Source organism: Callionymus lyra, chromosome 2 (assembly GCF_982586985.1).
Source record: "Callionymus lyra chromosome 2, fCalLyr1.hap1.1, whole genome shotgun sequence".
NCBI classification, from domain to species: domain Eukaryota; kingdom Metazoa; phylum Chordata; class Actinopteri; order Syngnathiformes; family Callionymidae; genus Callionymus; species Callionymus lyra.
This window is the reverse complement of record NC_141819.1, coordinates 38,822,118-38,953,883: the sequence shown is the minus strand read 5'-3', so window position 1 is coordinate 38,953,883 and position 131,766 is coordinate 38,822,118. Positions and strand designations below refer to the sequence as shown.

At 38.6% G+C, this 131,766-nt stretch overlaps 9 protein-coding genes and 1 pseudogene across 12 annotated transcripts; 7 read left to right on the top strand and 3 right to left on the bottom strand.

The window, feature by feature from the left end:
- Positions 1-261: 261 nt before the first annotated feature.
- Positions 262-2,194, bottom strand: rgs16 (regulator of G protein signaling 16). The gene is made up of 5 exons (XM_087785122.1): positions 2,147-2,194; positions 1,996-2,079; positions 1,875-1,936; positions 1,642-1,808; positions 262-734 (listed from the first exon to the last, which is right to left on the bottom strand). Exons 1-5 carry the CDS (start codon positions 2,188-2,190, stop codon positions 537-539), a joined length of 555 nt encoding a protein of 184 aa, XP_087641248.1. The 5' UTR covers positions 2,191-2,194; the 3' UTR covers positions 262-536.
- Positions 2,195-5,116: 2,922 nt separating this feature from the next.
- On the bottom strand, positions 5,117-12,766 carry rgs8 (regulator of G protein signaling 8). The gene is made up of 5 exons (XM_087785124.1): positions 12,625-12,766; positions 7,273-7,418; positions 7,061-7,122; positions 6,596-6,762; positions 5,117-6,247 (listed from the first exon to the last, which is right to left on the bottom strand). Exons 2-5 carry the CDS (start codon positions 7,371-7,373, stop codon positions 6,059-6,061), a joined length of 519 nt encoding a protein of 172 aa, XP_087641250.1. The 5' UTR covers positions 7,374-7,418; positions 12,625-12,766; the 3' UTR covers positions 5,117-6,058.
- Positions 12,767-15,135: 2,369 nt separating this feature from the next.
- On the top strand, positions 15,136-23,693 carry mki67 (marker of proliferation Ki-67). 3 transcript variants are annotated; one of them, XM_087785084.1, is made up of 16 exons: positions 15,136-15,262; positions 15,396-15,499; positions 15,718-15,799; positions 15,912-16,027; positions 17,025-17,094; positions 17,201-17,249; positions 17,321-17,875; positions 17,949-18,181; positions 18,254-18,836; positions 18,918-19,036; positions 19,409-19,586; positions 19,655-19,783; positions 20,131-20,693; positions 20,768-20,810; positions 20,932-21,039; positions 21,419-23,693. In XM_087785084.1, exons 2-16 carry the CDS (start codon positions 15,411-15,413, stop codon positions 23,407-23,409), a joined length of 4,908 nt encoding a protein of 1,635 aa, XP_087641210.1. In that variant the 5' UTR covers positions 15,136-15,262; positions 15,396-15,410; the 3' UTR covers positions 23,410-23,693. The 3 variants fall into 3 exon arrangements, with proteins under 3 accessions (XP_087641210.1, XP_087641209.1, XP_087641211.1); XM_087785083.1 differs by having other exon boundaries at positions 17,192-17,249; XM_087785085.1 differs by lacking the exons at positions 15,396-15,499; positions 15,718-15,799; positions 15,912-16,027 and having other exon boundaries at positions 15,153-15,262; positions 17,192-17,249.
- A 5,719-nt stretch (positions 23,694-29,412) lies between these two features.
- Positions 29,413-30,354, top strand: LOC148086924 (uncharacterized; annotated as a pseudogene).
- An 830-nt stretch (positions 30,355-31,184) lies between these two features.
- On the top strand, positions 31,185-37,063 carry LOC148086923 (uncharacterized). The gene is made up of 2 exons (XM_087785081.1): positions 31,185-31,362; positions 33,844-37,063. The coding sequence occupies exons 1-2, from the start codon at positions 31,329-31,331 to the stop codon at positions 35,511-35,513; spliced, it is 1,704 nt and encodes a 567-aa protein (XP_087641207.1). The 5' UTR covers positions 31,185-31,328; the 3' UTR covers positions 35,514-37,063.
- A 1,445-nt stretch (positions 37,064-38,508) lies between these two features.
- Positions 38,509-46,929, top strand: tut1 (terminal uridylyl transferase 1, U6 snRNA-specific). Its single transcript, XM_087785079.1, has 10 exons — positions 38,509-38,677; positions 39,808-39,998; positions 40,072-40,275; positions 41,753-41,867; positions 41,940-42,067; positions 42,143-42,369; positions 42,433-42,542; positions 43,346-43,468; positions 44,829-44,921; positions 45,004-46,929. The coding sequence occupies exons 1-10, from the start codon at positions 38,602-38,604 to the stop codon at positions 46,095-46,097; spliced, it is 2,361 nt and encodes a 786-aa protein (XP_087641205.1). The 5' UTR covers positions 38,509-38,601; the 3' UTR covers positions 46,098-46,929.
- A 7,911-nt stretch (positions 46,930-54,840) lies between these two features.
- On the top strand, positions 54,841-59,061 carry LOC148086921 (peptide Y-like). The gene is made up of 4 exons (XM_087785080.1): positions 54,841-54,874; positions 54,972-55,159; positions 57,399-57,479; positions 58,852-59,061. The coding sequence occupies exons 2-4, from the start codon at positions 54,972-54,974 to the stop codon at positions 58,874-58,876; spliced, it is 294 nt and encodes a 97-aa protein (XP_087641206.1). The 5' UTR covers positions 54,841-54,874; the 3' UTR covers positions 58,877-59,061.
- A 1,494-nt stretch (positions 59,062-60,555) lies between these two features.
- Positions 60,556-98,701, top strand: mpp2b (MAGUK p55 scaffold protein 2b). Of its 2 annotated transcripts, XM_087785077.1 has the most exons (13): positions 60,556-60,739; positions 71,449-71,507; positions 81,965-82,065; positions 86,413-86,565; positions 86,632-86,787; positions 87,651-87,878; positions 91,986-92,117; positions 92,182-92,284; positions 94,106-94,174; positions 94,256-94,417; positions 95,000-95,202; positions 95,315-95,443; positions 96,561-98,701. In XM_087785077.1, the coding sequence occupies exons 2-13, from the start codon at positions 71,477-71,479 to the stop codon at positions 96,735-96,737; spliced, it is 1,644 nt and encodes a 547-aa protein (XP_087641203.1). In that variant the 5' UTR covers positions 60,556-60,739; positions 71,449-71,476; the 3' UTR covers positions 96,738-98,701. The 2 variants fall into 2 exon arrangements, with proteins under 2 accessions (XP_087641203.1, XP_087641202.1); XM_087785076.1 differs by lacking the exons at positions 60,556-60,739; positions 71,449-71,507 and adding an exon at positions 74,082-74,343.
- A 400-nt stretch (positions 98,702-99,101) lies between these two features.
- abi3b (ABI family, member 3b) lies at positions 99,102-105,243 on the bottom strand. The gene is made up of 7 exons (XM_087785075.1): positions 105,060-105,243; positions 104,837-105,004; positions 103,109-103,288; positions 102,974-103,044; positions 100,600-102,414; positions 100,310-100,529; positions 99,102-99,240 (listed from the first exon to the last, which is right to left on the bottom strand). Exons 1-5 carry the CDS (start codon positions 105,183-105,185, stop codon positions 101,964-101,966), a joined length of 996 nt encoding a protein of 331 aa, XP_087641201.1. The 5' UTR covers positions 105,186-105,243; the 3' UTR covers positions 99,102-99,240; positions 100,310-100,529; positions 100,600-101,963.
- A 5,180-nt stretch (positions 105,244-110,423) lies between these two features.
- ace (angiotensin I converting enzyme (peptidyl-dipeptidase A) 1) lies at positions 110,424-130,004 on the top strand. Its single transcript, XM_087785087.1, has 25 exons — positions 110,424-110,743; positions 114,259-114,429; positions 114,492-114,579; positions 115,794-115,937; positions 116,166-116,357; positions 117,613-117,710; positions 118,159-118,328; positions 119,209-119,432; positions 119,503-119,647; positions 120,229-120,327; positions 120,611-120,733; positions 120,798-121,003; positions 121,852-121,988; positions 122,056-122,214; positions 122,271-122,358; positions 123,023-123,166; positions 123,278-123,469; positions 124,141-124,238; positions 124,680-124,852; positions 125,582-125,805; positions 125,865-126,009; positions 126,071-126,169; positions 126,257-126,379; positions 127,579-127,760; positions 129,579-130,004. The coding sequence occupies exons 1-25, from the start codon at positions 110,507-110,509 to the stop codon at positions 129,758-129,760; spliced, it is 3,843 nt and encodes a 1,280-aa protein (XP_087641213.1). The 5' UTR covers positions 110,424-110,506; the 3' UTR covers positions 129,761-130,004.
- Positions 130,005-131,766: the final 1,762 nt, after the last annotated feature.

Below are 131,766 nucleotides of genomic sequence, written 5' to 3'. Positions count from 1 at the left end.
CTTTGTTTTTTAATAAAACATGTTATTTTCTCTGAACTAACATGACTGTGTGACGTTTGTTTATGTCAAGTTTACTTAAAAAATATACCTGTAATAAACAAATTAATGAAACACAAACTCCATATGATTAATTTCATCTCTTTTTATCATGAGGTTGGACCCTTGATATAATGCAGACATTACATCGCATTAGTCAACATGACCACAGCAGAGGAAGCAGTGTGTGGGTGAATATTTGTGTGTTTGTGAGAGTGTGTCTCTGTGTGTTTAATTATGTGACTGTCTGACCTCTGACCTTTATTGAACACCCTTTCTTCACGTATAAAAATCCACACACAGTTAAATAGGTTGTTCTTTTTATAAAAAAAATATAAATAAATAATTTACATCAACAGTGTTTACATCGACAAAGTTCACAGTGGAAAAGTCCTCGAGCGTGTCGGCGTTCCAGACGTCGTGGGTCCTTGTCAAAAAGCCAGCTCGCCCGACTTGTGCTCCTGACGGACAGCGCATGGTCGCCCGCCATCGTTGAAGATTCAGGCCGTCTTCTGCTGCGACCCGGCGGGTCTGGCCCGAGCCAGCAGGTCTCTGTAGTACGGCGAGCGCAGGAAGCGCGGGTAGCAGTCTTTCGCCATCAGCATGTAGATCCTGTGCTGCGCCTGGTCGAAGCACGACGACGACGGTGCCGCCATGTTCGCTTTGGTGATGTCCCGCGTCTCGTGGTCGATGTTGATCTGGATCGTAAAGGGATGAGGGTCACTTCCTGTTTGGCTTGACCCCCCTGAGGTCAACTCAAATAACAGATTCATTCATACCCCTTAGAGTCACCAAGATTCTAACTGGTTAGACTCACGTGAACTCATGAGTTTGCTTTTGATATTATCAATATCATCTCTTTTTTCCTTTAACATCAATTTTACTATTTTGTGTAATTGTTGATCTTCATCACAAGATTTTTCTTTGTTGACATCATAGAATAAATAAAATGAATTAATATACATCGAATAGTGACATAAGTGAAGAATATATTCAAGAAATAAAATGAAATAAAAGACAATAAAAACTGGAATATAAATAGTTATATTATAACATTTAAAAAAATTAAATACATTAAATGAAATCAACATGACAGAAATTACTTGGTCGGCCCCAGAGCCCTGAGTTCGTCTTTAATATAATTGAAAGTGTACATAATGATAGCAGATATTAATTAAAATGTTAAATGAAACTAAATACAAGTAGATAATGATTTTTAATTCATTGCTGAAGTTATTAAGTTTATTTTTCCTCATTTATTCCCACATTTATTTTTTCATTTTTAAAAGGCTTCTCTGATAGTCCTTCATGACTGTATGCCTTTTTTTCTAAATCTGTGAGATGAATGGCTGAATTCAGCTGGTGTAACATTTTCTCACAGTATAGATAAAAGTCTCAAGTCACAATGAAAATAATTCTCTGCCCGTTTTAACTTTCACTTTGAATTTCTGAATCTAGCTTTTATACGACACTTTGCAATAAGAGTGAAACGATTCATCACTTGACAATAAATGTCTTGCATGCAAATGGTAACATTCAGTTGAATTATTTCTGTGTGGAATCATAACCGTGGAGCCTTCTTTGAAGAATAGAGGTTGTTCTCACCTCTCTGGGAGCCTCGCTGCCGATGAACTCGTTGAAGATCTTCTGGGCTTTGGCAGGAAGTTTGTCCGGGCTGCTGGTGCTGCGATAGTCTTCACAGGCGAAGTAGAAGGAGATGTTCTCCTCGCTGAACTCCGACACCAGGAAGGAGGTGAAGGCACAAAGACCACCTGCACGGAGGAAAAGGGTCAGATTCAAGTTTCCTGGTCAGGTTTGGTTTCAGCTGTCGAACATACATTTGCTGGCCAGAAGCTTCTCGAAGGATTCTTTCCATCGCACCAACTCCTCCAGCGAGGGCCTGGAACAGAAGGTGAGCATCAGCCACGGAGGTCCAAACTCAGTTTCTATAATCCTCACCTGCTCTTCCTGAACCTGCAGCAGTGGGCGCTCCAGTCCGGCCTGACCAGGAGGCTCCCCAGACGTGTCTTCATCTCTTTAGCCCTGCTAGCACAACAGCAACAAAGTCTGAGCTTCAGCAACATCACAGCGTGGTCCAGCAGCATCCTACCTCTCCAGGCAGCAGCTCGGCAGAGTCGAAAGTCCTTTACACATGACAGCTTCCAGCGTCCAGAGAAGATCAGCAGAATGTCTGCAGAGCACTGCTGAACCCTTTTATATCTCCTCCTCTGACCGTGAGTCACCGCTCCTGTCGGCCAATCACAGAGAGAGGAGGAGAGAAAGAATCAGGGAGGAGGTTGGGGGGGGGGCGACAGCTGCTGCAGCTTTTTTCTACGTAGAAACCTACATCAGTATTTTCACCAGGAATCAACACAATGATGGTGAAGATGACGATGATGACGATGATGAAGATGATGAAGATGATGAAGATGATGGTGAAAGGGCGAATTTGGTTATGTTGGTACACACACAAACACAAAAACACACACACACCTCTATAATCTCAGAACAATGAGATTACATAAACTCGGGTTCTGATCAGATCCATTGATCTGTTCTATATTATTCAAACCTCACCTACCATAACATTATGACCACTGACCAGCCACATGCAGCAGTGTCATGGTTGCACGTGGTCAAGCCGGTTTGCAGGTCCAGACCCCTGAACACCAACTGCCCGGAGGCACCCGGGCCTCGTCAGTCTAATAAAAGTCTTTCCCAGAACTTTATCAGATCTTCCAGAACCTCCTCCTGAAGAAATTTTGGTGTCATGTGAGGGCCCAGTGTTGTGGAGCCAGATGACTTTTATTGATATTACTAGTGAGTTCTGAGCTTTTTTGTGTGTGTGTGCTGGAAGCCCGCGGTGTCTGAACTCGTACACACGTGGCCCTTGACTTGGATCACCTGTCACACAATGTGAATTTATGAACCGTCTCATTTCCTCCTCATCGAGTTAGTCCAGACCAGAACAGACCTCGGGTCAGACATTCATCTGGATCTGCGATGACTCAGGTAAGACACAAGTGTGGCCTCGGGAGGTTCGTTCTCATCAATGGGAAGAAAACCTCGGCCGCTTCCTGCCGCCCCCGGCGGATGGCCATAGGTGACGTCAGAGTCCTTTTCGCCGTTAAAGCAGAAAAGAGATCCTCGACCTTGAATCTGCCGTGAACGCATGGTTACAGCAGCAGGAGAAGAACCTGTTCAGCAGCACCTTCATGGAAGTTTATCAGTGGCATCAGAATATTGTTCCATTGAAATATTTGAAATATATGATTATATATTTAAATGTATATAATATATATATAAACATTAATTTGGTATTATAGGAATTAGAATATCAAAGTGGAAAAAGGAAATTGAAAATATTCCAAAATGTTTTATTTTTTAAATTTATATTATTATCCTTCTTTTAATATAAAAAATATTAAATTAATTTATTAAAAATATTTCGATGCTTAAAGAAAGCAGCAACAACATCTGTTCATGTGTTTCAATATTTAAAAGTGCTTTTCGGTTTTAAATCTCTTTGTTAGGCGCCATCAATTAAAGTGTGTTATTATTATTATTATTATTATTTTTTTTTTAATAAAGTTTAAACATTTGATACGTTGAATAAAACTGTTAAATACTCCGATCGCACTGACATACTTTCATACGGGCGGCTGTTTCCTAGCATGGAAACTATCTCTTACCAACCATGATTAAGAGCCCGAACACAAGGTCACGGGCAGAATCTTTGTTCTGGAGTTACTCTGACTCATCGTCGTCACCGCAGGAAGTTCTGTTCAGAATCGTCAGCGTGATGCTGCTAGTCCTGAGTGGACCCGGATTAGCAGGTCCTCCCAGGATCCGTGCCGTTAGATGGAGCCCCAGAACCAGAGGAGCTCCAGCAGGTCGTTACCTGAGCCTGAATGAAAATCTGCAGGTGATTTTTACGAGTACTTGGTCGAGTGCAAACAAATCCTTATCATGTAACTGCAGGCTTTAGAGGGTGATCAAGGGGAGAACGCGACCTGACAAAACATTAGGACCCCCTGAGGAGGAGTGCTGGGTCAGTCCTTGAACAAGTAGTTAATCACTGATGAAGATCAAACTCATCATCGTCCTGTTTGTTGACAGGAAGTGGAGGAGTTTCCCAACTTCCGACACGTGTTCCTCTCGTCAGAGCTCAAGGCTGTTTTGGTTCCACTGACCGTGACCGGACCCACTTGACTCCCACAGTAGAACCATCCTAAAAATGTCAACAATACGTATAATAATGTGTTAAACGTGCTTGAATCAAAACAAGATGATAAAAAAGATGCTACTTTTGATGGGAAATATTGTTTTTTAAGCATTCCAATCTTATTTAGAAAAAACATCTGTCACGATCATATTAAGATGTAGCTATAAAATTACAATGATATGATTATCAGATAAAATTTAAGAAGACAATTTTACCAAAAAGTTTATTTTCTTATTAAAATCATAATTACTGTCAAACTTTAACGTTTTCATATCTGCATCAGACACAACTTGTTCATGGTCAGGCTCCTCCACATCATTGATCTGATCCAGCCTTACACCCCAGCTCGGGCTCTGAGGTCTGTGGATCAGAATCTACTGACACGGTTCAGGACCAGAGGAGAGAAATCCTTCCAGACTGTTGCTCCTAAGCTTTGGAAAGATCTTCCTCTCTCTCTGTGTTTGATGGATCTACTGACTCCTTCAAGAAACATCTTAAGACGTTTTTATTCGTGCAGGCGTTTTCCTGATTTTCCTGTGTTTGTCTTATGTGTCTTGACCTTTTATAGTATATATTTAAAATGTGTATTGTTTTTTATTGTTCAAGTGTGACGCTGGTCTAGAAAGGTGCTTTACAAACAACTATTAATTACTTACTTACTTACTTACTCCTTAACTATCATCCTCCTGGTCTCAGAAGGTTCTTAGATACGTCAGCTCTGACTGTAAAGTCAAGAGAAGATTCCCTATACAGTGACGCACAGCGTGTCAACACTCGTGATCGAACCAGAAGACAAACACACAATATTTCCTGTGTTCCTACATCAACATAACAAACAAACCTCAGAGACCACTGTAAGATATGTTTCTTCCTTTATTGATCAGAACACGGAGGAACTGTTTTTTGTAGGCTTTGCTCTGCAGCTCTCATTTGTCATGCAGGAAGATTCTAGACGTGCCACTAGATTGACATGTTGTTGTAGCAAACAAAGACACATCAACCTATCAGCTGATGTTAAATATCTAGTTGGCATAAACTGAGCAGTTGAAGGTTAATTAACCAGCTGAAGCTGTACATCTGATGGTCAACTAACCAGCTGGTGTTAACTAACCAGTTTAAGGTTAATTATCCTGCCAATGGTTACTCACAATCATAGTTAAATAACTAGCTGGAGTAAACTAATCCACTGAGGTAAACCAACCAGCTAAGAGATTAATAACCAGTCGGAGGTTTACTAAGTTAAAGGCAAATTACGACGACTGGCGCAAACGAACCAGCAGATAATTTTCTATTAGGCAAGACTTGACCAGCTGAAGGTAAATCTGAGGTTAACTTTCCAGCTGATGGTCAAATAACCAGTTGAAGATTAACCAAGTATCTAGGGTCAACTAACCTGCTGGTTGACCTACCAGTGGACTGTACATTATCCAGTTGACTGACAGTTAACTACCATACCGTTTTACTAACTTGGTTGAGGCATGAAAAAACTGGTGATCAAATGAATGACTCGGTGTAGAAGAAGAGTTTAAAAAAACATTGGTCGGGCGTATAAAGCGATCATGTGACTTCCTGAGCCGTGGCTTCGCTCCAACACAACTTTGACTCACATTGATGAGTCACGTGAAAGATTCACCACCACAACAAGCAGAATTTGAAGAGACTCTGAGTATATCAAAGTCTGCCATCATATCGTAAGCAGCAGGACTCTGCAGTTCCGAAGGAGGTTTTGCATGCAAACAAAAACCAGGTTCTAACAGGATCACAGTATTCGGGGTTTGGAGGTCCTGAATGTCCACTTCAAACGGACCTCCGCTGAGTCTGCATCCTGTTGACCAGGTCCTGGTACATCTGCGACCGGAGGAAGCGCGGGTACGAGTCCTTCTCCATCAGACCGTAGATCTTGGCCTGGACCTCATCCAGGCTGGATGGAGACGGGTCCTCCAGACTGAGCCGGGTCCGTTCCCTGGTTCCGTAGTCGATGTTGATCTGCGGGGCCGAAAGGCAGCTTGTCAGACCGGCCTGGACCCAACACTCTCCAGGACCAATGAGAATGCAGATGGATGAAGGAATAAACCAACCTGTGGTTGGATGGCTTGGTAGATTGACAGACTGGATGGGTTGATGACAATGACTCAATGACAAAGATGGATAATTGAATGAATGGATGAATGTGTAAATAATTGAAAAGTGGTTGGATTCAAATGATAGACACATGAAAGTACAGATGTATGAATGGGTGATTGAATACAATGTACTAGTGGATGGAAATACTTGGTGTATGAATGATGATGACTGGATGAACAACAGAGATGGAGGAATTGGTGAAGGTCTGACTTCTCTGGGCGCCTGGACGTCGATGAAGTGTTTGTAGATTTTGGAAGCTTTGGATGTGAGTTTCGTGGAACTCTTGATTTTCTTGAAGTCTTCACAGGCCAACCAGAACTCGATGTTTTCATTGCTGAACTCGCTCTGCAGGAATGTCCTGAAGGCCACCAGACCGTCTGTGACACACACATCCACACACACACACAGGTCAGGTCCAACTCATTCTTGTCCAGGACAGAGGGGAACGTTTCATCAAACAATGACTCATAGTTGAGTTGAGTTGCAAATATTGGTATTTGCTGGTGTGTGTGACCTTAGCAGGTGTGTGTGTGGTAGTATGTCAATAACTTGATTGTCTTCAACTCCTGTCCAGAGGAGATAAAACGAAGCCGGGTGTGTACCCAGAAGAAGGCAGGTTTACACCAGTTCTCAGGTGGATACCCAACATAAACGACTGGAGTGACGGTGACTCACATTTGTGGGCGAGAAGCTGCTCGAAGGAGTCGGACCATCGAATAACCTCATCCGTGGATAACCTGGAGAGAGAGAGTTGATTTGAGTGGGAGACAAATGACAAATGTAGCAACAACTTTAAGACAACCATCGACACCCATGTCACTGGCCGTGGACACTCTGGCTCAGGAGTGTCTCATGACCCAATCCCAGAGGAAATGTTTTGAACTCACTTCAGGCAGCGGGCGGTGGTCAGCTGGGCCGGAGGCAGAAACTCTGAGAAGTCGCTGCTTGAGTCGGACTTGTGCGACAGACAACCGAGTCGAGTCTTCATGGTGCCGACCAGCTGTCTCTGTCCAGTGTGAGTCCAGAAGAAAAGCTACAGCAGATGACAACCACAAAAACAATCACACAATCAAATATGAAAGAGGAGCAAAAGAAATACTGGATAAATAACAGTAACTGGGCTATTAGTTAAAATGAGATCATTTGATACACTTTCCCATGTTGTTTGCAGACGACTGAGCTCAGCACTTCCTGGAAACAAATGCTTCAGTATTGATGTCTCTCTGAACCGTGAGAGACTCAATTAACAGTCACTGACTCCTGGATTCAATCTCTTAACCTCCTTCAGGACACTTCTGTTTCTAGCTCTGCTCTTCATTTAATCATGGGTTAAGGATGATGATGATGATAAAGATAAGAACGATGATGAAGATTATAATAATAATAATCATGATGATAATGATGATAAAGATAAATACAGTGATGAATATTAAGATGATGATGATGATGAAAATGATGATGATGATGATGATGAAGGTGAAGATGATGAAGAGAAGGGTGATAATAATTATGATGATAATGATGATAAAGATAAATACAGTGATGAATATTAAGATGATGATGATGATAATAATCATGATCATAATGATGTAAAAGATAAAGACAATGATGATATTAAGATAAAGATAAAGATGATGATGATGATGACGACGACGACGACGACGACGACGACGACGACGGCGACGACGGCGACGATGACGACGATGACGATGACGACGATGATGATGAAGAGAAGGGTGATAATAATCATGATGATAATGATGATAAAGATAAGGACAATGATGAATATTAAGGTAAAGATGATGATGAAGGTGAAGATGATGATGATGATGATGATGATGATGATGATGATGATGATGATGATGATGATGATGATGATGATGAAGTTGAAGATGATGATGAAGGTGAAGATAAGGAGAGACAACAAAGAAAAAAAAGATGATATGAAGAAGAACAAAAAAAGTTAAAGATAAGGATGATGGCGATGTTGAAGGTGATTATGAGGAGGATGAAGTTGATGGTTCTACTGAGGTCGTGTTGATGTCTTTTCTGTTGACGTGCTGCCGAAACAGAACCCGGAGCGAGGCCGTGGCCCAGATCCGAGAGTTCGCTTATATATGTGATGAGGAGTTGCTGGAGTGGAAGAGTGAGTCACCATGTGTCGTCTATTTTCAGCAGGAACTACGAACACAGACTTTATTTTTAGGATCCTGAGGAAGAGGAGGGAGGATGAAGATCCAGCTGATTCTGAATGGAAGCTGCCGCAGTCATAATCCCGATGGCGGTTTGTTTGACACTGTGCTGTCAGATCCCCATCCAGTCACAGTTGAACTCTTCTCTGCACCACTTCAACATACAAGTTAAACAAGTCAATGTATAATTAAATCTAATCCACAAACCCTTCATGTGATTTAAACCTAACACCAGTCGCTCAGGTCAGTTTAAACTGGACCAAACTGGAGCTGGAAACCGACTTGTTTTATAATTTGCATTTATTTCTATAACTGAGGTTGCAAACAGGAAGTAGCATTAAAATTCTGGTTTGTAATTTTGTTAGTATTTTTCCAGAAACATGCTTCACTGTGCATACATGTCTCACTTCATACAAATATGACTTTAAGTGTACACATGTTTGTTTTTGTAATCACTTCACCAGCAAACAAACAACAACAGACATTTTTTAAACACTGCCACAAATCCGAAGTTATGCAAACAGGGGTTCCAGGCCCGCCTGGTAATCGGGTCACAGTGTTCCGTTGACTCATAACTCATCCTCTCGCTTTAATCTGTGCCGCGGCTTAGACACGTGAGTCGCTATTTTTACCACTGACAAGCTCATGCAGGCAGAAGTGCTGCAGCAGAGCGAGTCCTGGAGGAGCAGAGCTAGAAACAGAAGTGTCCTGAAGTCCAGCTGCAGCGGAACACGCAGCTGGATTGGGATTAATAATCCAGGTCGCTGCCAAAACGTTGCACTGCGGCAATACTTCATTTCTTTGAGATTTAAGAAGTGACAGCAACCGTTGAACATCTGCAGTGACTCTTGACTCTTGATATGTGATGAACTGCACCAAATAAAACAAGCAAACTTCTTGTATCTCACAACACATAATGTTATAGCTATTTTATCCAAGGTGTAAACTCAGCCATTAGGTTGGAAATTACTTTAATGACACTTATTTATATATTTTAAAATATGAACAGAGCTCTTGAAACACACCTGACCTCTGAAAAAAGTGTTTCTGTGTGTCTCCTGTTGATAATCCTTCCATCTATATGTATAATGTCGTAAGGGCAGCAGTTTCCACACTTTCAAAATAAAAAGATCCTGTATTTTCTATTATCGAGTTCAACACAAAATTGAGAATTTCATTAAAAAAAAAAAAAAATGGAAAAATGTTTTGGAATTAGCTTGGACAGTTAGTGGCTTATACGGTGTTGTTATAAAAAGAGTGTGTGACATTTAAAAAGCGTTATTATTATAATCAAAAGTAAATGTTTTACATTCTCTGCATTAAAATCTGTTATAGGGCTACAAATGGGCCCTGGGTCGCACTTTGGACATGCCTGTGTCAAACTAACATCTCATCTTTTAACGCCCGAGGAAGACCCAACGATACTTGAACTTCTCCAAGGTCTATGGAGTTTTGGCATTTCCACAACATTCAGAGCCTTAAAAAAAAATCCAGTTGGAACTCATGTACACCAGGGGCATAGCCAAGTATCCCTTCAACCTTTAGACAATTTACTTGGTCAAGGTTAGTCTAACTATATACGGTTCTAATCTTCCCCTAATGAAACGTTGAATGGAATAAGGTAGAACCGAAAGATCATTTCTGTGGTCTCACTGAAGTATTCCCACATTCAAGTTTATACCTCAGCAACAGCTACACACCACTTTGCCTGTCTGTAACTTTTAAGCGACAGATAGGCCTCTTTCTCAAGCTCAATGCCTTGTAATAAAAATCTTGTTTTGAGGGTTTAAACACAACAGTCACAACTACCTTACAGCCACAACTCAGGCCAGCTGCCTTGGCCATGTCCCCTGCCAATACTAGTGTACGGTTAAAGCTATGTTGAGTTCAAGATCTTTATAACACTAGATTCTGCCAGATGGTCCCAGCATACCCTTTCTACACAGCTTTGCCTTCCAGCCTAGATCCTCTCATCAGTGTCTAATAGATGGGTTCCAAACCAAATCACACAAGGTGCCAAATTCTTTAAGCAGTCGCCCAACTACATTTCCCAAACTGTCTTTGAAGGGAATCTAATTGCGATATTGTGTTTTTTCAACAATCCCTTTTGGCCCGTAGGCCCTTAACTTTGACACGTGATATAAGACATCTACCAGACATCTACCAGACATCTACCACCTACTAGGTGAAGCCCTAACCCGGGTTTAACCCTAACCCTAACCCTAACCCTAACCCTAACCCTAACCCTAACCCTAACCCTAACCCTAACGCGATCTACAAAGTCAATCAATCATTGGGTTTGCATTGGACCAGCTGTGATGAGCTCCGGGAATCATGTGCAAGTGCTCATTCTGATCGAGATCAGTACAACGAACCGCTAATCAGTGCATACAACAGTTACAACAGACCTTACCCTCAACCTGAAGGCGGAGGGACCCTACCCTACTGGTTAAAAACCACAGCATACAGGATGATGGACTACCAGTTAGCATACCACATATTTTTGTCTTGAGAAGATTGGAACCAGAACCTGACCTTTATTTTGGTGCTTTTAAGCCAACAACTAGGCACCTTCCAAGCTAGAGATCAGCACAGACTGCAAAACTGGTTCAGATGTAAAAAAAATATCAATACACTGAAACATTTTTTTTCTCATAATACTGTATCGATATTAAACTGCACTGTATCGATTTATGTTATTTTAGATTTTTTAATTATGTTATTATATATTTATTATTATCATAGTTCATTTATAGTTCATATTTCGATAAAGTGTGTGTAAAATAAAACAATAAAAAAAAACTTTTAGGCAAACATTTACAGCGTTCTTTCATTTTTTCGTTGCAAGATGACAGTAGTCATTATACTCTATACACCAGTGAGTATTTTGATTAATGTGCATTAATAACCTAATTTAGCACATTAGTCCAGGGTAACACTTCTGCCTCCAAATGTGTATGTTTTGTGTTAGTTCATTGTTAGATTTAAACGGAAACACAGCTTTTTTCAGCAGTAAAACAAAGTTTATAATCCTGTTCTCCCTCAAATTTAACAATCGCCACAGTGCTGGCCTCGTGTGCACGTGAGTTGTAACTGCACCCTCCTGTACTGTTTTGAATCTTATGAGAATATTTTCTGACACACACTCATGCTCTCCATCTTCAGTTTCCATGGTGACTTAGGTTGTCATGGCACCAGATCAGCGGTCGCTCTCATCGGAACTCCAGACCTTGTGTAGCACTTCTGTGTTCTTTGACTGTGACGCAAGTGTCAAACTGTGAACGTGTGTTAGCCCGGTGTGAGCAACTAGCTGTTAGCTTCTTTGATCTTCCTCCAGTGTCACATCTGATCTTCAGGCCTTGCTCAACACATGTTCATGTTTATCTTGTCCTTTGAAACTGTTTAACGCTTTTGTAACTTCTGCTGTCTTTTAGCTTCACGTTTCCTGGCTGGCCCGGAAGTGCTCTTCACCCTTTGTCCACCTGTCACTCTCCCTTTCTCACAGATCCACCACCTCTTTATAGAATCTCATCTCTTCAGATCTCCCAGAAGAGTTCTTAGTAGGACCAATGCCATGAAACCACTCTTCACCTGGAACCTCATGCTCAATATCAAGTCGGCGAAGAATCCAGTCCAGTCCAGTCAAGCATCAAACTGAAGATTATTGATTGAGCCAGAGGTTGTGGAGCAACTGGATTCAAGAAATCCAGACTCTTACCGGGGAATGTATTGCCAGCTTAGGTCACCTCACATATTAATGTGACGATCCCATGCCCTGCAGTGAGTCTTCATGCATTCATCCATAAAAGAGTGAGAACATCTTGACACTGTTCATCCTCAACAAAAGTTCACACACTCATGCACACAAAGACACTTATGCACACAAAAACACCCACGCACACAAACATACTATTGCACACTTACACACACCCTGGCAAACACACACACTCTTGCACACACAGACACTCTCTTGCACAAACACACATGCACACACACTCTTGCACACACACACACAGCACAGAGTTACATAAGAGTCAGATGTGTTACCTGGAGTCACCGCTCTCTGACACTCGTCCTTCTGCTGGCGTTGTTATCGGTTGCTATTGTACCGTTGTTGTTGTTGTTGGAGAGCGAGCTCCTTGCCGAGCAGAGAGGATGGAGAGGAGCGAGACGAGGAGGACGAGTGTGAAGCTGCTGACTCCGAGGAAGACTCTGTCACGTGACTCCAGTCACAGGATCACTCATGCCTTCATGTATTCACTCGTCATTCATCCTTCCAAAAATGATCAATGTCGTTTAATCATTCATTCATTTAATCATTCATTGATTATTTTAATCATGCATCAATTATTCATTCACTCATCTGTCATTCATTCATTTTTTTTAACCATTAATCATCCATCAATTAATTTATCTGTCTTTCCTTTTTGCTTCACCTGAAATCAATCCAACAGTAATTAATTATTTTATGATTTTTATGATCCGTCATCCCTCAATTCTTACCCAGTCTAGATCAGGAATACTTTAATATATTTAATATCAGTTAATTAATTAAATTGTTTTTTTGTATCTTCTCACTTTGACGTACGAGTCCCTTGTTTTATTTACTTTATTGTATTTTATTCATCTCACTTTACTTCATTTATATAAATTCATTATTTTATTGAGTGATTTAAACACCCCTAAACATTTCTAGTCTTGTGTTTACAACAATGGCAATAAATGTTCTGATTATGCTTGAGATTCACTGTCAGGAGTCTCTCCATATCTTATCGGTATAAGTTACCTTAGAAATGATATTGATTTATTAATTTAATGCATACTGTCAAAAATATAAAAAGAATAATAAAAAACTTATCACGTTTAAGTGTCTGACTCAGCTCCTCACATTTCAAGTTAAAGAATCCCTGAAAAATATAACACTTTAATGACCTATCTGTGCAACATGGAGAGTTTTGCGTAGTATCTGCAGAGAGAGTGAGGGAGACGTGTTATATGTAATAATTAAAGGGAATAAACTGAGGAAAGTACTGGTGAAATATAAAATGTGAAACAATAAGATTAAAAAGTAATATATTTTAAAAAATATTACTACATAAATATAGTTAATAATAAAATATTACTAAATAAATATAGTTAATAATAAAGTATTACTACATAAATATAGTTAATAATAAAATATCACTCTTTGGGTTGTGTTTTCTAATAATTGTAATGCATGTGTTGTGCAAGTGGTCCTGGCAAATCACTGAAGCAATAATGCACATGTTGTGCAGGAAACAAGCCGATGGACAAAAGTTGAAGGCTGTCCGAAAAGAAAAACAATGCAGGTCTGGTAGTCTGAAAGGTAGACAGAAAGGGATCTTTGCCTAAGACAAAAATATTATGACAAACTACACCCACAACAGTAACAACAGAGGCGACGAAAACAATAACATCACAGTCATCTTTAACAACAACCTGATGCAAAGATTTTTGTGGATTTAAAGGCAAAAGAAATCATTCAGGCAGAAACAAAACGACGGCATCTTAACCTTGATCCCTCTCAATTGATAAAGACGATGCTTTTGTGTGAGACATATTGTAAATAAAATAAATCTTTAAACTGATTTAAACAACCAACCAACAAAACACTATTTTCACTAAATCGCAGAAAATGTTGCATATGGCAACTTTTCATCAAAACTTCTGTTTATATCGACCAATAATCTTAATATTTCTAAATAACAGTCTATACTAGGGGTCTGCAACGGAACCCTTGATGTGACTCCTTTAGATTAGATTAAACACATTTAAATAATATTAATTTAAGGTTTATTGATTTCATTTGTTTGAGTCTTCTGGTTATTTTAGCGCTAACGACCACCGGTCGCCAAACATTCCCCAAAAAAGACATTCACTGTATTCAAGCCCAATCTAAATATTTTCTCTCCTATGTGGATCCTTGAATTATTTTTGTTCTGTTTGTTTAATACATTTTATGTGTTAGCTTCAGTTCAACTATCAAGCGGATTTTGCGGCTGGGAAGGAGCCAATGAAACGAAAAGAAGAAAACACGTGACATTTACGTCTTTGTCTTTCCTCTACAGATCGTGTCCCTGTGTTTAAGAATGACCGCATATTTATCCAGAAGTTGTTAATGTTACGCGAAGTCAAGCGACTTTTATGGATTTCGTGGACATTGCCGTTTAAACTCGCATTGACCATCTCCCCGCCCCGTGGTGATGACGTCACCACTGGATTGGCCAATCAGAATCATTCGCGCTGGATTTTAAAAGATTTGAAATGCACATGGAGCCTCAGCACAGCCTGCCTTCCGCCAGAATCATAAACAATATAGTTCCAGCGGTCTCTCTCGCTCTCTTTATTTTCTGTCTTGTTTAGGAATTTTCATTTAGATCTCACACAAGTAACGACATATAAGGGACTCGAGTGGTAAATAAACGTGGCGATGATTTGGGGTGAAACGTTTATTGAGAGTCTGGCGGAAGGATACTAGCCTCAGGAAACTAGACTTGACTCTTTCGGCGCAACTGTTAACCATATAGCTTCCGTTAGGCACGCGCCGTAGTTGCTGTATGAGATCCTAGCGTAGCATAGTTTAACCATGATGTTATTGCTGCAGTAATATTAGTACATTTATTCTAGCCTAACTCACTTGATGTACAGTTGAAAGAACTTACAGGTACGTTGTTTTTCTGACGTTTTGTGTATTTTTTTTTATACCATATTCTGATATCAATTTTACAGCAACCTTGAGAGTTTTGCTAACTTTTCTTTAAATTTGACCAATATTTAACTTAATCTCATTTTCCAAGGTAAATATCAAGAAAATGCCACTGCACGGTAAGATCGTGGTGATAAAGAGAAGTGGAGGTGACGGGTCAGAGCTGCCACTGACGGCCTCATGTCGCTTTGGAAGGTAAATTCGTCTTTACTCACCACATGTTATTGTTAACTATGAGTAACTGATGCATTGTGTTTAGTTGTTACATTTTGTTTTGATGTCATTCGATGTCATGTTTTCGCAGTATGACGATGCATAAGTGCGCCTCGTGTTCATGTTCAGTCTGTGCACAGCAGGACAGGAAACCCTTTGCTTTTAATATGTTTTTAATTCACATGTACATGTGTTCACAGGAAGCCGGACTGCGATATCCGCATCCAACTTCCCCAAGTCTCCAAAGAGCATTGCAGAATTGATTTAAATGAAAATAAAGAGGTAAATCAAGATGGCCGACTTGAAAAAAAAACACTGAAACTTGGATTTTGAAATGAAATGGTTGTGATGAACTATAACAGTAGGTAATGTTAATCTTTCTGTGTCTTTTAAGGTTATTTTGACCAATCTGAGTTCTGTCAATCCCACACTTGTCAACGGAGAACCTTTGCAGCAGGCAGAGCGTTTGAAACATGGAGATGTAATAACCATTATTGATCGATCTTTCAGGTGTGTATTCACTTTTTTCATCATATTTGTTTCTCCCCAAATTCATATTTAACTCGTTTTTTACTCACCTTCACGTTTACTTGGGGGTTGGGATGTTTTTAGAGTAAGTAATAAATAAGATTAATTGGTAATTCGAAGTTACAGGCAGAAATGTATGTCCATATGATGGTCGCAACTGAAAACCATTTTTCCTTGTCCAAAATGCCTCCATACTACTTTTCTGTAATTGAATAAAAAGGGTTATTTGGATGTTTTTGACACTAAAAGGTTAGTTCATCCCAAATTCTCATTTTCTACTGAACCTTATGTTGACCATGGATTTGGGTTTATTTTCAAGGTAATCTGAGTTATAGGAAAAATTTATATTCATTGTAATGAAGCAATTGATGATCATTAGTATTATTCTTCATCCAATAAAACGCGCTTAAAACATCCATATACCGACGTGGAGTTCATCTGTAATGTCCATCTTCTATTGAAGCCTTAAGAGAATTGTTCCAGAATAACTAAAACAAGTCTGATTTAAGATCGTCTGTGCACACACACCAACTGAGGTATTTGGATGTTCTAAGTTTTAATTAATTTTTGACCAAATACACTGGGCAGTCACTCAATCAAAATAGACGTTATTGTTCCTGACAAATCTTAAACAGTTACAGAATAGTCTGAAATTGAGCCCAACACTTAGTTGCCGTGAAGGTAATTTGTTCTTTAATTTGCCGTCACTTCAGCATTGACACTCTTTCTGCCTGTTCCATAAAGGCACTGATTACTCTGAAATTCTCCCAACCCTTGGTTTACCTGAGGTTGATGGGGAAACTTAGTGAAATAACGTTTTCTCCCCTATATATCCCTTTAAAATAATTTTAATTTAAACTAAAATTTAGATGAGGTATGCTTGTTCATTAATTACTGTCCTTACATCAATGTGTATCCAAACAATCTTTGGAGAAAAAAAACTGATTCTTTTTTTTTTTTTTTCTTTTTTTTTTTGTAGGTTCGAGTATCCTCCACCACCAACACCCAAGAAGAGATCTTCACTCGGAAGAAAATCTGAAACCCTCAAGGTAATACAAGGCCATCAAGCTGTAGTTACTGCATTCATATAAGTGGAAATGTTAAATTTGTCTGTGACTAAGCATAATATTGGTGTCTAATGTTCAGGTTTTGCAGGTTCAGCAGTCGGGAGATGGCATCAGTGCTGGCGGTGAAACAAAGAATGGTGAGTGTTGGTTCATTTGTTTTATTTATATTTTTAAATCGACTGTTAAAAAGTCTTCTACTTTGTTATAGACCATAATCTCAAAGATGGAAGTGAGAACAACACTTCACATAGCATGGATGAAACCGTGGAGGTGTCAAAGCAGGACAACAACTCCCCCTTCAGTGATCTGTATCAAATGATCAAGAAGTCTCTAGATATAAAGACCCCACTGAAGTCCTCAGACAGTCGCTTTCAGACGCCGTCATCAAAGTTTTGCACTCCAAAACCAACGATGATCTGGGATGAAAAACCTGCAGCCAAAGGCACCCCGCTAAAGGATGCCACTGCTAAACAAGCTGCAGATCTCAAAACTGAAGTGGGTGGGACGCCAAAGTCCGCCAAGAAGCAGAGGTCACCATCACAGAGTGTCACCCCTGACAAGGCTGCTGCCGATGTGACTCCATTGTCGTTGAGAAAACGCACAACTCCACAGAGATTCACAGCCAGCGACGTTCAGACCCCCAAGATGAGAAGCAGAGAGGTGACGCCGACCAAGTCTGCGACAAAGGATGAAGTGAAGCAGAAGTCTTCCACCCCACAGAGCGAGAGAGTCAAAAACAAATCCCCCAGAGATCCGGAAACTGGTAAATATACATTAATTTAAAGGTGTCAATGAGATTTTTGTATTCAAGTGCTCATGTTGTGTTTTCATTACAGGTAAGGTGATGCCACAAAAGCGGAAAAGCGGAGAGTTCATGAATGAGTTGCCAACACCCCAAACAAAAAGGAAACGTGTTTCTTTTGGTGGCCAACTGGCTCCAGAGCTGTTTGACAAAAAACTTCCCCCCAACTCTCCATTGCGTAAAGGGGCCACGCCACGAAGAAGCCTCTCCGTCCCAAAGCCCAAACTGTCATTGTTGAGACGGGCATCTGTTATCGGCTTGTTGAAGGTAAGTTTTCGATGTTTTTGATGAATTCAGAATCCAGAGTTCATTAAACATTTATTATTTAATCGCTTGTAGGAGGATGATCAGGAAAATTCAGATGCCAAAAGTCCTGCAAAGGTCAAGACTCCTAAATCTGCAAATAAGGCAGCGAAGGCCAAGACACCATCTCCTCAGAAGTCACCAAGATCCAGGTCAACTTCACCCAAGGGTTCTGAGACGAAATCTGTAAAACCCAAGACCCTGACTCCTCAGAAGTCTCCAAAATCTAGATCTGCCTCACCTAAGGCTGCTGCAACACCATTGCAGAAATCTCCCAAACCCAGGACACCTTCACCTAAAGCAGAAGCAAAGAAGACTCCAAAAGTCCAAACCCCGTCTCTTCAGAAGTCTCAGAAAGATATGTCTTGTGGAAGAAAGTCTGTGGGTTCCTCTTCAAAGAACGAGGATGAGACTCAGACCCCCACAGTTCAAGGTCGCTTCTCTATCTCCCGCATCAGCACCCCATCACCCGGTACAGAAAGTACCAGTGCAGATGCAGAGTCTTCGGTTCATGCAACTCCCAAAGTTCCTCTGAAAAGGAAGAGCATGAAGAAGACCCCAAAGAGTGCAGCGAAAATGATTTCAAGACTGAGTGGCATTTCTCGTGCCTCATTGAAGGGTATGTTTGTGGTGGACACAAACTGATACTACTGTAAAAGCAAGTTGTTTAATTTTAAAACCACGTTCTTTGTTTTCGCAGCCACTTCCTTTGCTGATATTGTCAAGTTTGGGAAGACCAAAATCCAAGTGGCTGCACTTGCCCAGAGAAGCCTTGCCAAGAAAACCATAAAGAAAGTCAAAACTGTGCCTAAACCACAGGTAATACAAAATCACTACTGGAACAATTACATTTACTTGTCATTAGGGTGTGTGTGTGTTAATCTTGTCAGATTTTCTGGTTTATTTATATTCAAATAAGTCCGGTAAAATAATATATTTCTTTACATTTTTTGCAAATGTTCATAATTTTGGCGTGTAGACTTTCGGCCGCTAGAGGGCTGCATTCATTACAATTTCCACAGCTAAAGGAACGATGAGCTCCCGATGACTGAGAATTTTTAAAGCTGGTGTTTGGGCAAATTAAGCTTTCTGTTATATTAAACCAAAAGAGTGAAACCATTATTTTATGGCAACGGCACTAACAGTTAGTGCATTTTGTTAATCTTGTTTCTGAATTCCTTTAACTTTCAGACACCTGCTAAAAAGCTGATGAGCTACACAAGCACAGGGCACGCTGCCTCACCTGCCACTATCGTCGTGGGCAGAGCAATAAAACAAAGGGTGGTCCAACCAGTGGGGGCCCCACCAACAGTCGTGTTCAATACGGCCATCTTGGAGAAGAAGACCAAATTGGACGTCGATCTATCAGGTAATATCCTGATCCTTAAGCTTTTGATTGGTTGTCTTACAGTCAGTTTAATTCATTTGCCATTTCAGGTGTTTCAGAGATGTTTAAAACCCCAATGAACAACAAAGTTAAGCAGTCTGTGCTCAGCCAGGATAGATCTGCATCCAAGAAGAGGGTAGAGGTCGAACAGTCGGTCTTGAACACACCAGAGGAGACTGGTACGTTACACTATTTAATGCATTTGATTTTGTTGGTATTGGGACGCATTATGATGCCAGTGATTTAGAGGACACGAGTAACGGTTTATAGAGTTCAACAGTTTGCCAGAAACTTCAATTAGTTTTGACATTTTAAAATTTGTATTCAACGGCAGTCACTAATAACTGTGACACTTGGCTGTTTTATTAAACAATTTAAGAAACTCTTTTGTACACTTAATTGACTTTATCATGTGCCAAGTAGTCCCATTTGTAACGGGAGAAATGCTGCACATTAAAAATGGATTTTTGCTTTATATAATCAGAATTAAAAGTTGGACTAATATTTTGATGCCCTGCCTTCACAGGGGAGATGGTTGTGTCTCCAATGAGTGTTGCATCAGTGATCAGAGGAAGAGCTTACAACAGTGAGGCGGTTCAGCGCCTACTGAATGGACCCGAGGATGACGGCATCTGTGAAGACGTCCCCCCACTGCAGATTGACACCGAAGAGTCTGAACAGACGGAGGAGTCTGTGCCTCCAGTGTCCTCTCCTAAACCGACACCAGCAGCACTAGAGCTTCCTTCTGAAGTAACGATCACAAAAACCCCTGAACATGTTGTTGAAGACGTCTGTGAAAGAATTCAACAAACGCCGAAACAGAAATCTGAGCCCATCGAGGACCTACGAGGAAAGCTTCTGAAGACGCCCAAGCAAAAGATCGTCCAACAGGAGTGTCTCACTGGTGTCAAAAGGATCATGCAGACGCCGAGAGAGAGGGCTGAACCGGTAGAAGAACACTTTGGCATCAAGAGACTTGTGACATCACCAAGAATCCTGGGTAACCCACCAGTAGAGGACTTCGAAGGGCTCTACGAGCTCATGGAGGAGCCTGTTACTCAGGCTACGGTGCAAGCTGAACCTGCTGAGGTAAAGACAAATATTTATTCATTCAATTGTTATCTTCTGCATGTTTTTTTTTCCTAAATTGTTTTTCATTTTAGGTCGAAGAGGAAATCAAAATTGAGAGTGAGTCTGAAACTAAAGGTCAGTTCATCTAGCATTTATGGATTCTTTTGAGAATTTAAAGTCTCAAATTGAACCCAGTATAATCTGTTATACTTGATCTTTATCAGTGACCATCCTTCTGCTCTTCCTCTGCTTTTAGTTGAAGAACTTGCCCAGGAAGAACCACAAGCCATTGAGTCCAGTGTTGAGGCTGAAGCTTTGTCAGATGAAGTCTCTACAACCATTCCTCAACTCATCATGGACAACGGTGGATATTTAATTTTTTTCCTAGCTTAATTTTAAACACAATGGTGTGGCGCCAATTTACATTTGAAGCTTTGCCTTCAACCATCCACATTGAATATGCAGTATGCTTAATATGAAAATTCTAAAGTTGAACATCTAGATCATGTTAAGGTAACTTGTACAATATTGTATAAATATGCAAGAAAAGCTTAAGTATTAATGATTATGTGCCTCATAAGGTTGAAAATTCCATGCAAATCTTCCCCATTGGTTGATTCTTGATTGATAAATTGTTTAAAATTACAGTTGTACTTGTAACTATGTATTGAAAGAACTTGGACCATCATTACTTTGTTGACACAAACCTTAACTGATGTCTCGTTCATGTCACTGCTTTTCAGTCGACACAAAACATGGAGACCAAGTGGAAATCATTTGTGAAAGCGAAGCTGTGGAAATGACCGTGGAAGAAGTTGCACCACCTGCTGCCGAGGCTGGAACAGAAGACAAACTTGAGGTTGAGGCAGCTCCCGCCGCACAAATGGAAGTAGACGCATCCACTGCTATTGAAAAGAAACCTACACGAGGAAGAAGAGTTAAAGCCGTGGAGCCCAAAGCAGTTGAAATTTCGGAAGAGCCAGCTGTTTTACTGCCAGTCAGGGGACGACGTGGGAGAAAAGTCGAAGTAACAGCGACACCCAAGAAGACGACACGTGGCAGAAATGCCAAGTCCACTGATGTTCCAGAAGTGGTCCCAGTTGAGGCTTCTCCAATATTGGAAAAGGCAACAAAGGAGCTCACAGAGCAGTATGAAACGGATGACGCTTTAAAGGTTGTCCAGAATGAGCTTGGTGGAGATGCGATCTCTGAGGAGGAAAAGCCTACTATGGCAACACCCAGAAGAGGAAGGAAGCCTAAAACTGATGCTGCCCAACCAGAGAAACTAGAAGAGGCACCTGTGGAAACTTCAGAGATGCTTGAGGAACCAGTCAGAGCCAGAAGAGGAAGACCTGCCAAAAAAACAATAGAGATTCATCCAGGGACTGAGGCCAACTCTTTGGAAGCTGAAAAACCTCAAGAGTCTGCACCAAAGATGGGGAGAGGCAGAAGGCAAGCTCCGGTGCTACCGCAGACTCTCCCTGAAGATTCCCACAAACCAGAGAAGATCAACGATGAAGAAGAACTTTTAGCTGCCAAACCCAAACGAGTCACCAGAACAAAGATGACCAGAAGCAGAAATGCTATGTCCACTGAAGCTCCAGAAGTGATCCTAGTTGAGGCGTCACCGGTGCCTGAAGAAGCCCCAGAGATATCAGAGGGGCATGCACCTGATCAAGTTGTAGAGGTGGTTCAGAATGAGCTTTGTGGTGATGTGGTCGCTGAGGAGGGAAGGTCTACTTTGGAAAAACCCAGAAGAGGAAGAAGGCCTCAAAAGGATTCAGCCCCACAAGAAGAATCTGAAAAGGCAATGGTGGTTCCTGTACAGGTGACCGAGGCTGTGGCGCCAGTCGGAGCCAGACGAGGAAGACGTGCCAAACCCACAGAGGACAACTCTCAAGAAAATGAAGCCACAGCTACAACTTTGGAAGCCGAAAAACCCCAAGAGCCAGCTCCAAAGTCAGGAAGAGGCAGAAGAAAAGCTCTGGTTGAGACTCTCCCTGAAGAAGATTCTCATGAACCAGAGAAGGTTGACGGTAAAGAAGACCTTGTAGCTGCCAAACCTAAACGAGGCACCAGAACAAAGAAAGTGACTGCTTCTGAGTTGGAAGAAACGAAAGACCAGGAGATTCAGGTCTCAGACAAACCCAAGCAGGCTAGAGCAGCTAAATCCACTACAGAAGTTGTAGAAGAAGTGGTTGAAATTAAGTGTGAGCCTGAAGAGAAAAAGCCAAGAGGGAGAGGAGTCAAAGCCTCTCTCAAGGTTGAACCCTTGGAAGTGGTTCCAGCTAAAAGAGCCCGCAGAGGTGCAGTGACCACCAACCAAGACACTGCATCAGTTCCAGAGTCTGAGCCTGCTCCCGTCGTTAGAGGAAGACGAGGAGTCAAGAAAGCCGAAAACACTGAAGACTCGCATGTCATCCAAGATTCATTCGCTCTTAAGGAGGAGACAAAAAAATCGGTCCAATGGAAAGACGACGTGGAAGTCCGTGAAATTCCAAAGATGACAGCGAAAAAGGCAGCTTGTGGCAAGATTAAGCGTGATGAGCAAAAGGAGACTGAAGAGGACCAGAAAGCTGAAGAGCATCTCTCAGAAAACGTGGTGGAACCTCAGCCAGCAAAGAGGGGTAGAAGAGCAGCAAAGGCTGTGGTGGAGTCTGTTGGGAAAACTGTGGAAGCTGCTCAAACTGAGACGCAGCCTAAAAGTCGTAGAGGAAGACCGGCAAAGAAATAATTGTTTACCAAGTTCATTCTTAAATCAGTGTATTGTTTTTTTTACACTTTTGGTAGATTTTAGAGTAGTTTTAATCAATATGAAGCACTGCTGGGCATTTCTTTTTTTGCTTATCTCAAGGAAATCTTTTTTTAATCGTTTCATAGATAATGTTGACTGTTTTGCGCTTGATAAGTGGTAATTAAACTTTATAAGAAGCGTATGTGGTCGTTTTTTTCGTTGTTTTTTTTCATACAAACACGTTTGTTGATCCATTTGTTGCCTATTAAAAGTAATTTTACTATCTCAGATTTTTTATTGTTTTAAATGGCTTACATGAATCAATTTTTGCCTCTATATATCCAGTATAACCACTAATGTTTTTCGGTTGCACATTTAACCTTGGTTCTCTTTATTTTTTTTATATTGCAGTGTCCTATCCTATTTCAAAGTAATTGATACAAAACTTTTTTTTAATTTTGACAAAAGTGTTTGGAAATGTAAAATATCAAGCCCAAATTTTAGGCAAACCTTTAAAGACCTTGCAACAAAACATCTTGTGAACATGTGTCAATGCAGGGTCTGCGTTTTTTTAATCCACTGATGAAAATTAAATATGGATTTTGATTAAGGCTGAATATTCTATAAAGTCATCTAATAAAAGAAAATCCCCAAACAAAATTTGCTACTCAGAAACTTCCGTCGGTCAAATTAGGAGCAGCGCTCTTAACTGTTTGAAAATCAGGATTGTTATTAATGTATTATAACTCTTTTTCATTATTTTGTGCCATATCTATTGAACGTTTAAACCAAATCTAGATGTTCGCTCAGTGAATGGGGGTTTAGATAATTTATTCAAATATTTCTAGTATCCCATATGTTAAAATATTTTAATGCAGAATTTAGGAGACAGCATCCGTACGTTTGAATTCTGGCTTGTTAAAGGGAAGTGATGCTTTAAATAGAGGTGGCCTACTGCCCCCTGCTGGATGGGGAGTGCATCGGTTTTCTTCAGCGACGAGGCAGAGCCTTCGAGAGGTAACCCATAGCGACAGCCTGTAGAGGGTCTCGCACGCATTTGTAGAACCTCAGTTATCAGAAGCTATAATTTGGGGTATACATCCTGGACTTCGTTTCAAGCTGCAGCATACATTGAAAACATGTTTACAAAAACAATGGAAAGTTACATGTTGTTTGCACTGAACCAACACAGCAGTAGCAAAAATGATGATAGGCTTCTGTAATGTTGACTATTAGGTTAGGTTAGGTTAGGTTGAACTTTATTGATCCCTCACGAGGTCTCCTTCTGGAAATTGTTTTTTTCCAATGGCCACAGCAAATACAGCAATTTTTCATAAAAAAAGAATCAAAATAAGAACAAGAACAAAAAGAAATAAAGAGAAATAACAAGATGATACAATCTAAGTCTAAAGATAAAGAACATAGATCAAAGAAAACTAACAAAGACAAAGGATACAGAGATTAACATAGAATAGAACATGAAGATACTTTCACTCCACTCCTGTCCCCGAACTCAGAATTGTACAATTTAATAGCCCGAGGAGTGAATGAGTCCCTGAGTCTATTTGTTTTGCATCATGGGAGGAGCATTCATGCACTCATTCTGCTTCTCTGCTCACTGATGACATTGTTCAGAGGACGACTGTCATCATCCATGATGGACAGTAATTTGTTCAGTGATCTCCTCTCAGCAACTGTCACCAGTGAGTCCAGCTATTAATTCATGTCGCAAGACACACAACAGATGCTAACAGCACTGAAATAGTGGAGGGGTGTTAATGTTTATTCCAAAAGAAAGACAACGAAAGTAAAACACAAATGTCATATCATAAAAGGGCAGCTAGTGTATTGATTTAAGTGTGTCTTAAATAGATCTTGGACCTCCATTGTACTCATCAGTTTGTGTCTGTTTAAACAAAACTGTCTTTCAAGACTGGGTGACATCAATTGACCTGACTGACGCATACTTTCACATCTTTATAATCAGGGGACATGGGAAGTACATGCGTTTCACCATCGAGCGAGGAGCGTGTTTTCAATACACTCGACTTCTGTTCGGCTAGTCCCTGGCGCCCAGGACCTCCACAAAGTGTGTGGAGGCAGAGACTGGAGCCAATGAGAGCAAGTGTGGTGAGGATCTTGACCTATTGTCATGGTTCATGGTGAACCTCAGCAAGAGCTCTCTCTACAGTTCAGCAGTTGGTTCACCTGGGGGTGCTGCTGAATACAGGAAGGACATGTGTATCCAGCCCATTCGCTGACTGTCAACACAGTTGCTGGAAGCTGGACATCATTTGAGTTATATACCAAGCGGGACCAAAGGTCAAAAAGTGTGGGGTTTGATTTTAAGTGTACTTAAAGTACTGCAAAGAGATGATTGGCTAGAGTTAAAAGTATTTCACAATGTCCTGCTTCACCTCTCCCCCCAACTGTCACAGTCCAACGTCGTGTTTTGTTTTTGTGGAATCTTCTCACTCTCTTGATTTTGACTCTGTTTAGTCTCTCGGTTTCTTCTACTCGTGGATCCTTCTGCGGAGGAAAATGTCCAGACTTGAGAGTTTGAAAGATTCCTTCAAGCAGCGGCTGATAACTGCTAAATAGTAACATTTAAATGTACTCTTCTCCTCTCATGATAACTACCCATATAGCAAACTTCATTGATTCAATGTTGATTATTTAGCCAGATGTGTTATTTTTGGTTGATATCGATCCATTCATTTTGAATAACTGTCACGATTTTAACATTGAAAATCTGTCGTAGAATCAACATTGAAACAACATTAGCCATAGATGGTGGGTGTCTGGTGAGGGGCATTTGTGGCAGGAATGTTGAACATCTGTGGCCAGTTGCGATGGGCGAACATTCAATCGAAGAGGGAGAGAAACTGGTCCTTTTAACATATTATTTATTGTTATATTTATATATAATATTTATTATTATCCTCAAGTACTACCTGGTCATTGTTGTTCTTCTCATAACTTGCATATTACTGTACCGTAAATTCATATTTTCTTAGGTTTAGCTTGATGGCATCACTATTCAATAGCATAGTTAGCTTATCATTATTATAGCATCTTGCCTTTTATTCTTTTATTCCACTAAACAGGGATGAGTTGTGGCACGTTTTGACTATAAAAGTTCCTCTGAATGATCACAGTTGACCATCAATCAGAGACAGAAAGACGAAGCGCACAAAAAAATAACTTTTTAAGATTTTTTTTTTTCTTAAATGATAAAGAGGACCAAAAGCGACACAATTTTATAAATAAATACATACTTGTAATAATATTACATTTGGCCAAATCCTGTGTACTTGGAGTCAGAATCCAGTACTGCAAAGAGATGATTTGTCACCAGCTATTACATTTCCAGGTACAGTGGTGACACTGTCAGTAGTGACCTTTACTGCTACGCTTACTTTCAAGTATTAACGCATCTACCTACTTTCTCCTACCTACTTACCTCTGTTCCAACCCCTTATTCAAGAAAACGTTTATACTACTATAATTTAAAAGCATTTATAGTTCTTATCTATATTTTTTAGCCCCCTGAAACTGCCTAATGACATTGTTTCAACGTATAATGCAATGTTTATATAGTTGATTCAATGTTGATTTATTTTTAGAATTGGTTATGAATCCAATGTTGATAATATGTCTCTCTCTGGGTATGGTATCTCCTGATAAATATGGTATCATGATACAGTGATGCTGAGATTCTCTGTTCATCAAACCGCAGGGAAGTTAGTCGGATCCAATATCTGACTAACTGACTCGAATAATTCGATAGATATTCGCTCTGGTAGAGAATCACTGATCGTACTGCGAGTGCGTCAGTTAGGGACCGTCGACAAAATCAATTTCGTTTTTGTAAAATGATGATTCAATAGGTTATTGTAGTGATAACAGCAATTGTATGTTTGTTTCATGTGATCCAGTAATCCAGTCGATATAGTCGCAGTAACTTATGTTTATTATCCAAGTGCTCGCATGGATTCACATACATATATAACGACCCGGTTCTCATTCTGTTTGACCTCACGTTACTTCTGTTACCATGGTCACACACACAAACATCCACTTATTACATGTTTGCCTGGTATCAATAATTGAAGCTTATGTTGTTTGTAATCACACACTAGAGGGCGTTGTGAGTCCATTACCAGAGTAAATTAGACATGGTTGACTGTTTGTGTTTACGTGCTGCTGAATACTTTGACGATTAAGTACCTTCCTTCAAGATAGTGTTTTTATAAAGAACCCACAGTAAATCATCGCTCACTGAAAGTTTGAGAATCTGAATTCTTTACATAGCTTTCAGCTAAACCACCATCAGAATGATCATTTTCCAATTGTATATGCTGTGACTCCAAGTCACCAATGTCGTCCATATGATCTTTTACCAAATGTAGATGGGAATGTGTTGCTGTATTAAGTTGAACTTTAGAGCTTGTGATGCCTAGTTCCTTATTGACACAGGAGTTTTCATTTGCACATTGATTGTTCAGTGTTTCCTCTATATTCCTGAAGGATATCATTCCCGATATCCCTTACAGTGCAGATGACTTTACGTCTTTTTGGAATGCTGTGCCTGGATTTCGGCTCAGCATTGAACACCATTATCCCCCAGGAACAGCTATGCAAACTGGGCCCTTTAGGCCTCAACACCCCCTTGTGCAACTGGCTGCTGGACTTCCTTACCAACAGAACCCCCTCATCTCTGTGAGCAGCGGCTCCCCACAGGGCTGTGTCTTGAGCACGCTGCTGTTCACCCTGATGACCCACGACTGTCGTCCCAGGTACAATACCAACCAAATCCTGGAATATGCTGATGACACAACAGTCGTGGGCCTCATTCAGGACAACAACGAACTGGCCTACAGAGAGGAGGTGCTACATTTGGTGGACTGGTGTGAGGTGAACAACCTGCTTCTGAACGTCGACAAGACCAAAGAAATCATCATCGACTTCAGAAGATCTCGACCCAGCCACGCATCACTCCTCATCAACGGCACAACGGTGGAGGTCGTCAGCAGCACCAAGTCTCTAGGGGTGCAGATCACAGAGGACCTCAGCTGGACACTTCACACCACCTCCCTGGTGAAGAAAGCCCCGCAGCGCCTGCACTTCCTGAGACGGATGAGGAAGGTGTCTCTCCACCCATCCTCTACACCTTCTACAGAGGGACCATTGAGAGCCTACGGACCAGCAGCATCTCCATCTGGTCGGGGAACTGCAAGGCCTCTGACTGGAAGTCTCTGCAGAGAGTGGTGAGGACCGCAGAGAAGATAATCGGGACACAGCTCCCCCCCATCCAGGACGTTGCAAAATTACGCTGTCTGAACAGAGCCCACAGAATTCTGTCCGACCCCACCCACCCCCTCTATGGACTGTTCTCTCTCATGGCGTCTGGCAGAAGGTTCCGCAGTATCTGCTGCAGAACAGAAAGATGTAGCAACAGCTTCTTCCCTCTGGCCATCAGACTGCCGAATGAAATATAAGTTTGAGCAATGCACTATTCAAAACATTATTTGTTCTATTTATAATGTACTATTTTTTATTATTTATATTTATATTGATACTTTTATATACATTAATTCTTATTAGTATTTATACAATCACCCTATGCTGTGTTTTTTAAACGGTTGCCAAGCAATTCGCCAGTTTTCTCGGCTGCGTTCTTCTGTGCAATGACGATAAAGAAAGTCTAAAGTCTAATAAGCTGTTTTAACTAACATGCTAATAAATAGTGATGCTATCAAGGTTAACCTCAGAAAAGATGAATTCTCTGTACAGTAATATGCAAGTTATGAGTAGAACAACAATTAGAAGGTAGTACTTGAGGAAAATAATATACATATATAACAATAAATAATATGTAATAAGGACTTACCAGTTTCTCTCACACTTGGACAAACTATTTGTCGATCCAACTGCCACAGATGTTCAACATTCCTGCCACAAATGCCCCAACACCCACAATCTATGTCTAATGTTGATTCAATGGTGAAGGAAGAAGTTTCTATGGAGCAACAGGAGTGCATCTTCAGTCTGAGCCATGAGGGACAAGAACCTTCCGTCGTCAAAAGAGAAGATGAAGTTTCCACCAAGCTCTACCTCACTTCTGTCCATGAGAAGATTATAGATGAAGATGAAGGACAGTCTCTGACCAGCATGTCAATTCAACACATTAAAACGGAAGTTGATGTTGACAAATGTGAAGGACCAGAACCAGTCACTGACTTGACTTCAGACCTACTCTCTGACCACCAGAGGTCACCGTCTTCTGAATCAGACACTGATGACAGTGAAGACTGGAGAGAAACCAGCAACACTAAGACAACTTCAACCTCGGTTCAGAATCAGAATCTGATGGTTTCTTTCATCAAGAAGGAAGATGATCAAAAATCACTGATCTGCTCTGAATGTGGGAGAAAATGTGCCTCAAAAAGCCATCTGAAGATACACACGATAATGCACACTGGAGAAAAACCTTACATCTGCTCTCATTGTGGTAAAGGTTGTACAAACAGTGGAAACCTGAAGAATCATATGAAAATTCACACCAGGGAACCATACTTCTGCTCTCAGTGTGGTAAAAGTTTTACAGTGATTAAGTACCTGAAGGCACACATGAAAATTCACACCAGGGAACCATACTTCTGCTCTCAGTGTGGTAAAAGTTCTACAGTGATTAAGTACCTGAAGGCACACATGAAAATTCCCACTGGAGAAAAACCTTCCATCTGCTCTAAATGTGGTAAAGGTTTTTAACAGAAAGGAAACCTAAATATGCACATGAGTAGTCACACTGTAGAACATCTTATAATCTGCTCCCAGCGTGGTAAAGGTTTTACATGCAGTAGTTACCTATTGCGACACATGAGAATTCCCACTGGAGAAAAACCTTACATCTGCTCTGAATGTGGTAAAGGTTTTACATAGATAGGAAACCTGAGTAGGCACAAGAGGAGTCACACTGGAGAAAAATCTGACATCTGCTCTCAATGTGGAAAAGGTTGTACAAACAGTGGAAACCAGAAGAATCATATAGAAATTCACAACAGGGAACCATACTTCTGCTCTCAGTGTGGTAAAAGTTTTACAATGATAAAGTACCTGAAGGCACACATGAAAATTCACACTGGAGAAGAGGGAAGTAGGATTCATTTCTGAGTTTGAGTGTACAACCCTTTATAGTAGGGACATGGGAATCATACAATGTAAAAAAAGAAGGTGTGACTTATAGATAGATAGACAGATATAACTTTATTGATCCCTCTGGAGGTCTCCTTCACAATTTTTTCTTTTTACACAGCAACATAGACGATGGATTCATAAAAAACAAGAAAGAAGTGCAATACGAATAAAATGCAAGATTACACAATCTAAGTCTAAATAATAAAGACAATATAGGATTAATTTAGAAGAAAGTGACTTTTTTTTCACAGACCAAGAGTTATATAGACTGTCTCACCAGATATGAGCTAATTCTAAAACATGACATCACATGACAAAGTTCGAGAGCAGGTTTTCTACCCGCGACTCCGAATGATAAACGTGTTCACACATTAACTGACTAAGATAAACAGATTAGAATTAGGGAATTAGAACAATATAATTTGTTTTTATATTTAATAAAAAAAATATTCCAATATATTTTTTTAGAAGAATTGAAATTAAAATATAACAAATTCAACCATTCAATATTCTGATGTCGTCGCTACCGCACATGCGCAGCGTGGATAAGAAGGCAGCCGATCTTACACTGAGCATCCATTTTGTGCTTCCTCGATTTTGAGCCAGTCTCTCCGGTTCTTCTACTCGTGGATATTTCTGCGGAGGAAAAAGTCCGGAGAGTTTGGAAGATTCCTTCAAGCTGCTGTTTTACCTTCACGCTACTCAGTTGTAGACGAAATATGGAACGACAGACAATCCTCACCAAGAGACCAGGTACATGTGAATGACATGTTCGGTTTGAATAACTGCAATAATAAACATTCTAGTTCTTTACAAGCAAATACTAAATCTAAACAACACAAGTCAGTTAGAACCACGTCTTATAACTGGTGAATATCAAACCGAAAGTCATTACATAGCAGTCAATTTTTTTGCTGTCTCTGTCCTCTGTATCCTGCTTATCCATATGGCCTGAGCCCTGCTGCTGTAAAGTAAGCTTGATATTGGATATACAACTAATATTTGCTCCGGAACCGGGCGAGTTTTGGCCGCTCGGGACCCGAGGACAGCGCAGTGATCGCGGCCACTCGATCTGAAGAGAGACGTGTCAGCTCCAGCTGCGCGTCTTAGGGACCGTCAACAAGTTAACACAATAGACAGAATTTTGAATTGTGAGATAATCAATACTATAAAACAAAATAGTGAAATGAAAGCCAAAAAATAATTGACACACTAATCAAATGGTAGAAAAAGTAATTTTCACCAAAATTGTATATATTTTTTTGTAATTCATAAAGTTTTCTTTTCTTTTTTCTTCTGATCTCGTCCCTGGTGGACTCTGACGGGGTCCGGCCGCGCGCGGTGGGGTTTGGTTACCATGGCTGTTGGTGGCGGAATTGGGCTTGGGGTTCCTGAGACCTGAGACTTGCTGTGGTGGCTAATGGTGCCGCGTTGCCCTGGTCTCACCTTTGACTCATCATGAGTGACTACTTGAAAGATATTTGGAGACATTTGGTTGCAATTGATATCTTGAATTGTTATTGAAGTTAAGGGGAAAAAAGTTATAATTTTTTTATAAATTACAAAAGTACATGTTAACTAACATGTGATCATTTTTCATACCACTGGTTTTGTGTGTCTAATATATTTACAAAGTAAAATGTGTATTACGAATTAAAATCATCTTTCCTACTTTTGCTCAAAAACGTGTGATGTTTTGACCATTCAACACGAGGTGCATCTTTTCAACATTCAGTCACAGTGAATGGCTGACTCCCTCTTGTTTTCTGTTCCTGCCCCAGCAGGATATTTTGGAGGATATGGAGATTACAAACATGTAACATACAGCTGCATCGATAGATTCAAGGTGCATTGGATTTAATTTGCGGGTGAAGTCACAATACATCAGCCTTAGCCTTTTTGCATTTGTAATGTCGATTCCAGAGGCACCCTAAATGCACCATCATGTCCCCCCTCCCGGAATAAAATCAGTCTATATAAGTAAAAAAAAACCTGATTCACATTCACAGTCACATTAAATAGATACATCCGTGAAGAAGTGCTGGGTGGTTACTGTACCAAAAAACGATCTTTAATTTCGTTACGATATTCATTTTTCATATACTGCTATACCAGTTAATAGCCCAAACAACGTCTGGAACCTTCTTGTAATAGGTCGGACGTGGACCAAAAGACTATCTTTTGCAAATGCTGTCCAGCAAAAAATGCGATTATTATATCACAAAGTGTCACAAACTGAACCAGCCTAAAGTGTTTTCAACATGTTTGCATCCTCACATCAGTTCGTAATTTGAATCAAGACGTGTGCTTCAGGTGTGTCTGGGAAAGTATATATATATATAATAAATATAAATGTTTACGCCACACTTTTTAAAGTATTTCCAGTTGTTATATTACGTCTGAGTCTGACTAGTTCTAGTTCTTTAATTGTAGGTTTGTTTACATTGTTTTCATTTTTATTCAAGCTGTAACATGAAAATACATGATTTTCGAAAGGATGATGTGTGGGTGTGATGACTAGTACATTTATAAATTGGTTAATAAAAGTAGAGCGATAGAATAAAGAGTTACGGTAATGTTATGGATTACAAAGCTGTATATGATGTTAATCTAAGCACAATTAGGTTGAAAAGGTTGTATTATGGAGGTTTGTGTATTTGCAGAAGACATTTTCAAATTGCGGAACAAATTTTTGACTTCCTGCTATTTTGCAGAACATTGAAAAAAAGTATTTCTACCACTGTATTCTTTATATACTGTAGAGATCCAAAGGTGTAAGTGCAACTCCAAAATGGAGGACAAATGAGCATTCTGGACTATGGTGCCTAAATCATGACTGTTTCCATCCTAGTTCTTTACTTCCTTTAATGAGTTTCATGAATATTGATTTATTACCATCTCTCTTTCTAAGATTATTAAAGTATATAGCTCTATCCCAACTTCTTTGATAGCATAGCGAAGTCTATGCTCTCATAGACGTGTAACTATAAATATGTTTTGCAAAAAACAAAAGCTCTATCCCCAGGTGGCCCCTAAAGGGACATGACATTTTTTTTGAAGAACGGACAAAGACACTTTGACGTCAGGACGAGAAACTTTGACCTTAGAACTAGTAGCTTGAGATAGGTAACAGTCTGCAGTTTAGTTCCTTGAGAGGAGGTGGTGGGGTCTGTGAGGTGAGGTCTGCAGTCCTCTCTATTGTTTAGTGACTCAAGTGTGTTTGTGTCCCTGCAGATGTTCAGCAGCCACTGGTGAAGGAAGAAGTTTCTATGGAGCAGCAGGAGTGCATCTTCAGTCTGAGCCATGAGGGACAAGAACCTTCCGTCGTCAAAAGAGAAGATGAAGTTTCCACCAAGCTCTACCTCACTTCTGTCCATGAGAAGATTATAGATGAAGATGAAGGACAGTCTCTGACCAGCATGTCAATTCAACACATTAAAACGGAAGTTGATGTTGACAAATGTGAAGGACCAGAACCAGTCACTGACTTGACTTCAGATCTACTCTCTGACCACCAGAGGTCACCGTCTTCTGAATCAGACACTGATGACAGTGAAGACTGGAGAGAAACCAGCAACACTAAGACAACTTCAACCTCGGTTCAGAATCAGAATCTGATGGTTTCTTTCATCAAGAAGGAAGATGATCAACAAACACTGATCTGCTCTGAATGTCCGTCAAAAAGCCATAAGAAGATACACATGGTAATTCACACTGGAGAAAAACCCTACATTTGCTTACAGTGTGGTAAAGGTTTTTCACAGAAAGTAGTCCTGAAGAAACACATGAGAATTCATACTGGAGAAAAACCCTATATTTGCTCTCAGTGTGGTAAAGGTTTTTCACAGAAAGGAGCCTTGAAGACACACATTAGAATTCACACTGGAGAAAAACCCTACATTTGCTCTCAGTGTGGTAAAGGTTTTACATACAATGATAACCTGAAGACACACATTAGAATTCACACTGGAGAAAAACCTTACGTCTGCTCAGAGTGTGGTAAAGGTTTTACAGTCTGTGGAGATCTGAAGAAACACATGAGGATTCACACTGGAGAAAAACCTTACATTTGCTCACAGTGTAGTAAAGGTTTTTCAACCACTGAGGGCCTCAAGATACACATGCGATTTCACACTGGAGAAAAACCCTACATTTGCTCACAGTGTGGTAAAGGTTTTACATGCAGTGATCACCTGAAGATACACGTGAGAATTCACACTGGAGAAAAACCTTATATATGCTCTCGATGTTTTAAAGGATTTACAACCAATGAATGCCTCAAGATACACGAGAGAGTTCACACTGGAGAAAAACCATATATCTGCTCACAATGTGGTAAAGGTTTTACATGCTGTGGAAATTTAAAGAAACACATGAGAATTCACACTGGAGAAAAACCTTATGTCTGCACACAGTGTGGTAAAGGTTTTACATGCAATGATAACCTGAAGAAACACATGAGAGTTCACAATGGAGAAAAACCTTATGTCTGCTCTCAGTGTGGCAAAAGTTTTGCATGCAGTGATCACCTGAAGAAATGCATGAGCGGTCACACTGGAGAAAAACCTTACATCTGCTCTCAGTGTGGTAAATGTTTTACAGGTTGTGGAGATCTGAAGAAACACATGAGAATTCACACTGGAGAAAAATCTTACGTCTGCTCACAGTGCGGTAAAGGGTTTTCAACCAGTGGAGCCCTTAAGATACACATGAGAGTTCACAGTGGAGAAAAACCCTACATCTGCTTGCAATGTGGTAAAGGTTTTTCAACCTGTGGAGCCCTCAAGATACACGTGAGAGTTCACTCTGGAGAAAAACCCTACATCTGCTCGCAGTGTGGTAAAGGTTTTACAACCTGTGCGAATCTGAAGAGACACATGAGGATTTACACTAAAAAGTCTTAAAAGGCACATACAGGTATTACACCACAATATATCCCATGTGAGACTCGTAACACTAGACAACTGGAGTTTAAATATATCTATGGAATACACAAAAGAACTGTAAAACCTTGAGGGTCACCTTGCAACCTCTGACAATCATCAGATATGACATCATTGGTCTCAGTTCAAAATTGGGTAATAAAAGGAAGGACGCACATTAAACACCCCTCTAACTAAACTGAGTAAAAATTATCTTTTTAGGCCTAAAGTAAGTAAATATTTCTTATATTGATGATGTACAGTAATCTCTCTATATAGCGGTCAGAACACTAAGAGGCAGAATATTGTTTTTCGGCTTTAATTCTCCACTGCATGTTTCCGAGATATTATTATGAAATAATTTAGAAGTATTATGATCTATACGAAGTAAAGAATTATAAAATATTCATTTGACATTGATCACTGCTTTATTAATTTTTTCTTTCATTTTTATTACTGACTTCATGAACTTAAATGAGATTTGACTTAAAATTGTTGTGAGATGATAAAGTCAATTGATTTCATGGGTTGATGTACCAACAATGTTATATTTTTCCGCTGCATTATGCATCCAAAGATTGTTTTAATAGCACAGAACAGGTGTGAAAGAACTTGTATATAAAGAAGAAGAATTTGTAAAACAATACATACCTTTCTTTTTCTTTATGTTCAGTGTGAGGACTTACTAAACATTGAAAATAGGCTACCTCTATGACTGCCCAGAGCTTATTCTGTAGAATATACTACCTCAGTTTTTCTAATATTTGTAAGACTAGAAGAGAGATATTAGATTGTTTTTTGGATTTTGATTGTATATCTGAATAGTTACACAAAACTCTAACAGACATTGTTGTTGTATATTTTTTGCTGTCAATTTTGTTGTAAAAATCTTAAAGTAATATACATATATAAATAATATTTGTAAATGAAACACATTTTTTATTGTAAATAATTTTAATTCTAATTTTATATGGTCACGTGTTGTTTGTTTGCACAGTTTTTTGCCTGTTTAATTTGCAGAGCACTTTTATTTTGGGTCGTCATAGCTCAGATGGTAGAGTGGTTGCTCCCAGCTCCAGATGAGTTTGTGAACAAGAGACTTTACCCTGATTGCTCCTAATGGGAGAGCTGGCGCCATGTGTTGCAGCCTACTCCCATCAGTATGTGATTGTGTGCGTGAATTGCATGACTGTCAAAGCGCTTTGTGACCCTGGTCTAGAAAGGCGCTATACGAATAATGTAAATGTATCGCGTAAATGAGAGAAAGTTAAGCCGTTTCAGAGTTGATGCAAACCACTGACAAGAAGTAATAACATTTACGGAGTCCACTGCTCAAAGACATTTAGTGTCCTGCGGGAAGGAGCAGAGGTTCATTTTGTTGTTTTAATTGTATTAATATCGGTCATGTTGTGACGCTAAGTTTAACTAAACTTAGTATAATTTGGTTGAATGAAGGTGTCTGGAAAATGTGTTTATTTTTCTTTTATCTTCATCTCTTACGTTGTGCCTATGAGCATGGTTCATGCAACAAAATAAAGATTTGAACCATAAACCATAACTGGTTATCAGTCATTCATGGAGTCTGAAATCTGGTTGGGATGCTACAATATTTGTACTTTAGCAATCACACTTCAAGTCAATTGCTGGTTAGTGATTTTCAGAAATAAGAGAACAAATAACAAATAAATGCATTCAAAACGCTTCCATTTACAAAAACTTTGTTCTCTAAAAGCTCTTAAAGTGTTTTTATTCATTCACAATATGCATTTAACTGAGTTAGAAGCCTGTGAAAAAACTTGGCCCCATAAAGAACTGCATGAAATAAAAATATACTAAAGTCCCCATGAAACAATTTTAAAATGAACTTAGACGAAAGGGTAACAGTTTAAAGAAAATTACATTCTTATTTGTGCAGGCTTTTTCCTGATTTCTGGCACTCTTGTGTTTGTCTTATGTGTCTTGACCTTTTAAAGTATATATTTTAACAGTGTATTTTTTTTGATTGTTAAAGTGCTTTGTGACACTGGTCTAGAAAGGCGCTTTAGAAATAACCATAACTTACGTACTTAATTACAATAATAGTTTGGTACTGATAGCCGGTTCACTTCATTAGGAAATTGTTTCACAAAATTATGAGAATATGTTTTATGATGGTTGAAAAACTCCTTTCTTAATAAAAAACATTTATGTGACACATCTTCAACTATGCAAGCCGATTCCCGTAGTGAAGAATAAGTTAAACATAATAAAATGAATACAAAAAAAGGTCAAAAGGAAAAAAAAGTTGCATTCAGTTACTATTAAGGTTAGGTAGAACTTTATTTAGTGTAGTGCAAACAACCTCCTCGTTAGTAAAATGGTAGCTGGTCTTTGTGTATTGGCACAAGGTTTACGAAATAATTTTTATGATAAACTCAAAAAAACAATATTAAGTCACGTGTAATCCTGCCCCACGCCATAGAATTGGGGCGTGAATGCATCACAACTCACACAAAACGTCGCTCTCTTGCCTCGTTACACTGGATTTCGCCTGAATTCACATGAATGATGAGTTCGTCAATCCATCTATCATCAAAATGTTGAGCATGTCCTAAACCGAAATTATAAAGTGCCAACATCATAAGGAAGTTGCTTTCCCTACATTTGAATAACTTCTGAATTCAACCTTATTTTCCTTCTGGTGCCTTTTTTATCATTCTTTTTTTTAAACCTATATTAGTTTACCTAACTTTGTGTTCATTTATTTTATTCATTTCTATTTAACTTTTTTTCACCGTGGGGAATAACTTCCACAATTCTCAGAAAACACATTTAAATTATTAGTCAATATTTGTGATGTTATTTGTGCGCTTCTTCAAGAGTTGGAAATTACAAAACATTTTGCGGTGTTCTGAGGCGGAACCTTTAAGACCTGGGAAACAAGGCGGACATAAATGGGTGTGGAACAGAAGCAAACGCGCTGCGAACGCGCTGCTGGACGGAGGGAGATTTGAGCAGAACTTGCAGAGCTAGCGTGGCTGCTAATCATATTTTCTCATACATCCACAATTAAAGTCAATACTCCAGCATTATGGATTCAAATGGTGACATCAAATCCACAGAGAAAGGTTTTCGCTGCGAACTCTGCAACACCAACTTGCCAAATGGTGAGTAAAGTCAGCAAAAACAAACGATATGTTGACTTGACCTCCGTTAAGCTTTATGTTGGATATTATACTTATATTTGCTCAAGTCAACATGCACTCGTATAGCAGACTTTACGGAGATGACACCAATAAAGAAGGCTGCTACAGTCTTTATTTGAAATAGTGTATAATTGAAACAGAGAAAATATTTAATATTCGTTCAAATGGTAAAGAATATACAGTAAAAATCACAAATTGAGAATAAAAAACATTTCAGATCTTAAAAGGTGTTATATTGTCATATAAAATACGGAGAAGATAATTTATGAATGACATGTTTTGTGTTTTTGAAGAGTGACATCAATAAGTTGCACTTGGGTCACAATAAATCAGTTTTTCCACTTTAAAGATATATGAGACATTGCTCACTTATATTATAGTTCAAGTTATGTTAAACATTGAAATAAAGCCAGATTTTTTAGCTAACAATTAAAGTTTTTCTTTTATATGAATAGGAACATATTTTGGGAAATTGGTATGGCATCAATGCACTGTACTTTGAGGACAATGATCAATACTTATCGTACAAATACATTAAACTTCGCACTACAGTTTAAGACCAGCTGAACATGAAAAACAAGTCAACTAGTTTTTAGTATTACATTTTTTCAATGTGAATTAAAAGCTATTTTCCAATATCAATAGTGACTTAATCACATTTGGCAAAAAAATATTATTCTCACAGTTTATTTATTGTTAAGACACTTTACCCTGATTGCTCCTGATGGTGAACTTGGCGCAAGTGTGCAGCCTACTCCCATCAGTATGTGTGAATGGCTGTAAAAAGCACTACCGAATTTCCCCTCGCGGGACTAATAAGGGATTCTAAAAAAATAAATAAAAATATACATGTTTTATGAAGCTGTATGGGCAAATTATTAAAAAAGTTATAACTAAATACTTTCATTATTTTATACGTTTGTCACCAAAACATAGTGTTTTTGAGAATCTGAAAGTGATTTTGTAGCGGATCCTTTATCCAGAAAACGAGATAAGACTTCTGAAAATACAACTCTGACTTAAATATAGAATGTAAGGCCGACGGCAATTTCAAGTTGTGATTTTTTTTTTTACAATCTCTTTTTAAAAAGTGTCAAGTGTGGATCAGCATATCAAAGGACGGAAACACACAACACTGTTCAAAGTGAGGGCGACTAGAAAGGACCAGGAGGAACACAGCGTGTTTGTCAGTGGCCTCAAGTCTGACATCGCTCAGCCAGATCTTGTTGAATACTTTCAGCAATTTGGACCGGTCGACAATGTTGTCGTGGATAAAAATAAGGTGATGAATTGCAATATTTTCTCTCATCCTGTGTTTCCTTTGATGTCTTGCTCAAACTTTTGTTTCTTCCAAGGGGGTGTTTGCAATCGTTCAGTTCCACGAGACGGAGAGCATCGAGGCCGCTCTGTCCTGCGCGGAGCACCGCCTGAGAGGGCTGAGACTTCGGGTGAAACCCAAAAAAAAGGAGGAGTTTAAGTTGATCCTAAAGAAGAACGATCCGAAAAACCTGCAGCAGGCTTTTGAACGCCTCAAACCAAAGCTGTGCCAAATGTCATGCGTAAGTATTGAAAATACATTTCTGTCCCATATTACTGTTTTAGAAACTTAAACCACAATTTGTTTGTTTTAATCCATTTAAATCAGTGAAGTGGGTTATTTGGCCAAACTATTTGGGGGGAAAATGGAAGAGCTCAATATTGCTGTAGCGATCAGATATGCATTTTTTTCTTCTTCACTACTTCCCTGGGGGAGAGACCCGCGTATTATGATGATATGATTGATAAAAAAAACATTTTAATAATATGTCTTCATTTACCTTTTAAACTTTAAAACCTTAAGTTGCACTGCACAACACACCTGGAATAGAAATGTAACAAACGATTATACATCAAATGTCACCACAATTAGGTTGTTAAAATAAAAGATTCCCCACTAAAATATGTAAACATGAGGATCTTCAATAATTAACAGAAAATCTGTGCAAAAAACAAGAAAATTAGTTTGGGCTTCACCAATGGAATACGTACTTTGTATTGTTTTGTTTTTTTTCACAAGTAAAGAAAGCAAAAAGGGAAAAAAAAGTTTGAAAGGCGCCTGGTCTCTGTCCATCTGCGGTTTTGAAAATGATTTTCTATTAAATTGAAAAGATAAAAAATAAATCACTGAATATCCACTCAACCCCAAAATGAAAACTAAGGGTAGGTATTATTTTCAGAGTAATCCGTTCCTTTTAGAGTGAGTTATAGAGTTATCTGCAAAAATGTATGTCCATTTCAATGTAGCAACTAAAGCTCAGTGGCTTTATCTTCTTCTGAAAAGACGCGCTTCAAAAAAATCCATATACTTTGGTGGTGCTATTCTATAATGTTCTTCTTGTTGTCATATCTCGACAAGAGGAATTGTTCTGGCCAAACTGAAACAAGGATATATGTTAAGCTTGTTTGTAGTAGAAGCAGCTTAAAGGCTAACATGCTACACCAGGGGTCACCAACACAGGCACCGGAGCAGCCTATTCAAAAATATATTTTATACAGCTTATTATGTTTGATTTAGTTTTTACTTTCTTGCTGCCCCATTGGTGCTTGTTGGATCATCAATAATGTGATTAGTGAATTAGAGGAATATCGATACCATAATATATATATATATATATATATATATATATATATATATATTTTACAAATGTGTACCAAAAGGATGGTAGCCCTCAGGGTCACATGGTCTTGGGGCCCTTGGAGTAGCTCAGTGTTGCAAAAAAGTGGGCAACCCCTGTGCTACACAGGAATTACTCTGGGTAAATATGAGCGCTTCCATTTACAGTAGACTGGGGGCGCTCTTACATCCCCACTCTTTACACATCACACTTACTTTTGTCTGTTGTTCGGCCTGTCTTGTGAAACTAAAATAGCAACATTTTATAGTAAAAAAGAGACGTAGCATTTATTTAGACGGATACATGCAACTTGTTTTAATATATTGTTGCGCAGGACTATTGTACCTCTGTTGTACTTCAAGTGTAGTGATGTTCTTTGTAGGTGAACGAGCAGATGCAGCACGTCGTCGCATGTTTCCAGCTGGGAGAGGTTGAGAAAAAAGGTCGAGCTCTGCTGATAAAGCTGCTGCAGGAAGTGTTTGTGGAGTTCTTTCCAGGTGAGATGAAGCAGTTGTTGTTGGGTAATGTTACTCGTCTCATTGCTGACACACTCTGTGATCTACCTGCAGATTGTGACATTCATCCATTTGGCTCCTCTGTCAACACTTTCGGTGTCAGATCCTGCGACCTGGACTTGATTCTGGACTTGGACAATACCAAGAGCTTCCAGGCTCGGGCCAAGACCTCATTAGAGCAGGTTTGACATGTTGATAGTTTTTTATTTATTTTTTTATGAACCACATCCCATCGTGTTTTATTTTGTTCCCTACAGGCTGCAGAGGGAATGTCTGATGATGGCCGCTCCGAGGACTCCATCTTGTCTGATATCGACTTAACCACAGCTTCTCCAACGGAGGTTCTGGAGCTGGTGGCAGCAATCCTCCGACGCTGTGTCCCGAGTGTGCACAAAGTCCATTTGGTGAGCAGCGCTCGGCTTCCTGTGGTCAAGTTCCAGCACCGCGAGCTCAACCTGCATGGCGACATCACCACCAACAATAGGTGGGTTTTAATGGTTCCAGGCCGATTTTTTTTCTGTGGCCACAAACTTTTATTTCTACTCAGACTCGCAGTGAGAAACACTCGCTTCCTCCAGCTGTGCTCAGGGATGGATGAACGATTGAGACCTCTGGTCTACACCATCAGACACTGGGCCAAACAGAAGCAACTGGCAGGTAAAACAGTTTTCCCTCTGAAGTTTTAACATTTGGTCACTAGGCGTCAGCAAATCTTCTTGGACGAGAAGCGGAAATATTTATGTGAGAATTGCAAAAAAAAGTTGTGCAAGTATATAAGTGCCATTCGAATGGTTGTGTTTAACTTTGAATTTGCTTATTGAAATGTTTTTTTAACCAATTAATTAATTAATTAATTATTATTTCAATAATTTATTCAATAATTTGTAAACTGAAGTTTTAAATCACTATTTTTATTTTAAAGTAATTTTACTAGCATTTTTTAAACAGTGTGGTTTTCTAATTCCAAAAAATGTCAATCCTTTTTTTCATTTTAAATTCAATATAAAAATGTTGTATTGTTGGCTTGATCAGTCTTTCAGCCAATCATGTGATAGTCGGCACTTAAAAACAATATTTCAATTAAAAAAAAAAGGTTTGAAATGTTAAACAAAACCATTAAATATTCAGATAGCACTGATATACTTCCATGTTAATTCCTCTGATTCTGTGTTAATGTTATACAATTATGTTGATTTCAAATTTGATTTACAATGTTATTTAAAAAAAAAAAGTCTTGAATCAGTCTTAAGTTGTAGGAGTTCTGATGCAGCTGCTGCATTTGCGTTTAGTACAAAGATAAGTGAAGAGCAGTCTAGATTCACCTCGCTGACCTAAAGGTTATACAACCAGTCTCTAAATAATCTTCTGATGTTTCTATTTCTCAAAAGTTGAAAAATGTCAAGCAAAGGTTCATCTTGTCAAGTACAGGTTGTTGATTGTTAACTTTCATCCTCGCGCAGGAAACCCCAGCGGCGCCGGACCCTTGCTCAACAATTACGCTCTGACTCTGCTCATCATCTTCTTCCTGCAAAACTGTGACCCTCCTCTCCTGCTGACGGTGGATCAACTCAAAGCTCTGGCCTGTAAGAGCAACACTGTCATAACCCTTTACATATTTGACGAGTAGATAAACCTTTATGTCAACTGTTACTTCGATCACATCGCCTATTAACTTTATTACAGCTTTTACTCAGAAGTATTGATGACATACAATTTCATTGTACACAGATATGATTTCTATCTTAATATTCTTATAAAATGTCTCAACATTTATTTGGTAGTTGCTGTAGAATCCTTTAGCTGACTTTTATCTTAATTATTTTCAATATATATTTCAATATACTCTTATAGTGATTTTTCAGATATTTTTTATTATTTAGCTAAATACTTTCTTTGTCAGAATAGATGTGATAATCTAAAGTATATCTTTTCAAATGAACCGTCTTTTCTAAATAGGATTTTTATCTCAGTCTCAACTTTTTATTTAAATCAATTTGACAACATTATGTTTGTGTCATAGTTTAATCAATGAAAACGTGTTATGTTTCTCATTATATTATGTCAGATTATTTACTGTATAAATGGTACATTTAGGTATTTTGCAACCTTTGTTGTACATTTGTTTTCATAGTGAACAGATAAAGATTTATTTATTGATCATTCATTACCATTATTGGGTATCACAGGTCTCACTAACTCCATCACACATGGGGCTGGATTATCTTTTGACCTTTTTGTTTTGACCTTTATTTACTCTGCTTTGTTATTGCAGGAGCTTTTGTTACCGCATGTCTGTTTGAAATGTAACTTTAAAAACGTGGCAGACTATTCAAATATAGTGGAGTTCTGTCTGGATCTGGAAATCTTTTGAGGGATTTGTCACTCTCTGTTTATAGCACAAGCTCTACCTCTGCATATAATGTGTGTGAAGTGTTGAGGAGTGCTACTGCCAACTGCTCTTTTGAGCTCATTTGAATCGGATTACTTTGGACAAATCAAAGCAATTTCAAGTACCATAAAGGTTTCTAATGTTATTAGTGACATTAATGTGTCAAACTCAATTATACAAGGGGCAAAAATATTTAAAGAATCAAGGTTGCGGGATTAACAAAACGTGTTTTTACCAAACCATCTATAACCAGAAGTATCAGGGGGATAATGTCTTTTGATTCTTGGAGGCTCAATCTGTCATAATTATCTCTTTGTTTGTTCTCCTACACCAAATAAATTCCAGTTTACTTGTATTGTTGATGTCGACAATCTTTGTCCCTAATCTAAACTGGCATGTTTATAGTTAAACACATCAACATGAACATTAATCTGCTATGATTTTGAGCAAACCATCTTGTGGGCCCCATAAAATGACTTGGTGGGCAAGATTTGTCCCCCAAGTATGGTATGATCTGTGCTCGCTAACCTGGATGTGTGATGCCTGTGTTGCAGGTGAAGAGGAGGAGTGCGAGATTGACGGTTGGAACTGCACCTTCCCTAGTCAGCCTATCGCAGTCCCCGCCAGCAGCAACACTCAGGAGCTCTGTAGGTGTCCATCTATGACTTCATAACTCGGGGAAAATCTCTGAGTTGCTAATCAGATTATCTGGTGACTCTGTCCCCGCAGCTACACTTCTGCCCGCCTTCTTCGCCTTTTACGCCAAGTTTGACTTCGCCAGCAGCGTCATATCTCTGAGGGAGGGCCGAGCTCTACCCATCACCCACTTCCTGGGTCCCGCCAAAGACGGCGAAGCCACGGAAAAGGAAGCGGCCACTAGAGGGCCGAAACTGGGTCCCATGAATCTCCTGGACCCGTTCGAGCTTTCACACAACGTCGCGGGAAATCTGAGCGAGCGCTCCCAGCGAAGCTTCCAAAGGGAGTGTCAGGAAGCGGAGAAGTACTGCCGCAGCCTGCAGTACCAGCGCAAGTCCACCAAGGGGAAGTCGTGGGGGTTGGTGCGCTTGTTCAACCCGGAGGGCAACTCCCCGCAGACCAAAGTGGAGCAGATGACCATCAACATCCCCTTCAAGTTAGCGCAGCTGGCGGAGGAGCTTCGCCAGGAACTCCACGAGGCCGGAGATGGATTCAGGATGTTGTGGTTCCAGAAGGTTTGTTCGGCTGTGGAGGAGGTTTTCTCTCATGTCCTCAAGTGTCACTCGTGTGCCGGGACGGACTCGGGCTTCGTCCAGGACCCTCACAAGGAGGCGTCACTCGACACGTCAGCCAATGACAGCATGGAAAGTGTGGGTGAGTCCTGTGAGGTGGTGTTGGGGGTCAAGAGGTCGTTATCTTCTGACAGTGACCCGTCGGAGTCGCCTCAGAGTAAGAAGCAGAGAATCCCCGGGAAGAACAAGTGCGAGTGGGTTTGGGTTCAGAGTCACGTGGTCTGGGCCGGCCGGAGGAAGGTGAGGCGGGAGCTGATCAAGGACGCGGACACGAGGCCAGAGGGAAGCTGCGTGGTCGTGGAGTCGCAGGTCACCGCTCACATCCTCCAAAAGGAGCCGGAGCTCAAGGAACCCCTGGAGTTCAAGGTCCGCCCTCAAATAGTGGGCGGCACCGAGAACACGGCGGCTGTGTTGAAGATGGAGCCTCGCAGCGACGCCTCAGGGGTGTTCCAGGATTTCTTTCACTTCCTGGAGGCGTTCGTGCCCAAGATGGTGCAGACGCTGCTGCAGGGGGAAGTGACGACCGCTCCGGACAAAACACTTCCTATGGAATAACAGCGATTATATACAAACACTTATTGTTTGACATGATCATTCTTTGGTGCATGACGAATCGTTTGGAAATCTCCATCATGGCGCTTCGTCATGACCCCGTCAGCATTTTGGAATAATGCTCTGGTTTCTGGTTTCAGGTGTAATGTTCTGTTTGATTTGTGATCCCTGATGTGATGATCTAGAACAACCTTATCTTAACCTTATTTATCCAAGAATAAGTCCATGATTTAACCTTCCTGCGATGCAGCCAACTTGATTTGAAAGATGCTTTTAAGTTACTTCATAATTCTGACATGAAGTTGCACACGGTTACAGTTATTGTAAAAATGTTTAAGTTCCTCACGTTTATTTAAGGAATGAGCGACACAATGCAGGTGTGTTTGAGTTGATCAGAATTCATTGATTTGTGAGATCGTGCGGTGTGATGGTTATTACTTCTAATAACTACATTATATAAGACTCACCATTGTGACCGTTTTCATTTGTTTACATTCTCAGTAATGTTCCTAAGAATATATGTACCACATCTGGGAAATTTAAGGACTAATTTAAGTCTAAGTATGGAGTCCTCAAAGTGACATGACCTTTTTTTTGTAACAATAAAGTTTCCACAAAAGCACATCCGGTCATGTCACTCAAGATGCTCAATAGAAAAAGGATAAATAATTTACATCATTTAGTGGTTTAATCCATTATATACAGTGAGTTTGTCCTCCTGTACTTTGTTTTTGTCGTACGAGTCCACTCTTTCTTGACCGTCCTCTTTGTGTCGACTTGACGCTCTACTGTTGGATATGATTTTCAAAACGGCAATAAAAAGGATTTTCAGTGATCAGTGAGGTGGTTCCTCCATCCCGTCGGTGGTCTCTCATGACGGAGACAGATGTCCGTAATTACCCTTTTATTACAACCCGGAGACATCATTTATCTCTGCGAGTCAGAGCTTTCATGACGACATCTCGGTATTGACAGCATATTGGAGATGTTGAACAAATACCTCTGGTGTTATTGGTAATAATGAGAACGTCATGTTTTGGCTGATGAAGAACATTCATCAAATGGAGATTTTTTTTGGGGCTTTATATAAGTCCTGCAAACGTCAACATGTTTTACAGCTTTCATTTAGTTCTAGACTTATTAATGAAGCCTAAGGGCTAAGCGGAGTTCATGGTGTCTCGTTAAGGTACTCTATCCTTTTAGGGCGACATAACTAAAGCGACTATTAGGAGGGCAAATCTCGTGAATATGAATATGAATCTATTCGGTTGACTTCTGCTCATTTTAGATCAAACGAAAAATGTAACTGGAACAAATTCCAGTTGCTTGTATTGTTGACATCAAATAACTCTTGTTTCTTATGTTATCTTAATCACCAGCTTCTTTATACATTGTCATATCAACAAGTACATAATTCAACTTTGATTTTGGAGGGCTGGATTTACATCATCCTGTCCAAGCCTTTTCTATTTATCCTTCCTTCACCCCCCAGCCAGTACTGGCGTCTCATGATTTTTTTAAAAGGCAATCTTGATGTACGGCACTCGCTCCCACAAAACCCCTCTGAGCCAGCGAGTCAACGTGATTGATACACAAACTGCCGTCTTGTTGGATGAATTTAAGAAAACAAACCTCTGCAATTCCTCTCGCACCGAACACGAGTGTCCTCTGACAGTCCTCAGAGAAGCAATGGAGGCACAACCCCAATTGCAGATGGATTTATCTGGCGAGCAGACATGTAGTTTCATGTTTCATACATGTCGCAATTACTTCAATGATTGATTGTATTGGACAAGCACTGAGGCGAGTCCAGCCTTACCGCACAACCCCCTTTAAAAGCCCCCCATCATAAAACTGAGCCAGCATTTAGAGATTTTGAGCACGAAAGTGACAATTTCATTGTCTAGCATGTTAGTGTGGATCAACTACTTCGATGTTTGATAGATTAAATTTGACAAAAGAACAGAAAAAGGATGAAGACAGAATACCTACTGGACTACTGACCTCGGTAAAGGTTTGAAGGTTCAGGTCAAAGACGGATGTGCAAAGGAACCAGAAGACCATTTAAAAACATAACTGCCTCTAATTTTGATTTAACTTAAACCATATGTATCACTAAGGCTTTAGTAATACATTCTCTCCACTACGGAGTTTCTTTGGTCATAAAACTGATGTTGCGTTCTCGTGACAGTTTATACTCCAGTAAACAATCAAAACGTTTGAGCAAACAAAAAACAAAACAACATTTTGTTTTTAATTAATGTAAGTAAGTAATTTAGAGCGCTCAGTCTGGGGTGTAAGTCTGGATCAGATCAGTGATGTAAGGAGGAGTCTGACCATGAATAGCTCTGAAAGTAAGAACTAGGATTTTAAAGTTGATCCTGAAAGAAACTGGCAGCCAGTGAAGAGATTTAAGGATCAGAGAAATGTGAGTTCTTCTACTTGAGCGGGTCAGAATTCTCGCTGCAGAGTTCTGAATCAACTGCAGGCGAGACAACTCCTTCTTGTTAAGACATGAAAGCAAACTGTTGCAGTAGTCCAGACGAGAAGACACAAAGGCATGGATTACAAGCTCCAGATCTCTTCCTCATTGCTCCACATTGGTACCAAAAAAGCCAACCCATCACAGAGGCCAGAAAAAGCTTGTTTATGATTGGCTTTTTGGTCCCCAATGACAATGCTATACATAGCAAGCAGGGAAAAGTGTTGCCGTCAATTTTATCTCAACGTTCAACCAATGCTCAAACAACTCTATGGTTTGCTGGAGGCTCAAAAGTAGAATAGTGAACACAAAAACTGATCATTTAGTTAATGACACAAAAATGCTCTATAAGCATAAGAAATAACAAGTTTAGATTAATAATAACAATGGAGTAAAAAAACAATGTTATTTACAACTTTTCACTTAACAGTGTTGATCCTTTGAAGTACAAGTTACATTAATCTGTAACTCATAAAATGTTCACATAAAAGAAATTGATTCTGTAGTTTGTAACTGTAACTAGTCCTCCAATCAGGCCTGACGATAATAAATAATAAATAAAATAATAATAATAAATTAAAGCGTGTTTTCTCCTGGATTAGACACATGTGAGACATCTAAATAAATATGTCCAGATCTGGCTCCTTCACTGACGTAGGGGCCCCTTTTAGTGGCATTTAAAACACTCAGGATTATGGCCATGTGCTGGAGTCCCGCCGTCAATCACCTGGTTCGTCTCCAGGTTTAGCAAACACAGCAGACGCAGCACTCTGTTCATATTAGTGTGTGTCAGATAAGACCAAATAGAGACCTAATCGTTTCCCCTTTTTACTGTGTGTGTAACAGGAAGCGGCGCTGTGTCCTCCGGGAGCTGCTCTTTCCCTCTGTTTGTGCAATCCCCCGGACTTATTTGGACAAATGTGCAAATGGAAATGGACGTCGTTGGTTATCTTGAATAAAGTGGGCTCAGTGCTTGAGCAGGAAAAGCTTTTAGAGGAAGCACATGTCCAGATCATGGGTGGGATTCAACTCAAAATATGACACATGGAATCGGAAGATTAAAGTATGTCCTGTTAAGATCAAACGTAAGCCCTTCGTATACCATACTAGTAATTGGAGTATTCCAAGTCTTCAGGTCAATGGTTAAAAGTTAAATGTAGGGGGGCAGAAACTCCGGTTGAAATTAAAATCCATCCAATTTGGATCGAGACAAAATATCCTTGACAATTCAAAGGGTTTCTCTGTGAGGGGGGGTGTCAGTTTTACTTACTAAATAAGGGATATTTAAAAAATTCCAGCTCCCTTTGTTAAATGTAAGGGGGCAGACCCCCATGAAAATTCACATATGTACAATTCTGATGAGATGTAAACCATGTAACAGTGGGCGGATAGGGGGCAGAAGAAAGCCCTTAAAATAAAGTAACATTTTGACGAGATGGAGATAAATAGTAATAAAGATTATTGATAATTGTAAGACTAGGAAGGGGGCAGGCAGAAGATGTTAATACTAGAGAATACTGACCTCTCAGTAAAGTTTCAAGGGGGGCAGAATACCCCTGTGAGAATGTTACATTGGAGAGTTAAACCATATGTATTACATGTTAAATAAGGGATATTACCAGAATTTCTGAAACCTTATTTTGGGCAGAAAAGGGGGGCGGAAGACCCCCATGAATAATCCTATACTTCCAATTTCCAGTATATTTGTGTGTAGAAGTGTGTGTAGAATCTCACAGAAGTCCATAAGTCACCGAATCATACTAATAAAAACACACTTAGAGGGATCAATAAAGTTTTATATATCTATTCAATTAATTAGCAAAAAATACAATGTTTTAATGTTTGATAATAAATAGACTTGAGATCACTGAGTAAGAAAAATACGTTTTTATCAACTCAGAACAAACTTGACACTTCAAGTCAAGGTGACCCGAATGCCTGAAAACAAATGTGTTTGTGGTATCCCTTGTGTTGCTTCTGGGTCAAGGTGATTGATCACCACCACTGCATACACTACGTTTTTTCTTGACCCTGAGATAACACAAGACCCCCTTCAACTCCAACAAGGCATGTTGTCACCACAGTTTATTATGTTGAACACAGCAGTGGTGAGAGGCCATACAAGAGAAGGATGTGTCCTTCAAAATATCCAGGTGGAATCAGACACAACTCCACTAATGTTATCATCTTTTATGTTTGTTTTCCAAACTAATTAAGATGCAAAAGTTTCCTTCACCTTCCATCTCTCTGCAGGGTCTTGATGAAACCCTGCAACTCCCCTCAGGACCATTACTCGACTCAACTGGACTGTGAAGACCGCAATCACAGTGTTTACCACCACCTTTGTCTTCGGTCCAGAAAATGAGTTTTGTCTTTTCTCATTGTTGCTTCTTCTCACTGGTTTTATTGACGGCGCAGAAGGTTTAAACCCACTCACTCGTATTACTCGCTCATGCAGTAATTACATCATCGGGAATTGGCCTAAAAACAACGGTATGTCTTCGTCATGTCGACTATTGAATCGGTGCTGAACGGGTGGTGTTTACAGGCAGCGCTGACATCACATCAAGACCCAGGGGAGTCGACACGTTGATTTATTTAGACTCTGACGAGAAACATTCCAGCGTCATTTATCATCAAACGACACCAGAGGTGAAGTTATTTTGGGACTGAATGCTGACCACATGAGTTCATTTAGGATTCCTCTTATTGGTAATGGGCGGAGTTCTGCCCTTATTACGTCATTCCTTCTCAGTCATGTGACCAATGACCCCTCCAGCTATATGTTAAATGATTTCTCCCTCATTTGAGGAGGTTGAAGCTGCAAAATCTATCAAAGAAATGGTAAAGTTATGTTGAGTCTGTAACCCTCAGGTTGTAACAGTTTCCTTTCCAGGGTGTCCCTTATCTCTGATCCAATGAAAACTCACCCTGGCTAGCTGGGACAAAGGATCCTGTGTTGTCTTTACAACGCTGGCAACAAAAGTTTTCTGATTTTGATTCTGAAGACTTGTTTGCCCACTTTAACACTGAGGTGATCTTACAAGAACAGATTTAAGACATGTATGAAAATGTATGAAAATATAATGCAAATGTATTTCTGTTCCATGTATGACTAGTCGAGTTTCTTATTTTAATACTCTTTTTACTAGTTTTATGTTATTTTGAAATCTTTTGTGGACTTATTTCAAGATAAACTTTTTTTAATAAAGTGATATTTAGGAACAAACAGGTCAAAACACTAATATTAACCAATACTGTCACAATATTGTCTGTAAGAGTAGAGGGAATAGATTGGCCTAGAACTCAGTATCTTACTCTTAAATTAACTATGTATTTTCAGTTCCTTGACAATGGAGCAGGAAAGTATTTCGATAAGGAATCTGACATCTCTGCGTTCACACAAATGATACTGAAGGAGATAACTGGTCGGGGATAATGGGCGAGGCGCCGTGATCGGTGGACAACAGACCGTGAAGACAAACTCCTGCTTGGCTCGTAAGCATTAGCGACCACATTATTACGCCAGAGCTGAGTGGGCTTCATTAGTCCAGGTGAGGCCGTGATCGACATCATAAATATTTTTTCTTCCCTAAAGATTTCTGGATTATGTTTCTGAGATGATATTGACCAGCACAGCCTTTGACCTCGTCGACGACCATATTAAAGGTCAGAAGGTTTGAGGTCAGCGCTCACTATAAGATATGATCACTGAGTAGCAAAAACAACTTAAGGCCCAGGGTCCAAATTAATCCTTTTATGTGGCCCGCTGGATGGTTGGCTCGAAATCAAAAACCTTCTAGCCGATATGCTGGTTTATAAAGATGTCAGTGTTCAAGATAAGATAAGTAACAGATTATGAATGTCAACAATTATACAAAGACTTCCAATAAGTGTAAAACAGAGAGATAAATAAGATATGTTGAGCCCCCAAGATAGAAAGGATAATATCGCACTCCGACGATGGTTTGGTAAACATAACCATCTGCCCTAGCCGATCACATAGTGGAAGACTGTTCATACCAGTCTGGAGTCTGGTTCTACTCAAGGTTTCTGCGTGTGAAGAGGAAGTTTTTTTCCTTGGCACCGTCACTCATTGTGATTCACTGGGACCTCTTTTCTTGTATCTTATATATTGTTATTGAAACTGCAAAGTTTCTTGAGATTACTTATTTATGATCAAAAATACATAAACCATGAGTCATGAAAATATAAATCAGATATGGATCAATAACATTCCGAAAAAACACCCCTGCTAAAAGCCAAACCCTCAGCCTGCGGCCCAGTCGCCACAATAATTATGGCGTTCGCCCAATCACGCACTTAGAACACAATTATGTTCACACTGGGCAGTGTTTGAAAATATAATGAGCAATGAGCACTCAATTGGTGCACTCAAAAGGCCAGAAAATTGAGTGTGTTGGAAAATCTGTGGACACTTTCCACCCTCAACGTCCGCCATCTTAGTGCCGTAGATGACACTGAACAGAAGCTACGTCACTGACGACGCGTCATCGGAGCAGATACCGGCGTAAATGTCACGAGAAAACATTAATTTTTACAACAAAACAAAACAAAACAACAACAATAATAACACAACTTAATTACCTGTTTCAATTAGTGAAAAGATAGCGTTCCAATGGGCGGTTTCGATCAGCGTTAAAAAGTAGTAGAAGAAGAAGCTGTCGAGTCATTTCCAGTAAATGTGTAGTGGCAGTGTTTGATTTGAGACAGTAATATCTGTCGAAAATTTGCGCACTGGCCAAGTTCGTGCACTATCTTAATGTGTACTATAAACCAGTGACCTTGAAGATTGAGGTCACAGCCTTTGCTTTGAGACAGTACTACCCTGTCGAAATTCACGCGCTGCACAAGTAAGTGCACTGAGTTCACTAAGTGTAATTTGTAGTAGATGAAGTGCTGATGGTCAAGACGGTGTGAAAGTGAGGTCTTGATTTTTAAGGGAGGGGAAAATAGTTAAAAAACATGATCACATTTTGACATTCAATGATGGTAAAACTGTTTTTTATTTATAGCTCGTCTGAAAAGAGGAGAAGGAACACATCACTACAATATCTTTAAAAGACAAAACATCAGCACGTAGTTTGTATCTTAAAACTATATTTCAGTTGAATATGGTGAACAAAAGAATATGAGTTACTGTCAGTAAGGAATTTTTAGCGTCTGAACAGAAGTTGAGCCACAGATTCTGACCATGACTTTTTGCAATCTTCCACTCAAATCTCTCCCGATATCTCAGCCGTTTCATGCCTGCACTGAAGAGCTGCTGGGTGGGTCTGATGAAACGTCTGGTTGTGGTGCTTTGCTGAAGGTAATTCTGGCTCCATCGAGATGTGACTTCGAAATCAAAGAATTCATCAACTCATGGTGGAAAGAAAACAGAAGCCCGGTGAGGAAAGTGTGCAGACCTGATGCAAAAACAAGAAAAGGTTTATTTATTCCATGAGAATGTGAGATAAATGACAGCCCCTGGTGGGGATACATTATTGATGTGCCCTGGATAGAACGACAATAATGAGTCTACACAAGATTCTTCCTCCATCAAGACAACCATTAAATCTCTTAAGAACCTCAATCTCCACCTGACCTCGACCTCCCAGTTTTGGGTTAACGTTGAGCGGCAACTTATTAGAATAGTTTGATTATGTATATTTTTAATCATCCTTTCATGTACTTCTTATTAATGTTATTTTCCAATTGTGTAACTTTATGTGACTTGTCCAAAAGTTCACTCAAAATCAAAGTAGATTAATGTGCATTTTGATGTTATAACGTATAAAGAAGCAAGTGTTAAAGACAATTTGGTTAATATATATATTTGCTTGGCCCTTGACTTGGTCTTTAAAAGGATTGTGGCCCCTTGTGTGGTTAAGGCTAACAGCCCTACTCTTAACAATTATTGATTCAAATACACCAAATGTCCAAAAACAACAACAACAGATTGATGGATGACCTAAGTTTAGTGAGTAGTTATGTATAAACCCACCTGTCTTGTGAGTCCTCTGCCTTCTACCCCTGGTAGCTGGCTTCCCCACCTTAAGACGAATAGATTCTATATTATAAAAAAAAGTTGTTTTTAATCTCTGAGAGTGAAGTGAAACAAATGAACCTCCGTCATCTTCTGTCTGACACGCGCGCGCACAGATGGCGGAGGTGTGGTTTGCTTGGCCAGAGCATCAGGTATCATCTCCGTCTCTATATAAACCCAGGAGCAGCAGGAGGAGAGATCACACAGCACCAGCACGGTGACAGCATCCGCGAAAGTCTCTCCTCAAAAGTAGGACTTGTTTGGTTGACTAGTGCTGCGTAATTACGCACAGCTTTACGCGCAGAGTTGCTGATGTGATGTCGCTCTGCTTGCTTTTTTCCTACAGATGGCGAACCTTCTGTGGTCGTGGATGAAGTTCTCTGCGCTTCTCTTAGGTCTGCTAGTGGTGTTGACCACTTTTGCGGACGCGTACCCGCCGAAGCCGGAGCTCCCAGCCAGCAACGCGTCACAGGAGGACTGGGCGAAGTACCACGCAGCGATCCGCCACTACGTCAACCTCATCACCAGACAGAGGTGAGTCCTGCGAGTTCTCCGGACAACAGAGTGACTACTACTATTACTTACTACTATTTCGGATGATGAAAAAAATACTTTACAATGAAAATTCAATTATTTAAATAATAGTTAAACACAGCATATCAATACATTGCGACAATTAATAGGTTTATATTGAATTATTGACATTATCTAAGACCTCAAAATTGCAAAAAAGATACACACATATATATGAAATAAATATGGTATCATTCGTTCCAGATAATTCTACGTATTATAAAACTGTCTTAAGATAAAGGGTTCGAGGCTTTTATTTGCATGTGTACAATTAGAACTGTGCATTGAAATTCCAAGCTTTGCTGCGCACAGTGAATATTAATGCACAAATATATATATTAAAAATAACTACAACTTATAATAATAAACTGTATTAACTATATAACAAGGGAACAATATTGGCACACTATGGACAGTGAAGTTCAATTAATAATGTACACGTAAATGGATTCATAATTGTGTGTTTAATATTTATTTTTATTCGAAATAGATTTTAATAATCAAATCAATTTTTACCCATATATATTGACAATCTATACATTTAATCCGATTATAATAAAAAGATAATAATATAGAAACCAAAAGAAATATATTTTTAACTAAATCATCATTTGTTACATAATTCAATTTCTTAATTTGTATTTTTGTAAAAAAAACAAACTAGATTATGGAATAAGAATCAAGTCCTCTGAATCCAAGACTATAGTGCTCGGTCAAAAAAAGGTTGGAATATCCTTCTCCAGATGGGGGGGAGTTCAAAAATCTTTGTTGGTCTTGTTCAAAGTGAGGGGAAGATAGACAGGTTTATTGGTCCTCAGTCATGAGGTCTCTGGTCTTAGCTGAAAGTAAAATCTCTCGATTCAATGGTCTCATTGGAAAGACCGTCAGCCTGGAAACTGATGGTCTTTTCACAAAATCTTCTCTGGGGCGAGGAAAGTTTGGCCTCTTTGCTGTGTCTGCTTCCCCTGCGATCTGACCTCAGATTAAAGCTAGGAGGAGGATGTCAGCAAAACTATCTAAAATCAGAATATGAATATAAAAAACAATATTTTAGTTTTTATATATTAAACCGTATTTTTAAATGTTTCTGATATTATATAAGATGTAATGACTATCAAGTAATAAGAGACGTCAATTAATTTAAAAATAAATCACACTTTAATCAACTCAACTTTTGATTATACGTTTTATCTTGGATGCCAAAATAACTTTTCTTTAGAGTATATTAGACAAACATTAATGACAAGAAGGAGTGAAAACTGTACCTTTTTTTTGATTACACACACATGAACTCTAGCCTAGATCTGTGTATAAAATAGATTAAATTAATCAAATATATTTGAGTTTGTGATAATTGCTAAGAAGGACCAGTTCAATCTCTAGCTTTAAATAAATTGACAATTATTTAATATTTCATGCATCAAAGCTTACAAAATGAATAAATAAATCAAAAGAAACACATTTTTCTTTATCACTCAATTTAATGCATGATGATTTATATTTCTTATTCAAGTTTGTAGGTAGGTTTTTATTTCTACCATTTCTTAGATTTAGGAAACATTTTTATTTTTTCAATTTTCACAACAGAACACATGTGTCTAAAGAGTTTTTGTTCACCAAATTTGTGGTTTTATATTTACCGACTGACTTGACTAATACATTAACTTAAGTCATTTGCCCTGAACACAATTTTTTTGTTGTTATTTTTTGTCTTTGATGAGTTATTTTGAGAGGTTTAATTACAAGATTTATCAAAACATTTTTGAGAAAGAAAAAAAACAAGCATATTAAAAGCTCAAGAATGTTTTATATTTGCTGTTTGTCACATTATTTCGGCTCGATTGCATCATTTTGCTGTTGTAAAGATGAAACAACTGGGTCTGGTGCGACGGTCTCTGGCGTTAAACAACAACAGGCGTCTGCTGTTTCTTTGAAGCAACAATAATTGAGATCACGACTGTTGTTAGTAACACACAGTCAACAGCAGATCTTCAAATGAATCATAGTCACTGTTTTTTGTTTAAGAAAACTCAATGATTTCTGAGTTGGATCCTTGACTGAGATGTTGGAGAATTTTCTCACTGACAGTTGACGATCACATCTCGCTTTTTTCTTGTCCGTATCGAGTCAGAGTGAAGTGGAAATTAGGTTGGCAACCATCTCAGATCGACCACTAAAAGTGTTTTCCCATTATTTACAGGTATGGCAAAAGGTCGTCTCCTCAACAGGAAGTGGCCTGGCTGCTGTTTGGAGCGGATTCTAACCAAGAGTCTGAGCCACGGTGAGAGAAAAGCCTCAATGATCAAACACTTTCTTTTTTAAATTATAAGATCAATCTTATTATTATACCTACAAGAGTAAAGAGTCAAAACAGCTACTCATGGTGTCATCACCATGTCTGACGTTTATTTTACAGACAGTATTATTCGTCTATATTTGGTGTTGAGTGGATCCAATCCAGGAAGTCAATAAAAGCCCCATTACAGGGCCAGTGTTCTCTCCGTGTGGTTTGAAACATGATCGTTTGTTAATAAACGAGGAGCAGCAACATAATGAAATCATGGCTGACGGTGGATAATAGTTTGCATTCATCAAGGCTGATCACATTTCTTCAGTTATTAATCAGTCCAAATGAAAAACACAAGTTAATATGAAATTAAACATACACTTTCAGCTGCTCGAGGAGTTGCTAGTGCTATACAAATAAAAAGTATTTAGTTACTTCTAACCAAAGCTAAAAGGTTGCTGGTTCTACTTCATCAAGGTGTTTTTGGGCTCGCACAGCCGAAAAACATAGACGTATAATAATGACTGTTTTGTCAATAGCTTTCAGTAAATGATTGTTAAAATATTCTTATTACATTTGAAATGAATGGCTAAACTTAAGCTCAACTTTCACTTTTATTGCTGGTAAGATGTTATTAAAATGTTTCTGAACTTTTTTAGATCGTGATTCCTGTCATATGATACTTTAATTCATATTTAAAATAAATCATTACACTTAAATCAATTTAACTTTTATAATTTTAATATCAGATGCTAAAACAATGACACTGGATCATGTATTAGACCAGAGTGTTCAACAATCCAAATAAAATCCCTTTTATCGCCTCTTATAACAAGAAGTTAAATGATACTCATCTGTAAATTTGATATTAAATTGCAATAGAAATTGCAGATAAGCACTAAACTAAACTTCAACTTTTATTGTTATTGATTTGTTAGTCTGTATAAATAAAGATATACAATTTGCATAAAAAATAATAAAAATAAACCAACAATATTTGAAGATTATAATAAAATAATCAAGCAAATAACATCATAATAAATAATATAATATTACGAAATTGCTGCACCAACATACAAAAAGTAATGATGAATAAATAAACAACAATTATACATATAAGTGTCTATAGTGTTTGTGTACTATTCTTTAGTTATTAGATTGTAAGTGAGGCTGTCATCCTCCTCAGCTGCAAAATTACTCAATCAAATAATGTCTGATACGAAGTGAAACATTTCCTCGACCTCCTATTCGCCTTCCTGAAGCTCGCTGAAAAAGATTTATTCAAGCAAGATGTAAAAGTTGCAACAAGTGCTTGGAAGTGTGAATTCACTGGATGAATCCCCTTTTCTTCTGTTCTTGCCTCCAGCGTGGACTACAATGATCAGTGGTAACTGACTGTTCTTCGTCTCCCTCTCACGCTAAAATCAACCAAGAATCAAAGACAGACATTTCTTCTGGACAAACCCTGCTTCTCAACTTCGTGACCGTCTTCAGTAAATGTTGTGTAATGAGCATGCATCTGTTAGTCTTTCTCTCCTGGATTATAACTTTGTTTTGTGGGCAAAACGTGTAAATAATTTGTATCAAATTCAACCACTTTACAATAAAAGTTGTGGAATTATAGTTTCTCAAGTGTTTGTGTCGGCAATCATGTTTTAAAATGACTCCAGACAAGTAGAATAAAAACAATACGATCTCATATTTCTTCTCACTCATGCAGAGTGCTCAAATGTATTGCCGGAATATACTAATTTGTGTTCCTCATCTCCAACCACACTCACCACACCATCATAGATAACTCTCAGTGGTGGTCTGGAGTCTTGAGTAACGTCAGCAGGCATCATGGTGAGCCACAAGTCCAACCTCCACCAGGATGCAGCAGACGACATGGAGACATTACAAACATCTGTCTGTCCAAAAACACTGTCTTAGTCAAGTCAAGGAAAGAGAATACACAGGCGCAGATAACAATGCACAAAAAAACCCCATATAAATACAAACACAGGCATGCACACACACTTAGGCACAACTACCATACACAAAAACACATGTAAACACAGGCACAGCCACACTACCGTACACATGCATATGCAAACACACAAACATGGACACATACACATACACAAATATAAATACAAATGCACTCACAGTCGCCCACATACTCTGGCCCATACAGACAAAAGATGTGAACACACACACACACAGACACACACACAGAAATAAATAAGCATACACAAGCACACTTACAAACACACACACTAAATGTGTTAAACCCAGGAGAACAAGGGGCGAAAAGACCAAAGAGCCACTATTGTACACACAAGTGAACACGACAATCCAGACACTGAAAGTGATTTTGAAGCTTCAATCAGACGAGCATGTTTTATTATTGCTCTTACTATTATCCTATTATTTTTATTGTTTTGTTATTCTTAATATAATTATTGTATTAATTATTATTATTATTAGTTTTTATTGTTTTGTTATTCTTATTATTATTACTTTACATGTGTACTCTGTCTTAATATAATGTTTTTGTATTTTTATCTTAGTTTTGTAAACCTTTGTATCAACCTAAACTTCCTTAATTGGGGAATGAAAGGATATTATAGATTTCTGGTGCAGCCATCTTTGTAATGTAATGTAATGCACATTGTCCTTTTAAAATAAACTGAACTGAACTCAACTGATGTTAATTTTTCTAATAATTGTCAACTTGGCATGATTAGAAATATAAATACAATAAAAATCATTATAGTGAGTTCAAAAGAGAATCCGGTTATTTAAAAATGATTTTTCCCTCCATTTTACAAAAAGGAATACTGTCAACGTGTAGAATAATGAAGTTAGATTTTTATTATTTTGTAAGGAAGCATATATAGATTACTAATAAAAAGCTTGGCAAATGTGTATTTGTATTTTCGTTCGAAAAGATGGATTAAATTGACTGTAGTTTCTAATATCGCCGCCGGGCGCCGCTGTTGTCCTGGAGGCGCTCACACATGACCGTGCGTCTCCTGAGAAGAACAGTCTCACTTCGACTCCTGCTGTCGTAGCAACGGACGGACGCCATCACCGACGCTCCTCATCCGTGGACCGGGACTCGAGCAGAAGCGGATTCAAACCCCTATGGAGCCGCGCGCGCGAGAGGGCACACAGGTCGCTGAGAGTCACTGCAGAGATTAGAGCTGGTCTAGCGTCGCGGGAGCTGAACCCCGGGGACGGTTCTTCGACGGGGGAGGAGACGAGGACAGGTGAGTCGGACCTTCTTCTCAGAGGAGACCGCTGAGGTCAAGCGGGAGATGACGGCGATACACCCGACGTCGCTGCAGCAGCCGCGGGTGCACGTTCAGCGCTGATGTCCAGTGAACCGCTCGTGAAATATAAGACCATAGGTTGTCATGTTGTTCGTGACAGTCTTTAAAATAACACGATGTCAACATCTGCTCTAAGAGAGAACAGTTAGTTAAAGCTAATAGTGAGCTACACTAGTAGCTATTAGCGTCTTTATTAGCTTGATTAGCATAGTTATTGTTACTGTAGCACACTTTAATAGTTTAACTTTGATATGATATATTCTCATGAAACACAAAATGAGTGACTAATAATTCAAGTTATATTGAACTCAATGTATTTAACTTTGTTATAATTGTTGACCCATCTTTTATTTTTAACATTAAGCAAATATATCTGACATTTCATTTTACAGTTTGAAGCCTTCACGTTAAACTATAGTAAAACATTCCTTTTTTTTCGGGTCAAAACTGAAGGTCATTGAACTGTAGACTAGGGGTGTAGTCAAATATTTTGATACACTTAAATATAGAGAAATTTAGGTGTATCAATATTGTAACAGAACTGTATCCTTTTATTTATTAATGATTAAATTGCCAATATTCACAATGTTTAGTCATTTGTGTGTTGCCCTGAACAAATATGAAGGATGAACATCTTGTTGGCAGCAGTCCTTCAGCGTCAAAGGAATCATCTTATCCCGTGAGGTCTCAGTGATCACTGACCCTGGTCTGAGAAAAGTCGCTTTACAAATAATTATTTATTTACTTACTTTAACTTTACTTACAGCTGCTTTTAAAGCTCACAATCTGGCATAATTTGGAGAAGATTCTAGTCCCGCCAAAGGATGTAATGGTCCTGCTGAAGATTTAGGTCGGTGGTGAAAATGTTCTGTTGTCTGTTTTAACCCAACCTTGTCGACCAAAAAATGTCACACATTTGTAACTCTGTGGACCCAGGGGTGCCTATTGCTTAAGAGATGGAACTTTTGGAAGGTAACAGGTTTTTTAGATTCCTCTAGATTCTTTTACTACCAATGTGTACTTATTTGAAGAGCAACTGATGTGTTGATTTAAGTGTCTTAAATAGATGTGAGTGAGTCAGGAGAGCTGGGTTTTCACATTAGTTTCTTCCCGAGATGGTGAAACATGATATTTTTGGCCATTATCCGATGATTTTATGACAGATTTGCTTCAGTTTGCTGGTTTAATCATTAATCCACGGGGCCATCTCTTAGATTACATTACATTAGATGTATTAGTCCAAAAAGGATATTCTTTTTCACTTGACACTGCATACATCACACACGAAACATAACAAAACTCAAGAATATAATATAATGTATGATTTATATTAGTGTGGTGCAACTGATATTAAAACGGCTAATGCAACAGATTATATATCATATTTTTCTCAAATTCTGTACCAGGGCAAGAATTCAGAAAGCTCTTCTAAGAAGTCGCCGTCAGGCTTCAGTGGTTTGTAAATGGCCAAGACCAGAGTTGGCACTTTCAAGTTAATTATAAATCTGTGGTAGGACTTGAAGCCATATTGAGGCATGAGAGTACATTTAAAGCAGTTCATACAAAAGGCTGAAACTCAAAAGTACATCAGAAGGTTTTTTTTTCACTGAGTAGGGATTAACCAAGTTTCTGTTTTAGTACGGTAATCAAATCTGTCAGCGGTCATGACATAAGAAGGATTTGTTATTTAGTAAATGAGATTTAAAAGTCAAAATTCATGGAGTTGCAGCTTTAAATCCTCAAGCCACTGAAATGACTTTATAGTTAAGACCTTTCCAGTGTCAATCTTATAAATGGCTGTAATATGTTTGTACACCATCCTGTGTTCAATCTTGTTCCCAAAAGGAACTGCACTTTAGTTCATGTCCTGAAGGACTGACCTTTCTAAACTGTCCTCTTATTGCTGTGATACTAGGGAGAGAGAAAAAAATATTTTTTATCAAAGATTACGATTCTTTGTAGTACCTTATCATCTAGTAAACTCCCTTTAGTTTGGCTCCCTTTTAATTCTTCAAAATCAAGGTAATTCTGTAATCTTTCTTGCTTTGGTTTGTTAAACTCCTTTTTAAAAATAATTACAAGCCACTTTATTCTCCCGCAGCCTTCTTTTGTGTTTATTCATCGTGTGTTTGTGGCCCCCGCGTTTAATGGGATAGTTCACCCAAAATTTCTCTCACTGACATTCACCCGAAGAAAAGTGAATCCCGGTCGCTACATGAGACATGTATTATTCTCTGTAACTCCAAAACAGATGAAAAAACTCTTAGTGGACATGAGGGTGAGTGTAGAAAAATGTAGCTACTGTTCAAGCCACTCCCTACTGTTGAATAACATACCCTCACCTTCGTAAACCAGAGAATAGAATTTTGTCATGCTCAGGGGCAGTTAAAATGCCCCCCAAACAAGCTGCCTTGATGTTGTTCATTTAAGAGTGTCTCCTGTCCAGTGTCCGTAAAAGAATACTGGCGCTCCACCGGGGGATTAGGTTGTATTCACCTACAGTACCTGGCTTAGGTCCCTCTCCCTTAACTTGGAGTCCCCATCCCCTAACTTTATAGTTAATTTTATCTGGCCGGTTAGCTCTAGGAAGATCCTAGGGGTTCACATCTGTTACCATGGTCTGAGACTGGAGGCCTGGAAACAGAAGACTTATCCCTCTACCTTTCCCCAGATTTTTGGAGACTATCTCTGAGGTCCACACACAGAATAGTCGCGTGACAATCAGAATTTTAAGCTTAATGGCAAAAACTGTAAGTACTTTGATGTCTTGCTTTTCTATTCAAAATACAATTTTAAAACTGCCCAAACCCCATTTTCCATGTCATCAATGGTATATTGCATCTTGAATTTAAATGAAAAAATAAGATTTTTTGGGGAGATCAACAGGGCTGTTACAAAGAGTGTAGAAAAATCATAAAACCACCTAAAGATGATCTACTATGAATCATTTTATTTATTTCTTTTATTTACTTTTCCAAGATGATTATTTGAGTATATACACATTTAGTTTTCTCCATTTGTGTAACTAGTTTGAAGTGTGACTTTAAGTGTAGACCCAATTCTATGATGCTGGTCATGAAATCTTTATAACATCGTAACTCTTTCATGATGGTCATTTTTGGGCCAACATACATTAGCCATAAAAATATTGCCGTCCTCTGCTTGTGAGACTAAGTTGTCTTCTTTCTGGTCATAGTCATCAATCCATATTCAGGTTGGATTGGAGAGATTTTACATTTTCTCCGGCCCAATTAGGAGTTCATTACTTTTGTATAAAAACTTTGTTCTGCAACAATGTAGCTCTGTTGGTTCACTTCCTCTCTGTTCAGGGCAATGTTTTATTCTGACAGAATGTCAGAAATATGACAAAATGCTCTCCAAGGCTTCACCTGTCATAGCTCTTTGTGACAGTAGCAGACGAAGTAGACTTCTTAAAGCCGGCAGAGAACTGCGAGATGTGCAGCCCGTCATCCCCCTGATACTGCACGTCACTAGTTTTCATTTACAGTCAGTCGAGTTGAGTTAATCCTCTCCTCTAGATGTCCCTGGGCTTTGTGTGATGAAGCTTTTCTATCCGTGTCTAAGAACAGTGAGTGTCAAACTCAGTCACACAAGGGGCCCTTAAAGGTGAACAAAATGCTTATTTACCAAATGTCTGAATCTGACTGTGATTTCATCTTTTCATTCTCTGATGCTCAATGTAGCTTTTCTGTCATCAAATGTCTTAATTTTTACGCTGCTTTTTCTTTTATTTGAAGTCACTGTCTAATCCATTATCTCTGTTCTTAATCTTAAATCAATTTGAAGATGAAACTACTTGGATTTTTAGCCAACCATGCAGCATAAAATGGGTGTAATCCGGCCAGCATCATGATTCTATATGAATGAGCTGCAATTTTCTGATAAAAGAAACTGCTGCCGTCCACTATATTGGTCTTCATGTCAACAAACATGACACATTTAAAGGTGAAGAGATCAAATTAAAAACAAATTCCTGGAGTTGTTTTTTTAGTTTTTAAACCATGATTTTACCAGTTTAGCAATTTTTGGAATATATTTCCTTTGAGCTTATAATGACACCCCTGATGTAGCAACACTAGAAAGTATGTATGTGTTGCTGTCACGTATGAAACATAAAAAGCCTTTTTGTATGTTCTTCAACTATCACAGTCTATTTCCTGTAACAGTTAAAAGAGCAAACACGATAGAAATCTCGACCTCTGAAGCAAAATCGTACATACTTTTAATCTGCATATTTTTATTCCACACAAACCTTCTCACTCGTCTGAATTTGGACCTGGTACTCAGAGCTTAGTGGCTTATGTAAAACTAATGGCAGTCACACTGGCTGGTTTAAGGAGATCCATTTAAGGCTTCCAAAAGGATTAACTTAAGAGCTGCAATATACTTGACACTGGAGTTGAAACTTTAGCATACATTATGAGATCTCAAATCATTTAGTCTGGTATGTTTCTCTTGTTGAAAACCGAACCAACATTTAAAATGTGAACCTGTTTGTTTGAGTCCAAATATTTGAAGACAATGTCACACAAGCTTTGCATGTTAATGAAACATGGCTGGCAGGCAGAAGACATTAGAAGCCATTACTGTTTTAATGTCATCAGGCCGAACATTAGTTTCACAATTCCAGAAATGACAAGCCAGTATATTTCCTCGCTTCCTGCTTCTGTGCCTTGAAGCAATTATCTCTGATTCATTAAGATATTTGCTGAATCTACCATTTGGCAAAGGCATTCTGGTGCCACAAATCCAGTCAGGCGTAGACAGAATAGTCCTTCACTCATTCATAGATCAGAAGTGTGGCCCTCTCACTGTTAACAACCATTGTTTAAGGAAGTTATTTTCCCTTTAGTCCTAAATAAATAAAGTGTGTTGTACATTTATCCAATAACTCCAATTTATTTTTCCTTTATTAAAATAAACATCCTTATTAGGAATGCGTATTGGCAAGAATCTTGCAATATGATACGTATCGCGATACAGGGGCAACGATACAATAAATTGTGATACTGTCGTAACAAGAATATATTTGTAGTATTGTCCAAGTATTTGACTCGGGTGTTGCAGTATTTACAGACCACATGGCACTTGACAAAATTGTAACTACTTTCATTTGTTTTGAATCCAAAATATGTCCAAACATCAGCTTTAAAAGCTGCCTGAGTTGACTGTATCCTCTCGTCCTCAGTCATCATCGGACGATTTGATTGCAGGTTTGAAGGCAATTTCATTTAGCTGCGGAGGACCTAATGACTGCTGCCATCTAGCGGCCGGAATTCAATTGAAACACAAAAATGAACAAACGCTGTGAATATTTGATTGTTAATTGTTATTTAAAATGTAATTTGTTTATTTTTAACACTCTCTATTGATCTATAAACCATAAAATAATGGTAGTTAAAAAAAATATAATATAGATATAATATAAAATATAGATGCAGTGCCGTCGAAAATCGATACAGTATTGTGAAAAAAATATTGCGATATATATCACCTATTGATGTTTTCTAAAACCCCTACTCTTGTATATTTATACATAATCTTAAGACAAACAACCTTTCAGTCAATATCCTCCCTGGACAGATGTATTGCACGCATACGTGCACTTTACTTTCTCGTGTCTGGAGTCTTCAAATGGAGGCCACAGCGTCTCAGGAGAAGTCTGAGTGATGTTGAAACACTGACCTTCCCTTCGCCCGCTCCATCATGGCTTAACAAAACATGACTAACAGAAGCTGTTGTGAGTCCATGCTGCACCGTGAAGGTATATCTCCCCCCGAGCGACTCTTCTTGCCGGAAGCCTTTAGCCTCTCAGTGGTATGTACATGACATTTAATTAAAACCACACTCATTACTGTGGGTGTGAGCTGAGGGAGAAGGAAGGCCCACGTCACCAAATTGATTTTACTAGACGAGAGCTGTCAAGGAACTGCAGATATTGTTTCAGGAAGGATGAATAATACATAGTTATTTATATATTTGTCGTCCCTGTTTTATGTTATACAGCTGTACACAGGGACGAATTACGGTACAAAAACAAAGTTAAAGTTATGTTATTTACAAAACCGTCATAACGCATATTATATTTCATTATCCAAGATCTGATTCATTACCTCATCGGTATCATCCTTCATTCAGTCAGTAGAAGTCTGGAACTGCTGTAAACAGGGTCATGGCAACGTTTGCGACGTTTAGCGAGGGCTCATGGGAAATGTGGTCTGCCGTCGGGTTAAACACTACCACTTTAGTCCACTGGTGTCGATTGACTTAAAATCGCCTAGAATCGCTTTAGTACATAAATCCTGCATATACTAGACATCTTTTTGTGTAACAATGCTTTCTGAAACGTTTAATTGAATCTTATTTCTAAAACCAGGAAGTTGCACCTTCAAAATATGCGTACAAGTTTGAGTCTATTAGGAGCTGATGATAATTGAATTCAAAATCAGAAGTACTTTAATTTTTAATCTGAGTTTAGCGATTCCATTATAGTAAGCCATAGTGGTTTAAGGTTTTAGCTACATTTTTTTTTTATTTATGTGTCTTCCCTTGTTGCCATGGCAATGCACCATGGAAGAGGCGAGCTGCTCACGGTTGTCTTGGATACGACAGTTTTCCCTTGTAAAGTAATAAGAGGAGCTGAACCTGTGGGAGCGTGGAGTTATTTTTAGGCCAGGCTGCATGTGTGGATTAAGACCTGTTTGGCCACAGCGTGTGTGTGTGTTTGCATGTGCGCATGTTTACAGGCTTTAAAGCAGCAACCTCACAGTAGCAACAGCTCAGGGCTACTGACTCACCTGGGCCTCCTTCTTGTACCAGCGTCATCCTGCTACTCTGGAATTGTGATAATAATAATAATAAAAAAAAAACCTTGCAAAAAATGTGAATCTTGGATTTAGGAATACATTTTATGATGTTAAACATACTGGAGCCTCTCATACAAGGTTCACAGTCACTGAGTGAAGCAGCGCTGCTGGTCAATGAGGAACTTGTCTTGTAAATAATGTATTGAACAATATGCAAACCTATATTTACAAATGAAAAGGGAGAGCTCTCTTACTTCCACTTGAATTGCTTTTCAAGAGCAAGCCACATCTGCATTTCAAGATTTAAAAAAAAAAATAAATGCTGTTTTTTCTGGGGGATTTATTTGGCTTTGGAAAATCATGACCCAAGAATAACTGTCTGAAAAAAGATTCATAGATTTGATATATGCATTAAAAGATGGATAGATAGATGACAGGATGGATGGATGGATGGATATTACTTTATTAGTCCCTTGGGACTGTTCTTAGGAAAATTGTCAATTATAAAAGGAAAAGCTGATAGTAGTTTTAAAGGGCAGCTAATGTGAAAACCCAATTCTCCTGTCTTACTCACAGGTTTCACATGTTGAGGTCTTCCTCTAAAAATGCACTTATACTCTCATCATGATGATGTTTTGAAGTAATTACTTTATCAAGTTCTCCCTCATCTGCAATCTCGGCGACTGAGAGGTTGAACATAAGACTGAGAGCAAACATAATAATGGTCGTCACTCCTCATCCAGTTAGCTGTAACCAGAGCTTTGTTTATAAAACGAGTCCCTTGGAGTTGGAGACTTCCGGGATTGACCAACCACCGCAAATTGGGTGTGGTAATGGTAAACAATTATATAATTATTAATGTAATTATATAAAATACCAAAATATTCTGCTTGAAAATATAGATTTTGATTTCCATCTGCGTATAGAGAAACCTTAAATTTAGTGACATGGTGTGTTCTACTTGACTAAAATAAAAAATGTATTCCATTTTTCATTCCATTCTCCGCAGCTAAATTAACATTTAACTCCCACAAGATCCCTGCGATGACTGAGGACGAGAGGATACAGTCAACTCCAGCTGCTTTTATAGCTGATGTTTGGACATATTTTGATTTCAAAACAAATGAAAGCAGTTACGACTTCGTCAATAGTCATGTGGTCTGTAAATACTGCACTAGCCAAGTACTCGTACAATACTTTTAATATATATTCTTCTTACTACAGTGTTGCAATATAGTACATTGCCCCCATATTGTGATACTTATCATTTGGCCAGATTATTGCCAATAGACACAGCTAGTTACCAAAGAGATTCATGCATGTGCTTAAGAAGGACTTGTGGACGGCTGTGAAAAGGGAGGATGTTTGAAGGGGTGGGGGGGGTCTTGCTGTGACAACCCATGATTAGGAAAGCTATACAAAAAGAAGAAAAAGTAGGAAAGATTGAACATGTGATGTCATGGGCTGCTGTTATATTCAGCTCCCTCCTCCATGCTGGGAGGAGAAATAGTTCTGTGTACGGGTTAATTTACTCAGCAAGATGACACTGAATGGCCTGAGCCAGTAGAAACACAGCTGCAGACTCTTTGTAAGCACAAATGAGCATCAAATTGCCCACATTTAATATAACCCCTGACTCAACATGTCTTTATTACTTCATCTATAAGATTGATGAGAGATTAAAATAAGTACACACAGTTGATCTGCTGCTATAGTTCACTAATTTAAGTCCAGAAATGACAGAACAAGAAGGTAGAATAGACAGAGTGGAAAGGCAGAGACAATTGCAACCAGCATGACTTCCTCCTCCGCAATCTCTCCAGTGTGAGCCAGGAACTGCCAAGCTGCGTACAAATCGGCTTTTGGCTTCTTAGCTGCCGTGTGGTCCCTGCATACTTTTAACAAGCTCTGTCGTTTCGCAGTGTAAACGCAGTATGCAAGGGATAAGCTCGGGGGGCTGGTATGTAGTATTAAAGACCTGATCCACACAGATCCAGGTTTTGCCAAAAGCTCTTGTGGATGGATGAATGTGCCTCTTCCTTCCGTGCTGGTTCCTAAACTCCACCTGTTAACTCGACTGCAGGTGGATGATGAGGGACTAGGACTTTGATTGAGTTATGAATCGAAAAAGCCTGTTTAGACTTGGACTTGGACTTTGACATCCTTTATTATTATTCACAGTATAACAGAACGAAATTGCATTTGCATTTGGCTTAGAAAAAGTTGTAAAGAGCAGAGATATTAAAAGTACATGTGGCTAAGTGCATATATACATATGTACAACTAATAAATAAAGTGACGTAGAAACGGTTTCAAAAATAATGACGTGTGTGTATATATATATATATATATGCATTTTATTCTTCTCACGCTCATCCCATCATAGTGATATTTAGTAATCTACATAAATTAAGATCTATAGTGAAGCCTTTGCTTGTAAAGAGAGATATTGCACTATATGGAGTAAAGAAGTGTAATATTGTTAATAATAATATATTGATATCCTTACACTTACACTCATCTGTCTTGATCCACCTTAATGTAGTTATTAGGATTTTTAAAAGTATCTCAACTCAAAAAATGTTTCAATACTAAAGTGTTATACCTGAAAACGATGCTCTTTTTCTAAAGCATCAAAACTTTTCAAATTTGCAGTTTCTTCTGGTACTTTGAACTGTTTTTATTACAAATATTTAACGTCTGGTTCTGTTCATTCTTAAATGTTGTAACACAACCCTAGTGGGTATTAAATTATTTGTATATACTTTTAAACATCATTGCAAAAATATGAACTAAATCATAAAGGAAAAAAAAGTTTAGTTTCACAGCAGTATTTGAAACGCACAATAAAAGTCTAGAAACTGAACTGGGGAAATTAAATTCATTATAGTTGTCAAAGATTAAAAATCAGATTTTATGCATTTACTATTCCTGTTTTTTATTAGCTGATAGTTACCCAAAAAGATGACCATATTTATCAGATAAATAAATACTGTAAGTGGTCCTTATGTTAACTTACATGACATTTTATTTATTGAGTATTTTATCTTCATTGTTTTGCATTTTTATTCGTCTATTTGTCTGTATAGATTTCATTCATTTAACTATATGAAGAATTACGCATGTATATTTCTTAATATGGCCGGTCATTTTTTAGTAGTAATGCCTTTACTGACCCACTGTAAATGTTGCTCTAGCTAATGTTCAGGACAGGTAAGCTTTCTGTTGGGGTAAAAAAAAGTTGCTATTGTGTGAAGGGGTGTATCTAAACAACAAAATACTTCTTAATACCTCTTGTTGTCAATCTGACATTCAGGTGTCTACCGCTTCCCTTTAATTTGTTTTACTCCTCGCACTCACAGCATTGATTTTCCTCTGATGTTCATGATCCAGACACAAGCTTTAAGTGTCCTGATTTCTATGTCGGTGATGTTTAACAAGTGACCACTTCACCTGAGAAGCCTCTTTTGTCTCCTGGTGTTCTTCACAAGTGCTATAAATGTGTGAGCGGTGTGGGAGGAGAATGCTTTTGTTAAAGGTTTGAAATATATAAATATAATATCAATATATTTCAGTGAAGATGATTCTTTTAGATCTTTAATCAGGGTAGTTCATTGTGGGAGTTTAAACCATGCTTCTAGAGGACGAGTACTTATTTTCAATCTAGTCTCTTGAAATATTCTCCTCGCACATTTTAAGAACTCAACGATAGAATTTTACAAAATGTTTGAATTATACTTCACACATGTGAAGACTTCATCAATATTTGGTTTTCCAGAGCTTTGTTTATTAATTGCTTTTTCTTCTCTTTTTTTGCAGTTCAGAACAAATAAGAAACCGCCTGAAAATGCCTGTAGCAACCTCCAGCTCTGATGCGGGTAAGTGCTGTGAAATTTGACTAGAATATGCCCAGAGACATTTATCGTATTCCAGACTTGTACAACATAATTAGCGAGCTAATGATGTGCGTAATCTCTCTTTATGGATCAGCATCTGTGGCCTTCTCTTTCAAACTGCAGTCCCTATCAAAAGAAAATGCAAAGATATGCATTACGACCATCCATCCAAATTTCCTGTTTCATCACAGTTATTAGAGCATAGAAACTTGATATCAGCTCTTCTACTCTGAGCCTCTCCTGGATTATGGAGTTCTTCCTGGAAACTGACTTTTCTCAAAGGGTATAACAGGAAGGGGCTAGCACAACAAGCTAGTGCCTCTACATTATCCTACTGAGCGTCAATCACTGATACATTGAAATATAAAATAATACAGGGCAGGGATTAAACATAGATGTTATTAGAGTAATAAACCAGAAAATTACTTGAATCTCTTTATTACAGCCAACCTGTGTGCCTAGTGCTGCCATTGCCGAACGCTTTACGCATTGAGTGACTCATACCAGATCTGTCTAGAGCTTGATAAGTACTTTGACTTTTGCATTTACAGCTGTATTGAAACTCCATGGTCTCTGATGTGTGGGATGTGTAGGTATGTGAAGCTTGGATTGTACCAGCTCTCATCTGGTTAGAAACTGAACAAATGGGTTGCTTTCCAAAATGTCTCCCCATTGAAAAGGAGCGCTAAGAGTATTAGGCTTATTTGCTGTTTAAATCACTGCTTTGGTATTTCAAGGACCACTGCAGTATAGATAGTATAATATATAATAGATCGCCTAGCGGCCTGATCACGAGTTCAGCCCTGGTATTGTACTAGTTGTTGTTGCAAAGACGTCCACTTTCCCAGTGTTAAAATATTCAAAGCCTTAAGCGGCTACAGGCTCAGTTTGAGACTTTTCCTGAGATGTAGCCTTGCACCTTACATTTTATAGTTTTACAGTAAAAGAACAGGCGGAAAGCTAAAGCTAATATTATATTTATTTAGGGAATCTAACCATTCAACCCTAAAGAAACAAACAATTTTTGGGGTGGCTTAACTGGTGATATATCATATGAGATTGTCTTCTATTTTTAATATTTTTAATTTAACTGATTTTAAGCTACACCCCAGAATTGTTTTGTTATTTAATCTATATTTACTGTATGAAGAACACTTGGGTCAGCTTGGTTACCTTCTCACCGATGTTTCAGGGGTCCTAAGGGGTCCAGTTATTCCTTTTTTTGTTACAATATATAAATAAATAAATTATAATAAATTAATAAAAATAAAACAAATTATATGACAGCTCACAATACACAACATACTTTGATTTTCTTTCTATTTTACTTCATTACAAAGAAAACAAAACAAAAATAACAATTAAATAAAAATACAACAGTAAAACAATTAAATAAAGAAAACAAAAAAACTGTCCACAACCTCCCCTGTATTCTGATCTTCATTAACTATATAAAAAACATCTTAACCATGCCATAAAATGGTTGATAGTACCTCTAACTGATCCCTCTCAGTCTGGCAACGCTTGCAAAAATCCTGAAAATGCATTATGAAGGATTTTCAAATTTCTGTAAATGTTTGCTTTGATTTCCCCTCTCATTGTGTATTTATTTTTAGAAGTTTTATGAAGAATACAACATCTATCAGTCACATTAAAGTTGTTGTAGGAAGCAGAAGGGTGCATCAACAAGCAATTAAAGAAGTAAATGTAATGACTGTTTTCTTGGCAGAAGTTTGATTCATGTTCTCAGACGGGGTTCCAAAAATGGATATAAATCGGCACAGATTAATCTTAATTTCTAAAACTGTGGATTTCGTTTCAAAGTATTTAAACCAGAACATGTGTAATTGTAAGACACAGAAACGCCAATTAAAAATTGAACACCTGTCACATTTATCTGTTATTTTTCTGTACATTTGTGAAAGTTTTCATTTAGGGAAATGAATCCTATAGACTTGTTTAAATTGGATGAGGGACATTCGAGCATAAGATGAAACCACTTTCTCCAACCAAGTCTTGCTATGCTGCATTTCCAAGTCTTCCCGGACAGTTTTTAGTTTTCTATTACTGTAGCTTGATCACAGAGACTTAATATGCGACAAAAGGCCTCTGACACACAGACCCCCCTTTATTTGTTTTGAACTTCATGAAGTCAAGGGAACGCATGGAAGTTGTGTGATGTGGCACTTTATGATTTGAAAATACCAAAATAGATTATTACCCGGTAGTCTAAATTAAATATTTTAAAACTAGCCATTACAATTTTATGGCGTCTACTTCAGCAATTTAATTGTATTCCGCTTATTCCCTCATCAGGGTTGCGGGTGGCTGTAGCGAACCAAACGAACACTGTCTGTTCATTCCTTCATCTTTGCACACCTTCATCGACCTATCTCCTCCTCATCAGCCCAACCCCCTGCTACTCTCTCACTCAGCTGAGCCCCACGGGGAAGCTCAGAGAAAAGCTGCCTTGCTCCTCTTTGCCTCACAGCCAGAGCATCATAGTTCCCACAACTCTTCGCCTCCAACCCCCCGCCCTGCCTCACTCATATCCAACCACAGCTACGATCTGCATTCATTCATGCAGAGGAGAAGACGCTCAGCGAGGCGTAGCTGATGCTCACGTCAAGAGCAGGTGGAGAGGGAGGAGAGATACTCGCAGCGAGGGGAAAACAGCTCGGTCTTCCTCAGATGCAGGAGAGGGTGTGTAGCTAGTTGATGTTTATCATGGCCGGCAGTCTGTTTGGACGGCTCTCCCTGGAGAAAGGGGACTCGTCTTACTCCCTGGAGGGCTTGGATATTAAGGTGGAGGAAGAAGGTAGGAGCCGTCTTTCACGATAAGTTTAAATAAATCTTGGTAATACAGCTGAGGAGCGATCGTGCATGTGTGTAGAGTCAGTCTGGGCTTTCTAGGAATTCTATTCAGGGTGATTTCGTGGATTTGACGGAACAACTGATGGCCATGAAAAGTGACAGGATGTGCCAAATGAGGTACCTTACGAAGGCACACTGACACATTGTCAAGTCGGCTTTATCCACTTCTTGCCAAGAGTTCTTTCTCACTGTCAGTCTAAGCCTCGCCTCAAACTTTGGACAATGGCTTCGAAACGTGATGAACATTTCTCAAGAAGTTATTTCTGGTTCTTTACCTTTCTGAGTATTTGCTGCTGTTTGTAACATTTTTAGACAAAATGGAAACTGGAAAAACTGTGAATGAATGAATTGTTTATTTCGGGCATGACAGTTTGGTTCACATTTTATCATTTCATCATAGTTCACATATTACATGCATGTCCCAAAAGGGAAAATTGCAGGAGAAGCTCGAAACTTATCTAGTCCCATCCCCATTAACTTCAAAATATTGATAGAAGTAGTTGTAAAAAAAATAAAATAATCATAAGTATAATCACATTGTAAATTGTAAAGAAATCACTATAAGCAAACATACATACATTCTTCATATTTATTCATCAGTTTGGCCTTTTTTTTCTTTTTTTTTCCTGGGTGTGTGGATTGAAAGCCATGTGAGTATACACGTGTTTTTTTTGTTGCCTAAATATTTATATGTGACAAATTTACTGTTCTTGTTGTACTGTAGGGCTGGTACTGAGAGGTACCCAAATTCATATCCATAATTGACACATTCATCAATGTTGCACAGTATTGCAAAGTATATCTTGTCAGTTTGTCCATTTCTATTTATAGATTAATACTTAATACTATTAATACTTGCTTTTTTCTCCTGAATGCTTGTTGAATTATTCATGAAATAGCTCAAGGTGTGTTAAAGGTATGGGATGTCAACTTTGTTTTCTATAATGATTTATTTTTATTTGCAAAATGTTGAGCTCCCTTTATCAGTACAAAGACTGTGTGATGGATGTTTGTTAAATGCAAAGTTACATTTGTATTTAGCACAAAAAATCATTTAAAGTTGATAGTCATTTCTGTAGAGAAGCCTTATGTTATATTGTTCTACTGTACGTGGGCTTGAATAAATTCAGTAGTTGCTTGATTTGTTGTCAGAAGTCTGAGCGTCTCAAAGTTTTCATCTCTGACTAATGTGCTAAGTAAAATAAAATCTAACTTTCTCGTTGACAAATCCTCTGCATTACATATTGACTTTTGTTTAGTTCATTCGATGTGGGGTAGTTAACTCAGGACCGTAAACAACCTTGAATTGGGCTCATACATCATTACACTCTCACTTGGATGGTTCCATTGATCCAAATAAAAAATAAAAAACAACTTCCAGCTGAGCCAGCAGGATCTAGCCTAGACCGATTTCACACGTTTTTATTTTACATAAATTCATTGGCTCCTAAATGAACACAGTGTGTAGTGTACACAATAAGAAGTATGAGGGCAGGATCTGCAAACATTTTTACAGTCAACCAATAAATAATGTTATTAAATGACTCCATAGAACAATTACAAAATGATGTTGAAAATAAAAAATGTAATATGGCATCTATTTAAATGTTGCAATGAAGTTAAGTTTATGTTCCTTGCAGGTCTGCCTTGAATCTTGTCTCTCAAAATGAACCAGCTTTAAACACTTTCTTTTCCTTTCTCTCTTTGTTTTACACCATCCAAGGTCAAGATCCACTGTCAACACACCTCCACTCTGCACTATCCATAACTCTACTATATGACATAGTTTCATTACAATATGTATTTAATGTCAAATTAGATTAATTTGTCATTTTTCTAATTAAAATCAGTCATTTTCCATTACGTTTTTTGTTTGTTATGCATTTAAACACATTCATAAGACATTGTAATTTATTTAAAGAGGTTTGTAGATTAAGTTTTGATTGTTTACAACCAATGCTTGTCAACGTATTACTTGTTTTACAAAGTATAATAGGTAGTGAATGTTTTTCTTTTACTTTAAGTAAAGTGGGAACACTGTTATGTAATACAATCATAAGTAAAATAACTTTGTTTGCTCGATGTGAACATCTTTTCCTATCTCATTCATTGAGTTATTTGTAGTTAGACATTTCAATAAAAAAAACAACTATATTTTGTTGATTTGAACAACTTTCAAGAATATAATGTTTTGTTGATTGCTACTACAATATATTGACAAATAACTTTGTATTTGGTATATTTGAACATCTTCTCAGAATAAAATATTATGTTATGAGAATTTATATTTTATTAACAAGAGTATTATTAGTTCACATAAAAATACGAATATAAACTGATTTAACTTCTCTAAACAATTATTATAAAGAGTCAATTGGATTATTTAAATGTTGTGGTAATAAATGATAATCACAAAAGGCAAATCTTCTTCCAACCCCTTTTATTGTAGCATTCACTCCCCGAAAATGAAGTAAATGCTCATTAAACTGGGAGTTAATACCAAATGAAAACCACCTGTCTCTAAAAGCATAAAACTCCTGAGTCATTATGCAAATATAAACACGTAGCTCTGCAGCTATTTTGAGACCTGAATAAAGACACTGAGACAATTGGTTTGTTTTTTTGCCGACTGTGTAGTTTTGTACTGAAGATGATTTATCAGTTTCCACACACCAGCTGAAGGAGTCGGAGGAAGTTGCTTTGTAAGTAAGTAAGTAAGTAAGTAAGTAATATTTGTTTATATAGCGCTTTTCGAGAACAGGGTCACAAAGCGCTTAAACAATCAAAACAATACTCAAAAAAGTACATACTTTAAAGATCAAGATAATACTGAGAACAACACAGGAGTTCGAGAAATTCAAGGAAAAGCCTGAACGAATAGAAACGTCTTAAGATGTTTCTTAAAGGAGTCAGTTGACTCCATCAAGCGCAAAGAGGGAGGAAGATCGTTCCAAAGCTTAGGAGCAACAGCCTGAAAAGATTTCTCTCCTCTGGTCCTGAGTCGTGTGCGAGGAACCAAAAGTAGATTCTGATCCACAGACCTCAGAGCCCGAGCTGGGGTGTAAGGCTGGATCAGATCAGTGATGTAAGGAGAATTCTCGCTGCAGAGTTCTGAATCAACTGCAGACGAGACAGCTCCTTCTTGTTAAGACATGAAAACAAACTGTTACAATAGTCCAGACGAGAAGAAACAAACGCATGGATTACAAGCTCCAGATCATGTTCCGACAACATTTTCCTAAATTTAGAGATTTTTCTCAGTTGAAGGAAACAGTTTCTGGTCAGTTTTCTGCAATGTTGAACAAGAGACATGTCTTTATCAAATACAACACCCAGGTTTCTCAGGCTCAGTTTGACAGACTGACCTAAGTCACCCAAGTACTGACTCAACCCTGGAATCTTATCATCAGGAGCAATCACCAGAGTTTCAGTTTTGTCCACATTTAGCTGTAGAGTGTTTTCACTCAGCCATTGTTTGATTTCTAGCAAACAATTGACTAAGCTGTTCAGCCTCTGGGGCTCAGTTGGGTCAAAAGAGCAGTAGAGCTGGATGTCATCAGCAAAAATGTGATAAGAAACATCTGGAAATCTCTGAATGATTTTACAGCTTGTAAAACAGTAAATACTACTGCGAAAGGATGGAGATATCATCGTTTTATGTCAGCTAAAGACCAATTTGCTACATTGGTGAGTTACCTTTTTTCTGACATGAGGAATGTTACAGGAACTTACACTATTTAACAAGACATGTGTAACTACAGGCTTAGCAGTGTTGAGACAATGATTGATATTATACCATTATATAGACGTAAGATGACAAATCCTTATGATTTAATTCAAAAGTAAACAAATTAACTTCAGGTAAACAATGTTTCTTAATTGATATTTGTGTAAACTCCCTCCAGATTATATATATAAAATAATTATATTTTTTAATAAGTGAAACTCAGTGATTTAGTTAGTGAGGAAAGTGATACATTTAATCTATTTATTGTATTGCAGTTTTGGTAATAAGACCATTTGAATACAATAACTTCACACAATTTGATTGGATTATTTTCCTTCAGGTGTATGATGGTGATACGCAAACATTAAAGATGAAACAGGAAGCGACATGGCGATCAAATTGACAGGAGTGCGAGGTGTATTTATTGCTTTCTTTTGTGTTGTTATATTTCAGGTTTGTGTTCAGAACAAACATGGCTCGAGGGCAGAAGCTGTGCAGCAGTTTGTTAGTTTTGGTCCTTCAGTGCCTGCTTGTGTTGACCAGAGGTGAGGGAGTAAAAGAAGCTGTGAGCAATCGTCTGATTTTAATGCTGCTCTGAAGTCGATGTCCAACTTTAGGCAGACTGTGGTGGTGGCACAGTGAGGAGAGACTGAAGTGTCATAAAGATAACCTTTCTGGGTCCTGATGTTCAGCAACATGAACCACCGCCTTTTATAGAAAACAACTCCATGTGTGATTGAATATTTCTGTAGCCACTTTCTGATCTCCTCCTCCAGTGGGACACTTGCTACTCATGTTGAGGAATGTGAAGCAACTGTTCATTCAGCAGCTCCTTGATTCAATTGTAGAACAGCAGGAGACGATGTGCAGCAGGCGCCTCTAGGTTCTTTAAAATTTTAACTCTGGTAACTCACAAACAGGCCAAACCAAAACCATGGTCTCTGGTTTCTACTACTAATATCTTAATATGACGCGTCCGACTCCAGTCTGACTCTCATTCAGTCGTTTACATCACACTGCTAAAACTCATGGTCTAGTCATTTAATGGTCCCCAGGATGTTTGAAATAAAATCAGAGTCTATTAGTGTTCATGTTGATATTCAGACCTTATGAGATTACTATCCGAAGTACTTCCCTGGAAAAAGCGCAAAAAATGAAATTATTGTTTGAATTCTTTTTTTTATTATATTTTTTATTATTTATTATCCCTTTAATATGCTTGCATGGTCTTAAAAGGTGCTAGCATCATTTTTCAGTCGATGGCAACACATTTGGAGGACTTCCGAATTTGAAATGGCTCTTTAATTTAAAACCTTCCTTGGAATGAGACGATATCCACTAATAATAAGGGAGTATGCCTTTCATAGATAAAGATGGATGTCAAATTGTAAAAAAATCTAGCAAGTTAGTTAGTATTAATGAAGATAAACCACACAAAGATAATTAAGATGAACTGACCGTCAAAGAACAAAAAGGCATTGTCAAAATTCATGTTGGGTAAATGTATAGCTAAGGAGCGCCAGTGTATATAATGCAATGGCCGTCTCAAAGCAACATATTTTTCACACGTAAAACAGAATATTTAACAACAAATGGACTGAAAAGTATCGACATAAATCAAATGCTCAAGGCATTCCCATGTGCTTATGTGTCACGATGTCTGTGTCATCAACAAGGAATATGACGTGCTGCTATTTCAATACATAAGTACTCAATGATGAAATTGACTGGCCCATGGGCTGGACATGCTTATGAAAATCTGGCCCTCACATTTGAGTTAAATAGCCCTGCTACTCTGTTTCTCATAGATAAGTCCCAGTTTGTATCTCTGACATAGTAATGCTACGTATCAAGAGCAAAAAAACAAAAAACAAATAAAGGCAGCAAACGTGTGTCCAGACTCAGCAAGGCTGAGCTGAGATTTGGACAAGTGCCATGTGGCATCATTAACTAAAGAGATGTCAGTGCTTGAGAGAATTATGCAGGACCTGTAGGCTGACACTACGGCTCTGATATTTCTAGACGGTGCATATTTGGCAAGTCTCCCACTGTAGTAGAGCTGATGAAGTTCTTTGTGGAGCTCATATTCTAATTCATGTATCCATTTATAAAGAGGCAGAAAAGAAGGTCTGGAACTCTTTTGAATCTTTTTATCAGGAGAGCAGAGATTTATTTAAGGAAGTACAACTCAAATCAATAAGGTTTACACATATGAATAGATATTTAACTGGTGCCCTTGTCTTTTACTATTATTGTCATATAACAAACTTATTTGGTCCACTTTCTTAGAGAAACACATAATGTTTTCGTACAATTATTGATGAGAAAAATATTGTTATTTTGGCAGCTGCTGTAGATGCTATTTAACAAGTTGTGCTTTCTAGAGAGAGCGGCTCATCCCGGTCAGTATGTATTATCGTCTGTTGTAGTCAAGGTGATCTAAGACCTGTCAGTGCAGCCTCTGCAGAGAAACACTCAACCTCCTTTGTTCTGCTGATGTGTTTTTGCCCTGAAATCAAAGTCACATCGAGTCAATTACGACAACAACTGCTGCTCTGTGTGTATAAATATCCAATAAGTGTGTCACAGACACGTCTGCTTTAAGTCTCTGGCGTGTGATGTCACAGTGTCTGCTACCTTAATTTGACATGTTTGTGCTTTGAGCTTGTTTGTGGCTGTCACACTCTTCTGTCTCGACACAACATTTGAAAAATGACACTGCAAAAGATTATCTGAATACTTGATTCTGATGTTGCAGAATTTACAGACCACATGACTCTGTTGTTTTCAAACCAAAATATGTCCAAATATGTGAAAAATATGTACAGTATTTATAGATAAAGATATATCTATATCTATATAATATTACATATTTTTTACATTGTAGGTATAATTTTTCATTTTTCTCTTTTATTAACCTTTATTTATACAGGTAAAATACTGTACCCAGGGTCTCATTTTCAACAACAAAACCCCCCAAAGGAATACATCTGGACAGCTTGTTCCATATATATCTTAATATGTAACATACAAATATAATCATAATGCTCTCAAATCTATTTATATGTATTTTGCATATAAGTATCTCTTATATTGTAGAATTATACTAGAACTACTTCCATAGCACCTTATTGACCAATGCAATGTCAAATATTTGTCAATAACATATATAGAAAGATAGGGTTTCAAACTAAATGACAAAATCTTTTAGTAGACTTCCGTCCAGGGCTCTAACGATATTGTCACCTTATGATGTTGTCTTTTTTATTCTCAATCGATCCAAATTTTCTCTGTGTTTGTCCTGAATTAAATTCCTTTTCTTCAATATCGTATTTATTCTTACTGTAATTGTATGATTGTAAACGTCCATAACCTCTCTCTTATCTTGTCTTAAACCCTTGCACGTTATTCTACTTTGTTAGTCTACCATCAGTTGTGCCACTGCTACATGAACTGACTTGCCATGACCGTGAGTCTGACACATGTGGTGTGAGAAGAAGGAACATGATTTAAACGAAAATGCATTTTTAACATCAGAAATGCCCACAGCAACTGTCCATGTATCTTGTTATTTGTTTGTGTGCTAAGACTGTGTGGGAGGAAGGCTGAGGAAGTTGGGAGTTGTTGAGAACTACGGAGGAATGATGAAGAGACGTGACAATCCATGGGAAAGGATGTGAAGCAGCGTATGTGCTCACACCCACCAAAGTTCCCTCTTCCAGTCTTTAGTTTTTGGTGTCAGTGCATGTCGTCCACTGCGTTCTCTTGCAACTATAACAAGAGGATTTTCATCTTTACTAAAGAAATGTGTCCCTCTGTTTTCTCTTCTCGTGTGCAGCCATGCATCAGGCCCTGGACACACTGAGCGACAGCACAAGCTCCACGACTGCAAATGATCTGGACCTTATTTTCCTCAAGGGCATCATGGAGAGCCCGGTGGTAAGATCTGCTTGATTTGATCTGTGTTGACGGCATGTGTGTCTTGAATAAATAAGTATGTGCTTTATGTCAACACAATTTTCAACACATTTAAAGTCATCCCCACAAACGGACATGATATCTTGGGTAATTCTTCAGTCTGGTTTGCTCACTGTTTCTGACTCAAAGGTATTCAGTCTTTGCCTGAGTTCTTCTGGCACTTGCTCGGCCTCTGGGAATTTGATTTAAAAGAAGAAGGAGAAATAGAAATTCTGCGGGTTTTTTTAGTTTTTCATGTCAAACTTGAAGCCCAGAGTCTGAATCCAGCCTGTCAGGTTATTCATGCTAGGCCTGCGAGAGCATGGAACGTGTAGCTTGACCTAAATAAAAGAGATATACTAATATACAGCATGGAATGACAACATCCTAGACTAGATCACCATTTTAATATTGTAGTGCGTCAGTTACTAGAGTGTTTTCACATTTCTTTTTACTAGCAAACGGAGAGTACAAATGTCAGCAACTATTTTTATTGGATCAAGAAGAAGAAAAAACATTTTAAAAGTAAATATTTGTCTTTTGTGTCAAGAATTGAAGTAATAAAAGGATTTAGACATTTGACTGGCATGAGGATCATATATGCATCATTGCAGTAACAGATATACAATGATTGTGTGACAGTATTTAAAAATGATATAAAAGTCTGATGCTGGGTGGAAACTTTATTGAATAGAAGGCCGGTTCAATTGTAAATAATTACTATTGTTAAAAAATATTAAACTTTTCACTTGAACAGTTATTCAACAAGATTGTGAATGTTTCATGATAAAATCAGGATTCTCTAAAATTTGACCATTTGAGGCCATGGATCAGATTTCTTGCGGCCAGAGTCTCTTATAAACTTTAGAAGATAAAACAGGTCCTACAAACAAACAAAAACAAAACAGAATTTCTACCTAACTTCATTATAATGTTAAACATATACAATATGAAGTAAGTGATACACTTCAATGTAACATATTTACAGTACCAAGCTTTCACTCTTGGTAATTTATTGTCCATTTGTTTTGCCAATTGATAAGAGCAATCAATATCCAGATGTTTTTCTAGCTTGTGTTACAACTGAGCAACCTGGAGGGTCTTTTAACTCTTGCTGACTGGTACATCTTGAGTCATTTTTAAACTGAATTTACACACACTCTTGGGTTTTAACATTATGTCTCACTCCCTCTCACTAAACCCATTTGTGCAAGAGCGTACATTTAGAAGTTTTGTGAATGCAAGACCCATGTTGTTTGAAATTTAAATAAATTAATATCACCTACCAAGTGGATGTTTTATTTTTATTACTGATCTTAACATATTCATGTTGTCCATGTGCTTGATGGGGTGTGAGGATTGAATGCTGTTGAACAAGTACAGTCTTTTGCAATTTAAATGCATCCATCCTCTTTGTTTTCTCATTATAGCTGAATTTGGTATTTTGGTTTTGCTACAGCTGACAAACTTTGATGAATGCCTGCACAAAAGATGTAAATAGTGCTTCCATCCATGAGATGGTTTTGCAGCCTCATCGCCAGCAGGAGGTTTTACTTTGATTTAATGAGCTAATATTGGCAGCGATGTCGATTTTCTCTCCTCTGTGTACGCTAGAGGAAAGGAAGCGGATGACAAGTTTTAATATAATGACATTAGTTAATGTACGAGCAGAACTCCATCACTAAAGAGGCTGTAAATGCTAATGACTGGAGTGATGTTACATACAATCTTTGTAACGTTGCAGCAGCATCAGGGATCGTCAACATTTAGCTGTCAATCATTTTAACAAGCATTTCTCTTGCCAACCAGACGAGCTGTTCATCTCGTCTGGATTGACATGATGTCATCCTACAGTCCAAATTGATAACCTATTTGATCAATCATCCCGCTGGTATGAGAGAACATCACAGTCATTTTTTATGACTTAATAAAATGTCAAACATTGCACACTTAATTAAGACTGGTTCTGCCTTGTGTGCACAATGTAGCTGAAGTTTCCTGAACACAAACAGGGATAAATGAGTGTGAAGTGACTTTGAAAGAATATGTCGAGCTTCCTAGATGACTATGTAATACACTGCGGTGCTCACACCTGAAATACATTTTCTAAAAAAGATTAAGAACGGCAAAGAGGTGAAGTTGCTTTTGTGACAGCATGAAACATTTATGAAATGTGCTTAAATATAGTCCCTTTATCTTTAATTTAGAAACATAACAATGTTCAAAATGAGTCAATGACGGGAACAATGTGAAGGATTATTGTATAATGAGTTGTTTTATCATCACACAATTACCACAAATACAATACAAATGTTCTATAATGATCAACATTCATTTATTTTCTCTGTATATTATTATCTGTATGCGATAGATCACCAAACATTCAAATCTATCTTTTTTTCTACACACATTATACTGACTTTTCTGAATTTTCAGATTAATATGAGGCTTTTTAGAGTTATAGGCAAAAGCAAATTTACAAATGATGTTCTCGAACGAACTTTTCTTAGTCCTTCTTGTCCAAAAAGACAAACCAAAAAACATAAAAATACCTCCATACTGCTCGACAGGTATGAAATACTAAACACAGCAGGCTTACAATTGAGAATGATTTAAACTATATTTACACTTGAGTCAGCTTGGTCACATTCTCACAGGTGCTTCAAGGTCAGATGTTTGCATTCTCTGAATCCAGCATATTTGACTCTTTTGGTGCCAGATTTGGTTCCAGTAGCAGGAAGGACTAGAAGCATTCTGCGCAATTAGCTGGATAGATAGAAACATTATTGATCCTCGAAGATACTTTTGGATGTCATTCCTTTTTTAATGAATGTTTATTAGATTAGATTAGATAACTTTATTAATTATCTGTCTGTCTGTCCATCCGTCCGTCCGTCCCTCTGTGAAAAACATAGACATAGGAAATAAGGCAAAGAAAAGGATACAAAAATGAACATAGAATAACATAATCCTTTCACAATGTTATTCTATGTTCATCTTGTTCTTTATATTTGCACTTTGCCCTCCCTTGTGCGTTGTTCTTTTTATTTGAACGTTGTTCTTTTTATTTGCACTTTGTTCTTTTTGTTTGCCGTGGTTCTTCTTATTTGCACTTTGTTCTAGTTCTTGTTTTTATCGTTTTACAAAGAGTTGTAGTAGTTTTCCAGGGAGCATTTTCAGTGAGTTTCTTATCAGATCAGAGTTTCAGGTCTATTTTCTATCATTGTCTGGGTGGATAAATGCTCTTAAGCGCTCCTTCCTTACAGTTGAGTCATAAGTTTGTTTTGGAATTTACTCAAAGCCTGTTTCCCGGTACAAGCTGTGTATAGACAAGAGCCTAATAAAAGATGCATCTGCTGATGCTGGCTGCGACTAAAGAGAATATTTCAGCTAACTTCTCCGTGTATCATCTACATATCTAGGGGCAGACATCTTTATTTTTGTGTGTGTTGTAAGATTAGTCAGTGACTTCTCAGCTAAACAAACGATTAGATCAATCACGTCTCTTCTAATAAGCAAGTCAAAACATTTTCATTTGACACACAAGCCCAGGATGAATAATATTGACCTCATGTGTCTCCTGGAATTGGCAAACGGACATGGTCTCGAGTGACTCAGCGCGATGATGAGATGAACAATGAGCTCGCACTCACAACAGGCACTATGATCTCACAAACAAGCTGTGATGGATGATGATACGGGACGATTTAATGTTGACTTCATTACCCGCTATTTAGGCTAATAAATGAGCTGACACTTGCTTTCGGGCATTCTCTATCACACCACTACTTTTCTCACAAAATTTACAAAAAAAGACATCACTTTGATTTTTGTGGTTGGTGGATTGTTTTAATATATTTTTTCTTGATTTATTTTTAATAGTCCCTTGACTCATATAGTAGTAATATCATGCTGTTCTTTACGACGTAACTTTGTCTGGACGACCTGTTCGGGGAGTCTGTGAGTGTCATGTGACCATCAAACTTCTGTTTTAATATTAAGTACCGAGGGACTTTAGAAAAGTTGACCAAATAAGAGCCTTCACCTAGTTCCAACACTAGAGGGAACCAGAGACAATAGTTTCAATCTTACTAAGTGTCTTTCAACCTTTATAAAATGTTTTTCTTTTGTAAAATCACTCATTTCTAAATGGTAAACCAAAAAATACTTTAAAAGAGAAAAAAAGGTTATTGATGAAGGTTATTGCTAGATACTAGCTCACCTTTTCCTGTAATCACTGACAGTAAGAGAAATGTCATTTTAGAAAAAGTTCCAAACCCTCTTTTTTTCAAATCAATCACTGTTCTAATACCTGCTCTGTTCTATCAGGCCCACGATCGCTTTGAGGAACCGAAGCTTGAAGCAGTGAGAGAAAACAACGTGGAGCTGGTCCAAGACATCCTGAAAGATCTGGGCCCCCTCACTCATCTGAGCCAAGCTGCCGACGAGCTCCTTCACATCCTGAGGGAGCCTCACTTCCAGGTGTAATTACGCCGGCGGGTTCAAATCTTCACAGTGGTTGTAATGAAGTCTCTTGTTTGATACCAGTCCCTGCTTGAAACTCATGATTCTGTGGCCTCCAAAAACTACGACACCCCTCCCCCAAGTCCTTGTTCCTTCATGGACGCGGCACTCAACAACCAGCCCGTGCCCCCAGATGCTGTGAGGATGGTGGGAATCAGGAAGGTTTCCGGGGAACATCTGGTAAGTCTGCTCACTATTCACACCACGATTTATTGACTTAGCTGAAGTACCCTTCAGAGTTTATAGGATACAAAATTGCAAAAATGGTTTTCAATGAAAAATGCAAAGGCAAAGTTATTTCATTGTTAATGTTTTTTTGTGTTTTGACCTATTTATTTTCTAGTGTTCAGACTAAATAATCGAGTAAGAAAACATATATATGACAATATTATTTTCAATATTGTTTTTCATATATACTGTATATACGGATACTGTATCAAAAATTGCAAATAATCCCGGCATTTGTTCATAATTGTTAAAATTGAACTTTCATTACATCCTCCGATCCCTGCGATGACTGAGGACGAGTGGATACAGTCTACTCCTGCAGGTTTTGAAAGCTGATGTTAAGGCATATTTTTGTTATCACACTTACAAAAATAAACAAAAGCATTTCTGACTTCATGTAGAGTCATGTGGTCTGTTAATTCTGCAACACCAGAGTCAAGTACTCGACAATACTACAAATATATTCTTGTTACTAAAGTATCACATTACATTATATCATCGCCAGATTCTTGCCGAAACATAGCCCTAATAAAAAACATATAAAACACAGTTACTTTTATTTAATAAGTTATTAAGTAAGAATATCCATATTATATATATATATATATTATAATAAATATAAATATTCTACCGATTTCTTAGACGACCTGTCCAGACTGTGCTTGGACCACAGTTGGTCCAAACGGCCCAACGGCTCTCAGGTGACTTGGAAAGTAATTGTGGAAATAAAAACTCAAACTATTTGGCTTAATAACAATGATGGTGTTTCATATTTGCTAGCTAGAGTTGTCACCTGCCAGACTTTCTGTGTTCAGGGAGTGACCTTTCGTGTGGAAAATGGCGAGCTGGTGATTGCCAGGATCCTCCACGGAGGCATGATCGATCAGCAGGGTCTGCTCCACGTGGGCGACATCATCAAGGAGGTGAACGCCAAGGAGGTGGGCAACGACCCCAAAGTGCTGCAGGAGATGCTGAAGGAGGCCAGTGGCAGCGTGGTGCTGAAGATCCTGCCCAGCTACCAGGAGCCGCACACGCCCAGACAGGTCAGTCAAACCCAGTGAGCACTTAACCAGTAAAGTCTCTATATATGAATAGTTGCTGACACACACACACACACACACACACACACACACACACACACACACACACACACACACACACACACACACACACACACACACACACACACACACACACACACACACACACACACACACACACACACACATTAATGCTATACACGTAGAACAAGTGCTCTAACTACGGCTGCGTCCACTTTATGGTTGGTCTTGACCCCAGTTAGTGTGACCCTCTGACTGGTGGTGTTGAAAATATGATCTTGTAAAACTGTCCGTATCTTGTCAAGTAACTGTTTACTTATTTAAGCATCTTAACAGCTAGAATGACAGCAGCCAATCACCAAAACCACGTTAAATTATTATCAGACAATCAACACTCAACACACACACTTTTACTAGGATCTCATGCAGAATACACACTTAAGCCACTAGGACCAAATCCGGCCCGCCAAGTAATTTCATTTCGCCCGCAAGTTGTTTGGTGAAAAAATCAAAGTAGAATAACGTTCATGCTGATATCAAAAAGATAAATATATCATGTAGATGTCAGTTTTTAAGATGAGATAAGTAACAGAGATTAACTAATTATGCAAATACCTCTGATAAGGGTTAACATCATGTCAATACAGTATCATGGATACAGCCCCTTGTGTGATTGGGTTTGACCCCACTGTTCTATACGATTCAAGTCGGTTGATCTTTTAAAGTAGGACCCAGACAAGACCCCAGCGGACAGTCAGCTATTGTAATGTTCTACAACTTTTCAAATCAGAATGAAAGAACAATTCTTTGAGGGACTATGGTCACCTTTAACAACTCTATCTCTAACCAGGGTTTTTTCTTAAAACTGAATACTTAAAACTTATTGTCATTTCATTCAATATGAATGGAGGGAAATTAGTTTTCTGATGACAGCAGTACAACAGCACATCAAACAAAAAAAACACGGATGGAAGTTTACCAGTGTTCAGTGGTATGCTAGCATTTAGCTTCCCTAAACTGTCAACCCTGTTGCCTCTCTCTTGCCTCCATGCTTCCTTTTGTCTCTAATGTGGGCTTGATCTTGTTTGCAAAAGTTTAGTTCAGAGCACATGCAGTTGCAATGTCAAAACTGAGTTGAAAAACTAAGCAGCTGCTGCAGTACTGTGTCTGCCATCTTGGAGTAGATGTCCCAGATGTCCTCACCTCACCTTATCTAGGGGTGAATCCAGGGTGCAGAGAATGTTTTAATGGAAGGAAGGAGCGACAAATACATATTTCTCAACTTTGATTAAACACTATGAAAAACTTTCTTAATGAATAGATAAAAGATAACTTAAGCTGTGTCCAACTTGACTTGAGAGCAAGACTATAAATTAATATTAGATCAGATGCTAAACACAATATAGTAGGTAATTTTAATGAATATTTCCCTCCGACATATCATCGCTATATAACTGGTTTTAAGAGATAAGATCTAAAAGACACCCCTGCTGTTGAGTATCAGCTTCCTAGAAACCAGTGGAAGTTGTTCAGTGAGAAACGGTGACCCAGTTTACAGTCGGAGGAAACAGAAGGGAGATCCAGTCTGGTGGTTTGATGCCAGCTTGATGGAGCTCAACACAGGAGGCTCTCAGAGTGTCAGCGGAGCTTAAACAAGTTGTGATAGATATCATTTGCTCAATGTGTTAGCATCAGAGCGGGATACTTTTTCACTTTGTTCACTGAACAAACAAACCAGTAAACAGGCGTGTAAAAAAACAAAAAAAACAGACTTTATCCTTGCTAAGATACGTAGGTACTTAAATGTTAAGTGAAATGGATGACTTTAACTTTGATTAATCTTTTATTTAGTGAAAAGAAAATCCTCTCCAACTGTGTGAGGTTTTTATCTCGAGCGATTTGGTATGTAGCTGTAACAGCAGTTTGCTGTTTAAATATTGGAGGGTTCCGTACCAAATGCTCTTCTTTACGTTCAAAACCTTTTCTTGTCAGAAACCTGTACATTTCCTACTTACTAGTAGCTACAGCAGCTACAAGCTTCTTGCCAGCAGACGCAAACAGCCCGGTTGAAACAGAATGTGTCATCATCATCAGTTTGCATGTTAATATAGCACATCATAAATTATAATATAGTGGGGGGCTGGAGCCTATCCCAGTTCCTTCGGCTAGAGGCAGGGGACACCCTGGACAGGACGCCAGTCTGTCACAGGGCACACGAAGACACAAAACCATTCACATTCACACATACCTACGGACTAAGTTCCTAATCCACCTCTGTATGTTTTTGCACAATGGGAGGAAACCAGAGTGTCCGGAGTAAACCCACGCAACACGGGGAGAACATTAAAACTCCACACAGAAAGCTTACCAGTTGCCTCCCTCTAAACCTGGTAGCCAACCAGCAACCTTCTCGCTGTAAGGTGACCCCCATGCGCCCCATTATAATATACTTTAATTTAATATAATATAATAAAATATATATTACATTAATTTCCATTCTTACCTACCCTCTCATTTTTTGAGGTGCCCCTTGAAACCCCCTCTTTGGCTTTCTTCACCACGTCCAGGAACATTATTGGTCAATTTTCTCTTCTTCTTTTACCCGGTACCTCCATTTAAAACACTCCTGCAGGTATCCTCTCTCTCCTTTCATTATGTCTCCCACAGCATGTCCTGAGTCATCGATAAGCACTTCATTCATTCGACCTCAAATATAGAATGTGGGTCTGTTGGAGTCTTCTTTCAAAATGAAGTGAAATTCTGAACAAGTCGCAGATCATTAATTTCCGTGAAGTTCCATTTCTGCCCAGCAGGTGGTTTCAGGCCTCCGGTGATCAAGCGTTATTTAAACGCTTCATCTTTGGAATAGGGAGTGAGTGTGAGGGTGTGTGTGCTACTTATGTTAGTGCAGGAGTGTGAGATGTTTAAGAGTCATAGCTGTAGCCACTTTGCATTTTTTCATGTTCATGCAACAGTTCAGCAAGAGAAGAGACATTGAGTAGAGGGGGAGGAGAGGGTTTCCATGGTGACAGATTTGAACTCTCTCTTCAGTTGTATGTGTCGTTGCCTGTCGTTCTGTGCGTGTGTTTCTCTGCCGATCTTGTCTGTGGGGGTCGTGATGCGAGGTTTTTGTATGGAGCTAAATGGATGTTAATCGGTGGATCGTGAGGCTGTATAAATCTGGTAACGCACTCAGACTCCCACAAACATGCACCCACAGATGACACTCATAGACACACACTTACACTCCAAATAAAAAAATCACTTTTGTGGACCTCAGTGATGTCTTTTAGATAGAAATTCATGTTGGAGAAACTACTGTGCATTTCGAATCATATTGAAAAGAGGAGACCACAGTTGGTCCAAACGGCCCCAATCTTTTGGAGCGTATTCGGAAAAATGTCCCCAACTGTGGGTTACAGTAGGTAACAGACACACACAAATACAGACAGACATATACGCTCAAAGAAACACAGACATATACAAACATGCAGACAGAACATACAAACACACAGAGACAGGCAGACAGAAACACACACTAAGGCACATAAAAATGCTGTCAGACACGCACAAACACACTAACACACAGCCATAGACACACACAGGAACACACAAACAAACAGACACATGCACATAGTCAGATACACATGTATGTACACACAGACACACACAAAGACAGACCAACAGACACGCACTCACAGACTGACAGACACTCACACACTCAGACACATGCTTATGTACACAGGTTTTTTTCACAGTCTTGAACAAACTAATTGTTCAATTCAATAATGTAATTAGCTTTTAATTGTAAATTTCTTCATATAATATTTTGTTGTTTTGTATTGTTTTTTTTTAGTTTATCATTGTGAGTTGTTACTTGCTACATACATGTGTAAGTGATCTAACAACAGTGTAAAGTTCAGTGCATCAACTATAGTAGAGTGAGGTCGAGAGCTACCTTGATCACATGACCTGCCTACCTTGTCATCCTTTGACCTGTCAAAGGTCAGCCACTGATCAACTGATCCAGTGTATTATTGATTATATATATTATACTGTCACTCATCTCTGATTTGTTCTCCTCGACAGGCCTTCGTGAAGTGTCACTTTGATTACGACCCGTCGCACGACAACCTGATCCCATGTAAGGAGGCGGGGCTTAGCTTCTGCAGCAGCGACATCCTGCAGATCTTCAACCAGGAGGACCTCAACTGGTGGCAGGTCAGGTCAACACAAACCCGGCTCAAGCCTGCTTACTCATGCTTCCTCTGTGTGTCAATCCCAGGCGTGTCACATCCAGGGCGGCAGCGCCGGTCTAATCCCCAGTCAGCTGCTGGAGGAGAAGAGGAAAGCGTTCGTGAAGAGAGATTTAGAGCTCGGCACCGCAGGTACAGCAGCCTCTCATTATGCAGGGAGATGAGCAAAATCAACACGGGCGACATCTGTTCCTCCTCTCATCACACACATCTGTGCCGGTCACATTCGCCTCCACACCGCCGCTCTGGGGCGCTCTAGGGTGTTAATGGGCAACACAGTGACTCAGGCGACTGAGCTGCCCGTCGTTAAGCTGCTGGGTTTGGCATTTATAGACGCCTCCCCGAAGACGGCTGAGCGTCACAGTGATAAGATCCCTGTGGTACAACAAAGTTGCTAGATACACAACACACACAGGATTTATGTGCTCAAGATAAGTGAACAGACACAGTCAGTTATACATTTATATCATCTTTTATCGCTGCTAACTGAGCTGTATGTCATTGTTCACCTCCACTGCCCAATTCATGAATCTATTTTATTGCAAATTGCATCTGACGTGAGACAGATCCTGATTTATAATATTAATCGTTGTCACAGAAACTGTCAGTTGGCACCATCTAGTGGTGGTTTTAAAATACGCATTTAACTTGGGGTCTTCAATTATTGTTAATTGTGATAATTAATTACAGTCGTGATTTGTGCTTTATTTTTTAATTATTTTTTAAAATCTCTAACTTTTCCTTTTAAAAAAAATTAAATAAAATCAGTTTTTGTGTGTTCAGTCATGCTTTGAAGATGACATTAAGATAAGATTAAGAAATTAGATAGGGAAATCCTTGATTCATACCAAAGTGAGGAAATATGTACAATGTACAAAAGTCTTGCTATTTTTAAAATCATATAATCTGCCAAATATACACAGTGCCATATGTAGTACAATTAAACAAATGTAATAATTACAATAACGTGTAATAACGTTTTCTTATATTTAATGACTTGTACTAAAAGGTTTCAGCCACACTAGAGACACAAAAAAAGCAGAATGTCAATGATTGTATCTGTTCAAGTCTCTTTAAAACAAAGAAATTACTTTATGAAGACACCTTTTTCTTATACTTTATACTATCTTTTAATCTGCCACAATAATACATTTTAAATGAAAATTCAGGGATTTATTTTAGCAATTTCAACTGAGATTATTAATCTATGTTGTTTGTTTAATTAATCACCTGATCTTAATTCATTTTTCTCTTTTAATTCAATTTTGTGTCATAGTAACAGATCTTTAGACACTTTACAGTTAAAGCCAGGGAGGTCCTTCACCTTGACCCAGAGACAACACAAGGTTTGAATAGCACTAAATCACAGAAATTTAAAACAACTCCCAGAGCAACAGTGTTGAGGAAAACCAGCAGAAACCTCGAGCAGAACCAGACTCTCCGGCTGTGACGGATTAAAAAATGTGTTTTAAATAATTTCTGATCTAAATGTAACTTAAACATTGCATTAAAGAATAAAAAAACAATAATAAATTAATAAAGATGTTCTAAACAATTCTTTGGAGAAATAACATTAGATTTTCAATCTTAAATTTACATATATCAAAATAAATAAATCAAACATCTCTTTTAAAGTAGAGTTTGATTTTCAAATGATGATTTTTTATAATAAAACTTCATGAAATAAAATATATATATATATATATATATATATATATATATATATATATATATATATAAATATATATTCATTTACTTGTTAAAAAGCTAAACAACAAAATGTTATATCAAGGAATATTTAAAGCTGGTCCGGTTGTCTATACATATGTAAGAACATAAACACAGAAGAAAGTCAATTATTCTCATTTCTGGCTTTAGAAAAAAGGGATTATATTAAAGGTCAATCGTTGCTGAGACACTTTCTAATGTAGCAAGTTTTCTTTTGTTCTTCAGGTCCATTGTGTGCCGGGATGGGCGGGAAGAAGAAAAAAAAGATGATGTATTTAACCACAAAGAATGCAGGTGAGCGACCTCGGTGACCTCGGCTGTCATAGTTCGCTGCATTATTCATGATGTAACATTTGTGCCTCAACAATCTGTCAGAGTTCGACCGTCACGAGCTGCGCATCTACGAGGAGGTGGCCAAGGTCCCGCCCTTCAGGAGGAAGACGCTGGTTCTGATCGGAGCTCAGGGTGTCGGACGACGCAGCCTGAAGAACAAACTGTTGGTGTCAGATGCGCAGAGATACGCCACCACCATCCCCTGTGAGTTCCTAAAGGATTCAACCCCCTGCGTGATTGAGTTTGATACCCCTGACTTAAACTCCAAAATCATGGCAGAAAAGAAAGAAAATGGGAAAAAAATTAAACATGATGGACTATTTTTAACTTAGAGTACTCCAGGCATTGAATTAAAACATTATATATGCAATAATGCATACTAAGACATCTTTATTTATCATTTACCTGCCTTACTTTTGTCATAAATATGTAGAGACAAATATGTAAAATAATGTCTTATCTAATTAATATTTCTGCTGCAGTGATTTTTGCTGTCAGAAATGAGTTGTCATTTGAAAAACGGAACAGATTTTCTCATTGGGTCAAAAGATAAAACGGTACGCTAGTGAGAAGTCAGTGAAACACAACTCTTTAAGTTTATTTAGTTATTTAGTTTTGCTGTTTTTTCTTCCACATCTGTACATGAAAATGAATCGCAGCATTAAACTGGTCCATGCTGTGAAACATGTTGGGCACCCCTGCACTAAAAAACTAAAATAAGCATCTTATAGATAAATGATGTTATTATAAACACTTGTTTCTCATACTTATGTTCTTGGCTGGCAGTCACCACCAGGAAGCCAAAGGTGGACGAGCGCGACAGTCAAATGTACTCGTTCATGACCCGCCACGAAATGGAGTGCGACATCAAAAGTGGTCGGTTCCTGGAACACGGCGAGTACGACGGGAATCTGTACGGCACCAAGATCCACTCCATCCATGAGGTGATAGAGACGGGAAAAATCTGTATCCTGGACGTCAACCCTCAGGTAGAAGCAACAATATCCATAATTGTTATGAGTAAACAATTTGTCAAACGTTATGATCTGACTGGAGGATCAGTCGCTGACTCCACTCTTGCCTCCATTGTCTTCACGAAAGGCTCTGAAAGTGCTGCGGACGTCAGAGTTCCTGCCCTACGTCGTCTTCATCGAGGCGCCAGATTTCGAGGTGTTAAAAGCGATGAACAGGTCGGCCATCGAGTCAGGAGTGGTCACCAAACAGATGACAGTGAGTCAGTCAAATTATACAATATTGGTCTCAATGAAAATTATCATTATGACCAGGAGGACAAAAACTATAATTATTATTATTTTTGATACATGTATAAAGAAGTGAAAGTATATAACATCTCAGTATGAGGGGACTTTTTTTCTACATTTACCAAAATATGAACTTTAAGAAACAATATTAAAACGGTTTTGTTAAATTCGGCACAAATTGAACATAAAAAATACTTAACCCTTGTGTTAATTCCAAGGTCAAGTGACCCGGTGGCTGGATAACAAATGTGTTTGTGGTATCCCTTGTTTTGTCTCTGGGTCAATGTGAACTACATAAATGGCTTCCATAAATACATATGCAGTGGATGAGGTCCTTTGGGCCTTCGGGTCACTTTGACCCAGACACAACACAAGGGAAATCACAAACACATTTGTGTCCAGACCTTCAGGTCACCTTTACCCAGTGACAACACAAAGGGTACCACAAACACATTTGTTTTCGGGGCTTTAGGTCACTTTGACACAGATACAACACAAGGGATACCACAAACCCATTTGTTTTTGGGCCTTCGGGTCACTTTGACCCAGACACAACACAAGGGAAACCACAAACACATTTGTGTCCAGACCTTCAGGTCACCTTTACCCAGTGACAACACAAAGGGTACCACAAACACATTTGTTTTCGGGGCTTTAGGTCACTTTGACACAGATACAACACAAGGGATACCACAAACACATTTGTTTTTGGGCTTTCGGGTCACCTTGACCCAGTGACAACACAAAGGATACGACAAACCCAGTATGTGTGAATGGCTGTCAAAGCGCTTTGTGACCCTGGTCTAGAAAGGCGCTATATAAATAGAGATTATTATTATTATTATTATTTGTTTTCGGACTTTCGGGTCACTTTGACCCAGTGACAACACAAAGGATACCACAAACACAAGGGTTCAAAAATTCCTGCCAAAAGAAAGGATTAAAGGCCACATTAAGCTATTTGGATTGATATTTAATCCCAGAGAACCACTGCACTTAGTATGTTTTGTCTCAGTTTTCTCTTTTTAGAAAACAAAAAGAATTGACCAGTTTTTAACCAAACCTAATGAAAGCTGATCCTGCAGGACTCTGAACTGAAGCGGACGGTGGACGAGAGCGAGCGCATCAAGAGAGCCTACGAACACTACTTTGACCTCTGCATTGTGAACGACAGCCTGGAAGCGGCGTTCCGGGGTCTGCGCTCGGCGCTGGACAGGCTGTTGACGGAGCAGCAGTGGGTGCCGGTCAGCTGGGTCTTCTGAGAGCGAGCCGAGAGACACGAGGCTGGAGAACCGTTGAACCTCTGTAGCTCCTCGGGGGCGAGAAGGTAGAGTTGACGGTGGCGAAGCAATTCAGTGCAACGACCAGCAGGTGGAGCAGTTTTGTACAAACGTAGTGATCCTAGCTGCGGAATCAATCTGATGGAGAGGTTCAGTGCAATAGTGTGTTTGACCTTGACGTGCATTTAGACTGTAAAATGACCTGTTTATCTTTTCCCAAGTCCTCACGAGTTTGGACACTTCTAGTGGACAACAAAGAGATAAAGACGGTGATGTTTGAGAGAGCAAAACACACACGGTGCGTTCATGTGCGGCGGACAAAGACACAAACGCCAACATATGATAAAACTTTTCATTTTCCTATCATAAGAAACACTTAAACTATGGTTATTTTTATCTTTTAGCTCTTCTGCCACATCAGGGAGATCATGAATAACTGAAAATAAAGAACAATAACTGTAAAGAATTTAAGATTGTTCATATTGATCCATCAAACTAAAAAAAAAAATCAAAGATATTGGTTTGTATTTGTTTGAGGAGGATGTAACGTTTTAATATCAGCATTCTTAACTTCAAAGAGTGACACTGTTTTTTAATTTTTTATTGTTTAAGCGCTTTGTGACCCTGGTCTAGAAAAGTGCTCTATAAATATAAATAACTTAGATACTCACTGTTTTTATCTTTTAGTTTTCTGGTCTTTATTTGACTCTGGACATAGACGGGGTCCCATCACTGTTCAAATGTATATAATATAATAAACGTATTCAATATAACGATAAGTCTGGCGGCACATGAACGCACCGCAAACTATCTTCTCTTTGTCTCATGACTTTAAGTCTGGAGTTTGTTCTCATCTCGAGCCCCTCATCCTGACTGAGGTGGTCTATCGTGGTTCTGGGGCCAACTGTGGAGTCTTATAATAGAACGTGGTTGAAGAGGCTATTATTTGGTTAAAACTGCAACAAGTGTTTTAAATGTTTTACAAATGTGTAAGTGTACAGTGATCCGCAATTATGTAGCTTGATTTACAAATGTGTAATCATTAATCATTAATGTACACAATGGACACAAGCGCATCAAGAATCACAAAGAAGTTCTAAAACACGCACAACTTCCAAAGACAGAAATAAAAAACGCTTTTCTTGCTCGTGTGAATCTTCCTTCATATTTAATAGAAATAACCTATTTGTAAATTAAGTTGAACATTGTTAAATATAGTTACACATTTGTATATGAAGTTTCCCATTTGAAAATTGCATTTGTGAATCGAGTAACACAATTCTATATCGAGTTACACATTTGTAAATTGAGTTGTGCATCTATAAATCGATGCACAACTTGTACATACATACATATACATGTTTTAAAAGCAAGTTCTACTATTGTAAATCAAGTTAGGAATTTGAAAATCGATTTAAACATTTGTAAATTGAGATAGGCATTTAAAAATTGAGTTAAACATTTGTAAATCAAGTTGGGCATTTGAAATTCGATTTAAACATTTTTAAATCAAGTTATGCATTTGCAAATCGAGTTACACATTTGTAGTTAGTGCTATGCACTTGTAAAAAGAGCTTGTAGACTAAGTCATATATTCAAAGACTAGACATGGTACAGATACACGTACACATTTGTAAAACCTTTCATGCAATTACGACAGTTATGACTCAAAGGCCTCATAGCGGTGTTTTCTGGTATGTAAGTATGACATAGTCGTGTTTTAACAGTGTTTTTTTTTTTTTACCTTTTAAAAATGTCTGTTTTTCATTTTGTTAAAGTAACTATCATGTGTGTATATATTTTTTAATTTTATTTATCTTTTCCAACTTTTGCTGGGTTTGGCGCGACAGACAGTGAGTGACTACTGCCTCTCCTGGACGCTGCTGGGAGTGAAACATGTAGCACTGGCGTTACAAATAAAAGTAGCTCACACTTTGCACTGAATATGTCACCGTTGTGTTTATCATGTATCGTTGAGTATTTTGTTACTTTTACTTTTCTTCTTGCCTTAACCTGAGAGCAGCGAGAAGACCTCGGGCGAGTGAGAACTGTGTTGTGATGAAGCATTTATAGAAGTAGAACACAGAGAAACAAATAATGCATCGTGTAGATGGAAAACTACACTAGTTTGGTGTTGAGATGAAACATTAAAATTTGAAATGTTGAGATGATTTTAGCATCGCGTCTTCTGCTCTCACAACTCTATCCATCCACGTTTCTCTCGTCTTCTACTTTCAACAGCAGGAAAACACTCCCAAGAGAGAATCGGGAAGATTTGAAGCCTTTTTTATTTTGCAGAAACAAACACAGCGTTATTACAAAAGTCTTAAATTAAATGAAAAGAGTCTGAAGCTGGTCAACAGCGTCATTGTCAACGGATATTTATCGCGGTCCAGGGGTGGGAGTCCAGCGGCAGAGATGTGGGGTACATCTCGTAGGCGGGCGGAAGACCGACTGACCAAAGAGCTGTCACCTTCGGGTCGAACTGCACAGAGGAACAAACAAAGATATTTGGTTATAATCACATTGTTTCATTGATTTAAATTAATTTTTTCATTTAATTTTTATTAGCCCACTTTAATCTGTGAGTCCTTTATTTTATTATATATATGCAACCCTTTAACCCATTCTTATTCTGATTCTAAATGTGCAGCTTTTCATGGTAATGAAATAACAATATTCAACCAATAATATAAGCACCCAAATGCCCTTTTAATCTGTAAAGTTTTACTTAAGTTTAAGTCATTTATTGTATTTTCATAGCTCAAATTATTTTAAAGTGTTCCCATACTAAATATTTTTCTGACTTTTTCAAACACCTAACCCTTGTGTTATCTCTGGGTCAAGATGACCCTGAGATAACACAATGGTTAAAGCATCAACACAATATATTTTTATATTTTTATATCTATATATATTTTCTGTATTTATTGGTTTAACTCGGACAATCATGATTGATGTACTCTTTTAACAATACTTTTTTACTACTTAATTTTGTCTGTACTACCAATCAAGTTTGTGCGTGTCACTTGACCACCAATATTCTTTATTACTGGTTCGTAGGAAGTTCTTTTATAGAAAGATGAAACCAGAAACCAACACAACAACAGGTATTTTGTGAACAAATGCACATATATTATGTGGTTATAGCTCAACAGAATATTACTATAATTCATCCATATTTTTTTTCATTTTCTTTCATTTTTGTCATTGCAGTTGAACTTTTAAGACCCTAGGTGGAGCCAGAAACAATATTTCAAACTTTTGTATAGCTGCTGTAATATTGACCACCTCTTATTTAAGCTATTTTTACCAGATGAATCAAACACATGAATCTTTGTTTCTTAACCTTTTTGCAATCTGGGTTGTTTTTGAGTCAAGATGAACGACCTCTACCACTGCATATGTATTTTTGGAAGCCAGGGAGGCCGTTAACCTTGACCCAGAGACAACACAAGGGATACTAAAATTACATTTGTTCTTTTGGCTGTCAGGTCACCTTGACCCTGAGTTAACACAAGGGTTAAACCTGCGACAACTTCCAGAAGCCTCACCAGCGAGTACGGAGGAGGGTGGTCCACGGTGCTGTATCGTGGAGGGAATCTGTCATAATCCACACCAGCCTCTCTCTCTTGTTCTGACCCAGAAACGGTCCGGATGGAGGTCCGGTTGTCTGCTCGCCCTGTGCTGAACTCATGCGTTCCTCGTTTCTTCTTGCCGTAGAAGTAGAGACAGAGAAGCACCAGCGCTAGGGAGATTCCTACAAAGGGCAATCTGAGCAATACAGTCCCGGTCTGTGAGTTTTTCATTGAGACCTAAGAGGAGTTTCTTCAGCTGGACTTACACGTATTGGAGGAGAGTGACCAGGATCATGGCTGTCCATCTGCTGGCATCACTGCAAGAGTGAAGTGATGTTGTCGTCAATCTTGCATTACTTATACATTTTGTGCATTTTATCTCGTCTTTCTTGGGCCTTCAGTGGACAGCATTTGTATCAATAGAGGTAGATTTGTCTTAATTATTTAATCTTCAATTAAAAAAAAAACACTTTAAAACTTGATTAACTTGCTAACGATCATAGAATAAAAAGACTTAAGGTAGGTTCTATTTTCTGAAACAAATCTACCCGCGGAAAGAGTCTTGATCGTTTTCAACGACTTGAGTAAATCTATGACAAAGACTTTTGTTGTGCTGCTCTGATGTTGGACCTTCATCCAATAAAAGTGTCTGTGCGGCCTGACAAACAACAACAACAACACAACATTGTCTCAGGTTCGAGGTGACAGTGAGAAAACCAACATTTCTCTTCCTTTCAGTAAATCAAGTTAATTTAACCGTCTTACCTCGATGAAGGATCGGAAACATAACCCAAAATAATGGCTGCCACCAGCTCCTTGCGATTGTTTGAAGTCCACAACTTTACAGCGTTATTGTCTCATTTAAGGACTTTGAGTTTTTCACTTTTATTGGGTCTTAAAGCTGCAGGTGTCTAACACACATCCTGTGATCTGTTGACAGATGATGCCATGATCACCTGGAGGACCTGCATTTGTTACGCTTCATTTTCACTGTTATCTCGGCATATATAAGATCGACAAAAGATTGAAGCCATTGCAATGTGAGGTTTTTTTTCACCTCGGTGTCTCACTCATGACAGTCTGAAGCTGCTATAAGAGTGTGGACACACACACACACACACACACACACACACACACACACACACACACACACACACACACACACACACAAAAACCGACGTCTATGTTTCAGCTTGTCTGGCAGGAATGCAGCCGAGGTGAAGTCCCAACACGTCAATGCTGTTTCTGCTGCTGCCGAGAAGCAGGAAATCATTATTTGGGTTCAAAGAAAAGCACCGATCAGGTGTAATATATATAATATATATGTATACATCGTAAAGTTTCTGAAAAGAAAAAAGGAAACCGGGAAAGAAGAAACTAAATCATCAAATATCGTGTTCCAAAAATAATGATAATTAACATGAACCTTAAACCTTTGAATTAATATAAAATTCATGAGATTGTGTGCGCTTATTTCCAATTCATTTTAAAGTAAAAGTTAAATATTAAGTATGTCAAATAAACAAAAATGATTGGAAAAAAATAATTGTGAGATATGAATTAAAACTTTTATTTAGCCTAAAAAAATATTTCCAGAGGTGAAAGCATCCAAACCGGAGAAGGATCGTGTCTAGAAAGTTGGTGGTGGAGGTGGTGGAGGTGGAGGAGGAGGAGTTGCACTCTGAGAGGAGCCAATGGGAGGTGGAGGTGGAGGTGGTGGAAGGCTGCCCCCTGCTGGAGGGAATGCAGAACATGCTGTAGGTGGAGGAGGAGGAGGTGCAAGGTCAGCTAATCCCAGTCCTAAAGGAGGTGGAGGAGGGAAGGAGCCAGCTGCTGGTGGAGGTGCAGGTGATAGTCCAGGTGGAGGGGGAGGTGGAGAAGGGAGACCAGACAGGGAGGGAGGAGGTGGAGGAGGTGGAGGAGCTGTTGCTGACATGAGAGGTGGAGGAGGAGCAGCTGGAGACATCATGGACGGGGGAGGAGGAGGGAGAGGAGAGGACTCAGTCATGGGAGGAGGGGGGAGCATGTCGTCAGTGAGGGAAGGGACCGAGGGAAGCGGCACTGCGATCCCATAACTGGAGCTGAAGAGAGAGTTTGATGATGATAATTCTCATCGACATCTTAACATTCCTAAAATATAAACCTTATGAAAACAATTACATGTAGATGAGCATCAAATAATGACAGGTAATAATGTATACACTTGTAAATATGTAATAAAAGCAATGATTGCATTTAAAAAACAGCTCATGAAGGTTTGTTATAGGCTTTACCTGAGAAAAAAGGGCTTTTATTTTGAAGGTAATATACTTCTAAAGGCTGTAAAACAGGGATCATCATTTGGAGAGAATATATATTTGAAAACTTTTATTTAAAAAGGAACCAGTCTTGGCGGAAGTTTGTACTGGTTTGATCCTCGGTTTATCTATTTCTCATCAACATAGGTGACTGATTCTAAAACAAAACAGAGGAACAACGAGCATGTCTGCAGGGTTATAGTGACTCAAGTGCATCGACCACAATCAACTTCCTGTTGAGTCTACTTCAACATTTTTCAGTTTCACTGAAGCCTCTGAGCTAAACTGACGAACAGACACCAAGCATCAGACTGGAAGAGAGAAAGAGGAAGTCTGTACGTACACCACATGCTCCGTGGCAGTCGCCGAGGCGTCCTCGCTCTTGGTTCTGTTTGCGTCTGGCTGTGTGGTGGCCTGAGAGGACAGAGTACAGGTGTCAGATAAGGGGAAGTGAGCTCGAGCATCAGTTGAACGTCACCTGGAAACAATGTCCCACAGAGTCCAGGACTGAGTAGGATAAGGAGACTCTGGTGTAGCTTCTCTCCGGCTCTTTGCCCGAGGCTGGCGGGCTCAGAAGTCTGGAGCGACTTTTGGTTTTGGCAATAGTGAAGCCACCGATCTCCCGCCGGGACACCTTCTCAAAGTGTATCGCTGCAGCCTGGATCACACGGACAACCTGTCGGTTCTGCTGCTGATGTCGGCTACGATGTGGAGTCATGTGATCAAGTGCAGACCCGCCAAGATTGTGTGTGACGTTTAGGAAGTTGTATTTTTTTTCAATTAAAAAAGTAAAGTACAGTAGAAACGCCAACATGAAATAGAGCTAATAAAGTTTTTGGTACATAAATACAGTTGAACACACATTTGTAACCCCTCATAACACCAGATTTGGCAACAAAGTGTGCGAAATCACTGCAGCCATGTTTGCACAGTTACGCTTCCTAAGACTTTCCAGTCACGTTTATGATTACGAAAATAGACATTGTCTACATGCAATTATTAATTAATTTGTTTCACACTTATGTATATATATATACAGTATATATATATATATATATATATTATATAACATATAAGAAATGTTATATAACATATAATAATATTATATAACATATATTTCCAATAAGGTTTTAGTACGAGAAAAACTTTGTTTTTGAAGTGCAATCGTAGTTAATGTTACGCTAAACTATCCATCTGGTGACTAATAACATCTCCAAGAATACAACTTTTCTCTTCGCAAAATACACAAATCAATTCGCTTCACATCTCAGTAGTGAAGAATTGTATTGATGGTGCACTGTGGGTCAGCTTTGATTGGTTATTATCAGTCACATGACAATGTCTCACCATATTTTTTGTTTAAAAATTAACTTGGTAGCATTAAAGTGTTGTGGTTGTTGGATAAAAACATTTCTAATTCAGAAACTGCACAGCTCCAGACATGACATTGTTTCAAAAAAATAATTTGTGACCAGAAAATACTATTGAGAGTGTCTCTTCTCAATAGTATTTCCTGGCAACAAATTCTTTTTTCGAGCCCCGGACTCTGCACTGTGATATTTATTTGGTTATTATTGAGATTTCCTGGCTTCTTTCCTTCTCCAGTTGTGGAATTTATTCTGGTTTAAGACTTGCGTACCTAAGATGAAAATACTATTTAAAAACTGTATTATGCATCCTAACTTCACAAAAGAAGGAAAAAATGTTAAACAATACATCTTTTTTGTTGTTCAGTGTTGATTCATTAATGTATATATTTTTGCATTAAACATAATAAGAGACATTATTTTTTGCTTTGAGTTCTTTTTGGTTTAGACATTACTTATATTTTTACATAATTGACAAAAGGTGTTTTCTGAAGAATCGACTTAGTCACCATTTCTAAGATTTGTTAGATTAGAAGAGAGATATTAGATTGCTTTTTTAATTCTTTCCCGAAATTTGAATATTTTTTGTTGTAAAATTATCGAGATAAATAAATATATTGTTGATAAACACATGTTCGCTTAGAATGTACATTTAACTGAGTTAGAAGCACGTGAAAAACGGAGGAAATGGACAAAAATAATAATAATAAGCAGGTCAATTATTCTTATCACGCAATAAACGCACGCAGGAAACGCATCGACACACGCGGGTGGCGCAGTATAGGAACGTTGCTGAGTGTTTGCACGGGTCACGGGAGTAAGTTCAGGGGTCACCTCACCAGGGTCACCAGGTTGACCGAAGACTCCAGCTGAGCGATCTGCGTGGTCTGCGCGTCCAGCAGGTTCAACAGGCTGCTGGCCACGCTGTTGATCTGGTAGGTGACCGAGGCGAGAGCCTGGATGGCCAGAGCCTTGGCCTCCTCCACGGCCCGGGTCTGGTCCTCTGACTGAGGGGGGACACACTTGAACACCTGAGGCGCACCTCCAAGGAGCGTCGCTCACCTTCAGGAAGTTGTCCTCGCAGTAGTCCGCGACCCTCAGGAGGTTGCTCTGGTTGTCCGCGAGGTTCTTCCTGGCAGAAGGAGACTCCTGCAGGATGTCCCGGACACGCGCAGAATATTCCGTCATGGCAGGAGAGATGTGTAGAAGAGCAGCTGAAGACACTGCAGGAGTCGAGGCGAGTCGAGGCAGGATGGGCTGAGAAGAGGGAGTTGCTGGTTCGAAGGCGGAATCACCGCAGGGGACTTATTTTGACATTTAGAAACACATCCGCTAAAATAAGCGTTAAAGGTGAAATATCAACCACTGTTCACCTCCTTTCATTTCAGGAGGGTGATATTCACTAAAGTACTTTTTTATTTGTGTTTAAAAACAAGGAAATGTTTCGCTAAGATATGGGTTTTTTGAACAGTGACCACCAGAGGTCAGTGTTTCCTTATAAAAGATATATATATCACAGCTAAACTGAACACACAGGAAGTCTCCTCGGCGCCTCATCTAAACAGACAAAAAAGGGAAATGCTGTGAATTACTCACTTATGTATTACAATAGGGCTGAATAAACAAGTTCCCTTTAAGAGTAACACGAAAAACAAAAATAGACCTCGGTTACTTTTTTAAAAACATATGTCATCTGATTTAATTGACGATTTCATTTTGAATCGACATTACCTTAAGATCACGATTAATTCATAATACATTAAAAAAAACAACAAGAAACTTTAAAACTCCGAAAAAAACGAGACTGCAGAAGCCTCAATTGACTTTAAAGTAATACAAATTATATAAGATATTTTTGTAATTCAACAACAAGTCGTTTGTATTTACTTAAAAACATTATTTCAAAAACAATAAGGCTTTATTTCTCTTTATTTGTGTGACTTGACATGTATGTCTGACCACAGCGTGGCGCAATTTCTTTCTGTAAAAGTACTAACGGGTAAATACAAATACTAACGAATACTATTTTGTTCGAAACAATAATTTTTACAAACATTTTATCCATATAATTTTTATATAAGAGTTTTGCTTAATCCAAGATGGTGTTTTGCATTTTTAGAAGCCTGAAGACATAGTGACAAAGCTTTAATAATGGAAACGTTACTTCCTCAACGAAGCATTTAAATTATAATGAATATCCTTTTCCGACTGAATAAGAAACTAATTTAAACCGTTGATTATAATTTTGAAATTCATTCCACAAGGTTGCATTTAATTTGAGCTCTCTCTGACTAAAGTTACATTTTTAATCACAAAAGTTTCTTCTTTTTTTTATAATAACAATGCTTAAAAGGTCTGATCTCTTAGATAAAGATTAAAAACCCATTTAAGTAAGCAGTCCAGTTTAAATGCAACATTACATTACTTTAAAAATAAAATATAAAACCACAGAAGATACAATAACGATGCACGCGTTAATAAACTACAAAGGTCAAACAGTACTACTTTGGTGTGTTTCCCGTTGATTTGCACTATCTTTACATCCTATGTTCTATATCATGACAGCAGTCCATAAACTTCTCTACCCTTAATCTTATCATGTCTTCCTTCTTCACACCTCTGGGTTCAAACGCATCCTTTTGTTGAACCTGTGACGGTTCACTCACACACACCAGCGTTTTGACTCGTATCGCTCCTGGTTATCAGGATTTAGCTGCTTAGATATGATGTTCTGTAGTTTACACGATTGACATTTTTAAAACAACAGCATTGTGAGGAGGTTTCCATGGTGACCATGGTGAACTACTTTTCTTGAAAAAAAAATTAAAAACACATTATTTAAAAGTCAAATGAATGACTCAAGAAGAAGAGAAATTCTAGCTTTTTACAAGATTCAAAATACATTATAAAAGTCATATTTATTTACTAGTTTAGTTTTTATTATATTTGAGCTTTTTTGAGATCGAAAAACTTATTGATGTCAAAAGTGATTAAAAACAAAACAAAGTTGCTAAAATTAAAAAACTTAGCTGTCTCTAGTTTCTCAGAGCTGCTTACGTCAGAGTCTAATGAAACACATGCGAGTATTATCATGTGAATTAAGTCGTTATCGATGTATTATCACTCTTTGCTGAATCCAAACTTCCCATCCGAACGACACGTGCTGGTTTTATAGGTTTGTTTTCATGCGACAACACTTGGCTGAGTGTTGTAAAATTGTACTTTACCCCGCTTCTTTAATGACACGAGGTTTGTCGATGCTAAAAATACTCAAGTACAGTACAGTCGCACAGAACTTTACCATTAAAGTAGTTGTATTGAATGAATAATGCACCTGACCGTGGAGGAGCTGGCCAGCTCCTTCAGTGGCAGGCTCAGAAGGTCCTTCATCCCAACTGGTGTCAGGATATTTAACTCTCTACTTTAAATATCCTGATGCTAATCCGTAGTGTGTTTTTTTATTTTTTTATTTTATTTTATTTTATTTTTTATTTTAGTTTATTCTGTTAATAGTGCTAATTTTCTAATACTGTAAATAATTTGTATATTTTTAAGATCGTTTTATTTTATTTTATTTTATTATCTCTTTTACTATTTCTTTTTTTCCATGCACTTTATTTTCATTGTCCTGCTGCTGCTGTTGTGAAAGTGTGTTTCCCCTCTGGGGATGAATAAACGTTTTCTATTCTATTCATAATAAGCTAGCATGCCATGCTAGCCTGCTGCTGCAGTGACAATGTATTTCAAAATACATTTGTGAGATATCTTCTTTGAATAAAAGTGTTGGTTTTCATTTGAATTAAAACAAAAAACAATTTGTAGATAACTGTAGATCAGGTAGACTGGACACAGTGAGATCAAGTGACACAAACGATCAAAAAGAACCACAAATAAATAAGAGAACAAAGAACGTCACTGAACAGGGAAGAACACAAAAAAAAGTCATACATGCAATAGTAGAAGTAGCGCCTGCTGGTGTTGGTTGCTGATTGGCTCCCGCCAGGTTTCTCATTTATCTGTCACGAGAGAGAATACACAAGAAGGGAGGAACATAAAACAACGTGACATGTATTCTGTTAACTTTCTTCTCCATGTTAAATCTAAGCAGATTAAATATGTATTATGTGATTATTTCAAAATACCATTTTAACAATTCATTTGTGTTCATTTTTCCTGCTTGAACCAGTTGTCGTAAAAAATCTTTTGTAGCTATTTTTGTCTTAGCTTGTCAAACTGTTCCCACTTAAGCAACGCATTAAGGAAAAAGTAAATATTGAATTCCTAATAAATGTATTGATTGTAATAATTTCTCTTCTTTCTTAAAATACTATCATAGAGTTATTTCCATATAATCCCTACATACAAATGAAATAAAACACACACACACCAAGTGGTTTATGAAGACCATCAGCTTCTCAACACTTTCACTAGAGAGTCAAATTTGGTTAGTGTGCTTGCGATAGACACCAACTGTTTACTGATCTACGTCTGTTTTAAGAAAACCTGTTTTTAAACTAAGTCTCATGACAACATTTTAATTTCACCAACGTTGCCTTGCATGTGCAAGAAACCTTTTTAAAAAAAAAAATCAGATGGTCTTTTATTGTTACTTGACATATTTCACTGTTTTATTTTTCATTTTTCTGATCTTTCTTAATGTTAATTAGGGCAAAACTGCACAGTATATATGTGCCTGGCTCCCTCCACTGGCAGAGAAGTGTAACTGCATTGTCGTGAAAACAGAAGTGCATCCAGCAGAACTGCTGTATTCTGCATGTGCATTTGTATTTTTTTGTGTTTTAGTAGTCTCCGAACTCCTTTTGTGACATTTGTTTTTTTTTATAGCTTTATCAGTCACTGCTGCTTCTACATGGACTGTGTGTGGATCAAGGTGAGCAGATGCGATGACTTTTAAAAGACAGTCCGTGACCAGAGATTAGAAATGAAGAGCTGCAGTGGGAACGCTGACTTAAAGCGTAATGATTAACAACTGATTGAAAGGTTTATATATTTATGACCTGCCCGACAACATGACCCAGGATATTAGATTTACATCTGCATCAGGCGCCGCCATTGGTCAGTCTTTCATTTCTTACTTTGATAGAATTAATCATTTGCAGGCTGTTAACAACAACTATAAACTTGTTTTGTTGTCAATTTGTATTATTAAAATCTAGACTTCGACTAACAGATTATTAGCATTAATCTAAACTCTTGTGGTTGTTGTGTGTCTTCTATATTAATAAACATATTAATGTGTTATTATTCAACATTTACGCATATTCTCCTGCGCCTGTTCTGCAGACATATTTTTTTGGCAAGAGGTTCAAATAATATATTTAAATACGTGTTTGTTTTTAAACGGTTTTTCCCTGAAGGCTCATGGTAATTAAATCCTCTTCTCTTCTATCACCAACAAACTTTTACTCTAAACACGTTCTCACGCTCATCTGGAGAGGGTGACAGTGAAGGTATGTTCTTCACTTCTGAAGGTGAATTTCGAGATTGTACGTTGGCTCCAGCTTTGGATAAACGGTTGCTAAGCGACAGACAGCAGGAGGATCCGCAGCCAGATCTTAGCTATACGTCCAGACCCTCGAGAAAGCGTGTTTATAAGCCAAGAGAATGCTTTTAAAGGATTATTTGATACACGAGGCTAATATTTCAAAGCAGCCTCAGACGCCAACATGATGAATGTGATGCTTCTCGTTCGTTATTTATCCTCTCGGAGCCGGAAAATGCCGAGTAAAGACGATAACTTCCGAGCCCCGTTTAATACTATACTTGAAAGCCCACTACTTGTAATATATTTAACTTGGTTTCACTTAAAATACACAAATTAAAATTTATTCTCTGGATTATTTTTTAAAATATATCTCAAACCAGTTTTCCTGGAGCAGCGGGCGTGTATATAAAATCCCGATAAATTGAACGCACCACCAACATCTGTGCACTTGCAGTCGTTGTCGGAAAACAAGAAAAGATAAACCAGTTTGTTTTTTTTGGAATTAAAAAAACGGGAGGTTTAGTTGGACTTTAATCTCTTGTCTACAAATCGATATTTAAACATTGTTGATTCTAAGTTTAGAAGTTTAGCTGGCGAGTGATGCGTTCACATACTGACACATTTGTTGTTCAAACTGAATGTTTTTCAATGGAGGTTTAAGAAGTGATCCCTCTCATCACTCCCTCTCTTCGTGAGGAGCTCCTTATTCTTCTCTGGCTGCTCTTTGGTCAAAGATCTAAACAAAACGTGAGATCTTATCTCCATTTATTGATGCTTGGTTCTGTTTATGACCCGCTGGATAGAGACTCGGGGGGGTTCGCCCAGATCCGTGCTGGTGTGACAGTGGGCTGGCTCTTACTGGCACTTTAAAAAGGAGCTCTCTGTCCTTGCTGTCTATTGCTCCCGCGGTCTCACCGGGGAAACGACAGCGCATTCTTTGAAGAACTTTTTTTAAATTATTATTCTCCATTTCTCACAATCCTCGCGGCGTCACAGAGGAGACATGGGGAGTGCGGTGGACTGGTTTGTGAGGGCGGTTCTGGTGCTGCTGCTGCCTGTTCCAGGACTTTTCCAGACTTTACCTGAACCATGGAAACCAGGTGTTTATCTTGACACAAAGGCTGACATTGAACAATTCTTGGACCAGTACAACAGCACGGCCGAGGAAGTCTTCTTCTACAGTGTCTCTGCCAGCTGGAACTACAACACCAACCTGACGGACTACAACTCCAAGGAGCAGGTATGAGGACTCTAGAACTGCATGATAACTCACGTGGGTTTGCATCCGGATTTAAATCACAGCAACAAAAGATGGTTCACTCAAGAAGGAAGTATTAAAGTGTCAAAAAAGAAAAAAAGAAAGACAGCTTCTGGTTAAAAGCTCTGGGAAAATGTGGCCTGGAGGCCAGATGCAGTCCTTAAACTACATTTGTGTGGCAAAAGATCATGAAGGAATTATTTTATTTTGTAATTATTCATATTACTATAATTAGTCGGCAAATAGGGCTTGAGGGTTTTTGACTTTTAGACTTTTGGTGAATCCAAAAAAGTTAGAGAACAAGTTAAATAAACCAGAGTCTTAGCATATTTATATTGATGCTATTATTTTATTTTATATATTTTTTGGTTCTTACTTGATGAAATATTATGTAAGACGTGTTGTTTCTCCTGCTCAGACGTGTCCAGTCCTTCTATAAGGATAGATCCTCAACATAAACACAATGTAACAGTATCTTTGTTAAACTACTGCTGAGAATTTTAGTGCACAAATGAGAAAATATCTACAGATCATATCAACGAAAAGGAATAAAATCAGGAACTCAGCATGGAAAGTATTACAAGTAGCCGCAAACACAGAAAAGAGAACATGTAATTACAGTATTAGAAGTTATAAATCATGTAACTTTAGAAAGTCTCTTGATGAAAGAAACAAGTAAGAATGGACATAAATATGAGTGGTCCGTCCGTATTTGTTTTTCCTATTATTGCCCTGCCGCAGGAAAATGATGTCATGGACACATGTTTGGCTTAGACAGCTGTCACAACAGGATTCACCACACTGCTCCGGAACCGTCGCCCCGTACCCACCAAATCAGCAGGTGTCAGCAGCTGCGCCCATATCTGCAAGAACGCATTTCTGAAGACCAACTTGTCAGTTTGTGCGGACGTAGATTAATGCTTATATTGCTCCTATAAAGAGGTTTAGGTGTTCAAGATAAGATAAGAAAACTGAGATGATTGATGTCAACAGTCATAAAGAGACTTCATATAAAAGTACAATTGTTGGGAAAGTAAAGACATTTCTTTGGGAAAGTATAAGAAACATAAAAATAGTTAAATAAATCCAACGTCCAAAAATGAGAAGACAACATCATTAGAGTCAAAGTTCATGTAACACACAGGAATATACAATAAATATACACTATTAACCTAACCTACTCTCTTGTGTGATTGTGATTTTTACAACCTTGATTTATCTAATGAATTTTTATTCAACCAACCTTTAGTGTCCAACAGCATGAGTGAATATTGTTGTGTTTTATTGTCTAGAAACAAAACATTTAAATAAAAATTAAACATCAGGTGAATATAAAGTGCTAAAAGTAAGCAAATAGAAAAAAACATTATACTTTTCACCCAATTAAGGGTGTGACTGATCAGTGTTTCCACCCCAATAACACGACACCAACTTATCAACTTGCAAAAAAATTTCATTTTCAAGTTTCATTTGCAAAGCGCTTTCCACAGGACCCATTATGATTATGTAAAATAATTATTTTCATCTAATCACAAGATGAGACCTCCTTAACTGAAATGTACCTTGAACCGTGGAATCTAAACAACATCAGACATCTTATAGGGAGAAGAAAAATGTTTTCGGTTTGCACTTTAATGTTTTTCTTGGCAGAGGTGATGATTATCTCGGCAAGATGGATGGGTGGCACAAAGAAAAATGATTGACAAGGCTGAGGGCACAAAGGTCAAAGATGAGGCTTTTCCCTCCCGCTGCTTGTCATGTTAGTCAAAACACAGATAAGAGGAAACGCACCACCTACTGTCCGGGGGTGCCCTGACAGTCATCTATGGTTCTATTTTCTGTCGGAATCACGCTCTGGTGTCAGCAGTTGCAGTGGTGACACATTTGCTATTCAGCAGCAGCAGATATATTATTAAAGCAATGTTCCACATGAGCCTTGACTCAGCCTGCGCTTCCCGTTCTGCCATTCATCTTCTGACCATGACAGCTCAGGGTGCCACAGAGAAAAGGCTCGAGTGTGTTTTCATCGATGAGAGAAAAGCTTTTTGGACACAATGCATCCTTGAGCCGGGGTTACTCTGTTGGTCTGGCCTCGCTCCGAGGCAGCTGTCAGGGAGCGTATCCAGTCACATATCATGGCATGTTGGCGTTGAAGGGATTGAACAACATGAACCCGCTTGGGCGGATTTCAAAGAGGGTCGAGTCAGTTTATAGCGTAAATAGTTCATAGTTCTAGATATATAGAAGTACGGCGGAATTTCTTTTACCCATTCAAACCGTAGGCTGCAGCAGCAACAGAAGACGGAGACAAAGAACCTTTCGCTGTATTGTTTTTCCTTTTTCCTTGTAAACCCTTGAAAAAATGGTTGTGTAGCCAGTTTAATTTAGATTGTTGCACTCTATTGTTTGTAGTATTAATTAGGGGTGTGTATTAAAAATAACTTTTACAAGAAATTGTACAATACTTATGTTTATCTTATTGTGATACTGTACAAGAACAAGAATATATTTGTAGTGTTCTCGAGTACTTGACTCTGATGTTGCAGAATTTACAGACCACATGACTTTTGATTGAGTCGCAAGTGCTTTCATTCGTTTTTAACCAAAATATGTCCAAACGTCAACTTTAAAACCTGCTGGAGTCGACTGTATCCTCTCGCCCTCAGTCAGCGTAGGGATCTCGCAGGATTTCATTGTTCCTATAGCTGCAGAGAATGTAATGACTGCTGTCATCTATTAGTGGGGAGTTTCATTGCACTGTAACACTGTAATTACATGTTACTTTAACTAAAAATATATATCTTTAGTATACACACTTCATTAAAATATAAACCTTAAATGTACTATGATAAAAATAAATTATGATTTGAAAGAAGGAAAACAGATATAGTCCTATTGAATATAGATACGATATCTATTTATATATTTATATTTGTTGTGTTGTGGGAGGCCTCATTATTTAAGGGGTTTGTTTTTACAGTTGGGAAGTGAAATAAAGAGGATTTATTTAAAACTATTCATGCGTCAATCAATTCATCTAATTTCATCATAATTTAACCTTTCAGTCAATAGTTTTCTTACCACTAAATCCATGTTGGGGGTCGCGGGGGGCCTGGAGCCTATTCCAGATTGTTCAGATGAGAGGCGGGGGACACCCTGGACAGGACTCCATTCAACACAAAGACAAACAACCATTCACACACTTCTATGACTGACTGAAAAAAAGGAAAATCAATTCAATTTCCTTCCTCAATTCACTTGGTTGAGTCAAATAGTTCATAGTCCTCCATTCTCAGAAAAGTGTGTATTCATCTCAGGTTTCTGTAAGCGTGTGTAGATGTTCACTGGAATATAAGCTGCCTATGGCACAAGCAGAGTCTCTTCTGCGGTGACTTCTCTGTAAATGTTTCAGTTCTCTCTGTGGTCTCAGTGATTCATCTTCAGTAACAGTTGACCTGCAGTAACGTCAACAGTAACACCGTATCCGTCACTTCTAGGTCAAGGCGGCGCTGGTGGAGCAGGCCTTCACAGAGGAGTGGGGCAAAAAGGCCAAAAGCGTCTTCACACAACCGACCATCGACTCTCTCACCGATCCAAAAGACAAAACGCTGCTGGCGAAGGTGAAGGTGTTGGGCGCTGCCAACCTGCCAGAAGTGGAGAGAAAGGAGGTTTGTGTGTTGGATCAACCAGCAGCATGGATCCATTCCTCATTTTTGGTTTCATCTTTCAGTACAACACCATACTCAGCACCATGGACAACATATACTCCACTGCCAAAGTGCATCCGCAGCCCAACATCAGCTGGAGCCTGGAGCCGGGTGTGTACCATCAGAAATTCTACTGGGGTTGTCTCAGCGACTGGTGATAAGAACGTAACCAGCAACAATGTGGGGAAGTTTCAAAAGAAAACATGAGCTGCAGTGATCTTGTCGATTCCTGGAAAACTAAGAAGCCGGGAAAAGTGGCTTCTGAGCTCTGTGGGGAGGAAATGTTTTGGAATTTCTCCTTCTCATGTGAAGAGTGAAAAGTTGGTGTTTGAGTGTCAAACTCAATCAAACAAAGGGCGAAAACTTTTCCAGTTTAATGTCGCCATTAAGTCACAGACCAACCTTCACATAAAAATAAATCACATAGAGTTTATTTTTCACTCATGTTCACAGGTTTACAGGTTTATTTTTTTGAGAAAACTTGACTCAGACAGTAGCAATCAATAGAAATGAGTTGGGAGTTTCACACCATTGTTCTATACCAAACATTCCGATCAAATTCCTTAGATTATTTCTGTTTCCTATCTTATCTTAAACATTGATGATGTTATAGGTCTTTCTATCAACATGCACATTAATCTACTCGGAACCGTTTACCTGGTGTTTACATGTTGTTTTGAACATTTTAGTCTAGAATATAATCCCAACAGGTTAGCACAGACTAAGGGAGGTGAAGAAGAGAGTGAAGCAGGGTGGGGACGACTGACAGGAGTGATCTGTGACGGAAGAGAATCTTCCGATTTATAGTTGAATATATATGTATATCTTTCATGTTTTATAGTTAAGGGAGAGTCCAGAAAAGAAGACAGGAAGCAGAGTTAGAGACGAAGATGCTCCAGTTTTCATTGTTAGATAATTAAAGTGATTCTACGTTCTCTTCTTATTGCTAATACTAACACAAGACTGTCTTCGTCTCTCCAAACCTGCCGAGGTGGAAACCAGGAAACACAAAATCTCTAATACTTTGATCCTCTATTAAATCCTACTGAATCCTACTGAATCATACTGAATCATACTTCATACTGAAGTGTTTACTGTTCTAAATGCATGTATTTACTAGTTAGTACAAACGGGTTTTCTAAGTAGACAAAATCACTTCCAAGTAAAAGCAAACGTCATTTTGGCCAGCGTTACATTCTGTTCCTCAAATGACAGAATCAGAAAGTCAAATTTCCTTTTGTGGTCTTCGAAAAGTTGTGTGGCGCTCTCCGCTCTGTGCTTGTGTGGGTCTAAGATGTTTATTGAATCTTGTTTTTCTGGCTCAGAGCTGACCGACATCATGGCTAATTCGCGGAGCTACAAGCGGCTTCTGTATGCGTGGGAGGGCTGGCACAATGCGTCAGGTGTGCCCCTCAGGGAGCACTACCCCAGGTTTGTGCAACTCAGCAACACCGCCTCCCAAGCTGATGGTAAGTACTTCTTAAACTGCTTAGTAATTACTGGATTATGGTCACATCACTCATTAATCCAGGCTTGAGAATCACTGAAGGATTCAGTTTGAACACTCACCGTTATTACGGGAGTTTACTTTGTATTCCTTAGCACTTCAAAAGACTGTTGACATTTGGTTATGTCTGAATTTAGTTCCCAGACAAGCGAGTACTTTGGTGAAAGACACAATCTTCTGGTATCCACAGGATTCGCCGACACAGGGGCAGACTGGCGTTCGTGGTACGAGACGGAGAACTTTGAAGACGTCATAGAAAAACTTTACAAGCAAGTGGAGCCCCTCTATCAGCACCTACACGCCTTTGTCCGACGCAAGCTCTACAACCAGTACGGCTCTAAATACATCAACCTCAAGGGGCCAATCCCAGCTCACCTGCTAGGTACAGTCACTTTCTGTTGATGATCATCTGTAAGGCCTACACTTGTAGTCACGACTGAGACCAAGACTCTAGACCCTAGAGCCTACACCCTGCACCCTAAATCCTAGCCCTATACCCTAAACCTGATTACACTCCGAAGACTCCAGATTGGGTTAAAAGGGTGCTCTTGTATGGATAAAAAATAATCACCGCACCAGCCCTATGAGGAACGGTTTAGAGACCCCTGCCCTAGACCCGTGCACCCCAGATCCTAGATCCTAGATCCTAGACCATAGACTAAGACTTGAGCAAAGCTCAAGTCCGAGTGCAAGTCCGAGTGCAAGTCCCAGACCAAGACCAAGACCAAGACCAAGACCAAGACCAAGACCAAGACCAAGACCAAGACCAAGACCAAGACCAAGACCAAGTCCAAGTCCAAGACCAAGACCAAGACCAAGACCAAGACCAAGACCAAGACCAAGACCAAGACCAAGACCAAGACCAAGACCAAGACCAAAGTGCAAGTCCAAGAGCAAGTTCGAGAGCAAGTCCGAGAGCAAGTCCGAGAGCAAGTCCGAGAGCAAGTCCGAGAGCAAGTCCGAGAGCAAGTCCGAGAGCAAGTCCGAGAGCAAGAGCAAGACAGAGTCCGAGTCCGAGTCCGAGTCAGAGACAGAGACAGAGACAGAGACAGAGACAGAGACAGAGACAGAGACAGAGACAGAGACAGAGACAGAGACAGAGACAGAGACAGAGACCATCTCAAAGCCAAGAGAGAGACTAGGCCCAGGACTAGGAAAAGGATCAGGACTGTGTCCAAGAAAAACTTTGTCATTCTATCTGAGTCCAGAAAGGGACCAAAACAAAATGAAAAATTATAGACATATATATACACAGCCAAGTAAGAGAACATGTCATTTGTATCATTAAAGTAGGAGACAAATAATTTCCGTACATACTGCTGTAAGACAACTATTATGGTCTAAGATGGAAAAAAAACCCCAAGTAAGGGTCTAAACATAAACACGACTAAGAAGTTACTAACAGGCATGAATTAAACCACATGGGATGCAGATTAGGGTCTAGACCTGACAATGAGCCAGGGCATGCTGGTTCACATCACAGTTCAAAGTCATGCTGAAGTAGCTGTTGGGTCACTGAACATGTTTATCTCATTTCTCAGGACTCACATGCCTCACCCAGGCGACGCCTACAGTAGCTGTTTGTCCTTCAACGTGTACTAATTACTTCTTAAGTACATTTTCTTCCTCATCCTCAGGAAACATGTGGGCACAGACCTGGAACAACATCTACAGCACGATGATCCCATTTCCTGAAAATCCCAACCTCGACGTGACGGACCAGATGGTCAAGAAAGTAAGTGAAGTAAAGTGAAGACACAAAGGAAAAAGACAGTCCACGGTTAATCATCGCTGAATTTGTCAGAACTTGCCCGGATTAATCTGTCCATGATAAAATGTTTACTGTTAATGTGTTAAACTGGTTTTAGATTCGTCAGCAGTATTTTTCTGAAGAACTTAATGACTAATGTGATGTGGGAACGATTGTGGAATTAGATACTGAGTTAGTCAAGACCAAGACAGAGACAAACACAAAGTAAAAAAAAGGACAAAGACAGTCTGAGTCAAGACCATGACAAAAGAAAGCAGCAGTGACCAAGACTGACTCCAAGACCAAGTCACAAAACCTAGACCTAGACCTAGAAAAGTACAAAGACAAAGAAGAAACTACAACTATAGACTGACTATTGACCATCACGCTGTGTTTCCAGTGTGATCAAACTAATAAAGTTTGTTGTCTGCAGGGCTACAATGCTACCCACATGTTCCGTGTGTCAGAAGAGTTCTTCACCTCTCTGGGCTTGGAGGGAATGCCTCAGGAGTTCTGGGATGAGTCCATGCTGGAGAAACCTGAAGGTCGGGAGGTGGTGTGTCACGCGTCGGCCTGGGACTTTTACAACCGGAAAGATTTCAGGTAGTTAAAATGCAAACTCTTTTAAACACTGGAAAATATAGACTCAGCTGTTATGAGATATAAAGCAGTTGTGCAATCTTGAAGGCCAGTCGTTAACCGTGATAACAGGTCTTGTGCAACATTTAATGACCTTTCATCATTCTCTCTTAATATTACTTTAGTGTGTCTATTTGCATTCCATTTCACCTAAATGATTAAAGCTTGATATATTTATCTTAAAGATCATTCTTACACATACGAATAATTCATGCTGCCTAGTCATTTATATTTATACTGTGTATATAAACTGTATAAGATAAAGACAAACTTAGTAAAGACCAAGACCAATTAAGTAAGTAAGTACACGCACAAGTCAAAGTGCAATTCCGAGTGCAAGTCCAAGACCAAGACCAAGACCAAGACCAAGACCAAGACCAAGACCAAGACCAAGACCAAGACCAAGACCAAGACCAAGACCAAGACCAAGACCAAGACCAAGACCAAGACCAAGACCAAGATCAAAATCAAGACCAAGACCAAGACCGAGTGCAAGTCCGAGTGCAAGTCCGAGTGCAAGTCCGAGACCGAGACCGAGACCAAGACCAAGACCAAGACCAAGACCAAGACAAAGTGCACGTCTGAGTGAAAATCCGAGACCAAGACCAAGACCAAGACCAAGACCAAGACCAAGACCAAGACCAAGACCAAGACCAAGACCAAGACCAAAATCAAAATTCCGACTTGGATTCGGACAAACATAGTCAAGTGAGAAATCAAGACCAATGTCAAATCCAAGTCCAGGACATAGACCATTATAGAGATGAGTCAAAACCAATATATTTTTTAGATAAACATAAAAAAATGGATGAGTACATATATCAGTTCTTTATTCTGTCCCTAGAATCAAACAGTGCACCACCGTGACTATGGAGCAACTCTTCACGGTCCATCATGAAATGGGACACATCCAGTATTACCTGCAGTACATGAACCTGCCTGTAGGTTTCCGCCGTGGCGCCAATCCTGGTTTCCACGAGGCCATCGGCGATGTTCTGTCTCTCTCCGTGTCCACCCCGAAACATCTGCACACCATCGGATTATTGGACTCTGTCACCTCCAACAACGGTGAAGAAAAATGAGATCAACTTTCAAATTCAATTATCCCCAGACCTGTTCTAAATGTGTTTTATTTCAGAATCTGACATTAACTACCTGCTCAAGATGGCTCTGGAGAAAATTGCCTTCTTACCGTTCGGATACTTGATCGACCAGTGGAGGTGGGGGGTGTTCAGCGGGAAGACGCCCACTGAACGCTACAACGCTGAGTGGTGGCACCTCAGGTGAGTTGCTCTTGATTTGAGAAACTAATCTGCGGTCAGTTGTATGACCACTTGGTTTATAACATTGCTCTCTACTGCCCTTCTTTTTTGGTTGTTAAAAATATATGTTAAATGTTAAAGCAGCAATACATAAGATTGGCTTCCCCCGGTGGCAACACAGTGTACCTGCAATGTTGTGAAGCCTCTGTTGCATCGTTGCCATGTAAAGCATGTACATTACTTTCTGTTTATATCTTCCTGGTCTTCATAAAAACTCTGTCCCTGACCCACTTGTTGGTCACATGACTCTTTGAGTGGGTCGTCCATATAAAAAAATCGTATGTTTTGCTGCTGTAATACATCAAGTCTGCTAAACACAAGAGGTTCCTGATCAAATTAGAGAATAATAAACAGAAACACGAGGAGCCTGATAAGATTACTCGCTATATGCAGCTTCTTTACTTGTGGTTTAAAATAAAATAAAGAATAAATTGGTTTAAAAAGAATTTGTAATATGTGAAGTTTTACTAAGGAAACAAATGTTTTATTAGATGTTCAACTTTCAAACATAAACGTGACAAACATCTTGTGTTTGCTTCAAGGACAAAATATCAGGGGATCTGTCCGCCCACCCGACGATCCGAGGAGCATTTTGATGCCGGAGCTAAATACCACATTCCTGGGAACACGCCGTACATCAGGTAACAGTGGGTCGTCGTGATGGTGATAACATTTACACACACAAGTGTTGATGTCAGCTACACAATCTAAACGAACTCCCGTGGGTTCAAGACAATATGCCTTGTGAAGTGAATAATTCCGTCTGTAGGGAATTCTTTTCTCAAACAATACAAGTCACAGAAAGTTTGTTGTATGGCCTGAAAAGCTTTGAGTCGACAAGGGAGCGACGATTCTATTCCTGCACTTCACACGAACAATGACAGTTTACAGATTCTTAACATGAACTTTGGGTTTTCCGTGCAGGTATTTCGTCAGCTTCATCCTCCAGTTCCAGTTCCATGAGAAACTATGTACGGCAGCCAAACACACCGGCCCACTGCACACCTGCGACATCTACCGCTCTGCAGAAGCAGGAGCCATTTTAAAGTACGTCACCAGATGTTGCCTGATTCTTTTAGATGCTTTCACTCATCTTTCTTCATTTTTGTAGGAAGGTTCTTCAGGCAGGATCTTCCAAACCATGGCCAGAAGTGCTCGCCGACGCTTTGGGCACCAACAAAATGGACGCCAGTTCACTGATGAACTACTTTGACCCCATTATTAAGTGGCTGGAGAAGCAAAATGAGAACGAGACCCTAGGATGGCCAGACTTTAACTGGGTTCCACCCATTCCTGAGGGCTACCCAGAAGACATCGGTAAGTCTGAAGCCGGTTCTGCCTTTGTTAGAATCCTTTAAAGGGATAGTTCTCCCAAAATTCTAATTTTACTTCTCACTTTGATGAGGGCTTTATAATTTTCAGATTATTCTGTGACTTTTTGGAGTTAGAGGAAAATATGTACTGTATGTTCACTTTTTCTAAAAACAAATCAAACCAAAAAAACGTGCAAAGTATACACTGAGACACTGGTAACTTCCGCTAAAAACAAGCTTAAAATACAGACTAATTCACTTTTTTTCGAACACTTTATCTTGTTGCTCTTAAATTAAAAGGGACATTACAGATGAGCAGTATGGGTGTATATGGATGTTTTAAAGTGTGTTTCTTTCTGGGTGAACTCAACTGAGCCCCGGTCCGACTGTTATATGGACATTTATTTCTGGCTGTAACTCCAAAAATAGATGGCTTAATCTAAACATTCTACTAACCCTTAGTTTCGACATAGATCTCAGATCTCAAGTGGAATTAAATAAAGAAAAAAATGATTAAAGAAAAAAGCGACGACATACAATCATGTTATTCAGATATTGATATGCAAATTAAACTTACGTCACATTTGCTCCTCCCTCCCTCCTCTGCAAACTCTAAAATAGACACGAGGTTAGCATGTTGATGCTAAGCAGGTGTCAGGGAACATTCTGAATAAAAATGATTTTCGCTAAAAAAGCAGCTTGCCCACAACGTTTTGAAGAACATCTACCCCACATTTGATGTATAAAGAACTGAAGCTGTAGTTTATTCTCTTTATCCATCCGTCTGTAAAAAATAAAAGTCGGGTAACTGTACCTTTAAGATGGGATTAAGATGGTTTATGGTCAACGCAGATAAGAATACGGACGAACAGCATGCAAAGACTTTCCTGAGCGAGTACAACACAACAGCGGAGAAGGTATGGAACGCCTACACCGAGGCCTCCTGGACGTACAACACCGACATCACTGAACCAAACAGGAAGGAAATGGTAAAAAAAAAGTCCTCCGACAAATGTGCAGCGTCAACATTAGGCTTGACCTACGATCGGTCCACAGCTCAACAAGAGCCTGGAGATGTCGGCACATACTCTGGAGTACGGGCAGAAGGCGCGAGGCTACGACACCAGCGACTTCCAGGACGACGATATCAAGCGGATCGTGAAGAAGCTCAGCGACATCGAGAGCGCTGCTCTGCCCAAGAATGAGCTGGAAGAGGTGAGGAGGAAGTGACTCATCTGGCTTGAAGCGAGTGTTGACTGTGTGCGTTTCAGTTCAACAACATCCTGTCCGACATGGAGACCAAGTACAGCGTGGCCAAGGTTTGCAGGGACAACGGCCAGTGTCATCCACTCGATCCTGGTAGGGATTCTTCCTCCTAGTTTTACACATACATTAGCTCACCTGGATCCACCTTTTATTCTTCAAGAAAATATATTCAGACAGAATATTGAATATTTTATCAACTGAATAAGCAGTAATTTAACATTCATCACTGTTGTCTAAATCATTTTAAGGACTGTTTTGTTGTGAGTTCAGGGTAGAAAATGAGAGAAAGAGCAATTGAAGTTTTTTTAAAAAAAAGAAGCAAAAACACAAGGGATACCACAAACACATTTATTTTCAGGTCACCTTGACCCTGAGATAACACTAAGGGTTAACATTTTTGAATAGCCGTCCTTGTTAAACTCATATAAATTAATAATTCAATGTATTTTTATCTTGTTCGATACATCAGTCTCAATATATTTGTACGTTTAAACGATCAAACGATCAAGCTAATGCAAATGTAATGTCATCTTTTAACTGTAATTAAAGAATTATGAAATGTAATCAAACAATTTCCCTCGATAGCCAATACATTTCAACTGTAATATAGTGAAATATTTCAATTTCTTGCTTTTCGCAAACTTTCAAACTAGATAGAAAAGGATTGAAGAGAGTAAAATGTGAAAAAATCTGCCCACAAAACGTGACATTTCGCCTGATAATATGTCTTCTGACATAAACGATGTATCCTGATCAGACCTTCAGAAGATCATGGCGGAGTCCAGGGATTACGATGAGCTGCTCTTTGCCTGGAAGGGATGGAGAGATGCTGCTGGGAAAGTCCTTCGCGGGGATTATGAGCGATACGTGCAACTGGCCAATAAAGCAGCTACACTCAACGGTAAGAGTCAAAGAAACTTAACGTGCTGTTAGTCATTCACGAGCGTTTGATTCAGACCAAGATATTTAATACTTAAATCATGTTCTTTATAAAATGTCATTTCTCCTGCAGGTCACAGTGACAACGGAGCGTTCTGGCGTTCCCTCTATGAATCTCCCACCTTCGAGGAAGACCTGGAGAGTCTGTGGAAGGAGCTGGAGCCACTCTACCTGAACGTGCACGCCTACGTGCGCAGGTCTCTGCACAAGAAGTACGGCTCCGACTACATCAACCTGAAAGGACCCATTCCTGCTCACCTGCTCGGTACGTCCACTTAGAAAACACTTTTGAAGATTAAAATTGTTTTTGGTGCGAGTCAGAGCCCAAAAAAGAAAGACGTCTTCTGATTGGCTGCCCTGTATGTCAATCAATCGATGACAATTATAGTCTGATTTTTTCCTCTATACTCACTACTCACATTACCATTGATGGACACATTGAAACCTGATCAAAACCTCAAACCTGATCTAGATCGTATCGATGGTTTCGAGTGATGAAATGAATCAAAATAAGTCTTAATTTTGGAGAGAAAAAAAGTGTTAATGACATAAAAGAGCAAAATCCATTGCCAGTTTTGTAAACTAAACATTGGACTGTATTTGTCGTTTGGCTACATGAAAAATGAATCAAAATAAAACAAGTGACTAGTACATAAAAGTTGTTGTATACAAATTTAATCAATTACATTAAAAATAATGAGTGAAGAAAATCAAATTATTGTATAACAGAAGTGAAAGATCAAATTATTTTTTTAAATATACAATATACATACAATTAAATTAAAAGATGAAACAGAAAATAAATTATAATAAAAGAAAGGCTAAATGTTATATATATATACAGTATATATAAATTATGAATTAAAACTGTCCCAAAATGTTTCTATATAATCAGTTTATTGGTTCAATTGTTATATTCCAATTTTTGATTTGTAGGTAACATGTGGGCACAGACGTGGTCCGGCATCATGGACCTGGTAATGCCATACCCAGGTGCCACGCAGGTGGATGCCACGCCCGCCATGGTGGCAAAAGTGAGTGATCGAAAATATCGAAACACTTTAATATCATTACATTTTCACTGTTGAAAACACACATATTATTACTACTATTGCCACTGTATCAAATTACATTGTCTGGCCTTTCAAAGTACATTTATTTTTCTCTATCATAGTCATGTTTCTGGTCAATCAATCAATATAAACAGTGTTTATTCGTTTTTTTGTCGCAATTAAGCATAGGTAGCAGCCATTACATTATACGCAGCTAAAAGAACATTGCAATCCTGCGAGATACTGGTGATGACAGAACAATAAAGTGAACCATTAAGGAGTGTGCGTGGCTCATTTACTGAGCAGTATTCTTTTAAAGTAGCTGTAGAAGACGCACATAGAGTATTAAAAAGTTTTTCATTTCCTGATTCTATGTCACTACGCGTCGTTAACGTTCATCCTCTTGTCGCTGCCTCCTCTCAGGGCTGGAACGCCACCACCATGTTTCAGGAATCCGACAGATTCTTTGTCTCCCTGGGCCTCCTGCCGATGCCAAAGGAGTTCTGGGACAAGTCCATGATAGAAAAACCCTCGGACGGTCGCGAGGTGGTTTGTCACGCGTCTGCCTGGGACTTTTACAACCGCAAGGACTTTAGGTAAAAGTCTTCTCACTCTAATGAACAGTATATTTATCTCTTTTTTTTTTTTTTTTTTACAATTTATTTAGGCTATAAAGTAAATAATTAATTTAAGATTTATTCAATATTATTTTAACACATTTTTAAGTATAGTATAATGTAAATGTTACTTTATAGTAATGTTATTATGGCTGGTGATATACATATATTTTTTCATTTTTTTCATGTAACACAAGGAAACCACCACATATGACTTGAGAAAGTGAAAAATCTAATACATTTTTTTAAAGAAAAGGAACACAAAATAAAATATTTTATTTATTGAATTAAATAAGTGACTTTTGCAATCTTGAATTTAAAAAACGTAATTTATATATTAATAATTATTCTTATGTTTTATTTTCATTAATCATTTGATTTCATTCAATATGACACTTTTTGAATTAATAACATTTTATAATAACAATGACAAATAATTACATACATAATAAAATGAAAGAAAAAATACATTTTATTAAATAACTATAACTACACAATATTAAAAAATAACTATTGTTTAATTTTTAAAATAGTACAAATAAGTACATTATAAACACAAAGGAATGATAGAAATAATCTGCAGACTCATGATTAAACGATGATAAACTAAGTGATAAATGACTCATATTTGAGATGGAAACAAACAGATTTCAACATGAACATCGTGGCCTGATCATGAAACAACTACGTCATGTGATCCCGTCTCAGGATCAAGCAGTGCACGGTGATCACAATGGACGACCTCATCACCGTGCATCACGAGATGGGTCACGTGCAGTACTTCCTGCAGTACAAAGACCAGCCGGTGAGCTTCCGTAACGGCGCCAACCCGGGTTTCCACGAGGCCATCGGTGACGTGCTGGCGCTGTCCGTGGCCACGCCCAAGCACCTGCAGAGCATCGGCCTCCTGGACAAGGTGGAGAACAACCCAGGTGAGCGACAGGTGACGCTGCTCCACGGGTTGCCAGGTTCTCATGAGAGGGTTTTGCAGAGAGCGACATCAACTTCCTGATGAGCATGGCGCTGGACAAGATCGCCTTCCTGCCCTTCGGCTACCTGATGGACCAGTGGAGGTGGAAAGTGTTTGACGGGCGGATCCCGGCCACCGAGTACAACAAGGAATGGTGGAATCTCAGGTGAGGCGGCGTCAGCTAATCCAGGTCGACCAGCTATGATCTACAACATCTTCTGATCCAGGATGAAGTACCAGGGTCTGTGTCCGCCCGTGGCCCGGACCGAGGAAGACTTTGACCCCGGGGCGAAGTTCCACATCCCTGCGAACGTGCCGTACGTCAGGTGTGTGGATGCGGTTCATTAGATAAAGACAGACACAAGTCATGTGTCGGCGAATAAAGCAGATTATTTCCTCTTATCTACCGTCAGGTACTTCGTCAGCTTCATCATCCAGTTCCAGTTCCACCAGGCTCTGTGCAACGCCGCCAAACAGACAGGGCCTCTGCACACCTGCGACATCTACCAGTCCAAGGAGGCGGGGAAACTGATGGGGTCAGTAACCACCATAAACCTGGTCCAGGCGGCCATCTTGAAATGAACCAGAACCATCTATTTTATCATAATGATAATAATTATTTGTTGCACGCATATAATCAGAACAAGCTTTAAAATATATACTTCTAAAACACTATTTAAAAAAAATACAGATATACTTTTTTTTTTTTTTCAATTAACATCCTGCATCAATAAAACCATATTTCTAAAAAAGACCTTTAAAATATAATGTTAATGTCAATGTTCTGTCTATTTTATTATAAAGATAATTATTGTTTTAATGAACACGCTGCATGAGTATAACCAGAACCAGGTTTAGAGGTATATTTCTAAAAAACTTATTAATGTTTTTAACCCTTGTGTGGTCAAGGTAAGGGCAGAGAAGACACAAGGGATACCACAAACACATTTGTTTTCCGGCGTCCTGGTCAACTTGTTAAATTTTTATTTTTTATTTTACCTTTGTCGTTATTATTATTATTTGTAATTAACATGCTGCATGAATAAAGACCAAAATACTTCGAAAAAACATATTATTTAATGTATTTTTATTAATTGTATTGTTATTTTAATTAACATGCTTCATGAATCAAACCAAATCACACTTTCTAAAATAGACTTCTTAAACACTTTTCTTTTAAAGATTCTAATTATACATAAATTATTATTATTGTTGTTCTATGTAAAATAATGCAAAAATGAAATAATTGCTGTTTTTAATAGTATAACAAGTGTTTCATTAATATAATTAATTTGAATACTGTTTTATTTTACTGCATTTATTTTTATTTTTAAAAATACATATTAGATTATTATTGGCATTTGTCTTTATACCTTTACCTCTACTCTAAAATGATTGATTTTTAAAATAATGTATACTATCATCAAAACTCAACGTTACAAATGTGTCAAAAAGCCGAGGAGAATGTTAAATTGATACAAATCTATAGACAAATATTTGAGATTGAAAATCTTTGTTTGTAATCTTTCATTTTGATCTATCTCTTCGTGAAAAACTATTTTTGACTAATTGTCAGGTTTTCTGTTAAGTTTTGAGCCTCATTTAATTACCAGCTTCAGTATAAGTCACAGACTGAACTAAATGCTCCACCGGTGTTTATTTGCTGATGTCAGTATCATTAGGTCGATAAAGAGTGTATCTGGTGTCATCGCTCCGACTCTCTGTCTCTCCACAGTGACGTCATGAAGCTGGGCTTCAGTAAACCGTGGCCCGAGGCCATGACCATGATCACGGGCGAGCCCAAGATGAGCGCCAAACCTCTCATGGAGTACTTCAAACCTCTCATCCAGTGGCTGGAGAACGAGAACAAAAAGAATGATGAAACCCTGGGCTGGCCGGAGTATAACTGGACGCCCGGTAAGTGTGACCACTAAACACACAAACACATGCTGGCGCGTTAAGAGGACTTGAACAGCCTCAAAGAATGGGTGGCTTTAAATCAAGTGTGGGGGGCCCTAGAGAGAAGCATTCGTCCCGCTTCATTTGTGTCCCTGATGAGATTGTGCAGAGGAGCTGCGTCCAGCATTGACGGAGAGACGGCAAGAGCCGCCGTCGGACAGATGGAGGGTGAAATTCAGACTCTCACAAAGTGTGTGGAAAGAATTTCAATTAGTGCCAAGAAAGTAACTCTTAAGGAGGCCGGGGGGGCAGGAGAGCCAAGGATCTCTTAAAGGGAGAGCACTTAGATTTAAGTTCCACTTGAGACAAATAACGTTCTTACCAAAACACAATCACTAGTCATTTAACTACATAATCACATTATATCATTGAATAAAACATAAGCTGCTCAGAGATGATGTCACTCTTTAACCTGGAGAACATTGAGCTCATTTTCTCTTTTTGATCATTGCCTTTGATACAAATACTTCTGAAATACAATACAAATACAATCATAACTTTTAAAAACACATATGATCTAAACAGGTTATTAATCAATAAATACATACAAATAATACTTTTATTTTCAATTTTCAAAAACCAAGTCACACAAACAACAAACGCTCATCACATATCACACATGCAACAAAATAGTATGATGTCTGTGTCATCAGAATATACAGTAGAATATTTTAATACAAGCAGTTCTTTATACTTAAAAATTCAACAAAACTTGAATGAAAAATGTAAAAGTTTCAGCATTTTAAATATTAAATTTAAGCGTACATTGAAGTGGAAAACCCGGTTTTACAAGTTGTCAAAAATAGTTTTCGGTCTGTGGATAAAATGTCTATTTAGCAAACTGTCTTTAACAGGAAGAATTTGTCTGATCAACTATCTGAACTTTTATTCATTCTAAAATCTGGCATCTTCATATTTTCATGAATAAACCATTCAGTGTTGTTACACTCCCCAGGTTATGTGCATTTGATATCATTTAGAAAAGATTAAAAAAAATGTTTTATTAACATTTATTTGAAGTCATTCCATTGAATGAAGAAGACATTCCTATAGATCTTGTGGGAGGAGCTTATGTTCCATGGTGACGTCAGCAGACGAAAAGGTCAACTTGTCCACATGAGCTAACATCACAGAGAAGGAGGTCAACTCCGTTGCTTCCTTCTAAATAACAGGTCATGTCCTTAACCTTGACATGAACATGGTCTCATGGCACGAGCTCACGTGAAACCCACATTTGACTGTTGAGAAGAGCCATCGAGCAAAAAGAACGAATAAGAAGAAGCCTGAAAAGCTAAAAAAAATACCCTCAAAACTATGAAAAAAACAGATTTAAAGAAATTACTTATTAAGAATAATAGCAGCTGAGAGAGACTTATTAAGAATATTAACAAGTAAATGAAAGAATTACATTAGACATTTATTTTTAATATTATAACCAGTGTTTTAAAAAGGATTCCGGCCATATATTATTTAATTGAATTATTCTCAATATACATTAATAACTTAGCTGTGAAGATTCTGTTTCAAAGTGGTGGATATATTAGCAAAGAAAGATCATTTCAAAATTATTTACTAAGAGTTATTTTAAACATTTGTATTTATTTATTATTAGGAAAAGAAAATAAAGTGGGTTTAATTCTTGAAAAAAATACAATTTAAAGAAACAAACTAATAACTATTGATAGCTTCACAGAAAGTGAAAGGTGAGTCCTGAAGCAATAACTAGAACAGACTTGATAGGACCGTAAACGACTCACACTGGTTTGGGTCTCCCAGCAGGTGGTAAGAGCACGGTGGACTTCCTGGGCCTGGATGTGGACAGCACCTCTGCTATGGCGGGTCAGTGGGTCCTGCTGGTGATCGGCGTGGCCCTCCTGATCACCTGCATCGCTCTGGTCTCCGTGTACGTGAAGTCCAGGCGGTGTCAAAGGTCGTATTCCACGATGGAGCTGAAGTGAGGACGCCGGCGCCGCCAGTCTTCCACTCGTTCTGCTCATGTTGTACATTTGTTGTAAACATTTCAAGGTCTTTTGTTTTTTGTATTTGCAAATGATGATGTTAGATTTTTGTAATTTATTTGAGTTATTGTCAATGTTGAGGGAGGAAACATTTGTAAAATCTGAAACTGTATTTGCTTTTTGAATATTTGATTGTTTTACTCCTCGGATGTACATTTCTTGAATAAAAATGTGTTTTTCTGAATTCATTCTTTTTGTTCTGTAGCCATTAACATTTGTCATCAGAGGTTAATTCTGATAATAAATCAACTCATTTGAAGAATCCACTGTTGTGTAATGAAAATCAAGCTCAACCGGAAGGTTTAATGACCTGAGATCAAGACAATAATTACATTTTGTTTTGAGTTTTTTCAAAAACCAGAAGATAATGTACTCTTGAACATACTGCAGTATTGCATGCCAAGGTTCTGATGAAGCACTTCTAAACAACAAGTATCTGGATAAGAAAAAGATCTACTCTTGAACTGACCCTTTTTTAACTTCTGTTACATCCTGAATAAGTTTCATCCTTCATAAAAATGCTAATGTCAGGTTCACTTCCAGCTTGAGTGTGTTTGTTTACTCAGGGTACTGCAGTTTCCTCTGGCAGACCAAAAAACAAACATACAAAGTTTGCATGAATACTCTAACTAAACTGTTCCTAGGTGGGCCTGAATGGTTCTGTTTCTGTGTGCTGGCAGGGTTTGTCAAACTCAGTCACAGAAGGAACCAAACTCTTAGTCGGGGGCGAAACTAAATCATTCACATAACATTATTATTGATTTTCTTTTTCTTTGAGGCTCAAATAATAGTTATTTCTGAGTGTGTCCAATAAAATTCATTTAACACCAGATTTACCATATTTTTTCAGATTATAAAACACTTAGTTTTCTTAAAAAAAATAAAATAAAAAGTGACATAAGTATTAATTCAGGTTGTACTTTGACCCAAACCCAATTTTACTTGGTACACTTAGCTCAAAAATCAAATGTTTAAAGACGACTCTAGTTTTACTTTGTGAGACTTTGGAGTAATACTTTATGAGGATTCGTAGTATTAATCGCCAAGGTTCAGGATTATTACTGTGCGAGGCTCAGTAGAATGAATCCGCAAGGCTCCATAGTACTACTCTGAGAGGCTCTGTAGTATTCATCTGGGAGGCTCTGTAGTATTACTCCACAGCTCCAAAGTATTTTCCCTGAAATGTTTCTGTAGTATTACTCTACATGCTCCGTAGTATTACCATGGAATGGCTTTGTAATATCACTCTACATGCTCCATTGTATTACCATGGAAGGCTCTGTAGTATTACTCCGCATGCTCTGTAGTATTTGCAGAGTAATTTTAGAAAGTGGCAATTAATGAGCCCTATAATTGACTCCACCATATGTATGCAAATACACCTGTTCATGGATATTACGCAGTATAGTAATATGGTACTCTTAATGGTTATATCTATAAACTCTGTCCCTTATCTTATCTTAAATACTGGCACCTTTATAGGATTATTAAAAAAAAAGAATAAGCGATTTGTCGGCATGTAGGTACTTAAATCAAAGCAGGTCAGGCATGAGTTAAAAAAAAACATATAATTAAAAATCACAATCCAGCTCATGTGAAGAAATAAACAACACAACCACACGTGTTGTCGGTCAAACATCAAGACTGCAGGTACAAAAACTCCTCCGTCCGTCTCTCGCTGGACCCACAGTTGTGACGTCCAGGCAGGTTGGCCTCGGCAGCAGCTGGAATATCTTGTGTCAGTCCAGGCTGCAGGTCCAGCTCAGCATGTGGTCTCATACAAAAACACACCAGCTGGTGCAATTCCAACACGTTCAAACTCAAAACAAACGCTTCTATTTACAATTCATAAGCTGCTGGAGAACATCTCCAGACCAACACAATTTTATTCAATCCAGTGTCGAGACTCGTTGAGCAACATTTTCAAATAAATAGCGAGAGAAGCC

Bases quoted from the DNA above. Each gene is read 5' to 3' on its own strand.
- tut1 (XM_087785079.1), top strand. From the start codon at position 38,602: ATGGATTCAAATGGTGACATCAAATCCACAGAGAAAGGTTTTCGCTGC. The intron at 40,276-41,752 runs GTAAGTATTGAA...TGTTCTTTGTAG, and splicing joins AGCTGTGCCAAATGTCATGC to GTGAACGAGCAGATGCAGCA. The intron at 42,068-42,142 runs GTTTGACATGTT...TGTTCCCTACAG, and splicing joins CCAAGACCTCATTAGAGCAG to GCTGCAGAGGGAATGTCTGA.
- rgs16 (XM_087785122.1), bottom strand. From the start codon at position 2,190: ATGTGTAAAGGACTTTCGACTCTGCCGAGCTGCTGCCTGGAGAG. The intron at 1,809-1,874 runs GTATGTTCGACA...TCCTCCGTGCAG, and splicing joins GAAGCTTCTGGCCAGCAAAT to GTGGTCTTTGTGCCTTCACC. The intron at 735-1,641 runs GTGAGAACAACC...TTTACGATCCAG, and splicing joins GCAGCGAGGCTCCCAGAGAG to ATCAACATCGACCACGAGAC.
- LOC148086923 (XM_087785081.1), top strand. From the start codon at position 31,329: ATGGAACGACAGACAATCCTCACCAAGAGACCAG. The intron at 31,363-33,843 runs GTACATGTGAAT...GTGTCCCTGCAG, and splicing joins AATCCTCACCAAGAGACCAG to ATGTTCAGCAGCCACTGGTG.
- abi3b (XM_087785075.1), bottom strand. From the start codon at position 105,185: ATGACGGAATATTCTGCGCGTGTCCGGGACATCCTGCAGGAGTCTCCT. The intron at 105,005-105,059 runs GTGAGCGACGCT...GTCCCCCCTCAG, and splicing joins GCGAGGACAACTTCCTGAAG to TCAGAGGACCAGACCCGGGC. The intron at 102,415-102,973 runs GTACGTACAGAC...CTCTCTCTTCAG, and splicing joins ACTGCCACGGAGCATGTGGT to CTCCAGTTATGGGATCGCAG.
- ace (XM_087785087.1), top strand. From the start codon at position 110,507: ATGGGGAGTGCGGTGGACTGGTTTGTGAGGGCGGTTCTGGTGCTGCTG. The intron at 119,433-119,502 runs GTGAAGAAAAAT...GTTTTATTTCAG, and splicing joins CTCTGTCACCTCCAACAACG to AATCTGACATTAACTACCTG. The intron at 125,806-125,864 runs GTGAGCGACAGG...AGGGTTTTGCAG, and splicing joins CAAGGTGGAGAACAACCCAG to AGAGCGACATCAACTTCCTG.
- mpp2b (XM_087785076.1), top strand. From the start codon at position 74,244: ATGTTTATCATGGCCGGCAGTCTGTTTGGACGGCTCTCCCTGGAGAAA. The intron at 94,175-94,255 runs GTGAGCGACCTC...ACAATCTGTCAG, and splicing joins TTTAACCACAAAGAATGCAG to AGTTCGACCGTCACGAGCTG. The intron at 95,203-95,314 runs GTAGAAGCAACA...TCTTCACGAAAG, and splicing joins TCCTGGACGTCAACCCTCAG to GCTCTGAAAGTGCTGCGGAC.
- rgs8 (XM_087785124.1), bottom strand. From the start codon at position 7,373: ATGAAGACTCGACTCGGTTGTCTGTCGCACAAGTCCGACTCAAGCAGC. The intron at 6,763-7,060 runs GTGAGTCACCGT...TGTGTGTCACAG, and splicing joins GCAGCTTCTCGCCCACAAAT to ACGGTCTGGTGGCCTTCAGG. The intron at 6,248-6,595 runs GTCAGACCTTCA...TCGGCCCCGCAG, and splicing joins ACGTCCAGGCGCCCAGAGAA to ATCAACATCGACTACGGAAC.
- LOC148086921 (XM_087785080.1), top strand. From the start codon at position 54,972: ATGGCGAACCTTCTGTGGTCGTGGATGAAGTTCTCTGCGCTTCTCTTA. The intron at 55,160-57,398 runs GTGAGTCCTGCG...CATTATTTACAG, and splicing joins AACCTCATCACCAGACAGAG to GTATGGCAAAAGGTCGTCTC. The intron at 57,480-58,851 runs GTGAGAGAAAAG...TCTTGCCTCCAG, and splicing joins AACCAAGAGTCTGAGCCACG to CGTGGACTACAATGATCAGT.
- mki67 (XM_087785083.1), top strand. From the start codon at position 15,411: ATGCCACTGCACGGTAAGATCGTGGTGATAAAGAGAAGTGGAGGTGAC. The intron at 15,500-15,717 runs GTAAATTCGTCT...ATGTGTTCACAG, and splicing joins GCCTCATGTCGCTTTGGAAG to GAAGCCGGACTGCGATATCC. The intron at 19,037-19,408 runs GTAATACAAAAT...TTTAACTTTCAG, and splicing joins AAACTGTGCCTAAACCACAG to ACACCTGCTAAAAAGCTGAT.